The 121,896-nt window shown below is 43.3% G+C and overlaps 1 protein-coding gene across 1 annotated transcript; it reads right to left on the bottom strand.

Annotated features, from left to right (window-relative positions):
* Positions 1 to 689: 689 nt before the first annotated feature.
* Positions 690 to 108,869, bottom strand: me2 (malic enzyme 2, NAD(+)-dependent, mitochondrial). The gene is made up of 16 exons (XM_068030570.1): positions 108,762 to 108,869; positions 88,256 to 88,377; positions 86,239 to 86,372; positions 85,358 to 85,507; positions 66,151 to 66,226; positions 58,087 to 58,248; positions 55,996 to 56,099; positions 40,695 to 40,804; positions 34,003 to 34,100; positions 32,028 to 32,141; positions 21,249 to 21,363; positions 18,955 to 19,097; positions 15,597 to 15,699; positions 14,200 to 14,270; positions 12,792 to 12,890; positions 690 to 3,174 (listed from the first exon to the last, which is right to left on the bottom strand). Exons 2-16 carry the CDS (start codon positions 88,361 to 88,363, stop codon positions 3,013 to 3,015), a joined length of 1,749 nt encoding a protein of 582 aa, XP_067886671.1. The 5' UTR covers positions 88,364 to 88,377; positions 108,762 to 108,869; the 3' UTR covers positions 690 to 3,012.
* Between the last annotated feature and the right edge of the window lie 13,027 nt (positions 108,870 to 121,896).

Genomic DNA, 121,896 nt, shown 5'->3' with positions numbered 1-121,896 from the left:
CCCCTTAAGAATTTTATGTGTTTCAATGAAATCTCATCTGATTCTTCTCAGCTCCAGGGAATATGGCTCTAATCTACTCAATTTTTCCTCATAGGATAATCCCCTCATGCCAGGAGGAAATCAGTCTTACAAACCTTCATTGCACTCCCTCTACAGTAAGTATATCCTTCCTTAGATAATGGAACCAAACCTGTTCACAGTACTCTAGGTGTGGTCTCACCAAGGCCCTATGCAATTGCAGCTAAACTTGTTCACACCTGTACTCAAACCCCTTTGTAATAATGGCCAACATTATCATTTTCTTTCCCAATTGCTTGCTGTACTTGCATGTTGCCTTTCTTTGATTAGTGTACAAGAACATTTAGGTCCCTCTGAATACCAATATTTCCCAGTCTCTCGCCATTTAATAAAGTATTCTGCTCTTCTCTTTTTACTACTGAAATGGATAACTTACTGTAGAGTTTTTATTCTTCAAAGGAATGTAAGCTCATTGACAATTATGAATTAGTTCTTTAAATGTATGCCATTCTAATCTACTGTGATGAAGCACTTGGGCTCTGAAAAAGCATGACATTTCAGTTCAGGTGGGGCATTGATGGAAGTCTGTATAAAGCATGTTAAAAGCAAATATGCTCATCTGCTTAACCATATCCATTAGTTTTGAATTTTAGCATATACTAATACAAAAATATTGAAAACTGTTTATTTCAGTAATAAGCACAAACAAAAAAATACATAACACATGAACCATCAGTAAATCTGCCATTATCGTTAAGTCAATGTCAAGATTCAATTAGGAAAAGCTGATAAAACACAAAACTCTACCCATAGCAGGGAATTAGGGGTGATGGAAAATAATTCAGTATTGTTCCAAACAGTTAACACTAATCATTAATAAATAAATTTTCACATGTAAATATTCCCTTCAGTGCACTCTACTCTGACAACAGCTTTTACTTTAAATCACTGACAAAGTTTTAGATAACTATTCCCAAGATCACAAAATCCTATTTATTAAAAAAGTACAATTCAAATCCAGGATTTGATTTCAAAAGTGCTTTGGATCTCGCTGGTCTCCCTTAGAGGCATCTATTTCTCTTTCCATTATTTCTTAGAACAGTAACATCACAAATTAGTGCTACTAGTCTTCAAAGTATTATAGCTATCTTTCACTTTAAAAGGTACTACTCTCAAAACTGTACATCTGCACTTCATCACAGGCACATATGCATTCATCAGGCCCACTCAACTGCCATTTAAACATACTAGTGCTATAGTAGCCCATGGCATTGGGACAGTGTCCAGGATTTCTAACAGAGTTCCTGACCCCTGAGTAAGAGTTGGGGAAAAAAACAAATTGTTGAAGAGACAATCATGCAAGATGTAAAATGGGTGACCGATTCGCTATCACCTGTTTTTTATCTTATGGTAAAAGTTTAAATTACCCCCATTTAGTGGAGACTGGGAGCTACTCCAGATTTTGAGCAGGGATGTTGGTACAAGCCACCCAGAACTACATTTTCATTTTCTCGCATCAGCCTTTGCCTCTTATGGCTTCACGGTTTTCTCCACCATACCATAACCACCCATTCACCCCCCAACCCCCACTCTTTTCCATCCTATAAAGATTTAACCTTTGCAGAATAGCCACAATCAGAAACTTAGAAATGTAAGGAATCTAACTATCCTTTATCCAGTATCCATTAGTGACAACACAAGAAGTCACATGATAATGACCAAGTTTCAGTAAAGGAATATTGTTTTCTAACCTCAGAATGTTCCTATTGGAGCTACTGGAGCAAAGTGCACCCCTCACCCAAGTGGCTGTACCTTCCTACACATCCACTGGAGAAATCTGTAAAATAGGGTCAGCCAGTATATTTACATTGAAATAGCCTAAGAGGCGATTTGCATTCAAACTGTGCTGTTTCTTAACTGAAGTTAGCAGAATCACTGATGTTGCAATCTTATCACCAATGATTTAGTACTTAAAAAGATGTAAAAATGGCAAGCAAAGCAGTGCTCCTGTTATCCCTTTCAAAAAACAGTCAGCTCTTACATTCATGACACAAAAGCAAAACACCGTAGATGCTGGAAATTTGAAAAAAAAAAGAAAAATGCTGGAAATTCTGTCATGCAGCATCTGTAGAGACCAGAACAGAAATATTAGCTCGGTTTCTCTCTTTTGACCTGCTGAGTATTCCCAGCATTTTCTATTATCTTGCATTCCTGATGTTTACTGTCCTTCAGGTTTAATGTATAGTATCCAAAATATGATTCAACATGTAAAAAAAAAATCAGAGCCTCCAGGCATATCTGCAATAACTAAGTTTACAGTTTGTTATTGAACATGTTATTTTATCTTTTTCTGTATACTCTCTACCTTCACACACCCAACTTCTGAAGTGAACAGATACAGAATTTAAGGTAGAGGAAACTAGCAATGTAAATAATGCTTTTCTGATCCCTTAACAGTAACATATGGATTTCAAATGTATTGAATCAAACTAGATGGCAGTTTTTTTTTAAAACTAGAGGCCAAGGTAGTGCAGAAGTGTAAACTTGGCTGTGTCAGAAACTTGCGAATTTAAGCCTCATTTCAGGATTTGAGTACATAATTTAGACTGACTGAGGTACTACCACTTTGTTGGAGGAGTCATCTTTCAGATAAAATGTTACACAGACCGAATTTTCAAATTGCCAACTGCATTTGCCTCCACAACAGTAACTGAAGGAATGAACTGGCTGTAAAGCACTTTGGGATATCCTCCAGATGTGAAAAACACCATATAAAGGCAAGTTCTTTCTTTTAGAGAAGTTGCAGATTTCCAATGAACATTGGTTAATTAAAGTTGAGAAAGGGATTGAATTAGTAAAATTATTTCTCATGGCACAAAGAGACACACTCTGGCAAGTTAAGAGATTTTCAAGTTTAGTGTGTAGCCAGCTGAAAAACCTTCATATATTTCTTCATACTTCAATTCTTTAGCAGGTATTAAACATGGTATACGATTACAAATTAGGTAGCTTTGTCACAGACTCTGGCCAATCATAAACATCTGGAAGGAATGACTCATAGTCTGTCTTCCACACCTTCGACAGAAAATACTCTTCTTTGAACTTTGGCTCTGGGTACTCAAATGCCATGCCGTTTGAATACAAGAATTCTGCAACCTATAGTGAACCAAAACAAATTAAAGTTACATGCAGCAATGGGGTAAACATCCCTGTAATTACAAGGTTGTAAAATTGAATTTCTAGGCAAGGTGTAAATCTCTAATGGAGAAGAGAAGGAAAAAAACTGCAAAATATAGTGACCGTTAGAAAAACACAGCACATCACAGCATCTGCGGAACAGGGGAACAATGACCTCCCTTCCCTCGGAAATAGCAATTTATAAGCTTACAATTACATTGGCGATGTTAGTGGACAAACATTTAACACCTGGTGACATTTCTGTTTACTATTTTAGTGGGGGCATTAACCCATTTAAAGTAATGGGTTAACCTTGATGTATAGCAGATAAAGGAGCATTATAAAGCACCAAGTCATCTATCAATAATCATTTATCAGCCATAATTTATAAACTGGAATCATCCAAAGTGCTGAGGTGATCATACATGTTTGTGGAGCGAGATATCAAGATAGCTATTTGCCATATTAATCTGAATACAAAGCTTGTATTATATTTATGAAACGAGGCTAAACAGGATAGTGTGCATCTGTTAATTTTGGTTTGGATTTTACAGTCAGCTGTGAAGTGACAGTACTCACTGTTGACCTCGAAGAAAGCTGACCACAAAGATCTGGTTATCTCTGTGGCATGGATTTCACTTTTCCCTACATGAATGTCATTTCGGCGTTAGCTCAAGGGGATCTAGTGCCCAGCAATGATGTTATCCAACAGGCTAAGCAGCCAAAACCCATTCAAGAATTCTCACAAACAGCAAACCAAGAAGCAAAAGACACTGAATATCCTTCACCTTTTAATCATTTGACAGAAGGGAAATACAGATTGAGATATACACGTGGGATTAAGGTAGAAATGGAAATATTAAACATTAAGTAATTATTTTAAAAATGTATATAATTCTTCATCATAAAGGAGAAATATGACATTTCACAAATATAAAATTAGTTCTTTGGGCCGGAGGTTGTTAATTATGAATTCATTATGAACAAATAGAGGGCAAGTTCATGGAATGTGTACAAGATACTTTTCCAGATCAATATGTCGAGGAACCAACTAGGGAACAGGCTATTTTGAATCTAGTATTGTGCAATAAGAATGGGTTAATTAATAACCTTGTCATAAAGGGGCCTCGAGGGAAGAGTGACCATAATATGTTAGAATTTTATATTGAATTTGAAAGTGATTAGTTAAGGCTGAAATGAAGGTCTTAAAAATCTAAACAAGCTCTATTGGTATGAGGAGCGAGCTGGCTAAGGTAGATTGGGAAACTACATTAAAAACAGATTGTAAATGTTTCTGTAGGTATCTCATAGGAAGAGATTAGTGAAGGTAAATATCGGCCCATTAGAGGCAGAGACAGGTGAAATTATAATGGGGAATAAGGAAACAGCACAAACATTAAACAAATAGTTTGTATTTGCCAAGTAGAAGATGTAAAATATTCTGGAATAATGGGGAACCAAGGGTCTAGTGTGAATGAGGAACTTAAATCAATATAAGTTCCAAAAAAAAGTACTGGAGAAATTAATGTGACTAAATGCTGACAAATCCCTTGGACCGGACAACCTGCATCCTCGGGTTTTAAAAGAGGTAGCTGCAGAGATAGTGGCTGCTTTGGTTTTGATCTTCCAAAACCCATTCTAGAACAGTTCCCAAGGATTAGAAGGTAGCAAACATAACCCTGCTATTTAAGAAAGTAGGAAGAGGGAAAACGGGGAACCAAAGGTCAGTTAGCCTAAAATCAGTAGTAGGCAAAATGCTAGAATCTATTATGAGGAACATTGCAACAGGTCACTTAGAAAATCGTAATATGATTAAGCAGAGACAACACGGATTTATGAAAGGAAAATAGTGTTTGACAAAATGGTTAGCAGAGTTTTTTTTCAAGGATGTAACTTGCAAGATGGATAAGGAGAACCAGTGGATGTACTGTACTTATGTTCTTATGTTCTCTTTTCAAGGGTTTTTAAGAGATACCAATGGAGTTCACATCAACTCAAGGGGATTCCTAAGATTTCCATCTTTGGGACTTCAACAGCACACCCAGAGCAGACAATTACTGACAGCAATTTCTGGATTTCTAGTTTAACTACACATGTACGAAATTATGGCTGATAAATGAAGTTGCTATCAGTTTCGCAGCTGTAATGATGGTGAATGCTGGCAGTTTCACCATCAATACAATTGCAAAATCCACGCTATCCTCTTTTAGGTTACTTGGTGCGATAACAATACATTAATTCTGAATTTAGATATCCTAGCGGTTATTGCTGAGCAAATCGCTTTGATTTCCTAATTAGCTTATTTTTTTTTTTTTAGATTTTTCTTTTGCTTCACTTTTTCCTTACAAAACAGTAATAAATCACTTGAAAAGCACTTCACTGTTTGCGAAACATTGAGATGTCCCAAGCTCATGAAAGGTACTATATAAATGCAAGTTCTTCAATCTTTTACTCTCACCTGACACAGCAGCTCCCTCTTCAAGTGCTAACAGTATTTAATTAGCAAGAATGTCCATAAAGAAAGATTAATAAGCTTTAAGCAGTGGGGGAGGAGCATAATGGTAATGTTACTAGGTTTAACTTGTTACATTTATTGTACTAGTAATCCAGAAGTTTGAACTATAATTCAGAAAATTAGAGTTTAAATCCTATTATGGCAGGAGCAGGATGAATTCTGATCAAAACAAAATATAAAAATAAAAAGGTGGCAGTAAAAAGAGCCACGAAGCACGTGGATTGTCGTATAAACCATTCTGTCCTTACCCAGTTCTGGCTTATACATGACTTCAATCCTACAATGAAGTGGATGCCCTTTACCCTCTGTGGTGGCTGAGCAAGCCACTCACGTATCAACTACAAAATATTTCAAGATCCACCACCACCTTCTCAGGGCTAAGGTTGATCAATGAATGCCACCTGTCAGCGCCATCCAGAATCTAAGAATTAATAAGTTTAAAAATTGATATGGGCCAAGAGGATAAGAAAATATATAACAGCACAATTATGAAATAGGTTCAGATGACAAATTGCAAGAATGAAGATTCCAGACCGAACAGAAACCCTGGCAACAGGGGCAGAAAACTGGCAGGCGCTCCTATGATTGGACAAGCCCAGTAGTAACACAAAACATCTGGGTGGGCAGAAAACTGTCAATCTTTCCGGATGTGAATCAGTGTGTGCTTTATCTTCTGGAGGAAGAGACCAGATTCTTGCTGAAAGTTATTTTTTTTAAAACGTCAAGTGCTGAAGTGTCAAAAAAGGACAGAAGGAGAAGAGAATTCCAAGAAAGAACAGAAAACTACAACCCAGCTCGCTTCCTCACAATTCCCTAAAGACTCTGTGAAGTTCAATGTGTCAATTCGTCTCGTTTTCTGTATTTCAAGAAGGCCTGCTAAACTACTTTTCAACACCATCTGAACAGAACTAATTCTGGAAGATTTTAAAGATCTTGCGTGTGCTCGGAGGTTGGACTGTGTGCCAGTTTGGTGCAGCATATCTATCTGCTGTTTTTTTTTTCCAGGGGTGGGCAAGTGATCTGCCCGGGTGTGTTTCTTTGTCTGTAATAGAGCTCTGATCTAAAAATCCTTCTTTTTATTCTTTTGGTTAACTGGTGTGTGTGTGTATATATCACTCGCATGCGAGCGAAAGAGAGAAGGGACTAAGATAAAGGAGACTTTGAAAATTTAAAGTTGGATTTTTAAAAATTTGATCATGTGATATTGTTTTACTTCATTACTAGTTAAGACTTGTTTTATAATAAACTGTTAATTTTGTTGCTCAGTAAAGAAACCTGATTAGTATGATCTATTCTGGGGAAATAGTGTATCTGATTGACTGTTTCAACAAGTGAGACAACTTTAAAGAATATGTTGTGACCTGTGTAGAAGTGGGACTGAATTGACAGTGCACTTCTCCTGCCTCAGTCGTAACATATTTAATTGGGGGCTCTCTTTTTCTGGGATAAACCAATCGTTGACTAAGTACAATTGCAAGTGGGGTAATAATAATTGGAAAAAGAAAAATAAAAGAACCAGGTTTCTTCCGTAACAGAGTAAAACATACACCACCGAAAGTCTGTAGCACTTGCTGGGGAAGAAGGCATCCCTCAGTGACTTGCAAAATTTAACCAAGGCTAAACTAAAGGATTTGACAGCACAATTGGGGTTAGAATTGAAATCAGGTTCTAAAAAAGCAGACATAATTGAAGTAATAGCCCAACGTTTGAAATTGGAAGACGACGATGACAGTAAATCAGACGGTAGTGCAGTTGAATTAGCTAAAATTCAGTTACAATGAAAACTTCCATAGGAACAAGAAATGGAAAAACTTAGCCTTCAACAGGAAACAGAGAAAGAAGAAAACAACGAAGAAAAAGAAATAGCGATAGAATTGGAAAGACTTGAGCTTGAATTTCAAAGAGAAAGTGAAAGAGAAAAAAGGGAATTCGAATTTTTTTTTTTAAGTTGGAACTAAGACAAAGGGGTTGTCTTGACTCCAGTGAAAACTCTGGTCAGGAAGAATCTGAGTCCAACCCAAGATCCAGTGAAAAGCTGTTTAAATTTATACAAGCTGTCCCTAAGTTTGAGGAAAGGGCCATAGGGGCATTTTTAATTTCTTCTGAAAAGACAGCCAAATGAAATGGCCAAAGGAAAGCAGGACACTGCTTATGCAAAGCAGGTTGATGGGCAGAGCTCATGAAGTTTATGCCATGCCTTCTGAGGAGGCTTTTGCAGATTATGAGATGGCAAAAAAAAAAGGCTATTCTTGCTGTGTATGAGTTAGTCCCTGAAGCTTACTGACAGAAGTTTCGGAACCTCCGGAGATTGGCTGGGCAGACTTTTATAGAATTTGAGAGGGTAAAGCAAATGAATTTTGATCGTTGGATATGGGCACTAAAGATAGAAGCCACATAAGAGAACCTTAGAGAATTAATTCTCCTCGAACAATTTAAAAATCACTTCCTCCAACAGTAAGAACCCATGTTAAGAACCAGAAGTTGTCAAAGGCCAGACAGTAGTGGAAATTGCTGATGATTATGAGTTAGTGTATAAGCCCAAACCCTTTGTCTGCCATCCCTACAAACCCAAGAAGGATAGAAGGTGGGAGAGTGAAAGGAAGACAAGTAAGCTGGGTACAAGAAAGTACAGCTGGGAACGCCCTCGGATCTCCTTCTCAGGCCAGAAAGGAAGGTGCTGAGCGTGGAAGTGAGATCCACAAGCCTAAATGTTACCCTTGTCACAAGGTGTGACATCTTCGAGCAGAATGCTGGAAGTTGCGGGGTAAACCCATGGGACTTACTGGGGTACACAAAGCCAACGCAAAGAAAGGGACCCTAACCGAGAGTACAGCAGATCAGGTTGTAGCTCTGACTGCAGCTGTAAGGCCAAGTACAAAAACCAATGTGAGTGCAGGGGTTGTGAATAAGATACCTGAGAATTATCGGGAATTCTTGTCGAAAGGAAAAGCAACTCCTTATCCCTCAAGTGAAGTAAACAAACCTATAGTTATACTTAGGGATACAGGAGACACCCAAACTCTGTTGCTGGGGAAAGGCATAACATTTCAGAAGGTCAGAAAGTGCATTGAACACCATTTTCGTGAATGGTATTGGCAGGGAGTATATACCCATACCTTTGTACTGGGTACACCTAGAGTGTGACCTAATGTCTGGTACAGTAAATATAGGAGCTGTCCATAGCTTGCCAGTAGACGGAGTTGACCAACTCCTGGGGCATGATTTGGCTGGAGCGAAAGTAGTAGCTTCGCCAGTAGTCATGGAAAAACCAAATGAAGTTAAAGAGATAGAACAGTTACAGGAAAAAGTTCCAGGAATTTGTCCTTTTTGTGTAGCAACCCAAGCAATGGCTAAACAAGTTCCATTGTCGAAAGTAAAACTGGCACCATAGTCAGATAGCTGAATATCTGAAACTTTCTTTGGGGATTTAGATAATCCAAATGAAATATTTAACAAGTCGTCTCTGATCACAGCTCAACAAGCTGATCCAGAGTTGAAGGAGGTGGCACAATCAGCTCTTAACAGAAGCTGAGGTAAAAGAAGTTCCAGAAAACTATTATATTGAAAATTGGGTTCTGATGAGGAAGTGGAGACCTCCTCACAGATCTGCAGATGAAGACTGGTCGGTTGTTCATCAGATAGTGGCACCGCCAAATTATCGCTGGGAACTATTAAGGTTAGCACATGGGATTCCTCTAGCGGGACATATGGGGGATCCGGAAGACCAAAGCACAGTTCAGTGGCCCATATAAAGCAGTCAAGAGAATTGGTGAAGTAAATTATTTGATTGACACCCCAGATTGCCGGAGAAAGAATCGGCTTTGTCATATTATGTTAAAACAATATCATCGCCGGGAGGAGGATAAGCAAGCACAGATATGTCAGGTGAAGGATGAAAGGGATAGTGATGATGAGGCAGAAGGAGGCCTAGACAATTCTCAAACTGAACCTCCTACTATCCGGTTAGCTAATACTGAATTTCATGCAAACTGAATTTCATGTATTAGATGCAAACCAACGAGACGATCTAACAAGGCTACTCACAGCATTTAAAAGTCTGTAGGGATAAGCTAGGATGTGCAACCTTAGCCACACATGACGTGGATGTAGGGGAATCCTTTCCTATAAAACAAAATCCTTATCGCTTACGTCCAGAGAAACAGGCCCAGGTAAAAGCAGAAATCCAATACATGCTGGAGAACAGAGTCAAAGCAGCTGGAGTTCACCAGTCATATAAGTGCCTAAACCGGACAGTTCAACTAGACTGTGTAGATTATAGAAAAGTTAATGCAATAACAAAGACAGACTCCGATCCAATTCTCTAATTGGAACAACTTGGGGGCTCTGTTTGGAGGGTTGTAGGCAACTGATTTGGTGACAGTCTTCATTGAAAAAATCAGAACGCCAGACTATTCCCATGGAGTTTACTGTTACAACCTTATCACTTGAAGATTATCCACATTGTAGGTAAAAATAATGTTATTGCAGATGCTTTATCGAGAATTTAACTTTGCTCAAGTTATCTGAATGAAGAGCATGAATTCTCTTTCTCTCTCTTTGGCCTCCTTGTCTCAAGAGACAATGGGTAAGCGCCTGGAGGTGGTCAGTGGTTTGTGAAGCAGCACCTGGAGTGGCTATAAAGGCCAATTCTAGAGTGACAGACTCTTCCACAGGCACTGCAGATAGAATTGGTTGTTGGGGCTGTTACACAGTTGGCTCTCCCCTTGCGCTTCTGTCTTTTTCCTGCCAACAGCTAAGTCTCTTCGACTCGCCACTCTTTAGCCCCGCCTTTATGGCTGCCCGCCAGCTCTGGCGATCACTGGCAACCGACTCCCACGACTTGTGGTCAATGTCACAGGACTTCATGTCGCGTTTGCAAATGTCTTTAAAGCGCAGACATGGATGGCCGGTGGGTCTGACACCAGTGAACGAGCTCGCTGTACAATGCGTCCTTGGGGATCCTGCCATCTTCCATGCGGCTCACATGGCCAAGCCATGTCAAGCACCGCTGGCTCAGTAGGGTGTATATGCTGGCCGCCTCGAGGACTTCTGTGTTGGAGATACGGTCCTGCCACCTGATGCCAAGATGGAATGAATTGAGACGTCGCTCTTGGTTGACATACGTTGTCCAGGCCTCGCTGCCGTAGAGCAAGGGCTGAGGACACAGGTTTGATACACTCGGACTTTTGTGTTCCATGTCAGTGCGCCATTTTCCCACACTCTCTTGGCCAGTCTGGACATAGCAGCAGACACCTTTCCCACGTGCTTGTTGATTTCTGCATCGAGAGACAGGTTACTGGTGATAGTTGAGCCTAGGTAGGTGAACTCTTGAACCACTTCCAGAGTGTAGTCACCGATATTGATGGATGGAGCATTTCTGACGTCCTGTCCCATGATGTTCGTTTTCTTGAGGCTGATGGTTCGGCCAAATTCGTTGCAGGCAGCCGCAATCCTGTCGATGAGTCGCTGCAGACATTCTTCAGTGTGAGATGTTAATGCAGCATCATCAGCAAAGAGGAGTTCCCTGATGAGGACCTTCCGTACTTTGGTCTTGGCTCTAAGACAGGCAAGGTTGAACAACCTGCCATCTGATCTTGTGTGGAGGAAAATTCCTTCTTCTGAAGACTTGAACGCATGTGAGAGCAGCAGGGAGAAGATGATCCCAAACAGTGTAGGTGTGAGAACACAGCCCTGTTTCACACCACTCAGGATAGGAAAGGGGTCTGATGAATATAAATGTGAAAATGTGTTTTCTATTTTCCCCACACTTTGTAATGAAACACATTTAAAAATGGTGTTTCATTCCTCCAAGGGTGGAGGTATTATGAAGGTTACTCTGTTTTGTTAAAAATATTTTTATTTTTTAAAAAAGGAATTTATAGTTAAGCTAAATACATTTTTTTTAATCAAGAGGACAGTGAGGGCCAGATTGGCAACAATGTTGCTGGTTGTCACATGGCTCGGGTGAGGCTTCGAACAGAAACCCTGGCAACAGGGGCAGAAAACTGACAAGTGCTCCTTTGATTGGACAAGCCCAGTGATAACAGAGAACATCTGGGTGAGCAGAAAACTATCAAGCTTTCTGGTTATGAGTCAGTGTGTGTTCTACCTTCTGGAAGAAGAGACCAGATTCTTGCTGAATGTTTCTTTTTAAAATGTCAAGTGCTGCTAAAGTGTCAAAAAAGGATAGGAGGAGAAGAGAATTCCAAGAAAGAACAGAAAACTACAACCCAGCTTGCTTCTTGCAATTCCCTAAAAGACTCTGAAGTTCAGTTTGTCAATTTGTCTTGTTTCCAGTATTTCAAGAAGGCCTGCTAAATTATTTTTCAACGCCACCTGAACAGAACTAATTCTGAAAGATTTTAAAGATCCTGACTGCGTGTGCTCAGAGATTGGACTGTGTGCCAGTTTGGTGCAGCGTGTCTCATCTGCTTTTTTTTTCAGGGGTGGGCAAGTGATCTGCTCAGGTGAGTTTCTGTGTCTCTAATAGAGCTGATTTAAAAATCCTTTTGTTTTACAAAGTGATTCTTGACAACGCAGCCGGCCGCTGACGTCATCAGACTGCGCCAAGCTGCGCACATGCGCAAACGGGCTCCTGTTCTCTGCGCATGCGTGACGTTCCGCATTGCCAGGACTGGCTGGCGCAAACGCAGATGACGTCATCGCGTAACACGGGGAAGCGAGTGCACTCTCCTCCACCCTCCCCGCTCTCTCCGGCCAGTGTGAAGGGACTAAGATAAAGGGGACTTTTTAAAATTTAATGTTGGATTTTAAAAAATTGTGTGATAATTATATGAGACATTGTTTTACTTCATTACTCGTTAAGACTTGTTTTATAATAGTTAATTTTTTTTTTCAGTAAAGAAACCTGGTTAGTGTGTTATATTCTGGGGACAATAGTATATCTGTTTGTTTCAACAAGTGGGAAAACTTTAAAGATTATGTTGCAACCTGCGGAGAAGTGGGACTGAATTAACAGTGCACTCCTCCTACCTCGCTCTTAACACTTCCCGCCACATTTTGATATAGTAAAGAAACAAATATTTTTGTCTATACACTTCCAAGTAATAAGGATGCTCACCTTAACTGCGATGCTGATGGAGACTTTACGGATATTGGATAGTGGTGGATAAAGGCACCCTTGGGCTAATTCATCACTGGTCACCTGCTCAGCCAGTGCCTGCATAAAAGTTACATGAAGAATCGTAGGACAAATACAAAACACAAACTAACCATTTTACTATACTGCAACCATAGTTGAATTTCAGGAGGGCACTGCTGACATTTTGCCATTGACTAAATGGCTTCAACTATAAGCCAATTACTTGTGATTACTGGAATTAGTATTAGTGCTACTGAGTAATTATATCTTCAATCTACTATGCCTTGACTTTTAATTCCGAATGAGCAGAAAAATATGCGGTCCAGAAGCTGTCCAGTAACAGATGGTAGGTAGTGGCTTCCAGAGCTATCTCACAAGGGTTTTGCATTTGTGAAGGGGAGGGCTCCTTCTTACTAGACCACCAAAAAGCACAGACTTACCTTTATTGACTTCTTTTTCCTCACAGGTCCTCCAGGACTTTTATCTAGTGGGGGAAATGCCACAGTGGCTTCCCCGCTCAGACCTGTTAAATCAGGTCCCGATTATATCATTGGGATCTGACATATAAATGTAAAGAAGCACACTGCTGAATTTGGACAGTTGTCCTGGCCAGCTGCTCAGTACCCATAACTATACAGGTTAAAATCTCAAACGATGGGATTGTAGCATCTTTCAGTTCAGTAAGTAACCAGCCTATTTTCTGCCAGACAGGTAACATTAAAATCATCCCCACAATTTTGAAATTAAATCTTGAATTTAAAATTAATTTCAAGAGGTGGTTGTATTTCAAATTCCAAATTATAGTTAAATTCAACATGGAGATGGGGTGCAGTGTGGAAATCAGATTGAAAAGACGATTTTGGGATATTAGTATACTATTCTCCTTCCTCCCAAGCACCAAGGTTAGAATTTTGGAATTCAAAGTGCAATGAATTTGTACCACAAAAATGGCTAGCGCAGGAAATTGACATTGGTGGTTCTTCAGGGAGAGGCAAGTATTTTCTTTACAAGATTATAAGACAATTCAATTAAAAGGTCTTTCTGCACATTCAAACTCACCCTAGGTTAGGGCTAAGATATGTTGGTTGGGTACAGTAGACAGAGCTTAGCACATAGTTGTCTTTACCAGACCTGGGAGTCACCACTGGATACCCAAAATTATTTCATTCCCCAGCATTCGCAGCCTTGACGAAAACAAAAATCCCACTGACAGCTGGAAAATGATCACTGGCTGGGAATTGAAGAGATTTAGCCTCTGGTTAGGATGCCCATGTTAAACTTTTACCTCTACCAGATTTCCCATCAGTTAAGCTTAAATAATAGACGCTTTGCAAGAAAACATATGGACTTGTAGAATCGCTATTGCAGTCTTTTTTTCACCACAAACCTCTGCGGCTTCCAAGAAAACTTGACTGCTGATATTACGAGCTTCAACAAGCATTACAGCCAGCGCCACACCTGCAACAAACACAGACAACTTCATGGCAGCAGTATTATTGGACAAAAGCTAAAAGCAAGGAAATAGAAACCCTCCATAGCCATTTTCTAGGCTTGGGGGAAAAATTCAGAATGTAATACTCATTACACCTCATTAAAAGTCCATTTTCTTATGTTTAATCAGAGCCATGTAACCAGATACAAAATCAAATTAGTATGAATGCTGGAAATCCTCAGCAGGTCAGACAACATTTGTAGATTCAGAAACAGAGTTCACGTTTCAGGTCGATGACATTTTTAAAATCAGCAATGAGCTACTGGAGAGGTCACAGGTTTTAAGAAAGTACAGGAGCAGTGGCGGGGGTGGGGGGGGGGGGGGGGTGCAGAACAAAAGGAAGGTCTGAGATAGAGTGGAAGGCAGGAGAAATTAAATGACGAAAGAGATGATGGTGCAACACAAAAGGAGATGGTAATGAGACAAGTAAAGAAACAAAGGAGGTGTCGAGAGGACATGTAAACGGAAATAACTCTTGCCTTCCACCCCATCAGATTTGTTTTTTATTCTTTCACCCCCTCCCCCTTCCTCTGTACTTCATTAAAACCTGTTAGATCTCTAACTTTTTCCAGTTATGACAAAAAGTCATCAACCGGAAATGTTAACTGTTTCTTCTCCACTGATGCTGCCTAATCTGAGTATTTCCAGAATTTTCTGCTTTTATTCCATCTAACCATGTTACATACATAAAACTGTAAACACAGTTACAGATAATACTATGAAGATCTACATTTTATTTATAAAGGATTTCCATTGCAGACAAGAATTTCCTAAAATATGTATGAATTAGTAATAGCTTTACTTTTATTTCAGAACGCTGAAATTCCTAGTTTATAAACTGGCAAAAAACTTAGAATTTGTATGCTAATTCTGCATTTCCTTCCAGACCTACCAGTGCACCTCAAACTGTCATAAGCAGAGCAAAACCCCGATGAGAGAAGAGACCCAAAACGATGATGGAAAAGTAGGCTAAAAAAGGCCAAAAGAACATTTGCATAGCTCTCCACATGCAAAAACATCTATGAACACTCAAGGGAAAAAAAAGCAACACTAGAGGAGGGAAAAAGAAATGCTATTCGTTGTGGGTGAAGGAAAGCTTGACAGTACGATCTGATTTAGGGAGAGAATTTTAGAGTGCAGGGTGCGTTGACAATGGGCAACAAACAATTTATTTTCAAAGTATAACAGACAGACACAAACAAATTAACTGAAGATTTGAGATAGGATGGTGAGATTTTAAATCCAGAACAAAGACCTTTAAGCTAGCATAGGGTCAAACATGTCACACTAACCAGGGAAGATGTAAGCATTATTTCCCTGTCCTGGTTGAAATACACGTCCATCTGGTAGAGTCACTGGGCTAAATGGACTGCCACTGGCAAAAAGACACCTCCCCTGTAAAACAAACAATACATCAGTAACAAAGCAAATAGACCATTGGAAACTCTACCACGACGTTTTCTTTCAAAGTAGTCATGTTTTGGGATTTATTTTCAAATCACAAAAGATTTGGAAAAAAGTTACATTTAAATGTTGGGTTTTTGAAGAAATGTGTATTCACACAAGTTATTTTAGGTAGTTGAAATAAAAAAAAGTGAGGGAGAAGGTACTGGAAAGGCTGGCTATGCTTGGGGTAGATAAGTCACCTGGTCCAGATGGCTTGCATCCCTGGTTGCTAAAGGAAGTGGGAATGGAGATAGTGGAAGGGCTTGCCATAATCTTCCAATCTTCACTGGATATGGAGAGGTGCCAGAGGATTCGACTCTGGCAAATGAAACACTCTTATTCAAGAAAGAGTGCAAGGACAGTCCTAGTAACTGTAGGCCAGTTGGTTTAACATCATTGGTGGATAAGGTTTTAGAAACAATAATTAGGGAAGAAATCGATAGACACTTGGAGAGGTTCGAGTTAATGAAGGAGAGCCATCACGGATTTGTAAAAGGCAGATCATGCTTGACTGATCTAATTGAATTTTTTGATAAAGTAACAGAGAAGGTTGATGAAGGGAATGCAGTGGATGTTGTTTATATGGATTTCAAGGAAGCATTTGATAAAGTACCACATAAAAGGCTGGTTAACAAAATTGAGGTTCACGGAATAGGAGGGTCAGTGTCCAACTGGATAAAAGAATTGGCTTAAGGAGAGAAAACAGTGAGTCATGATAAATGGTTGTTTTTCAGACTGGAGGATAGTAGACAGTGTTGTTCCAAGAGTTAGTGCCAGGACCACTAATTTTTTTTTTGCAATATATAAATGACTTGGATCTTGGAATACAGAGTAGAATTTCAAAATTTGCCAATAATACCAAACTTTTGGAGTAGCAACAGTGAGAATGATATGAACTGCCTGAAACAAGACATAGATAACCTAGCAGAATGGGCAGAGAGGTGGCAGATAGAATGCAATCCTGATAAGTGTGAGGTGATGCACTTTGGCAGAAGGGATAGGGTGAGGCAATATATACTTAATGGCACAGTTCTGAAGAGTGTGCAGGAACAGAGGGACCTAGGGATGCACATGGATCAATCTTTGAAGGTAGCAGGACATACTGACAAAGTGGTTAGTAAAGCATATGGGATCTTGAGCTTCATAAATACAGGCATAGAGTACAAAAGCAGGGGCATTATGCTGAACCTTTACAAAGCTCTGTTTAGGCCCCAACTGGAATATTGCTTCCAGTTCTGGTCACCACACTTTAGGAAGGATGTGAGGGTCCCTGAGATGGTGCAGAGGAGATTTACCAGAATGGTTTCAGGGATGGAGCATTTTAGTAACAAGATTAGGCTGGAAAACCTGGGGTTGTTCTCCCTGGAGCAAAGAAGAGTAGAGATTTGATGGATGTGTACAAGATTATGAAAAGCTTAGATGTTAAACAAGGAAAAACTGTTTCCATTAACCGATGGTACAAGGACGAAGGGACACAGATTTAAAGGTTTTGGGCAAGACATGCAGGGGAAATGTGAGGAAGAACTTTTTTTCATGTGAGTGGTAATGACCTAGAATTCGCTGTCTCCACTTCCACCACTCTTGCGGGCAATCAATGATTTCAAAAGGAAATTGGATGGAGACTTAAAGGGGGGGACTGACACTAACTGGATTGCTTCGTGGAGAGCCAGCGTGGACCTGAAGGGCCGAATGGCCTTCTATGCCATAAATGACTAAATACTTCCCCAACCCAGTTATGAACAGAGATTGAAAAAGACGACAAAAGCATAGAGTCAGGTTTTTAACAGAAAATCAAAAGCAAGTTTTTGCCAGACTCAGAAGCCGAAAATAAAGAGTGAAAAAAAAAGACTGCAGTTAATTTAGCACCTTTCATGGTCTCATAGCATCCCAAAGCCTTTCACAGTGAAATTAAGTAATTTTGAAGTATGTCAGCCAATTTACCACAGCAACAATCCAGAAACAGCAAGGGTTAAATGACCTGATAATGGTTTAAGCAACAGGGAAGTTCAGACAATGGCCTAGACTTTGAAATAGTAATGATGGCGAAACTGTCAGCATTTACTGTTCTCATTACTTTTCTGAAACTGACAGCAACTTCTGGAGTGCACACATGTGCAGTTAAAACACAAAAATCTAGAAGTTGCTGTCAAATGATTCTAAGTCAATGATCGGAACGTTTTGATGAAAGGTCACAGACCTGAAACATTAATTCTGCTTCTCTCTGCATAGGTGCTGGCTGACCGGCTGAGGATTTCCAGCTTTCTGTTTTTATTACAGGCAGCAGAGTTTTGGACGACCTCAAGTTTAGAGGGTACAGTATGGGAGGCTGGCCAGGAGTGCACTAGAATAGTCAAGTCTGGAGGTAACAAAGGTATGGATGAGGGTTTAAGCAGAAGAGCTGAGGCATGGATGGAGAATGGCGATGTTACAGAGGTAGAAATAGGCAAGTTTTAGGTGGGAATATGTGGTTCAAAGTTCATCTCAAGGTTAAATATGACTCCGAGGTCAATGAGTTACAACAAGTGAATCCAACAAAAAGTAATATCTAAAAATGTTGACCAGGTCAAAAGAAGGAGAATTAGCACAATCAGGGTAGAAATCAGTGCCAGCACAAGGCTGAGAAGATAGACAAGGACTGTTCCAATTAGAAATGTTGAAATTGGAGGCTAAGAATGAGATTTGGAAGCTGAAGGAAGTGCAATAGAAATGGGAAGAAAAAAATGATTGCAGTGCAGATTGCCAGAAGAGGGAACAACACAAATTTGAGACCAAGCAGCAGCACCACAAGGCCAACAAGCAGAAAGAACATGGTTACACTGTTGAACAAGCACAGAATCATGCATTTAGTGATTAGGATCTTGGAGCACACAATGGACTTTTTAAAATCAAATCTGATTCAAAATTTTCAGAAGGGAAGCGATATTGAATGGTTAGCCTCACATAAGAGGGTCAAAAATAAATGGGCCAGTCAGTTTACAGCATCACTAAGTGTGAGAAAATTATATAAAAATCTTTGAAGTGAAGCTTGAATCCTACATATAGATTGCTGGAAAAAGGGAGGAGTTAAATATAAACAAGTGAAAATTACAGATGGCATAAATTGATTTATTCCCTTCTGTGAAACTTGATTTATGAGTCCATATTTGGTATATGATTTTGAAAATTTAGTTTTGGTAAAGAATGAAAGCAATTGATCCATGATACCTCTGTTAAAGTGTATGCATCCTCTGCAGTGCATTCAGCTTTAGCTGTTGGATTACTTAGTGCAAATATTATAGGACGGTCATTGATGTGGCCCATGGCACTAATCACTTCTTTGGTGAAGAGTCTGCCAGCACCTGCTACTCCTGCCAAAAACAAATTGAACAAAGTCAACCTGAAATCTATGGAAACAGCAGAAAAAGTTTAACATTTCAGCTACAAGACTTGAATTCCTGAACCTTGATCAAAATTTCATAAAATGGAGGAAATGTTAATCCTTGCATTGATCCTGGCTTCAAAGATTTCAGTGCAATTTTTTTTTGCTTATTGTTTCATGGGATGTGGGCATCGCTGGCTAGTCCAGCATTTATTGCCCATCCCTAATTGCCCTTGAGAAGGTGATGGTGAGCTGCCTTCTTGAATGGCTGCAGTCCATGTCAGGTAGGTCCACCCACAGTGCTGTTAGGAAGGGAGTTCCAGGATTTTGACCCAGCGACAGTGAAGGAACTGCGATACAGCTCCAAGTCAGGATGGTGTGTGGCTTGGAGGGGCACTTGCAGGTGGTGGTATTAGCATGCATTTGTGGCCCTCGTCCTTCTAGGTGGTAGTGGTCACGGGTTTGGAAGGTGCTGTCTAAGGAGCCTTGGTGCATTGCATCTTTTAGATGGTATACACTGCTGCCACTGTGCGTCGGTGGTGGAGGGAGTGAATGTTTGCTGATGGGGTGCCAATCAAGGTGGCTGCTTTGTCCTGAATGGTGTTGAGCTTCTTGAATGTTGTTGGAGCTGCACCCATCCAGGCAAGTGGAGAGTATTCCATCACACTCCTGACTTGTGCCTTGCAGATGGTGGACAGACTTTGGGGAGTCAGGAGGTGAATTACTCGACACACAATTCCTAGCCTCTGACCTGCTCTTGTAGCCATGATATTTATAGACTACTCCAGTTTAGTTTTTGGTCAATGCTAACCCCTAGGATGTTGAAAGAGGGGAATTCAGCAATCATAATGCCATTGCACGTCAAGGGGAGATGGTTAGATCCTTTCTTGTTGGAGATGGTCATTGCCTGGCACTTGTGTGGCGCGAATGTTATTTGCCACTTATCAGCCCAAACCTGGATATTGTCCAGGTCTTGCTGCATTTCTGCACTGGCTGCTTCAGTAGCGGAGGAGTCGCAAATGGTGCTGAACAATGTGCTATCAGCGAACATCCCCACTTCTGACCTTATGATTGAAGGAAGGTCATTGAAGAAGCAGCTGGAGATGGTTGGGCCTAGGGTACTACCCTGAGGAACTCCTGCAGTGATGTCCTGGAGCTGAGATGATTGACCTCCAACAACCACAACCATCCTTCTTGCGCTAGGTATAACTCCAACCAGCAGAGAGTTTTCCCCTGAAACCTACTGACTGCTCATGTTTTGCTCGGGCTCCTTGATGCCGTATTCAGTCAAATAAAGCAGACATTATTTCTGCCAGAATTTAAGCAGTTTGTGCTCAGAGAAAGCTTTAAACTCATCGTGAAACAAAGTACAGAATTTCTATAAAGATTTAAATATTCTTTCAAGCTTTACAAAAACAAGATTGCAAAAATATTGAAATCATACTGTTCATATTTAATTAAGTTTAATTTAATATAGTTTCATACTATGACCACTTTAACAGGCATCATTGAGGAAACCTGCAATATTTAAAATATAGCTGATATATTTATTTTAAATAAACTACAGATTTTCTCAGTGCACTGTTGGAGGAAATCCTTTTCAGCAATATACCCAATTCTAACAAATGTGCTACCAGATGCAGTTGCAGCACTTGGAGAGAATGAATGTTCTTACAAGTTATTCCACAAAATAATAGGGTTCAAAAGCATTATTGGCTTTCATAGGAAAAGCATACAATGATTAACTATTACTAATAATTACACACATACTGGAGACACTTATGGAGAATTCACAAGGCTAATTACTGAGAATAAGTGAGAATATAACATTGAGGAATAGAATGTTCAGTAAAATGGGCAATAAAAAGGTGGTGTAGCCCAGTATGTCAGGGACACCCGAGAAATAATCAAAGTTGATACTGTGCAAGCAGGAAAACCTACAGAATGAGAAGCTGATTGGAGATTCAAATGGAGTTGTAGGAAATTATAGGTATGGATTTGGAGGTCACAACTCTTTCAAGATCTTCAGAGTAGAAAGGGGTATTGGAGACAAAGCGGTGGTTTATAACTGGATGAATTATCCCAATTTTTAAAACATATACATTTATACATAAAACGTTCTGCAACTTTTACCACTTACCAATAATAGCAGTGGGACGTACTAGATTTACTGCATCCAGAAATGTCTTGGTTATCTGATCAGGTGCGGGGTGGACATAAGCTGCTTGGTGACTCTCAATTGGCTCTGAACGACCCTGTAGTCAGAAGCATAGAGTCAAAGAGATACAGCACTGAAACAGGCCCTTTAGCCCACCAAGTCTGTGCCAACCATCAACCACCCATTTATACTAATCCTACATTAATCCCATATTCTCTACCACATCCCCACCTTCCCTCAATTCTCCTACCACCCACCTACACTAGGGGCAATTTACAATGGCCAATTTACCTAACAACCTGCAAGTCTTTGGCTGTGGGAGGAAACCGGAGCACCCGGCGGGAACCCACATGGTCACAGGGAGAACTTGCAAACTCCACACAGACAGTACCCAGAATCAAACCCGGGTCGCTGGAGCTGTGAGTCTGCAGTGCTAACCACTGCGCCGCATTGTTAAAATGTAACTGCAACATACAGGCTCAGTTAATGCTAATTAAGCTACCCAGCAACTGAGGTAGGGTTAAACCCTTTTTAAAGAACAAAAATATAAGTTATACACTCTCCTTTCCCCAATGGATTTGCCAAAGCCATACACCATCAGTAACCTAGATGATGACAAATATATAAGAAATATTTCATATTCTGAAGTGCACTGGTTGTTGTACAGGCAATATATAGAATCACAATGTTTACGGCACAGAAAGAAACTACCTAGCCCATTGTGCCTGTGCCAGCCAAAAAAAGCCACGCAGCCTAATCTCACCTTCCAGAATTTGGTTCGTAGCCCTGCAGGTTATGGCACTTCTGGTGCACATCCAGGCAGCTTTTAAATGAGATGAGATTTTCTGCCTCTACCACCCTTTCAGGCAGTGAGTTCCAGACCCACACCACCACCCCCCTCCCCCCCACCCTCTGGGTGAAAAACATTTTCCTCATCGCCCCTCTACTCCTACCAATCACTTTAAATCTATGCTCCCTAGTCACTGAACCCTCTGCTAAGGTAAATAGGCCCTTCCCATCCAATCCCCTCACAATTTTGCACATCTCAATTGAATCTCCCCTCAGCCTTCTCTGTTCCAAGGAGAACAATCCCAGCCTATCCAATGTTTCCTCATAGCTGCAATTTTCCAGTCCTGGCAACATCCTCGTAAATCTCCTCTGTATCCTCTCTAATACAATTACATCCTTTCTGTAATAAGGTGACCATAACTGCAAACAGTACTCAAGTTGCGGCCTAACTAATGTTTTATACAGTTCCAGCATAACCTCCTTGCTCTTGTATTCTATGCCTTGGCTAATAAAGGGTTCTATATGCCTTCTTAACCAACTTACTGACTTGTTCTGCTACCTTCAGAGATTGGTGGACATACACTCCAAGGTCCCTCACTTCCTCTACACCGGTCAGTATCCTCCCATTTATTGTGTATTCCTTTGCCTTGTTTGACCTCCCCATATGCATCACCTCATACTTCTGTGGGTTAAATTCCATTTGCCACTTTTCTGCCCACCTGACCAGTCCACTGATATCATTTTGCAGTCTGCAGCTAACCTCCTTGCCAACCACATGGTCAATTTTTGTGTCGTCTGCAAATTTGATTATTCCCCCTATATTTATGTCCACATTGTTAATATATACCACAAAAAGCAGGGGACCTAGTACTGAGCCCTGTGGAACCCCACTGGAAACAGCCTTCCAGTCGCAAATATATCTGTCAACAATTACCCTTTGTTTCTTGCCGCTGAGCCAATTTTGTATCCCAGCTTGCTACATTTCCCTGGTTCCCATGGGCTTTTTTTTTTAAAAACCAGTCTGCCATGTGAGACGTTATCAAAAGGTTTGCTAAAATCCATGTAGACCACATCAATTGCACTATCCTGATCAATCCTCCTTGTTACTTCTTCAAAAAATTCAATTAAGTTAGTCAGACACGACCTTTCCTTAATATATGTTGACTATCCTTTATTAACCCATGCCTTTCTAAGTGATAGTTTATCCTGTCTCAGAATTGATTCCAATAATTTGCCCACGATCAAGATCAGACTCAATGGCCTGTAAATATTCGGTCTATCCCTCACTCCAGTTTTAAACAAAGGTACAAGGTTAGCAGACCTCCAATCCTCTGGCACCACACCTGTATCCAGTGAGGACTGGAAAATGACGGTCAATCTTCCGCTACTTCCTCCCTGGCTTCTTTTAGCATCCTGGGACACATTTCATCCAGCCCTAATGGTCTATCCACTTTCAACGATACTAATCCACTTAATACTTCCTCTCTCCCTACGTTCATCACATCTAATACTTCAAACTCCTCAACTACAACGCCTTCACAAAAAAGGGGGACGATGCAGACAGACACAAAGTATTCATGAAGAACAATACCAACATCTTACACCACTACACATAGGTTACCATTTTGGTCTTTTATGCGCCCTACTCTTTCCTCAGTCATCCTCTTAGTCTTAACATATTGATAAAATATCTTTGGGTCCTCCTTGATTTTACTCGGCAATATTCCTTGATGCCCTCTCTTAGCTTTCCTAATTTCCTTTTTGATTTCACCCCTCCACTTTCTATACTCCTCATGGCTTTCTATGGTATTGAGTTTTCGGGTGTCTGATTTAAGCTTTCCTTTTCTAGCTTTTTAAAAATTCATTCATGGGATGTGGGCATCGCTGGCCAGGCCAGCATTTATTGCCCATCCCCAATTGCCCTCGAGAAGGTGGTGGTGAGCTGCCTTCTTCAATCGGTGCAGTCCATGTGGGGTAGGTACACCCACAGTGCTGTTAGGAAGGGAGTTCCAGGATTTTGACCCAGCGACAGTGAAGGAATGGCGATATCGTTCCATGTCAGGATGTGTGTGACTTGGAGGGGAATTGGCAGGAGGTGGTGTTCCCATGCATTTGCTGCCCTTGTCCTTCTAGTTGGTAGAGGTCACGGGTTTGGAAGGTGCTGTCTAAAGAGCCTTGGTGCATTGCTGCAGTGCATCTTGTAGATGGTACACACTGCTGCCACTGTACGTCAGTGGTGGAGGGAGTGAATGTTTGTAGATGGAGTGCCAATCAAGCGGGCTGCTTTGTCCTGGATGGTGTCGAGCTTCTTGAGTGTTGTTGGAGCTGCATCCATCCAGGCAAGTGGAGAGTATTCCATCACACTCCTGACTTGTGCCTTGCAGATGGTGGACAGGCTTTGGGGAGTCAGGAGGTGAGTTACTCACTGCAGGATTCCTAGCCTCTGACCTGCTCGTCGCCACGGTATTTATCTGGCTACTCCAGTTCAGTTTCTGGTCAACGACAGCCCCTAGGATGTTGATAGTGGGGGATTCACCGATGGTAATGCCATTGAATGTCAAGGGGAGATGGTTAGATTCGTTCTTGTTGGAGATGGTCATTGCCTGGCACTTAAGTGGCAAGTAACATTCGTGCCACACATCAGCCCAAGCCTCGATATTGTCCAAGTCTTGCCGCATTCCTACACGGATGGCTTCAGTATTTGAGGAGTCACGAATGGTGCTGAACATTGTGCAATCAAACCTTGTAAGCTCCTCGACATCCAGGGGGCTCTAGATTTGGTCGTCCCACCCTTTTTCTTTGTGGGAACATGTTTACTCTAAACCCCCTGAATCTGGTCTTTGAATGCCTCCCTCTGCTCTGACAGTGATTTACCTTCAAGTAGCTGTTTCCAGTCCACTTTTGCTAAATCACTTCTCAGCTTAGCAAAATTGGCCTTACCCCAATTTAGAACTCTAACTCCTGTTCCATCTGTTCTTTTCCGCAATTACGTTAGAACTGAATTTGTGATCACGACCACCAAAATGCTCTCCCACTGCCATTCCCTTCACCTCCCCAGTTTCATTTCCTAAAACTAAGTCCAGAACCACACCCTCCCTTGTTGGACTTGGTACATACTGGCCAAAACAGTTCTCCTAAATCCATCTTAAGAATTCTATTCTCTCAATTCCTTTCACACTAAAACTATCCCAATTAATATTGGGACAGTTAAAATCCCCTACTTAATATTGTTTGTGCACTTCAGAGATTTGCCTACATATTTGCTCTTCTTTCTCCCTCTGACTGTTCGGGAGTCTATAGTTTGTTCCTAAGCTCAATCCATATGGCCTCAGTTGATGATCCTTCGAATATATCATTCTTCCTCACAGCTATAATTGCTTCTCGAACCAAAATTGCCACCCAACTCCCTTTTTATCCTCCTCTCTCTCGGCTGAAAACCCTGTAACCAGGAACGTTGAGCTGCCATTCCTGTCCCTCTTTAAGCCACATTTCTGTAATAGCTGTATTGTACTGCCATGTTTCTATTTGTGCCTTCAGCTCATCTGCTTTATTTGCAATACTACTTGCATTGAAGTTTATACCCTTGAGCACTGCCAAATTCTTTTTCTATTTATCCTTTGTTTCCTCTATCTTTCAGACTCAATCACCAATTTTCTGCCTTCCATTTCCATTTCTGATTTTGCCCCATCTGAGTCTACTCTCAGGTTCCCATCCCCCCCTGCCAAACTATTTTAAACGCTGCCCAACAGAACTAGCAAACCTCCCGGCAAGGATATTGGTCCCGGCCCGACTGAGGTGCAAATCGTCCGCCTTGTACAGGTCCCACCTCCCCCAGAACCAGTCCCAATGCCCCAGAAATGTAAACCCCCTCGCACCCCCACCCCCCCAATCCTGGAACATCTCTCCAGACACGCATGCATCAGCTCCAACCTCCTATCTCTATGCTCACAAGCGTATGGCATGTGGAGATGACTATCTCTGAAGTCTGCTTTTTAATGTCTTACCTAGCTCCCTAAAATCTACTTTCAGGACAAGGCTGAAGCATTTGCATCCATCTTCAGCCAGAAGTGCGAAGTGGATGATCCATCTTGGCCTCTTCCTGAAGTCCCCAGCATCACAGATGACAGCCTTCAGCCACTCCAATTCACTTCACGTGATATCAAGAAATGGCTGGATACTGCGACATGGGCCCCGACAACATTCTAGCAATAGTACTGAAGACTTGTGCTTCAGAACTAGCTGTGCTCCTAGACAAGCTGTTCCAGTACAGTTACAACACTGGTATCTACCCAGCAATGTGGAAAATTGCCCAGTTATGCCCTGTACACAAAAAGCAGGACAAATCCGACCCGGCCAATTACCGCCTACCAGTCTACCCACAATCATCAGCAAAGTGATAGAAGGGGTCGTTGACAGTGCTGTCAAGCAGCACATACTCAGAAATAACCTGCTCACAGACTCTCAGCTTGGGTACCACCTGACCTCATTACAGCCTTGATCCAAACATGGACAAATGAGCTGAACTCCAGAGGTGAAGTGAGAGTGACTGCCCTTGACATCAAGGCAGCTTTTGACAGAGTGCGGCATCAAGGAGCCAAAGCAAAATGGAGCCAATGGAATCGGAGGGCGAAAACTCTCCTCTGGTTGGAGTGGTACCTAGCAAAAAGGAAAATGGTTGTGGTTGTTGGAGATCAATCACCTCAGTCCCAGAACATCATGCAGGAATTCCTTAGGGTAATGTCCGAGGCCCGACCATCTTCAAGTGCTTCATCAATGACCTTCCCTCCATCATAAGGACAGAAGCGGGGATGTTCAGCACCATTCGCAACTCCTCAGATACTGAGGCTGTCCGTGACCAGGTGCAGCAAGATCTGGACAACATCCAGACTTGGGCTGATAAGTGGCAAGTAACATTTGCACCACACAAGTGGCAGGCAGTGACCATCTTTGAGAAGAGAGAATCTAACCATCTACCTTGATGTTTTGGGAATCTTGGATAACGCGGGATATTGTGAGCCTCGTCAAAAATAAAAAGGAAGCATTCGTAAGGGCTGGAAGGCTGGGAACAGACAAAGCCCTTGAGGAATATAAAAAGACAGTAGGAAGGAACTTAAGCAAGGAGTCAGGTGGGCTAAAAGGGGTCATGAAAAGTCATTGGCAAACAGGATTAAGGAAAATCCCAAGACTTTTTACACGTCTATAAAGAGTAAGAGGGTAACCAGGGAAAGGGTTGGCCCGCTCAAGGACAGAGATGGGAATCTATGTGTGGAGCCAGAGGAAATGGGCGAGGTACTAAATGAGTACTTTGCATCAGTATTCACCAAAGAGAAGGACTTGGTGGATGATGAGCCTAGGGAAGGGAGTGTAGATAGTCTCGGTCATGTCGTTATCAAAAAGGAGGTGGTGTTGGGTGTCTTGCAAAGCATTAAGGTAGATAAGTCCCCAGGGCCTGATGGGATCTACCCCAGAATACAGAGGGAGTCAAAGGAAGAAATTGCTGGGGCCTTGACAGAAATCTTTGCATCCTCATTGGCGACAGGTGAGGTCCCAGAGGACTGGAGAATAGCCAATGTTGTTCCTTTGTTTAAGAAGGGTAGCAAGGATAATCCAGGAAATTATAGGCCGGTGAGCCTTACGTCAGTGGTGGGGAAATTATTAGAGAGGATTCTTCGGGACAGGATTTACTCCCATTTGGAAACAAACAAACTTATTAGCGAGAGGCAGCTTGGTTTTGTGAAGGGGAGGTCGTGTCTCACTAATTTGATTGAGTTTTTTGAGGAAGTGACGAAGATGATTGATGAAGGAAGGGCAGTGAATGTTGTCTATATGGACTTCAGTAAAGCCTTTGACAAGGTCCCTCATGGCAGACTGGTACAAAAGGTGAAGTCACACAGGATCAGAGGTGAGCTGGCAAGATGGATACAGAACTGGCTCAGTCATAGAAGACAGAGGGTAGCAGTGGAAGGGTGCTTTCCTGAATGGAGGGCTGTAACTAGTGGTGTTCCACAGGGATCAGTGCTGGGACCTTTGTTCTTTGTAGTATATATAAATGATTTGGAGGAAAATGTAGCTGGTCTGATTAGTAAGTTTGCGGACGACACAAAGGTTGGTGGAGTTGCGGATAGTGAAGAAGATTGTCAGAGGATACAGCAGGATATAGATCGGTTGGAGACTTGGGCGGAGAAATGGCAGATGGAGTTTAATCTGGACAAATGGGAGGTAATGCATTTTGGAAGGTCTAATGCAAGTGTGAAGTATACAGTAAATGGCAGAACCCTTAGAACAAAGAACAAAGAAAATTACAGCACAGGAACAGCCCCTTGTAATTGAAACCCCCACTCTGGGAAAAAGCTTCTTGCTATCCACCCTGTCTATACCTCTCATGATTTTGTACACCTCAATCAGGTCCCCCCTCAACCTCCGTCTTTCTAATGAAAATAATCCTAATCTACTCAACCTCTCTCCATAGCTAGCGCCCTCCATACCAGGCAACATCCTGGTGAACCTCCTCTGCACCCTCTCCAAAGCATCCACATCCTTTTGGTAATGTGGCGACCAGAACTGCACGCAGTATTCCAAATGTGGCCGAACCAAAGTCCTATACAACTGTAACAGGACCTGCCAACTCTTGTACTCAATACCCCGTCCGATGAAGGAAAGCATGCCGTATGCCTTCTTGACCACTCTATTGACCTGCGTTGCCACCTTCAGGGAACAATGGACCTGAACACCCAAATCTCTCTGCACATCAATTTTCCCCAGGACTTTTCCATTTACTGTATAGTTCATTCTTGAATTGGATCTTCCAAAATGCATCACCTCGCATTTGCCCTGATTGAACTCCATCTGCCATTTCTCTGCCCAACTCTCCAATCTATCTATATTCTGCTGTATTCTCGGACAGTCCCCTTCACTATCTGCTACTCCACCAATCTTAGTGTCGTCTGCAAACTTGCTAATCAGACCTCCTATACTTTCCTCCAAATCATTTATGTATATCACAAACAACAGTGGTCCCAGCACGGATCCCTGTGGAACACCACTGGTCACACGTCTCCATTTTGAGAAACTCCCTTCCACTGCTACTCTCTGTCTCCTGTTGCCCAGCCAGTTCTTTATCCATATAGCTAGTACACCTTGGACCCCATGCGCCTTCACTTAGGAGTATTGACAGGCAGAGAGATCTGGGCGTACAGGTCCACAGATCACTGAAAGTGGCAATGCAGGTGGAGAAGGTAGTCAAGAAGGCAAACGGCATGCTTGCCTTCATCGGTCAGGGCATAGAGTATAAAAATTGGCAAGTCATGCTGCAGCTGTACAGAACTTTAGTTAGGCCACACTTGGAATATTGTGTACAATTCTGGTCGCCACACTACCAGAAGGACGTGGAGGCTTTGGAGAGGGTACTGAAGAGGTTTACCAGGATACCTGGTCTGGAGGGTATTAGCTATGAGGAGAGGTTGGATAAACTTGGATTGTTTTCACTGGAACGACGGAGGTGGAGGGGCGACATGATAGAGGTTTCCAAAGTTATGAGCGGCATGGTCTGAGTGGATAGTCAGAAGCTTTTTCCCAGGGTGGAGGAGTCAGTTATTAGGGGACATAGGTTTAAGGTGCGAGGGGCAATGTTTAGAGGGGATATGCGAGGCAAGTTCTTTACACAGAGGGTGGTGAGTGCCTGGAACTTGCTGCCGGGGGAGGTGGTGGAAGCAGGTACGATAGTGACGTTTAAGAGGCATCTTGACAAATACATGAATAGGATGGGAATAGAGGGATACGGTCCCCGCAAGTGCAGAAGGTTTTAGTTTAGGCAGGCAACAAGATCGGCGCAGGCTTAGAGGGCCGAATGGCCTGTTCCTGTGCTGTACTGTTCAATGCCATTACCATCTCTGAATCCTCCACTATCAACATCCTGGGGGTTACCATTGACCAGAACCTGAACTGGACCAGCCATATAAATACTGTGGCTGCAAAAGCAGGTCAGAGACTAGGAATTCTGCAGCAAGTAACTCACCTCCTGACTCCCCAAAGCCTGCCAACAGTCTACAAGTCAGGATTGTGATGGAATACTCTCCACTTGCCTGGATGGGTACAGCTCCAACAACACTCAAGAAGCTCAACACCATCCAGGACAAAGCATCACGCTTGATTGGCACCCCATCCATCATCTTCAACAGCAGTGTGCACCATCTACAGGATGCACTGCAGCAACGCACCAAGGCTACTCAGGCAGCACCTTCCAAACCCGCAACCTCTACCACCTAGGACAGGGGCAGCCGATGTATGGAAACACCACCACCTGCAAGTTCCCCTCCAAGTCACACACCATCCTGACTTGGAACTATATCGCCGTTCCTTCACTGTCACTGGGTCAAAATTCTGGAACTACCTTCCACTGTGTGTGTACCTATCCCACATGGACTGCAGCAGTTCAAGAAGGCAGCTTACCAGCACCTTCTCATGGGCAATTACGGATGGGCAATAAATGCTGGCCTGGCCAGCAGCGTCCAAATCCAATGAAAACAAATTAAAAAAAATGAATTTTAGTTAAATGCTAAATGCAAAGACGACTAAATTTTACAAAGAGATTAACCCTCAAGATTCCCTCACTCACCAAACTCGCAGCTTCACACTCTGTGCCCAAGCCGCACTCTGAAGTGTTGAGATATTTCAGAAAGACAGGATAAGGCAACTTTTGCTTTTTGAAAACAGACAAACAGCAACATTTCTGGACTAAACATCTAATATGCTGTACTAGGAATTCAGGCAGCTCATTTTCACATTTAGAAAGTTATTTATGCTATTCCAGAACTACAGACAGACAATGAAAGCTTTAAAAGGACAGTCATAGAATGGTTACAGTACAGGAGGGGGCCATTCAGCCTGTTGTATCTGTGCCTGCTTTCTGCAACAGTAACTCACCTAGTACCATTCCCCTGCCTTTTCCCTGGAACCCAACAAATTTTTTCTCTTCAGATAATTATCCAGTCATCTATTAATTACTTAAAATAACTAAACTGCAACATGGACTGCAGTGGTTCAAGAAGGCAGCTCACCACCAACTTCTCAAGGGCAATTAGGGATGGGCAATAAATGCTGGCCTGGCCAGCGACGCCCACATCCCATGAATGAATTTAAAAACAAGTACTGCATGTTTTACATTCATATGGAGTTCACATCAGAGTGTGACAGATCAGAGACTGGTTTCATTTCCCAACAGAACTGAAGAAGCTTTGAAAATAATCCCATTGGCCTTCCTAGAAATTTTGGTCAGAACTTACAAACACAAGGTTTTGAGACATTACACTGTATTCTTTTTGCCTGCACATCAAACTATATCTTTGGAAAATTTTGTTAAACATTCAAGATGTCCAGGGTGACAAATAGATCACCTGTTCTGAGTTGTACATTTCTGAACAAGTTACCATTGCGTAAAATAATATTTACTTACTTTTGGGGAAATATGGTGGTACATATTAATTGGAATGCCAATATGCTGACTGGCTTTGTGATAATTTCTCAGTTTGCGATTCAAGCTTGCCAATAGATGAAGGCATTTCAGTGCAAACTACATATTTCTACACATGCACTCTGTTCCACCATCATCTCAGCTTAAATACTAAACCTGTGCACCTCTTGTGATCTAGCTTTATGTTCATCACAGACAGCTAAAATTGCTACAACTGCGTTCAGTTCTGACCCTCCTCATCTAATTTTTTTTTTGAGGACAGTTAGATTCTGAAATAATTGTCTAAGTCTATAGAGCTGTTGTTTCTATGATATCAGCAATTAGCTCTAAGACTCCATTTCAACCACTTCTCGACAATAAAGAATACTGCCTCACTTGTACACAAGACATGCCGGAGCCCAAATATCCAAAGATGAAGGAAAGTAACCAAGAGTATTCAGCAGCTTATTAAAAAGTATTACATGAAAGCTATTAAAAGTAAATGTTTTAGCTCACTTGCTCACCTCACAAAGCAAGCCATACTTGTCAAACATCCATATCTTCCTCTGTGCTTCCTCTTCAGGCATTCCAACACTTTTCATGGCCATCACAATCAGATCAGCAATGCCCAATGCTGCCTGTACAAAAGTAGTAACAGAACAGAAACCATGTAAAGAGCAGCACAAACATAATGGTCAAATTGGGCCAGAATGTCTTTTATTCTCCAACAGAAAACAACATTTTTGTTTCTGAAGTCACTTAAGTATATGCTAAGTTTTCGCAAGCATTTGGGAAAAAAAACTTGAAAGTGATAGTAACAAATATATGCAGCTTCCCTATTAAACCTGAGCCAATATTCAGAGAAGCCCAATTTAACATTTCAGGTTGATGACCTATTGTCAGAACTCAACATTGACAAAAGGTCATCGACCTGAAACGTTAACTCTGTTTCTCTCTCCACAGATGCTGCCAAACCTGCTGAGCATTTCCAGCATTTTGTGTTTTTAAATTCAGATTTCCAGCATCCACTTAACTATGTGGATGATAAATGCTGGCCTTGTCAGCAACACTCACATCCCAAGAAAGAATTAAATAAATAATGATTTTACGTTGGACAAAACATGCACCTGAGAAGCTTGTGTTGATTAAAGCCCATCTTAGAATTGTTCCATCGGCAACTGAATTTTAGTAGGCATATCTTCTGACTGGGCCTCTGTGTCCTCCCTCGATTATTTCCTCCACAGCATGTCACTATGTATAGTGTAGTTGTGCAGTGGACAATACGCTATCATGATCTTTGAGATTTTAGTACAGCTATACTGTAACCTCTCCCCTCTCTGATCTGTCTGAACCCAAGTGTTCAGAATGTTAAAACAATAATCCTGGTATCTGCTATTTGGTTTCGCTCACAGTTATCTCAACGCCTCATGAGCTAGGACTGAAAGCAGATGCTTAGCTAACAAAGATCCACCTGTCAAATTTTCCTAACCCTTAAAATATTGATTTGGAAACCACAGATGGTCATAAAATGAAGATATTTTGAGTACCATCAGGATGACATGCATTCATATAGATAAATTCGGTGCCCATGTTCACATAGTAGCTGTACATTATTAGATTACACCGCTTTCAGTTCATGAAAGTTGTGGTATTAGGGGTAGGAGCTTCTGAACCACTGATCATTCCCTGCTTTTTACAGAAACCCACAACATGGAAAAAGTGCAGGGGCTCCTCTGCTGCTGGTTGATTTCTGCAGGGAAGCAATGAAAGAAACAGTGATGGGAAGCAAGGTATTGGACACCTGATGTTTGCATCAGTGTACTGATGCTTATGAAATTTGCCAAGTATTCCTGTTGCTTAACAGAATTCAGTACATGCTTGAATGCCTGGCTCGAAAAGATGGCATAATCCTATTTTTGCCTCTCTATTAAAATGAATATGTACACCTATGGTAGTCTTTAGAAAAGGTGGTTGGCTAAAGGAGGATGCAGTTAGTTGCCCTTTTCTCTCTTATGCAGTGAGATCCTCCTCCGAACAAGGATACTCAGAAGTATGTCCACCTTCACAATTATGACGACAAGTTTAAAAGTTGCACCTGGCAACATGCCACAGATGAAATAAAGAGATGGAAAATAAATACAAAACTAGAACTAGCAGCAAATATAACAGAAACAATACTTAAAACTGAACCAAACACTGTAGCAAGACAAAATCCTATAGTTAACAAATGGTATTGTATTGCTGAATATGCCTTGAATAGCTTCTACACAATCTGGCTGCTGAAATTATGCCAGATAATTAATGAGGGCATCTCAAATTCATCCTCTGCCCGAAAATACATCTTGGCTGCAGAGTGGTGATCTCTGCACAGTAGCCTTAAGGCTTGTCCACCAAATTTTTTTGTTACCAGCTCAGCATCCTCAAACCCACCCACATAATTAAACTTATTGCTGCTAGTTTTGTGGGTGGCGTTGAAGGGGAAAAAAAAAAATGTCTCACCTCCCCTGCTCCAAGGAACAGATATCTGTTCTCTGTGATTGGTTTGTTAATCACTCTCTGGGCTGACAACAGTCCTGCCAGTGCTACTGATGCCGTGCCTGTATAATACAAAAACAACACTAGGTGGCAAACAATGATTACATAAAGCAAAACAACAGTAGTTTTAAAATCAGGTAAAGAGTACTGGAAGTGCTGTTTACTTTAAAATATAAATCAAATGGATTTATTTTGTTTCAAGGTGCTTAATTATAGGAATAGTTAAACCAAAATACAAAAAATTGCGCAAGATTCAAATTTGATAGTTTTTCTTTTAAAAAGATGACTTCTCTGGCATTGGGAAACACCAACGTTTTATAACTTCTTTACCTGCACAAAATAGGTTTTTAAAAAAATTAGAACTACTGCAGACAGGAAAAGTTAATGGAGTTGCGGATTCCTCATTTTCTATGGAACATCAGGGTAAGCATTTCTGGGCAAGGTTTTAATATTTTTATTTTGCTTTAAATTTGTCTTAGCAGATTGAAATTTGCTTGATATTTTACACTCGTTAACTGGAAGCCACTATAACAGCTACAACCAAATCATAATGCATTAGTGATGCAATCATTTTAAGAGCCCAAGAAAAAGGATTTAAATTAAAAATAGAATGACAGTGGCAAACTGGAATGATTTCAGTCTAGTGACATTAATGCCAGGATTAAAAGGTCTGATGCAAAGGGTTACATTTGAAACACTAACCCATCTTTGTCCTTCGCAAGTTAATAATGTGCTTCACATTTCCAACACCCACTGTTTCTATCTCTGATTTCTAATATTCAAAATTTTTTGTCCTGATTGCTCAGTTTGTTAAGGTAGTACAACTTTATTCTTTTCTCTGGGTCCAGTATTGCTTTTGCATCTTAAATATTAAATTAGGGAGGCAGCAAGGTACAGGTTATTTCAATGTGGACAACTCCTTTAGTTCCAAATATATATACGTGGACAAATTGTTGAAAGTGGCCAGTTGAGAAAGTGGTTAAAAAGGCATACGGAATGCTGGGCTTTATAAATAAAGGCATAGAGAATAAAAATAAAAGAAGTTATGATGAACCTTTAAAAAACACTGGATCAGCTTCAACTGGAATATTGTGTCCAATTCTGGACACCACACTTTAAAAAGGTTGTGAAGGCTTTAGAGAGAGTGCAGAAAGGATTTACAAAAATGCTTCCAGGGATGAGGGACATCAGTGATGTGGATAGATTGGAGAAGCTGGGTTGTTTTCTGCAGAGGAGAGGGTTGAGAGGAGATTTAATAGAGGTGTTCAAAATCAAGAGGAATTTGGACACAGTCGATACAGAGTGAGATAGAGAAAAACTGTTCCCATTGGCAGAAGGGTAAAGAAGCAAAGGACACAGATTTGAAGTGATTGGCAGAAGACTCAAAAGAGACACGAGGAGAAACTTTAAAAAAAAAATACAGCAAGTGGTTAGGATCTGGAATGCACCGCCTGAACGGGAGGTGAAGGCAGATTCAATTGAGGCTTTGAAAAGGGAATTAGGTAAGCACCTGAAGAGTCAGAACTTGTAAGGCTACAGGAAAAGGGCATTGAGTGGGACTAATTAAATTGCCCGAAGAGGACCGGCACAGGCTCGAAGAGCCGAATGACATTCTGTGCTCTAACTATTCTATGATTTTATGATTCTATTCTGGAATGGCCAAGGTGACATCAGGGGGGGGTTCTGATGGAAGGTCACAGACCGGAAACGTTAACTTTGCTTCTCTCTCCACACATCCTGTCAGACCTGCTGAGTATTTCCAGCACTTTGTTTTTGTTTCAGATTTCCAGCATCTGCAGTATTTTGCTTTTATTATCATCACTCATATTACTTTCTACCCGTTCCAGTCACCCCACTAACTGCGGTCTCTTTGGACTCTGCCAGCGGATTAACCATCACCACCCGTCTGTCTTTCCATCCAGACTGTCCTTTCTTTGCAAGCCTCTGCTGCTTCCTGCTTTCCAAGACAAACTTCCTCGAAACGTTCCCCTCTGCCCAAACATTGACTTTGCATTGTTCTCTAGTTTCCCACTCCCAGCTTTTCTTGTCAATGAGACCCACCTCTTGCTCTCTAGGCTCTATTCCCACTAAACTGTGCTCTCTCCTCAGATACTTGGCTTGAAATCTGCCATCACTACAGTCACATACACTGGAAGTGCGATGGAGAGTTTTGAAAATGGACTTTGTCTTTAAACAATACACCTTTATTTTAAAAAAGTGAACATTGCTCCAAAATGGCCACCAAAAAAAAAAGGGATTTGCCTTCTGTGTATTCAAACTGTCTGACAAAGACAAAGGACAAACCTTCAAAGCTAACCGGTGTCAATGGAACCCATCCTACACCAATGCTAAAACATTCCAGAATTGAATTTCTTCTTCTGAAACAAAGGAGATGTGAAATGGCCGTATAAGAACATAAGAAATAGCAGCAAGAGTATGTCATTCAGCCCTTCAAATAGGTCTACAATTTAATACAATAGGTATTGTCACTGGACTAGTAACCCAGAGACCCAGGTATTGCTCTGGGGACATAGGTTCTAATCCCACCACAGCAGAAGGTGGAATTTGAATTTCAATTAATAAAATCTGGAGTTTAAAGCTAGTCTAATGATGGCCATGAAACCATTGTCGATTGTTGTAAAAACCCATCTGGTTCACTAATGTCCTTTAGGGAAGGAAATCTGCTATCCTTACCTGGTCTGGCCGACATGTGACTCCAGATCCACAGCAATGTGGTTGACTCTTGCATGCCCTCGAAATGGCCTAGCAAGCCACTCAGTTCAAGGGCAATTAGGGATGGGCGATAAATGCTGGCCTGGCCTGCGACGCCCACATCCCATGAATGAATAAAAAAAAAGAGATCATTGCTGATCTTCCACTTCAACACCATTTTCCTGCACTATCCCAGCATAGCTTGATGTTTTTAGTATGTAGAAAACTATCGATCTCAGTCTTGAACATACCCAACAACTGAGCCTCCACAGCCCTCTGGGGCAGAGAATTCCAAAGATTCACCAGCCTGAGTGAAGAAATTCCTCCTCATCTCAGTCCTAAATTGCCTGCCCCTTATTCTGAGACTGTGTCTCCTGCTCCTGTTTCTAGACTCCCAAACTAGGGGAAACATCCTTCCTGCATCCATCCTGTTGAGTCCTATAAGAATTTTGTATGTTTGAATGAGATCACCTCTATGTCTAAACTCTAGAGAATAAAGGCCCAGTCTATTTAATTTTTCCTCATAAGGCAACCACGCCATCCCAGGAATTAGACTGGTGAACCTTCATTGCACTCCCTCTATAGCAAGTATCTTTCCTGAGGTAAGGAGACCAAAACTGCACACAGTACTCCAGGTGCGGTCTCACCAAGGCTCTATATAATTGCAGGAAGACATTTTACTCCTATACTCAAATCCTCTTGGAATAAAGGTCAACATACCATTTGCCTTCTTAATTACTTACTGTACCTACAGGTTTGCTTTCAGTGACTCATGAACAAGGACAACCAAGTTCCTCTGAAGTTCAAAACTTCCCAGCCTCTCACCATTTAAGAAATATTCTATATTTCTGTTTTTCCTACCAAAGTGAATAACCTCACATTTCTCCACCAGGGCCACTTAGCTCCTGACCTCATTACAGCCAAACACAGACAAAAATAGCTGAACTCCAGGAGGTCAGGTGAGAGTGACTGCCCTTGACATCAAGGAGCCCCAGCAAAACTGGAGTCAATGGGAGTCAGCTGGAAGTCTCTCCGCTGGTTGAAGTCATACCTAGCACAAAGAAATATGGCTGCAGCTGTTGGAAATCAATCATCTCAGTCCCAGGACATCACTGCAGGAGATCCTCAGGAGAGTGTCCTCGGCCCAACCGTCTTCAGCTACTTCATCAATGACGTTCCCTTCATCATGTCAGAAGTGGGGATGTTCTCTGATGATTATACAATGTTCAGCACCATTCACGACTCCTCAGATACTGAAGCAGCCCATGTCCAGATGCAACAAGATCTGGACAGTCTCCAGGTTTGGGCTAAAAAGCGACTCTTAACATTTGCACCAGGTAATGACGATCTCAAACAAGATAGAGAATCTAACCATCTCCCCTTGATGTTCAATGACATTACCATCGCTGAATCCCCCCCACCCAAAATCCTGGGGGTTACCACTAACCAGAAACTGAACTGCACCAGCCACAAAGATACAACAGCAGGTCAGAGGCTGGGAATTCGGTGGCAAATAACTCACCTCCTGTCTCCCCAATGCCTGTCCACCATTTACAAGGCACAAGTCAGCAGTGTGATGGAATACTCTCTACTTGCCTGATGGATGCAGCTCTAAAGATACTCAAGAAGCTCGACACCACCCAAGACAAAGCAGCCCGCTTGATTGGCACCCCATCCACCACCTTCAACATTCACTCCCTTCATCATCAACACAGAGTGGCAGCAGTGTGTACCACATCTACAAGCTGCACTGCAGCAACTCACCAAGGCTCCTTCAACAGCACCTTCCAAACCCATGACTTTAACCCTCAGGACAAGGGCAGCAGATGCATGGGAACACCACAACCTGCAGGTTCCCCTCCAAGCCACACACTATCCTGACTTGGAACTATATCACCGTTCCTTCTCTGTCACTGGGCCAAAGGTCTGGAACTCCTTCCTAACAGAACTGTGGGTGTACCTACATCCCAAGGACTGCAGCGGTTCCAGAAGGCAGCTCACCCACCACCTTCTCAAGGGCAGTTAAGGATGGCAATAAATGCTGGCCTAGCCAGTGATGCCCACATTCCCCGAACAAATAAAAAAAAATGGCATAAGCAGAAATTTCCTCCAACTCAATATTGGAAAGACCGAAGCCTCACAAACTCTATTCCCTTACCACCAACTCCCTGGCAACTGTCTGACGCTGAAACAAACTATTCAGAACCTTGGGGTCATATTTGACCCCAAGGTGAGCTCCTATCACAGAACCACAACATCACTACGACTGCCTATTTCCACTTCAATATCACCCGACTCCACACTTGCCTCTGCTTATCTGCTGCTGAAACCCTCATCCATGCCTTTGTACCATCTAGATTTGACCATTCCAATGCACTCCTGGACATACCTAGTTCTACCCTCTGCAAACCGAAGGAAATTCAAAACTCTGCTGCCCATGTTCTAACTAGCACCAAGTCCCACTCACCCATTTGCCTTGTGCTCGCCCACTTACACTGGCTCCCAGTTAAGCCTCAATTTTAAAAATCTCAACCTTGTTTTCAAATCCCTCCTTGGCCTCGCCCCGTTCCTATCTCTAATCTTCTCCAGCCTTATGCCCCTCCCCACCCCCAGATCTATGAGCTCCATCAATCCTGGCCTCTTGAGCTGCTCAATTTTAACTGCTTCACGATTGGCAGCCATGCCTTTATCTAAGGTTCCAAGCTCAAATTCACTCCCACAAAAAATCTCTGCCTGTCCTTCCTCCTTAAGACACTCCTTAAAACCAACTTCTTTGACCAAGCTTTTGATTATCTCGCCTAGTACCTCCTTATCAAATTTTGTTCGATAGTATTTGTAAAGTACCGTGGGATATTTTATTATACTAAAGGCTCTATATAAATAGAAGTTGTTTTGTAATGAACACTGCTTTGAGAGATACCTGGCTTACAGGTGGTGCAACCTTACCCTTTACTTAAGCTTCACTCCCTGGCTATACTTTCCACCACTCTCCCCACTTAAGTTGTGATTGTGGTGTGGCCCTCACCATCAAAATCACAGACGAGTCTCTCCCCCATGCTCTTTGAACATCACTTCCTTTGAGAACCTCACCTTGTTCTTTACTGCCCTTTCCCCCAGCCCCACCTCGAGTTTGAGATATCCTCACACGTAATTTCTACGTGAAGCAGCTCCTCGTCTACATCTCAACTCACCTTGCCCTCTTTCCTGATTCCACTGCTTTCCTGTCCTCCCTTAATCGCTCCCTTCATATTCATGGCCACCCCCTCAATCTCATCATCTCACATGGCACCTCTACTCATTGTCTTGATTACAGACAAAACCATCTTTAGTCACTTCCTTATGCCCCTCGCCACTTACATCTTCTGCCCTGCGTCCAACCTTCTCCCTACTGCATTCATCATTAGAAAAACTCCAAGTCACTTATATCTGCGCAAACTCCCACCAATATAGCTTTCGGTCCTCCCCTCACCAGAATACTTTTACAGCTATCACACCCTCACCTCTGCTTTTGATACCCTTGTCCCCAGTAAAACCACTACCCTCTAGAATCCTGGTCATTTTCTTTTAAGATCTTCATCTTTGCTTGCTCAATTCCAAGGGGCTTTAACATATCTTGGGCAGAACCAGTTGTGCCAGTCCAAAAGCCTCTCTTCAGTTCTCAATTAGTTTGACATGACGGGCCTTCAAGTGTGTAACTACTATTTTAAACACATTGCATTGCACCAAATGAAGCTGAACCAAATCCCATACTCCATACAAATAAAAAGCTTCTCTTGCCATATTTTTTTTTTTTACTTATGCATAGTTGTCTAGCCTTTGTCACTTGTGTAGTTGACTATGGCATTAGGTACACTAGCTTCTTGTACCCTGCAGTTTGCGAGTTTCCAGTTATTTTAAGCAATTCTTTCAGTTGGCAGGCAGGATCATACACATTCAAAACATACCTTGAATATCATCATTGAATGTACAATATTTATCTCTGTATTTCCTCAAAAACCTGAAGGCATTGTGATTCCCAAAATCTTCAAATTGAATAAGGGTGTTACGACCATACCTGTTTTAAAAAAAAAAGCCAGTTCAACAAATTTATAGGCAAATAGATTATATGTCAGACAAATGTCAAAAGTTGTCAAAAGCATCTAAAAGTACATCAAAAAAATCAGTATTCAGCTGCAAAATACCATTATGTGAAGACATCTGGTTCAATCCCTGGTTCATGCAGAATTGGCACATCTCATCAACAATAGCAGTAAAATTGGCTTCAGTGTTTTCCAACAAAGTGCTGCAAAGCTCCTCTGTGTGGATGCTGGGTATGGAGGAGTTTCAACTATGATTTGTCTACACTCACTGCCTCAGCAAGGTATGAAGAATGGCCACTGAACAAGCATGACAGGAAGGGGCCAAAATTGGAAGAAAAATAACTATTTAAAAACACAGCTCAACAAATATCTGTTCAGTCAAGAGATTAAGAATTAAAAGGATCAGTAAATATTAGGATAAGCAACTGCAATGCAATTCCTGGATCAGGTCGAATCATTTAAAATTTTATGTCAAAGGTGGTAGTAAAAGGGGAGATGTATACTGGACTTCTGTTTGATTTGTTTTGTGTATCAGTTGAAAATGAGTAGAATCTATTCTCGAACAGACTACACTTGATTTTTGTAAGAAATAAGCTTAAATAAAAACAAGAAATGCTGGAAATACTCAGCAAGTCTGGCAGCATCTGTGGAGAGAGAAGCAGATAGGATAGGAATGTGATAGGAATGTGGAATTAGTGTCGGATTTGTATAGATGGGTGGTTGATGGTCGGCACAGACTCGGTGGGCCAAAGAGCCTGTTTCAGTGCTGTATCTCTAAAACTAAAACAGAGTTAACATTTCAGGTCAGTGACTCTTCATCAGAACTGGCAGAAGAAATAAGCTTGCTTGACTTCTCGTGGTTCTTTGCAAAATTTATTTTAAAAAAGGATCAATACAACTCAAAGCAGATGCTAACCAAAGGCACTTGCTCTTAGTCTTTTTCCTCTTTAATGCAAGACCTACACCCTGCAACATCCTCTTACTATATAGCTGAAATGAAGATCTCCACAAGGTGGTAGTCACTTCACCAAATCTTATTTGTATTTACTGGTTATGAGGTTTCTGTACAGGAAAACTGGCTCGAGGTTATTTTTTTTTGGGGGGGGGGGGGGGGGGGCGGGAAGAGGGGTGGTTAGAGTGGGGCACAGTACCTTGACGCAGTGCTCCTGGATATCCTCTCAATGGGGGACTGTCATAAAAGATTGCTCATTGGGGTTAGTGTGGAGCAGTTTATACTGTACAAACTGCTTTGCCTGTGCTGGGACGAGGGAGCAGTACCACAGGACATGCGCGATGCCAATATCATTACCCTCTATAAGAACAAGGGTGACCGCGGTGACTGCAACAACTACCGTGGAATCTCCCTGCTCAGCATAGTGGGGAAAGTCTTCGCTCAAGCCGCTTTAAACAGGCTCCAGAAGCTGGCTGAGCGTGTCTACCACGAGGCACAGTGTGGCTTTCGAGCAGAGAGATCGACCATTGACATGCTGTTCTCCCTTCGTCAGATACAGGAGAAATACAGAGAACAACAGATGCCCCTCTACGAAGAAGGGTCACTGACCCGAAACGTTAACTCTGCTTCTCGTTCCACAGATGCTGCCAGACCTGCTGAGTGAATCCAGCATTTCTTGTTTTTGTTTCAGATGCCCCTCTACGTTGCTTTCATTGATCTCACCAAAGACTTTGACCTCGTCAGCAGATGTGGTCTCTTCAGACTACTAGCAAAGATCGGATGTCCACCAAAGCTACTAAGTATCATCAACTCATTCCATGACAATCTCAAGGCACAATTCAGCATAGCGGCACCTCATCAGTCCCATTTCCTATCCTGAGTGGCGTGAAACAGGGCTGTGTTCTCGCACCTACACTGTTTGGGATCTTCTTCTCCCTGCTGCTCTCACATGCGTGCAAGTCTTCAGAAGAAGGAATTTTCCTCCACACAAGATCAGGTGGCAGGTTGTTCAACCTTGCCCATCTAAGAGCGAAGACAAAGTACGGGAAGTCCTCATCAGGGAACTCCTCTTTGCTGACGATGCTGCATTAACATCTCACACCGAAGAGTGTCTGCAGAGACTCCTTGACAGGATTGCGGCTGCCTGCACCGAATTTGGCCTAACCATCAGCCTCAAGAAAACGAACATCGTGGAACAGGACATCAGAAATGCCCCATCCATAAATATCGGTGACCACACTCTGGAAGTAGTTCAAGAGTTCACTTACCTAGGCTCAACTATCACCAATAACCTGTCTCTCGATGCAGAAATCAACAAGCGTATGGGAAAGTCTTCCTCTGCTATGTCCAGACTGGCCAAGAGAGTGTGGGAAAATGGCGCACTGACACGGAACACAAATGTCCAATGTATCAAGCCTGTGTCCTCAGTACCTTGCTCTACGGCAGCGAGGCCTGGACAACGTACGTCAGCCAAGAGCGACGTCTCAATTCATTCCATCTTCGCTGCCTCCGGAGAATCCTTGGCATCAGGTGGCAGGACCGTATCTCCAACACAGAAGTCCTCGAGGCAGCCAACATCCCCAGCATATACACCCTACTAAGCCAGCGGCGCCTGAGATGGGTTGGCCATGTGAGCCACATGGAAGATGACAGGATCCCCAAGGACACATTGTACAGCGAGCTCGTCACTTGTATCAGACCCACCGGCCGTCCTTGTTTCCGCTTTAAAGACATCTGCAAACGCGACATGAAGTCTTGTGACATTGATCACAATTCGTGGGAGTCAGCTGCCAGCGATCGCCAGAGCTGGCGGGCAACCATAAAGGCGGGGCTAAAGTGTGGCGAGTTGAAGAGACTTAGCAGTTGGCAGGAAAAAAGACAGAAGCGCAATGGGAGAGCCAACTGTGTAATAGCACCGACAACCAATTTTATCTGCAGCACCTGTGGAAGAGTCTGTCGCTCTAGAATTGGCCTTTATAGCCACTCCCGGCGCTGCTTCACAAACCACTGACCACCTCCAGGCGCTTACCCATTGTATCCCGAGACAAGGAGGCCAAAGAGAAGAGAGTTTATACTTAATTGTGATGAATGCTATCTTACTGAGGGTAGGTTGAGGATTCTTGAAGAACTGCTGAAATATGCAGCGCTGAAAATGGACTAGACATAAATTTCACTTTGTAGAAGAGTCTCTAATGATGGCACATAAAGGGAAAATTACACAAGAAGATACCCGGCCATACAACTCAAAAACTCAATAGGAGCAGGAGGAGGTCATTAAAGCCTATTAATGAATCATAGAATGGTTACACCACAAAAGGAAGACATTCACCCCGAGTCCAGCTATCTGCAAGAACAATTTAATTAGTCTCCCTCTCCCAACAGGCATTTGAAGAGGGTGGAGTTAATTAAGGAGAGCCAGTATGGATTTATCAAAGGCAGATTGCACTTGACTAATCTAATTAAACTTTTGGATAAAGTAGCGGCGAAGGTTGATGAAGGAAATGCAATAGATGTTGTCGATATGGATTTTAAGAAAGTGCTTGGTAAAGTACCACATACAAGGCTGGTTAACAAAATTGAGGCTCATGAAATAGGAGGGTCAGTGTCAGATTGGATAAAAAAAAAAATTGGCTTAAGGACAGAAAACAGCAAGTCGTGGTGTACGGTCGTTTTTCAAACTGGAGGATGGTAGACAGTGGTGTTCCCCAAGGGTCAGTACTAGGAACACTGCTTCTTTGAGATATATATATGATTTGAATCTTGGAAAACAGAGTAAAATTTCAAACTTTGCCAATACCACCACACTTGGAAGTGTGGCAGCCAGTGAGAATGATAACAAACAACAGGACAGAGATAGATAGGAGTCTGGACATGCACCTCAAGTGCCGTAATCTGCAGGGCTACGGACCAAATGCTGGAAGGTGGGATTAGAATGTGTGGATCTTTTTTGGACGGCACAGACACGATGGGCCAAGTGGCCTCCTTCTGTGCCTTAAATTTTCTATGTTTCTAACAAAATAGGCAGACAAGTGACAGATGGAATTTAATAGATAAGTGTGGAGTGATGCTTTTTTGGCAGAGATAGCGGAGGCAATATAGACTTAATGGGACAGTCCTAAAGAATGTGCAAAGGACAGAGGGACCTGGATGCTCATGTGCATAAATGTTTAAAGGTGGCAGAACATATTGAGATAGTAATTAACAAAGCATGTAGGATCTTGGGTCTCATAAAAAGAGGCATAGAGTACAAAAGCAGGGAAGTTATGCTGAACCTTTATAAAGCTCTGGTTAGGCCATAACTGGAGTCCTTGAGAGTGCGCAGAGGGAATTTCTCAGTATGGCTCCAGGGAAGTGGGATTTTAGCTGCAAGGTTAGGTTGGAGAAGCTACAGTTCTTCCCTCTGGGGCAAAGGAGATTGAGGGGAAATCTAATAAAGGTGTACAAGATTATGACAAGTTTAGGCAAAGTAGATAAAGAAAAGCTGTTCCCATCAGCTGATGGTAGAAGGACTATTTCTTATGTTCCAAGGTTGAATAGACTAGGCCTATATTCTCTCCTGTTCAGAAGAATTGAGGAATGATCTCATTGAAACCTTGCAAGTCCAATAGAGTAGATACAGGGAGGATGTTACATCCAACAAGGGAGTCTAGAACTAGGGAACGCAGATTCAGAATAAGGGGCCACAGTTTTAATGTTTTGGGCAAGAGATGAGGAAGAACATTTTTTTCAACGCAGCGAGTGGTAATGACCAGGAACTTGCTGCTTACGAGTGTGGTGGAAGTGGAGATGATCAATGATTTCAAAAGGAAATTGAATGGATCGGAGGGAAATAAAATTCCAGGGCTATGAGGATAAAGCAGGGAAACGGGACTGACTGGATTGCTTTGCAGAGAGCTGGCATGAACTCAATGGGCCAAATGGCCTACCCCTTATTCTGAACCTGCAAGAGGCCTATTAACAGCAATTTTTTTCTTCGTTTTAAATGTTATTAACAGCACTTGGGGATCACAGGGCTTCAGAGCCTCGCTTGGCTCCTCGGAGGCGATACAGAGATGGAGCTCATTGCTGGCTACAAAGAGGGGCCATTGGGAAAGGCAGCATCAACTACCAGGGTGGATGGAGAAGGGGAGGGCATCAGGCAGTATCTGGAGTAGGGGCAAAGGTGCCAGCACTGCAGGGTACCATACCAGGGTCAACAAGCAAGTGCCACATTGTCAGAGGTGACAAAGGGGGGGGGGGGGGGGGGGCGGGCGGCGTTGGCAGCAAAGGCCTTGAACTCAGGGAAAGGCCACCTACTGTGGGACTCATTCATCCAGGCTTTAGGGACCCCACTGAAGTGGAGGTGTAGCTAAGTGGGAGGGAGGTCCAGGCACCAGCAGCTGCACCACAACAACCTGAGAGCCCATAAGAGAGTCAGCATTGGCCTCCAGATGGTGGAGAAGGGCACACAGAAGAAAGCCAGCAGCCTCCTCTGTGCCGGAGAGGATCAACTAGTCGAGTCTCAACTACCTACAGATGCTTGAGAGCCAGTGCCAATAAAGACTCGGCCTCTTCAGGGAGGCAGTCACTGACCTATGATGCAGTACCAGTTAAGCCCCAGGGGACTTGGTAGAAATTCAGTGCCAGTGACACTGAAGGTCACCATGCCAATGAACTTCTACACTTCTGGATCATTCAACAGATCCACTGAGAGCAAGTGCAGGATCTCAGAGTCAGCAGCCCATCAAAGCATCAAGGAGGGCACCGATGCCCTTTTCAGGAGGGCTGGCAACTAGGTGCACTTCCACACAGATCTCAATTCAAGCTGAGGGGGAAAATCAGGTTTGGGGCCAACATTGGACCCCGACCCCACCAGGCGCAGGGTGTTATCGACTGCACATGTGGCCATCAAAGCAACTGAACACCTTCATCAACAGGAAGGGTTTCTACTCTCTCAATGTGCAGCTTGTCTGCTCCCACCGTAAACTGATCCTGTAGGTCTGTGTGCGCTTCTGAGAAGCTGCCACGATGCCTACCTTTCAAGGCAGCCCAAGGTGCCAACCCATGCGCCCTCAGGGATGGATCCTTGGAGACAAGGGCTACCCACTGAGGACATGGCTACTAACACCCATGAGGAACCTTTGCACAGAAGTGGAGGAGACGTACAACACCTGCTGTGGGTCAACACGAGTGACCACAGAGCAGGCCATTGATCTGCTCAAGATGGGATTCAGGTTCTTAGATTGGTCCAGTGGAGCCGTTCAGTATGCCCCGGCGAGGGTCTTGCATATAATGGTGGTCTGCTGTGCACTGCACAACCTATCGCTACAGAAGGGGGAGGCATTGAACAGCGAGGAGTGAGCTGCCACCTAAGACGATGAAGATGCGGAGCAGGAGGCTGGGCAAGCATCACCAGATGAAAGACGCTAGCAAGAACAGGAAAGATGCCATGAGGTATGTGCAAGGGAGACTCACGATGCCCTTATATATTCTCGTTTACTGTGATCCATACTGCCAGTTGTCGGTTGACCAACAAAGACTTCCCTTTATGCAGCCATGTTGCATCCTTCCTTCCTTCAAGAAGCATTCACCCAGGTACATAGAGCTCAGCTGGAAAGCTACAGACATGACCCCTCGCAGCATGATTTCTCACCTCGAGCCCCTTTGCAGAGGCAGGGTTGAAATGAAGCACCAAAGGCCATAAAGAGGAAGGAGATCTTGTGCGATAGTAAATAATCTTTATTACCCCTAATGCCAAATGATAAACCTTGCCATTGACATTACACATTCACCCATTAATTCCCCTGTGCTCTGCCTCCCTGCTGAACTGAGGGTAGAGGACATGATGGTGACTCCAGGTCCCCCATGCCCCCTCTTGCCTTGCCATTGCTGCCTTAAACTCATGGCCAAGACAAGGGTATACAGGTCTACACGAATATCCTGCAGAAACTGGGTGCTCTGCTGGACAGCCACCAATCTCTCAATGGAGGACGCCGCTTGTGCACCAGTCAGAGACAGTGCAGCAGTCAAGGCCTGGATAAACATTGCCTGCACTTGGGCACCCATAGCCTCTGGCATCTCTGCCAAATGTTGCCTGGCCTCTCACTGCAACATTTCCCGTCTCCTGGCGACACCAGGGGCACGTCATGAGCCTGGAGCTCAGCACGGGCCTGGCGTCTCTCAGTCCTCTGACTGTCAGAGGCCTGGGCTGTCACAATCTCCGTCAGCTGCTCGGGCGTGTCCAAGTGTATTCACCAGGTTGTCTGCCCATATCTAACCGCAACCGCGAATGCATACCCACAGACCTGAGTATCTGTGCTGGTGGAGGGTGCAGGAGTATGAGGTGACAATGCACTCTGAGGCTCTATCCCCCCCACTCAGAGATCGCAGGCTCTCCCACAGTCTCCGAGGCTCTTTGGGGATGTTCAGCATGACTTACATGAGACAACAGAGGCATTGAAGGGTCAAGGGTCTCCCCTCCCGACGCAGCAAATACCCCTATACTGAAGAGCCCTGTAGGCACTGAATGGCTCATCAGCAACATGGTGCCATCACAGCTGATGCACCCTTGTATCCCATGGCGATCTGACTCACTGTCTTGGGAAGGCACCCTTGTCTCTCCATCTGCAACATACAGTATGTCCTGCAGTCATGCCAGCTCCATGGCCTTCTCCTCTATCGGGCTCAGGACATGGAGATTTGGCAGTCCACTGTCAGTCTTGGCCCACTCTCTGTGATTGTGTGCTATCTGCTCCCGAAGACACAAAGATGAATGTTGTTGGTCTTCCAGTGGGGATAAGCCTAAGATACATGCTGGTGATAGTCCAAATGTTTTTAATGGGGGCACACAGATGCCTCTTGCATGCAACACTTTTACATGAACTTTGTGAGGGTCTCCAATGACAAAAGGCAACCTTTCGGCATCATTCCATCATGCTTCAGGCAGCTTGTAAGACCTGCCCTTTGCCCATGTTTGGGTGGGCACTCCATCTCGACGGAACGCACCCTGCTCCTCTGACAAATGCAAGGCACAAGAGCTGAAGGCTTTAGAGGTACTCACTTTCACTGCCCGGATGAGGTCATTGAGCCGCCTGCGACATCAAATCCAGGTCCTTGGCGTGACCCCATACCTGCTGACTACCTTTGCTTTCTGCAGCTAGGCTTACTTGGTCAGGTGCCCAGCTCTCCTTCTCCCATCCCTGGGTAACAGTATCTCCTGCCTTTCCCTGGCAGCTTGTTGAGAGCACCTGGAGGGAGGCATCACTAAAGCATGGGGCCACCCGGGATCTGTCTTCTGCATCATTCTGCAGCCTTTTCCCCTGAAGAAATTCTTACACCTGAAAATGAAATGTTGAACGTAGGGCTGGCAGCCCTTCAAATATGGCACCAGCACCTGCCATCAACCGACAACAGCATCTCTGCTTCTGCCCCCATCCACTGTACTGGATGGTCCCCGCGCCTCATTCAACTTAATTGGTCAACTGCCACTTGATTGCATGTGCCAGCCACTCATGGCCCCTGCCAGAAGCAGTACCGCTTCCAGGTCCCAATATTGGGATCTGCCGTGTCCGATTAAAATCGGGCCTAGTGTTTCTGAAAGTGTGGCCACAGGCTGGTCCAATATGCAAGTCAATGATGTGCAACGCCATGGCCAAGGCCATACAAGAGAACAGGCCAGAGAACCCTCATCCCACCACTCACATAACGTCACATAATCAGACTGGCTCCCGCATGTGCAGCTCGAGTCATCATAAGCACTAGCAATGACAATGTAGTTTTATAAATAAGATTTAGATTACTGTTACAACATACAACTGCAAGATTGGATTTTCAGCACTTGTGGGGCTGAAAACCAAGAGGAGGAACAGACAGAATATGGAGCCTGACATGAGACTGAATCTCTCCAGCTTGGAACCAGACATCATCTCGTTGGTGTCCAAAAAGCAACGCCATTCTTTCAAAGAACAAAGAACAGTACAGCACAGGAACAGGCCATTCGGCCCTCCAAGCTGACGCCGATCTTGATGCCTGCCTAAACTAAAACCTTCTGCACTTCAGGGGACCGTAAACCTCTATTCCCATCCTATTCATGTATTTGTCAAGATGCCTCTTAAACGTCACTATCGCACCTGCTTCCACCACCTCCCCCGGCAACAAGTTCCATGCACTCACCACCCTCTGTGTAAAGAACTTGCCTCGCACATCCCCTCTAAACTTACCCCTCTCACCTTAAACCTTTTTTTTGGTTTTTCAGTAGATTTGTTGGGAATTTAGAATAGAGGGAATGGAAGTTAAGGCAGTTGTATGTTCCTCCTGCAGAATGTGGGAGGTAAGGGTCGCCAAGAGTGTCCCTGCTGACTGCATCTGCGGGAAGTGCACCCAACTCCAGCTCCTCGAGAACCGCGTTAGGGAACTGGAGCTGGATGAACTTTGGATCATTCGGGAGGCGGAGGGGGTTATTGAGAGGAGTTATGGGGAGGTAGTCACACTTCAGGTAAAAGAAGTAGGTAGATGGGTTACCGTCAGGGGAAGGAGAGGGAACCAGCAGGCAGTGCAGGGATCCCCTGTGGCCGTTTCCCTCAACAACAGGTATACCGTTTTGGATACTGTTGCGGGGGACGACTTACCATGGGTAAGCAATGGGGTACAGGTATCTGGCACAGAGTTTGTCCCTGTTGCTCAGAAGGGAAGGGGAAAGAGGAGCAGAGCATTAGTCATTGGGGACTCCATAGTTAGGGGAACAGATAGGAGGTTCTGTGGGAATGAGAGAGACTCACGGTTGGTATGTTGCCTCCCAGGTGCCAGGGTTCGTGATGTCTCGGATCGTGTTTCTGGGATCCTTAAGGGGGAGGGGGAGCAGCCCCAAGTCGTGCTCCACATAGGCACCAACGACATAGGTAGGAGGAAAGATGGGGATTTAAGACGGAAATTCAGGGAGCTAGGGTGGAAGCTTAGAGCGAGAACAGAGTTGTTATCTCTGGGTTGTTGCCCGTGCCACGTGATAGCGAAGCGAGGAATAGGGAGAGAGAGGAGTTGAACACGTGGCTGCAGGGATGGTGCAGGAGGGAGGGTTTTGGTTTCCTGGATAATTAGGGCTCTTTCTGGGGTAGGTGGGACCTCTGCAAACAGGATGGTCTTCACCTGAACCAGAGGGATACCAATATCCAGGGGGGGAGATTTGCTAGTGCTCTTTGGGGGGGTTTAAACTAATTCAGCAGGGGAATGGGAACCTAAAATGTAGTGCCAGTGTACAGGATGTTGAGAGTAGTGAGGTCAGGGATAAGGTAACAAGGACGCAAGAGGGCACTGGCAAGCAAGAACCTGGTTTAAAGTGTGTCTACTTCAACGCCAGGAGCATCCGGAATAAGGTGGGTGAGCTTGCAGCATGGGTTGGTACCTGGGATCCTGATGTTGTGGCCATTTCAGAGACATGGGTAGAGCAGGGGCAGGAATGGATGTTGCAGGTTCCGGGATTTAGATGTTTCAGTAAGAACAGAGAAGATGGTAAAAGAGGTGGGGGGGGGGGCGTGGCATTGTTAATCAAGGAGAGTATTACAGCGACAGAAAGGACGTTTGAGGACTCGTCTACTGAGGTAGTATGGGCCGAGGTTAGAAACAGGAGAGGTGAGGTCACCCTGTTGGGAGTCTTCTATAGACCTCCGAATAGTTCCAGAGATGTAGAGGAAAGGATAGCGAAGATGATTCTCGACAGGGGCGAGAGTAACAGGGTAGTTGTTATGGGGGACTTTAACTTTCCAAATATCGACTGGAAATACTATAGTTCGAGTACTTTAGATGGGTCAGTTTTTGTCCAGTGTGCGCAGGAGGGTTTTCTGACACAGTATGTAGACAGGCCAACCAGGGGCGATGCCACATTGGATTTGGTACTGGGTAATGAACCCAGCCAGGTGTTAGATTTAGATGTAGGTGAGCACTTTGGTGATAGTGATCACAATTCGGTTAGGTTTACCTTAGCGATGGGCAGGGACAGGTATATACCGCAGGGCAAAAATTATAGCTGGGGGAAAGGAAATGATGATGCGATTAGGCAAGATTTAGGATGCGTAGGATGGGGAAGGAAACTGCAGGGGATGGGAACAATCGAAATGTGGAGCTTATTCAAGGAGCAGCTACTGCGTGTCCTTGATAAGTATGCACCTGTCAGGCAGGGAGGAAGTTGTCGAGCGAGGGAGCCGTGGTTTACTAAAGAAGTTGAAGAACTTGTCAAGAGGAAGAAGAAGGCTTATGTTAGGATGAGACGTGAAGGCTCAGTTAGGGCGCTTGAGAGTTACAAGCTAGCCAGGAAGGATCTAAAGGGAGAGCTAAGAAGAGCAAGGAGAGGACACGAGAAGTCATTGGCGGATAGGATCAAGGAAAACCCTAAGGCTTTCTATAGGTATATCAGGAATAAAAGAATGACTAGAGTTAGATTAGGGCCAATCAAGGATAGTAGTGGGAAGTTGTGTGTGGAATCAGAGGAGGTAGGGGAAGTGTTAAATGAATATTTTGCGTCAGTTTTTACAGTAGAGAAAGAAAATGTTGTCGAGGAGAATACTGAGATTCAGACGACTAGGCTAGATGGGATTGAGGTTCACAAGGAGGAGGGGTTATCAATTTTGGAAAGTGTGAAAATAGATAAGTCCCCTGGGCCAGATGGGATTTATCCTAGGATTCTCTGGGAAGCCAGGGAGGAGATTGCAGAGCCTTTGTCCTTGATCTTTATGTCGTCATTGTCGACAGGAATAGTGCCGGAAGACTGGAGGATAGCAAATTTTGTCCCCTTGTTCAAGAAGGGGAGTAGAGACAGCCCTGGCAATTATAGACCTGTGAGCCTTACTTCGGTTGTGGGTAAAATGTTGGAAAAGGTTATAAGAGACAGGATTTATAATCATCTTGAAAAGAATAAGTTCATGAGAGATAGTCAGCACGGTTTTGTGAAGGGTAGGTCGTGCCTCACAAACCTTATTGAGTTTTTCGAGAAGGTAACCAAACAGGTGGATGAGGGTAAAGCAGTGGATGTTTTTTTTAAATTTTTTTTTTTTTGAGATACAGCACTCAAACAGGCCCTTCAGCCCACCGAGTCTGTGCCGAACATCAACCACCCATTTATACTAATCCTACACTAAGCCCATATTCCTAGCAAACATCCCCACCTGTTCCAATATTTCCCTACCACCTACCTATACTAGTGACAATTTATAATGGCCAATTTACCTATCAACCTGCAAGTCATTTGGCTTGTGGGAGGAAACCGGAGCACCCGGAGGAAACCCACGCAGACACAGGGAGAACTTGCAAACACCACACAGGCAGTACCCGGAATCGAACGCGGGTCCCTGGAGCTGTGAGGCTGCGGTGCTAACCACTGCGCCACTATGCCGCCCTGGTGCCGGATGTGGTGTATATGGATTTCAGTAAGGCGTTTGATAAGGTTCCCCACGGTAGGCTATTGCAGAAAATACGGAAGTATGGGGTTGAAGGTGATTTAGAGCTTTGGATCAGAAATTGGCTAGCTGAAAGAAGACAGAGGGTGGTGGTTGATGGCAAATGTTCATCCTGGAGTTTAGTTACTAGTGGTGTACCGCAAGGATCTGTTTTGGGGCCACTGCTGTTTGTCATTTTTATAAATGACCTGGAAGAGGGTGTAGAAGGGTGGGTTAGTAAATTTGCGGATGACACTAAGGTCGGTGGAGTTGTGGATAGTGCCGAAGGATGTTGTAGGGTACAGAGGGACATAGATAGGCTGCAGAGCTGGGCTGAGAGATGGCAAATGGAGTTTAATGCGGAAAAGTGCGAGGTGATTCACTTTGGAAGGAGTAACAGGAATGCAGAGTACTGGGCTAATGGGAAGATTCTTGGTAGTGTAGATGAACAGAGAGATCTTGGTGTCCAGGTGCATAAATCCCTGAAGGTTGCTACCCAGGTTAATAGGGCTGTTAAGAAGGCATATGGTGTGTTAGCTTTTATTAGTAGGGGGATTGAGTTTCGGAGCCACGAGGTCATGCTGCAGCTCTACAAAACTCTGGTGAGACCGCACCTGGAGTATTGCGTGCAGTTCTGGTCACCGCATTATAGGAAGGATGTGGAAGCTATGGAAAGGGTGCAGAGGAGATTTACTAGGATGTTGCCTGGTATGGAGGGAAGGTCTTACGAGGAAAGGCTGAGGGACTTGAGGTTGTTTTTGTTGGAGAGGAGGAGGAGGAGAGGTGACTTAATAGAGACATATAAGATAATCAGAGGGTTAGATAGGGTGGATAGTGAGAGTCTTTTTCCTCGGATGGTGATGGCAAACACGAGGGGACATAGCTTTAAGTTGAGGGGTGATAGATATAGGACAGATGTCAGAGGTAGTTTCTTTACTCAGAGAGCAGTAGGGGCGTGGAACGCCCTGCCTGCAACAGTAGTAGACTCGCCAACTTTAAGGGCATTTAAGTGGTCATTGGATAGACATATGGATGAAAATGGAATAGTGTAGGTCAGATGGTTTCACAGGTCGGCGGAACATCGAGGGCCGAACGGCCTGTACTGCGCTGTAATGTTCTCATTCTAATTCTATGTCCCCTAGTAACTGACTCTTCCACCCTGGGAAAAAGCTTCTGACTATCCACTCTGTCCATGCCGCTCATAACTTGGCAAACCTCCATCAAGTCACCCCTCCACCTCCGCCGTTCCGGTGAAAACAATCCGAGTTTATCCAACCTCTCCTCATAGCTAATGCCCTCCAGACCAGGCAACATCCTGGTAAACCTCTTCTGTACCCTCTCCAAAGCTTCCACGTCCTTCTGGTAGTGTGGCGACCAGAATTGCACGCAATATTCTAAGTGTGGCCTAACTAAAGTTCTGTGCAGCTGCAGCATGACTTGCCAATTCTTATACTCTGTGCCCTGACCCATGAAGGCAAGCATGCCGTACGCCTTCTTGACTCCCTTATCCACCTGCGTTGCCACTTTCAGTGACCTATGGACCTGTACGCCCAGATCTCTCTGCCTGTCAATACGCCTAAGGGATCTGCCATTTACTGTTTACTTCCCACCTGCATTAGACCTTCCAAAATGCATTACCTCACATTTGTCCGGATTAAACTCCATCTGCCATTTCTCCGCCCAAGTCTCCAACCACTCTATATCCTGCTGTATCCTCTGACAATCCTCAACACTATCCGCAATTCCACCAACCTTCGTGTTGTCCGCAAACTTACTAATCAGACCAGCTACATTTTCCTACAAATCATTTATATATACTACAAACAGCAAAGGTCCCAGCACTGATCCCTGCAGAATACCACTAGTCACATCCCTCCATTCAGAAAAGCATCCTTCCACTGCTACCCTCTGTCCACTGTGACCGAGCCAGTTCTGTATCCATCTTGCCAGCTCACCTCTGATCCCGTGTGACTTCACCTTTTGTACCAGTCTGCCATGAGAGACCTTGTCAAAGGCTTTACTGAAGTCCATAGATAACATCCACTGCCCTTCCTTCATCAATCATCTTCGTCACTTCAGCAAAAAACTCAATCAAATTAGTTAGACATGATCTCCCCTTCACAAAACATTGCTGCCTCTCGCTAATAAGTTTGTTGTTTGCAAATGGGAGTAAATCCTGTCCCGAAGAATCCTCTCTAATAATTTCCCTACCACTGACCTAAGGCTCACTAGCCTATAATTTCCTGGATTATCCTTGCTACCCTTCTTAAACAAAGGAACAACATTGGCTATTCTCCAGTCCTCTGGGATCTCACCTGTAGCCAATGAGGATGCAAAGATTTCTGTCAAGGCCCCAGCAATTTCTTCCCTTGCCTCCCTCAGTATTCTGGGGTAGATCCTATCAGACCCTGGGGACCTATCTACCTTAATGCTTTGCAAGACACCCAACACCGCCTCCTTTTTGATAATGAGATGACTGAGACTATTAATTTCCATTAATTCTGATGAGTTTTTTTTTTTCGGTGGCAAGTGAAAGCGGGTGGGGTAGGACCAGGTATTTTGCCCTGCCTAAGTGGCCTGTGGATAAAAATGTTTGAGAATCACTGGTCTAGCTTGGCACCCAACAGTATCATGACTGGCATTTAACACTAAATGCCAATCATTGTACCAGGTACTGCAGGTAAATGGTAACTAATACTTTTCCCCTATTGATAAATCTAGGCAAGAAAGAGCACAAGAGAAAACTGTACTTATTTTTTCTAAAGCTAAGTCTCAAAACAGTCAGGGGGGGGGGGGGGGGGGGTTTACTAACTTGTCTGTAATTGCTTCCATAAACTCGTCAATAAGTTCATCATAGCGGTGTGAACGGTCTCTCTTCTGGTAAAGACCCATGTAAAAGGGATCTTTCAGTAGTGTCTACAAAAAGAAAAAAAAAGTGTGAAGTCTGAAAAGACCTATTCCTAAGCCAGTTTTATATATTCTAGTGGCATTCCCATGGAATTGCTCAGAATTAGATGAAGCAGTGTGTAAAAATGTAAGTTTTAAAACACTAACAAGCATAACTCCCACTCCAAACAGTCCAAGGGATGCCATCCTATCCAAAAAAATTTCACATTCTTTCTTTCTCCCACCTTTCAATTGTTCAGATTACAAGACAGAGAGACAGAAACCAAGACAGAGCAACAGAGGCATGCAGTTGATGAGACAACAAAAAGACACACACCCAAACAGAAAGAGATATACACCCACATTGAAATTTAGCCTAGGGTTTTCCAGGGTGGTTGCATAGTGAATAAACTTGTTAGAATGGAGTACTAAAACAATTCACATCAAGATTTACAGGCTCAGTGGTCAAAGGATGTCCATGCATATGCAGCACCACGGGATAGCGAGTCAAGACCTGCATGTTGAAAGGTTTTTATCTCTATGCTCTAAAAGAATGTGATGACCATGCATGCAAATATTTGCTACTACAGCAAACAGTTTTAACTGGTAGAACTTAAACTAGAACAAAACGTGTGTTTTTGACAGCATACAAGTCCAACAGAAATAAAACACAGAACCGACAGATCACCACAAGCACATGCATGATGACTCACTGACAAAAGTGAAGAGAAACCGAACATTACAGCACATCTGAGTAGTAAATTCAAAGTACCAGCCACTGCTGAATCAATAAATTCAAAAGCAGCAGACACCAGCAAGTTAAAAAGGACAAGCAGACAGCAGTGAACTAATAGTCACGAACAAGTAGACATCAAAAATCAGTGTAGTAGCACGCAGTGAATCAATACCCCCTTTCTAACTTCACTACCCACTTTCTCTGCTGCCACCCACTACCTCCCGCCCATATCCACTAATTAACTTTCATCTTTCATCGGCAGTTTACTTTCAAATGATTATGGTGCACTTTCTGGCTGCAAAGACAAATACAAGTTTTTTCAACTATACAAGAGGTTTTTAGTTTGTTAAGGCTCTTAAAACAGATAATATACATTTGTACAATAAAATTAGTTTATTTATAAAAGTTTGCCCGGATTAAAATTCAGTGGTGGCAAAGAGAAGTGGCAGAAGACCTCCAAAGCAGGAAAAGCAAAGGGCTCTCAAATTTCACATATTAGAATAGACACCCGTCAATTCCTGTTCGTGCACAGATTGCAGGCTGGGAAATTTTGCAAACAAAAAATTCTGTTCTGCTTTCAACAAGCCAGCACAGGCATGATGGGCTGAATGGCCTCCATCTTGCTGTCTGATTCCATGACTATTCATTTACTTGACAGGACTTTGAAGGTTCATTATGCAACGTAAAATATCTGAACGATAAAGGTTTTTAAAAAGAAATAAACAGCAACAACTTGGAGGCCTATCACATGGTTTCAAAGAGTTTTAAAAAAGGATTTAGTTACACCACCTTTTCAGTATTTCAATTGACCTATAAAAAACTGAATAAAAGTAAAGCAATACCAATTAATGGAGCAATAAACATTTTAAATACATTGAGTATGACCCAGATTTCTTTGTCAGCTGAAAAGAAAATTATTATCCAAGAAAGTGAACACACAACTGGAAGGCATTACACGGATTAGAATTTTTAACATTCAATATTCAAAAGATGCCATAAATACAAAAAAAAATATCTATCAGATCTTAGACTAATGGCTCAAGCTAGTGGCTTAAAAAACCAAAAGCTTTCTCTCTCCCAAACACAAAAAACAATTCTTTGGGTTGAAAACATGTATTTAATTTTTAAAAAAGCAAAGCATTTTCAAAAAGAGAAGATATGCTTAAAATTTGATCCTCTGGGTAATGTATCATCAACTAAAACTGATTCATTTACTCCAGAGGAAGGTATGGCAGGTAATACGCAACTGCATAATGTACAGTTAATGTTTTGCACACTTACCTCATTATCAGTACCCACGTCGATACAAACAGGAAGGCAGCTACGGGGATCAATTCCAGCACATGTTGTATATAGACACAGCTTTCCCACCGGTATTCCCATCCCATAAACCCCCAGGTCTCCGAGTCCCAGTATCCGTTCCCCATCTGTTACAACTACAGCCTAAGATGAGAAATAAAATTGAGTTACTAATCTGTGCAACAAACCCTTCAACATGCTTTTAAATCACAGCACCCCTACATTTAAAAAAAAATGTAGTAATAATTAGTTACATGAACTGGGAATATTTCATCTTCCATATTTTTGGATAGCAGTAGTGCATTTATTACAAAAAAGTTCAGGGTAAACATTTCCAAAGTGCAATTGAGGCGAAGTATTTAGTCATTCCATAAGAATGTAGCAGCAGGATCAGCAGTACTGCAAGGATTTAAATGTCAAACAGATTATGCAATTCTCTTCCCATTGTACAGATCAGCAAACTCAAGATAAATTTAACACTAAGGACAGCAAGGACCAGAAAGACTAAAGCATTAGCATATACAAAATGACTAGAATGTCAAAAATCCTCCCCCATCAAATATTTGGTTTTAGTTTTGTGAATGTCTGAGCAGGATGTTATTGCTAAGAAATTATTCAAGCATCAACAACTCCCAGATCAGGTATAGCCATCGTAGCAATCATATTCTTCAAGCAACTTACATGGCTCCATTCTTGTTGCTTTTCCTTTAAAATCTCTACCACCCCACCAAGTTCATCCCCAAGGTATGCTTCCCTCCTTTCCTCACTCAGCCTCTGCAGTGCGACTCCTCATCCACAGTGACTTCAATCTCCAGCTCAGCTCTCTCTGCCCAGTCTCCTCCAAACTCTCAGCCCTCCATATAAATTTTTCTACTTATCGTGTCAGCTCCCATGGCCTTTCAACTCCTCAGGTCTCCAAGACTGGCAAGGCCATTTCTGACCACAATCTATATCCCTCGTCACGAATACCCCCATACTTCTATTCAAACCATCTCCTTCTGCATCTGCCCTTGGAAAAGAAACTCTCAACTCACACAAAACAGCACTTTATGAGACGAAGTAGTCAGGCTTGTGGCTTTCCATTCACTACTGTACTTTAACAACCAGTTCAAGGAGCGCCATGACTTCTATCAACAAGAGACCTTCGATAGGTAGTAAGTTAAAAAACAGGACCTCGAGGGTTGTAATCTCTGGATTACTCCCTGTGCCACGCGCCAGTGATGCTAGAAATAGGAAGATAGTGCAGCTAAACACGTGGCTAAGCAGCTGGTGTAGAAGGGAGGGTTTCAGATATCTGGACCATTGGGCTCTCTTCAGGGACAGATGGGACCTGTACAAGAAGGACGGGTTGCATCTAAACTGGAAGGGCACTAATATCTTGGTTGCAAGGTTTGCTAGCATCACTCAGGAGTGTTTAAACTAGTGTGGCAGGGGGGTGGGAACCAGAGCAGTAGGACAGCTAGTGAAGAAAATGAGGAGGACATAGTAAATAAGGCCAGTAGGACTAAGAGGAAGAGCAGGCAGGGAGATGTTGCAGAGCACAGCGGGACTGGTGGTCTAAAGTGCATTTGTTTCAATGCGAGAAGTATAACAGGTAAGGCAGATGAACTTAGAGCTTGGATTAGTACTTGGAAATATGATGTTGTTGCTATTACAGAGACTTGGTTGAGGGAAGGGCAGGATTGGCAGCTAAATGTTCCAGGCTTTAGAAGCTTCAGGCAGGATAGAGGGGGATGTAAAAGGGGTGGGGGAGTTGCATTACTGGTTAAGGAGAATATCACAGCTGTACTGCGGGAGGACACCTCAGAGGGGTCATGCAGCAAGGCAATATGGGTGGAGCTCAGGAATAGGAAGGGTGCAGGCACGATGTTGGGGGTTTACTACAGGCCTCCCAACAGCCAGCGGGAGGTAGAGGAGCAGATATGTAGACAGATTTTGGAAAGATGTAAAGGTAACAGGGTTGTAGTGGTGGGTGATTTTAACTTCCCCAATATTGACTGGGACTCACTTAGTGCTAGGGGCTTGGATGGGGCAGAATTTGTGAGGAGCATCCAGGAGGGCTTCTTGAAACAGTATGTAGATAGTCCAACTAGGGATGGGGCCATTCTGGACCTGGTATTGGGGAATGAGCCCGGCCAGGTGATCGAAGTTTCAGTAGGGGAGCATTTCGGGAGCAGTGACCATAATTCCATAAGTTTTAAGGTACTTGTGGATAAGGATAACAGTAGTTCTCGGGTGAAGGTGCTAAATTGGGGGAGGCTAATTATAACAATATTAGGCAGGAACTGAAGAATTTAGATTGGGGGTGGCTGTTTGAGGGTAAATCAACATCTGACATGTGGGAGTCTTTCAAACGTCAGCTGATTAGAATCCAGGACCAGCATGTTCCTGTGAGGAAGAAAGACAAGTTTGGCAAGTTTCGGGAAGCTTGGATAACACGGGATATTGTGAGCCTAGTCAAAAAGAAAAAGGAAGCATCTGTAAGGGCTGGAAGGCTCGGAGCAGATGAAGCACTTGAGGAATATAAAGACAGTAGGAAGGAACTTAAGCAAGGAGTTAGGAGGGCTAAAAGGGATCATGAAAAGTCACTGGCAAACAGGATTAAGGAAAATCCCAAGGCTTTTTATACATATATAAAGAGCAAGAGGGTAACCAGGGAAAGGGGCGGCCCACTCAAGGACAGAGATGGGAATCTATGCGTGGAGCCAGAAGAAATGGGCGAGGTGCTAAATGAGTACTTTGCATCAGTATTCACCAAGGAGAAGGACTTGGTGGATGATGAGCCTAGGGAAGGGAGTGCAGATAGTTTCAGTCATCTCATGTCTTGCAAAGCATTAAGGTAGATAAGTCCCCAGGGCCTGATGGGATCTACCCCAGAATACTGAGGGAGGCAAGGGAAGAAATTGCTGGGGCCTTGACAGAAATCTTTGCATCCTCATTGGCTACAGGTGAGGTCCCAGAGGACTGGAGAATAGCCAATATTGTTCCTTTGTTTAAGAAGGGTGGCAAGGATAATCCAGGAAATTATAGGCCAGTGAGCCTTACGTCAGTGGTAGGGAAACTATTGGAGAGGATTCTTCGGGACAGGATTTACTCCCATTTGGAAACAAACAAACTTATTAGCGAGAGACAGCATGGTTTTGTGAAGGGGAGGTCGTGTCTTACTAATTTGATTGAGTTTTTTGAGGAAGTGACGAAGATGATTGATGAGGGAAGGGCAGTGGATGTTGTCTATATGGACTTTAGTAAAGCCTTTGACAAGGTCCCGCATGGCAGACTGGTGCAAAAGGTGAAGTCACACGGGATCAGAGGTGAGCTGGCAAGATGGATACAGAACTGGCTCAGTCACAGAAGACAGAGGGTAACAGTGGATGGGTGTTTTTCTGAATGGTGGGATGTGCCTAGCGGTGTTCCGCAGGGATCAGTGCTGGGACCTTTGCTGTTTGTATAATATATATATATTTATATATATAAGCATATATAAATGATTTGGAGGAAAATGTAGCTGGTCTGATTAGTAAGTTTGCGGACGACACAAAGGTTGGTGGAGTTGCGGATAATTTAGTTTTTAGTTTTAGTTTTAGAGATACAGCACTGAAACAGGCCCTTCGGCCCACCGAGTCTGTGCCAACCATCAACCACCCATTTATAGTAATGCTACACTAATCCCATATTCCTACCACATCCCCACCTGTCCCTATATTTCCCTATCACCTACTTACACTAGGGGCAATTGCTAATGGCCAATTTACCTATCAACCTGCAAGTCTTTGGCATGTGGGAGGAAACCGGAGCACCCGGAGGAAACCCACGCAAACACAGGGAGAACTTGCAAACTCCACACAGGCGGTACCCAGAATTGAACCCGGGTCACTGGAACTGTGAGGCTGCGGTGCTAACCACGGCGCCACTGTCAGAGGATACAGCAGGATATAGATCGGTTGGAGACTTGGGCGGAGAAATGGCAGATGGAGTTTAATCCGGACAAATGTGAGGTAATGTATTTTGGAAGGTCTAATGCAGGTGGGAGGTATACAGTAAATGGCAGAACCCTTAGGAGTATTGACAGGCAGAGAGATCTGGGCGTACAGGTCCACAGGTCACTGAAAGTGGCAACGCAGGTGGATAAGGTAGTCAAGGAGGCATACGGCATGCTTGCCTTCATCGGTCGGGGCATAGAGTACAAAAATTGACAAGTCATGCTGCAGCTGTACAGAACCTTAGTTAGGCCACACTTAGAATATCGCATGCAATTCTGGTCGCCACACTACCAGAAGGACGTGGAGGCTTTGGAGAGGGTACAGAGGAGGTTTACCAGGATGTTGCCTGGTCTGGAGGGCATTAGCTATGAGGAGAGGTTGGAAAAACTCGGATTGTTTTCACTGGAACGACGGAGGTGGAGGGGCGACATGATAGAGGTTTACAAAGTTATGAGCGGCATGGACAGAGTGGATAGTCAGATGCTTTTTCCCAGGGTGGAAGAGTCAGTTACTAGGGGACGTAGGTTTAAGGTGCGAGGGGCAAAGTTTAGAGGGGATGTGCGAGGCAAGTTTTTTTTTTTTTTTTTTTACACAGAGCGTGGTGAGTGCATGGAACTTGCTGCCAGGGGAGGTGGTGGAAGCAGATACGATAGCGACGTTTAAGAGACATCGTGACAAATACATTAATAGAAAGGCAATAGAGGGATATGGGCCCTGGAAGTGCAGAAGGTGTTAGCTTCGGCAGGCATCAAGATCGGCGCAGGCTTGGAGGCCCGAATGGCCTATTCCTGTGCTGTACTGTTCTTGGTTATTGTACTACTTTCCCTTCCTTGCCAAGCCAATAACTGCACCCCCACATCGGGTCACTGTAGTCCTAGCCATGAAACATCTCTTTTGAGCATCTCCATATCCCCTCTCCAAGTTCATCTTGCTCATATGATCTACCTCCTTCTACTCCATTTCCTGATGTTTATATGGCTCCCCGTCTTCAGGCATGCTTTTCCTCCCTTTCAAGGTCATCCCCTTCTTCAAAAGACACCATCCTTGACATCACACCTGCCAACCACACTGCTTTCCAACTATCCTACTGTCCTATCAGTGATGTCTTAGAATGCATCGTCAACATGCAAATCAATCCCTCCTGAAACTCTGTGCACCACCTTAGAAACCACTCCTTCCCCCTCCACCCCCCCGCCCCCTCCAAACACCCTTACCACCTCAACCCACTCCCTCTCACCATCATCTAGGATCAGTTTTTACATATACACAATTTCTCCCACCTCTCTTAAACCCTTCACTGGCTCTATTCCATTACTTCTTGTGGCTCAATCTAAGAATTCAATATAAGACAAGTTCCTGATATCACTTGTCAGGAAAATACTGAAATCCATTATAGAGGATGTGGTAACAGAGCACTACGAAAAACAAGATGAACAAGCAGATTCAATACAATTTAATGAAAGGGAAATCGTGCTCGATAAATCTATTGGAACCTTTTGAAGATATAATTAATAGGGAAATAGAGAGAAAACAGTGGATGAAGTATATTTGGATTTTCAAAAGATATTCGATAAGGTACCACATGACAGACTGTTGAACAAGATAAGGACTCCTGAGGTTGGCGAGTAATATTAGCATGGATAAAGAACTGGTTAAAGGACAGAGAACAGAATAGGAATATTTTCAGATTGGCAGACTGTTAAAGTGGAATTCTGCAGTTATCTGTGCTGTGGCCTCAGCTATTTACGACCTATATTAATGTTTTCGATGAGGGACCAAGTATAACGTATTCAAGTTTGCTAATGATACAAAGCTAGGTGAGGAAGTAAGCTCTGAGGTGGACAAACAGTCTGCAAAAGGATATGGATGGGTTAAGTGAGTGGGGAAGGTAGCAGCAGATGGGGGATAATGTGGAGAAATTCGATTATTCACTTTGGTAGGAAGAAAAGAAAAATTAAATACTTCTAAACAGTGAAAAACTATCAAACGTTGGTGTTCAGAGGGATTTGGGTGTCTGTGCAAAATACATAGGATAACAGACAGGAACAGCAAAATTTAGGAAGGCAAATGGTATGTTGGTCTTTATTGTAAGGAATTGGAGTACAAGAATAAGGAAGTCTTGCTGCTATTATACCGGACTATGTGTACAATTTTGGTCTCTGTCCCTAAGGAAATTTGTACCTAAGGAAAGCTAGAGCGAGAGTAAAAGTTTTTGCACAAAAACAGAAAATACCAGAAATACTCAGCAGGTCTGGCAGCATCTGTGCAGAGAGAAAGAGTTAATTTCTCAAACTGATGACCTTTAAGGGAATACACGATAAATGGCAGGATTCTGAGAAGTGCAGAGCAACAGAGGGAGCTTGGAATGCAGGTTACAGATCCTTCAGGGTAGCAGAACAGGTAGTTAAAGGTGATCAAAAAGACATATGGGATACTTTCCCTTATTACCAATATTCTATATTATAAGAACATGGAGGTTATGCTAGAACTGCATGAAAAATTAGTTAGACCGCAGCTAGAGTACAGTGTACAATTTTGGTCTCCGGATCACAGGAAGGATGTTATTGCACTAGAGAGGGTACAGAGGAGATTTATGGGGATGTTGAGAGGAATGGAGAACTCTAGCTATGCAGAAAGATTAGTCAGGCCACGGTTGTTTTCTTTGAAACAGAAGAGGTTGAGGGTGGTTGAATTGAGGTGTATATAATTACAAAAAGGTACTGGACAGAGTAGATAGAAAGTTAGCAGAGGTGTCAATAACCAGACAATTAGAAAGGAGCTGAGGAATAATATTTTCACTCAGAGGGTGGTGGGATCTGGAACTCACTGCCTGAAAGGATGGTAGAGGCAGAAACCTTCATCGCATTTAAAAAAATACTTAGATATGCACTTGAGGTGCTGTAACCCAAAGGGCTACAGGCCAAGAGCTGGAAGGTGGAATGAGACTGAATAGCTCTTTTACAGCCAGCACAGACACAAGCCAAATGATCTCCTTCTGTGCCTTAAAACTTTCTATGTTTCTATGAAAGATATATTGCTTTGGAGAGGGGTGCAATAAAGGTTCACTTGATTCCTGGGATGACAAGGTTGTTCTATGGAAGACAGATTGAGTACAATGGGTCTGCACTCTGGAGTTCAGAAGAACGAGAGGATCTAATTGAAACAAAAAAATTCTGAAAGGACTTGACAGGATAGTTGCCGAGAACTAGTCTGGACCAGGGGTCATAGTCTCAGGATAAGGGGGTGGCCATTTCAGACAGAGAGGAGGAGAAATTATTTCACCCACAGGGTTGTGAATCTCTGGAATTCTCTACTTAAGAGGGCTGTTGAGTATATTCAAAGCTGAAATTGATTACTCTTAGAATTTTGGACTATAAGGGAATCAAAGAGGACCTGGTGGCAAAGGATCAGCCATAATCTGATTAAATGGCAGAGCAGGCTCAATGAGCCATCTGGCCTACTCCCGCTCCTATTTCTAATGTTAAGGACCTCCAGATTAACACTGGGAAGAACAAAACCATTGCCTCCGGACCCGCCAGACTCCATGCTCTCGCCACTGACTCCATTCCCTGACTCAATCTAAGAAACTAACCCCTTTTTTTCTCTCCCCTATCCCATTGTGTAGTTGTGGTATTTTTCATGTGTAACCCTTACAATCAGCAGAGAGTTCTCACTGCATCAGCCTGGGCGAGACGAGAGAAGTTCTCATTGGGAAATGGACCAAGGCCAACATTTCTGGTTTAAACGTCCTCATTAATATCACTCAATAATATGAAGCCACCAAATATCCCAGACTGGATAGATTTATTCATCATTTCATTATTAATGCTACAGATTATAAATTTGAAGTGCTGGGGAACCAGGAAGGAACACAGACTGGAAGTGATCTCTGGGTTTAGGTAGCTCATACAGTCTAACATTTAAGGAAACATTCAATTCGCCCAACTGGATTACCGTCCAGTAACTCCAACTGACCACATGCAGAAACATTACTGCAGTGCTCAAACACTAGAATGCACCAGGCTTGATATCAACCGTATTTTTAAATGCACCATTTATTCTTTACCTTTACATCTGCATCTGGCCAGTTGTCAAGAATTGATCTTACGTGACCTTTGTCCATAATGGAAATAAACACACCTCTGTTGCAATGGGAAAGAAAAATGAACATAGAAAAATGAAGAATGTCACATTTAAAAAGTGAAAATTTAAAAATTTACTCTAAGAACACAAAAAATAAGGAAATAAAAATATTTCAGTCCATCAAAGCTAACAATAAAACTTTTATCTTAACAGTCAAGACATTTTTGCATACCCCTAATATCTTTGTCTCTACTACTTTGCATGGAAAGGTTTTTCAAACACATATTTCATACACAGAATTTACATCACAGAAACAGGCTATTCAGGTGTTTTATGCTCCACCCATGCCTCCTCCAACTCCATCTCACCCGTCAAGTATTCTTTCCATTCTTTTCTCCCTCATGTATTTACCTAATTTCCCCTTAAATGCATCTATGCTATTCACCTCAACATTAGTGGGTTCCACATTCTCTGAAGTAAAGAAGTTTATCCTGAATTATTTGCTTGACTTATTAGTGACTTTTATTTATGACTACTAATTTTGGAATTCACAAGTGGAAACACCTCTATGTCTACACAATTAGTTCCACTCTTCTGCTCTTTCCCCATGGCCCTGCAGTGTTCTCCCCCTTCAAGCATTTAACCAATTCCCTTTTGAAAGTTACTACTGAATCTGCTTCCACTACCCCTTCATCATAACTTGCTGCATAAAGAAAATTAATCTCACCTCTGGCTCTTTTGCTAATTACCTTTAATCTGTGCACTCTGGATATCAACCTTTCTGCCAGTGGAAAACAGCTCCTCTTTATTTACTCTCATCAAAATCTCATGATTTTGAACATTTCTATTAAATCTCCCCTTAACCACTATAAGAAGATTAATCCCATCTTCTCTAGTCTAGTTATGTAACTGTAATCCCTGGTACCATTCTAATAAAGACAGCCAGACTTGCATCGATATAGCACCTTTCACAAGCTCAGAACATCCCAAAGTTCTTTACAGCTGATGAAGTATTTTTGAGTGTAAGCACCGTTGCAATGTCGGGAATTGGCAGTCAATCTGCATGCAGCAAGCTCCCACAAATAACAATGTGATAATGACCAGAAAATCAGTTTTGTGTTGCTGATTGAGGCATAAATATTAGCCAGGACACCAAGGAGAATTCCCCTGTTCTTCTTCCAAAAGTGCCATAAGGTGTTTTACATCTACCTGAGGGCAGATGGCACCTCAGTTTAACATTTCATCAAAAGATAGCACCTCTGGAGAGTGCAGCACTCCCTCATGACTGCACTGGAGTGTCAGTCTTGATTTTTGTGATCATATCTTGGAGTGGGACTACAATAATAGATCTCAATGGTGCGCTTCACAGATAAATTATGACATTAACAGTGAATATATCATACAATCTGACAAAGCAAAACTACAGGGAAAAATCTAATACCTTTTTTGCCTGCAATACAAATGTGCAAGTTACTTTGTTAGGGAGGTTATGCTTCAGTTATACAGGGCATTGCTGAGACCATCGGGAGTATGGTGTACAGTACTGGTCTGCTTATTTAAGCAAGGATGTAAATGCATTGGAAGCAGTTCAGAGAAGGTTTACTAGATTAATACCTGGAACGGGCAGGTTGTCTTACGAGGAAATGTTGGACAGGCTAGGCTTGTATCTGCTGGAGTTTAGAAGAGTAAGGGGTGACTTGATTGAAGCATATAAGATTGTGAGGGGCCTTGACAGGGTGGATGTGGAAAGGATGTTTCCTCTTGCGGGAGAATCTAGAACTCAGGGATCACTGTAAAAAATAAAGTGGCACCCATTTAAGGCAGAGGTGATAAGAATTTTTTTCTGAGGGTTGAGAGTCTTTGGAACTCTCGCTCAAAAGGTGGTGGAAGCAAGTCTTTGAATATTTTTAAGGCAGAGGTAGATAGATTCTTGATAAGCAAGGGGGTGAAAAGTTATTGGTTGTAAGCAGGAATGTGGAGTCGAGGTTACAATCAGATGAGCTATGATCTTACTGAATGGCAGAGCAGACTCGAGGTGTCGATTGGCCTACTCCTGCTTCTAATTCATATGTTCCATTTCCCTTCCTCAAAACCTCTTCTCAGTTATTATATAATGAAAAAAACTTTTGCTCCCCCTTTCCCACTGTGGCTTTTAAAACTCTTGCAAGCACAGCACTAGATTTCTAGCTATAATTATATATACAGATATACTGTAACCTTAAGGAAAAAGAAAAGAACCTAAGAAAGAGGAACTGGAGTAGACCATTTGGCCCTCAGAGCCTGCTCTGCCATTCGACTAGACCAACTGCCTCAACCCCACCTTCCCGCACTATCCCCCATCTCTTGATTCCCCTCGTACGCAAAAATCTATCAACCTCTGTCTTGAAAGTACAGAACAACTGAGCATGGGGTAGAACATTCCAGAGATTCACAACAGAGAGCCAGGCTGAATATAGAAGGTTCAGAGGTGAATTGAGAAAGCAAATAAGAGAAGCAAAGAGAGTATGAAAAGAGGCTGACAGCTAACATAAAAGGGAATCCAAAAGTCTTCTCTAAGCATATAAGCAGTAAATGGGTGGTAAAAGGAGGAGTGGGGTCTATTAGGGGATTTACGCATGGAGGCAGGGTGCATGGCCAAGGTTTCAAATGAATACTTTGCATCTGTCTTTTCCAAGGAAGATGCTACTGCACAGGTCATGGTGAAACAGGAGTTAGTTCCGACACTAGATGGGTTTAAAATTGATAAGGAACAGGTATTGGATAGGTTGTCTGTAATTAACGTTCATAAGGCACCAGGAATGGATGAGATGCACCAAAAATACTGAAGGAAGTGAAAGTGTAAACTGCAAAGACACCGACAATTTTCCAATCTTCCTTAGACTCAGGAGTGGTGCCAGAGGACTGGTGAATTGAAAACATTCAAAAAAAGATAAGCCCAGAAACTACAGGCCAGTCAGTTTAACCTCAGTGATGGAGAAGCTTCTAGAAATGGTAACTCGGGACAAACTTATTACTTGTACAAATTCAGGTTAATTACAGAATGCCAACATGGATTTGTTAAGGGCAAATAATGTTAAACTAACTTGCTTGAGTTTTTTGATGAGGTAACAAGAGTGTTGATGAGGGTAATGCTGTTGATGCGGTGCACATGGATTTCCAAAAGGCATCTAATACAGTGCCACACAACAAACTTATGAGCAAAGTTAGAGCTCATGGAATAAAAAGGGACAGCAGCAACAGATACAAAATTGACAGTGATAGGAAACAAAGAGTAGTGGTAAATGGTTGTTTTTCGGACTGGAGGAAGGTTTGTAGTGGAATTCCCCAGGGGTCGGTGTTAGGATCCCTGCTCTTACTGATATAAATTTATGACCTAGACCTTGGCGTACAGAGCACAATCTAAAAACCTGCGGACGATACACAACTTGAAAGTATTGTGAACTGTGAAGAGGATAGTGTAGAACTTCAAAACAACAAACAGGCTGGTGGAATGGGTGGACAAAAGGCAGATGAAATTTAATGCAGCGAAGTCTGTAGTGATTCATTTTGGGAGAAATAATAGAGACACAACCTAAAATAAAGGGTACAGTTCTAAAGGGGCATACAAGAGCAGAGGGACCTGGGTGCAAATGTGCACAAATCATTGACGGTGGCAGGACAGGTGGACAGCGCAGTTAATAAAGCTCCTAGACATCATCAATAGGGGCATATCATAGAATCACAGAACGTTTACGGCACAGAAAGAGCTCATCACGTCTGTGCCAGCCGAAAAAGGAGCCACCCAGCCTAATCCCACCTTCCAGCATTTGGTCCGCAGCCCTTCAGGTGACAGCACTTGAGGTGCGTATCCAGACACTTTTTAAATGAGTTGAGGGTTTCTGCCTCTACTACCCTTTCTGACAGAGAGTGCCTGACCCCTACCACCCTCTGGGTAAAAATAAATTGTTCCTCATCTCTCCTCTAATCCTTCTAACAATCACTTTAAATCTATGCCCTCAAGTCAGTGACCTCTCTGTGAAGGTAAATAGGCCCTTCACAGCCACTCTATCCAGGCCCCTCACATTTTGTACATTTCAATCAAATCTCCCCTCAGCTTCCTCTGTTCCACGGAGAACAACCCCAGCCTTTCCAATCTTTCCTCATAGCTGCATTTTCCAGTCCTGGCAACATGACCGAGAGGAACTGCAGGAAATCAGTATTCGTAAAAAAATAGTGCAAGGGAAATTAATGGGGTTAAAGGCTGAGAAATCCCCAGGGCCTGATAATCTACATTCCAGAGTACTAAAGGAAGTGGCCCTGGAAATAGTGGATGCATTGGTGGTCATCTTCCAAAATTCTATAGACTCTGGAACAGTTCCTACAGATTGGAGGGTGGCAAATGTAACCCCACTATTTTAAAAAGGAGAAAGAGAAAAAACAGGGAACTACAGACCAGTTAGCCTTACATTAGTAGTGGGGAAAATGCTAGAGTCTATTATAAAGGATGTGATAGCAGAGCACCTAGAAACCTTAAACAGGATTGGGCAAAGTCAGCATGGATTTACGAAAAGGAAGTCATGCTTAACAAATCTACTGGAGTTTTTTTTGAGGATGTTACTAGTAGAATAGATAAGGGAGAACCAATGGACGTGGTGTATTTGGATTTTCAGAAGACTTTTGATAAGGTCCCACATAAGAGGTTAGTGTGCAAAAATAAAGCACATGGGATTGGGGATAATATACTGGCATGGATTGAGAATTGATTGACAGACAAGAAAGAGAGAGTAGGAATAAACGGGTCTTTTCCTGGGTGGCAGGCAGTGACTAGTGGGGTACCGCAGGGATCAGTTCTTGGGCCCCAGCTATTCACAATGTATATTAATGACTAGGGGGAGGGAAATAAATGTAACATTTCCACAAATGACAGCTGTGAGGAAGATGTAAAGAGGCTCCAAAGCGATTTGGACAAGTTGGGTAAGTGGGCAAATGCATGGCAGATGCAGTATAATGTGGATAAATGTGAGGTTATCCACTTTGGTTGTAAAAACAGAAAGGCAGATTATCTGAATAGTGATAGATTGGGAAAGGGGGAGGTGCAACGAGACCTGGGTGTCCTTGTACACCAGTCACTGAAAGCAAGCATTCAGGTGCAGCAAGCATTTAGGAAGGCGAATGGTATGCTGGCCTTCATTGCAAGACAATTTGAGTACAGGAGCAAGGATGTCTTACTGCAATTATACAGGGCTTTGATGAGACCACATCTTTTTTTTAATTCATTCATGGGATTTGGGCGTCGCTGGCTAGGCCAGCATTTATTGCCCATCCCCAATTGCCCTTGAACTGCTGCAGTCCATTTGGACTTCGTAACGGTTAGGTACAACGGAGTGGCTTGCTAGGCCATTTCAGAGGGCATGTAAGAGTTAACCACATTGCTGTGGGTCTGGAGTCACATGTAGGCCAGACCAGTTAGGGACAGCAGATTTCCTTCCCTAAAGGACATTAGTGAACCAGATGGGTTTTTACAACAATCGACAATGGTTTCATGGCCATCATTAGATTAGTTTTTTTTTAAATTCCAGAGTTATTAATTGAATTCAAATTCCACCTTCTGCTGTGGTGGTATTTGAACCCATGTCCCCAGAGCAATACCCTGGGTTACTAGTCTAGTGACAATACCACTATGCCACCACCTTCCCATCTGGAGTATTGTGTGCAGTTTTGGTCTCCTTATCTGAGGAAGGATGTTCTTGCCTTGGAGGGAATGCAAAGAAGATTTACTAGGCTGATTCCTGGGATGGCATGATTGACATATGAGGAGAGATTGGGCCGACTAGGTCTATATTCAGTAGAGTTTAGAAGAATGAGAGGGGATCTCATCGAAACCTATAAAATTCTAACAGGACTAGACAGGTTAGATGCAGGGAGGATGTTCCCAATGGTTGGGGAGTCCAGAACCAGGGGTCACAATCTCAGCATAAGGGGTATGCCATTTAGAACAGAGATGAGGAGAAATTTCTTCACTCAGAGGGTGGTGAACCTGTGGAATTCTCTGCCGTAGAAGGCAATGGAGGCAAAGTCATTAAATGTATTCAAGAAGGAAATCGACATATTTCTTAATGCCAAATGGATCAAGGGATATGGGGAGAAAGCAGGAACAGGGTACTAATTACACGATTAGCCATGATCTTTTTTGAATGGTGGAGCAGGCCCGAAGGGCCGAATGGCCTACTCCTGCTCCTATTTTCTACGTTTTCTATGTTTCCTCATAAATCTCCTGTGTACCCTCCCTCATGCAATTACATCCTTTCCATAATGTGACCAGAACTGCACACAGTACTCAAGTGGTGGCCTAACCAATAAGTTACACAGTTCCAGCCTAACCTCCCTGCTTTTGTATTCTATACCTCAGCTGATGAAGGAAAGGATTCCATACACCTTCTTAAGCATCTTATCGACCTTCATGGATCTGTGGATATTCACTCCAAGGTCCCTTACTTTCTCTACACCTCTCAGTATTCTCCCATTAATCGTGTATTCCTTTGCCTCGTTTGACCTCCCCAAATGTATTGCCTCGCACTTCTCTGGGTCGAATTCCATTTGCCACTTTCAGCCCACCAATATCTTCCTGCAGGCTACAGCTATCCTCCTCACTGTCAACCACACTGCCATTTTTTGTCATACGCAAACTTTTTGATCACGCCCCCGACATTTACCTCCAAATCATTAATATATACCACAAAAAGCAGGGAACCTAGTACTAAACCCTGCGGAACGCCATTGGAAACAGCCTTATAGTTGCAAATCCACCCATCAACAATTACCCTTTGGTTCCTGCCACAGAGCCAATTTTGTATCACAGCTTGCTACATTCCCCTGGTTCCCATGGGCTTTTATTTTATTTTTTTTAAACCAGTCTGTATGTGGGACCTTGTAAAAAGCCTTGCTAAAATCCATGTAGACCACGTCAACTGCACTACCTTCATCGATCCTCCTTGTTACTTCTTCAAAAAATATCAAGTTCGTCAAACAAGATCTTCCCTTAACAAGTCCATGCTGACTATCGCTGATTAATCCTTTCAAGTGACAGTCTATCCTGTCTCTCAGAACTGATTCCAATAATTTGCCTACTACTGAGGTTAGACTGACTGGCCTGTAATTATTCGGTCTGTCCCTGCTCCCTTTTCAAACAAAGGTATAAGGTGTGCAGACCTCCAATCCTCGAGCACCATACCTGTATCCAATGAGGACTGGAAAATGATGGTCAGACCTTCCGCTCTTCCCTCCCTGGCTTCTTTTAACAGCCTGGGTACATTTCATCGGACCCTGGTGATTTTTCAACTTTCAAGCGTGTTAATCCCATTAATAGTTCCTCTCTCCCTATGTTTATCACATCCAATACTTCACACTCCTCCTCCTTATCTACAATTTCTACATCACTCCCCTTTTTTGCGAAGACAGACGCAAAAGTATTCATTAAGAACCATACCAACATATTCCGGCCCTACACATAGTTTACCTTTTTGGTCTTTTATGGGCCTTAATTATCCTCTTACTCAATGTATTGATAAAACATCTTTGGGTTCACCTTAATTGCTTGCCAATATTCTTTCATGCCCTCTCGTTGCTTTCCTAATTTTCTTTTTGATTTCATCCCTCCACTTTCTATACTCCTCTTGGCTTTCTGTATTATTGAGCTCTCTGCGTCAGACATAAGCTTTCCTTTTCTGCCTCATCATTCCTTGCAAGCTCCTTGACGTCCAGGGGGCTCTAGTTTTGGCTGTCCCACCCTCTTTCTTTGTGGGCACATGTTTACTCTGAACCCCCTGAATCTCCCCATTGAATGCCTTTCACTGCTCTGACACTGATTTACCTTCAAGCAGCTGTCCCCAGTCCACTTCCGCCAAATCACTCCTCAGCTCAGTAAAATTGGCCTTGTGCCAATTGAAAACTCTTAACTCCTGTTCTATCTCTGTCCCTTTCCATAATTATGTTCAAACTGACTGCATTATGATCACTACCAGCAAAATGCTCGCCCACTGCCACTCCTTCCACCTGCCCAGCTTCATTTCCTAAAACCAAGTCCAAAACCGCATTCTCTCGTTGGACTTGCTACATACTGGCCAAATAAATTCTCCTGAGGCACCTCAAGAATTCTGCTCCCTCAATTCCTTTCACACTAAAATATGGGGTAGTTAAAATGCCCTATTGTTTTTGCACTTCTCAGAGATTTGCCTACATATTTGCTCTTCTATTTCCCTCTGACTGTTTGGGCGTCTATAGTACACTCCCAGCAGTGCGACTGCCCCTTTTTTGTTCTTTAGCTCAATCCATATGGCCTCATTTGATAATCCTTCTGAAATATTATTCCTCCTCACAGCTGCAACTGTTTCTTTGAGCAAAATTGCCAGCACCTCCTTTCTTTAATCTCCCTCTCAAACTCTGAAAACCCTGTAAACCAGGAACATTGAGCTGCCATTCCTGTCTCTCCTTAAGCCATGTTTCTGTAAGAGCTATATCATACTGCCACATTTCTATCTGTGCCCTCAGCTCATCTGCTTTATTTGCTATACTCCTTGCATCGAAGTATATAACCTTAAGCACTGCCAAACCCTTTTTATTTTCTAACCTTTGTTTCCCCTGCCTTCCAGACTCAGCCACTAATTTTCCACCTTCCATTTTTATTTCTGATTTTGTCCGAACTGAATCTACCCTCAAGTCCCCATCCCCCGACAAACTAGTTTAAACGCTCAACAGCACTCACAAAATGTCCCGCAAAGTACTCAGTCTTGGCTCTGTTCAGGTGCAACCTGTCTGGCCTGTACAAGTCCCATCTCCCCCTGAGCTAGACCCAATGTCCCAGGAATCTAAAGCCCTCCTCTGCTACACCAACTTTCCAAACACGCATTCATCTGTCTTATCGTCCTTTTCCTCACATGCGCGTGGTACTGGGAGCAATCCAGAGATTACTAACCTTGAGGTCCTGCTTGCTGATTTTCTACCAAGCTCCCTAAATTTTGACTGCAGGACCACTTCCCTCTTTCTACCAATGTCATCGGTTCCAATGTGAACCACGACTGCTGGTTGTTCACCTTGTCCCCTCAGGATGCTCTGCAGCCGCTTAGTAACAGCATTGACCCTGGCCCCAGGGAGGCAACACACCATCCTGGATTCATGTCTGCAGCCGTGAGTACAAAGAGCAAGGAAGTTATGTTAAATTTGTATAAAATACTTATTTGGCCTCAACTGGAATATTGCTGCCAGTTCTGGGATCCATACTTGAAGAAGAATGTGAAAGCATTAGAGTACAGAAAAGATTCACGAGAATAAAGTTCTTCATTTCTGGTAGACAGATTGGAGAAGCTGGGGCTGTTCTCCCTGGAGACGAGAAGATTGAGAGATTTGATAGAGGTATTCATGAGGGGTCTGGACAGAGTAGATAGGGAGAAACAGTTCCCATTGGTGCAGGGATCAAGAACAGATTTAAGGTAATTGGTAAAAGAAGCAAAAGCAACATGAGGAAAAGCTTTTTCACGCAGCGAGTGATTAGGACATGGAATGCACTGCCCGAGAGTGTGTGGAGGCAGGTTCAATCGAGGCATTCAAGAGGGAATTGGATTATCTGAAAAAGAATATGCAGGATTATGGGGAGAAGGTCAGGGGAGTGGCACTAGGTGAATTACTCCTTCAGAGAACCAGCACAGACACAATGGGCCAAATGGTTTCCTTCTGTGCTATAACCATTCTTTGATTCTTTGACTGAAGAAACTTCTTCTCATCCCAGTCCTATATGGCCAACCCCTCATTTTGAGATTGTGGCTCCTTATTCTAGATTCCCCAGCCAGGGGAACATTTTCTCAGCAACTACCCTGCCATGCCCTTTAAGAATTTTATATGTTTCAATTAGATCATTATTGTAAATTCCAGGGAAAAAAGCCTAGTCTACTCAATCTCTCCACATAGGACAATGGCCTTAACCTAGGACCAGTCTAGTGAACCTTCGTAGCACTCTCTCTAGGTTAAATATGTCCTTCCTTAGGTAAGGAAACCAAAACTGCAAACACTCCTTCAGGTGTGGCCTCGCCAATGCTGTGTCTAATCATAGCAAGACTCCTTTTCTCTTGTCCTCCAATCCCCTTGTAAGAAAAGCTAACATACCATTTGCCTTCCAAATTGCTTGCTGTAGCTGCTTTTTAACTTTATGATTCATGTATAAGGACACCCAAGTCCCTCTAAATGCAAACATTTCCCAGTCTCTCATCACTCAAAAATAGTTTTAAAAAAAAAATTTTCCTACCAAAGTGGATAACGTCACATTTCACCACATTCTTGCACACTCACCCAACCTGTCTACATCCCTCTGCAGCCTCTTTACGTCCTCACCATTTACTTTCCCAATTTCATATTGTCAGCAAACTTGGGATACGTTAAATAAGGGAACGAAGTGTAAGTCATGAATATAGACTGTAAACAGCTGAGTCTTGCAGTACCCACAAGTTACAGCCTGCCAACCCAACAATGTCCCTTTTAACCCTACTCCATTGTTTTCCATTAACCAATTCTCATTCCATGCTATTATCCCCATGAGCCCACGAGTACCGCAGCCTCACAGCTCCAGCGACCGGGGTTCAATTCTGGGTACTGCCTGTGTGGAGTTTGCAAGTTCTCCCTGTGTCTGCGTGGGTTTCCTCCGGGTGCTCCGATTTCCTCCCACATGCCAAAGACTTGCAGGTTGATAGGTTAATTGGCCATTATAAATTGCCCCTAGTATAGGTAGGTGGTAGGGAAATATAGGGACAGGTGAGGATGTGGTAGGAATATGGAATTAGTGTAGGATTAGTATAAATGGGTGGTTGATGGTCGGCACAGACTCGGTGGGCCGAAGGGCTTGTTTCAGTGCTATATCTCTAAACTAAAAAACTAAACTAATTTTGTATAATAACCTCTTATAACATCTTCCTAAATGCTTTTTGAAAATTCAAATATACTACATCCAATGGATTCCCCCCCATCCATCTTACAAGTTACATGCTCAAAAAACTAACAAGTTTCTTGAACTAAATTTCCCTTTCATAGATCAGTGTTGACTCTGTTTAATCATATAATTTTCTAAGTGCCCTGTCCCTAATAATAGATTTTAGCATTTTGCCTACTAGCGATGTTAGGCTAATTGACCTATAATACTCAGTTTTCTCTCTTCCTGCTTTCTTAAGTAGCAGAGTTATGCTTGCTAGCTTCCAATCCTTGGGAACTGCTCTAGAATCTAAGGAATTCTGGAAGATAAAAACCAATGCATCCACTATCTCTGGAGCTACCTCTTTTAAAACCCTAGGATGCAAGTCTTCAGGTCCAGGGGATCTGTTGCCATTTAGTCTCACTAATTTCTCCAATACTATTTCTTATATGATTTAAGTTTCTCGTTCCCGCTAGATCCTTAGTTCCTCAATTTCCAAATTTTTTCTGTCTTCTACCATGAAAACAGATACAAAGTATTTGTTAAAGTCTGCCATTTCCTTATTGTCCATTATAATTCTACCTGCCTCTGATGGGCCCATGTTTACTTTTACTAATCCCTTCCTATTTACATACCTTTAGAAATGTTTACAATCTGTTTTTATGTCTCATAAGTCTACATTCATTTTTTTTTCTCTTTTCGGATCAATTTCTTGGTTGCCCTTTGCTGAATTCTAAAATCCCTGATCCTCAGTTCAATACACTTTTTGGGAACATTATGAGCCTCTTCCTTTAATCTAATACTACATTTAATTCCTCTCTGTGGGCTTTTTGTGCCTTAAAAGGGATCTTTGTTTGTTGCAAATTACATGTTAATTCTTTAAATGCTAGACATTGCTCATCTGTCAATTCACAGCTCATATCTATGCAGTGACTGCCTCCTGAAACAAAACAGCCTGGTAATTTTCCCCCTCCCTGTTACACCACACTGTCTGCAGCTCGGACTCCAGCGCAACAACTCTGAACTGAAGTTCCTCAACTGCAAATACTTACCACAGATAGTTGTCCAGAATCATAATGCTCTCCACAAATATCTACATGTTGCAGTTACGGCACAGAACCTGCCCTGCCACGTCTATCTGACCTTACTTATTTATTTGGTTAATTATTTTTAATTGAATCAATTATTTGTTTTATTAATGAACTGGTTTACCTAAATTAAATTACTAATTTAGAAAAGTAGAAGCGGCACCTCCTTCCCCTTCTGTACCAAATTCCCGACATTAGCACTCTTGATAATGATGCACACAGTTCTGCGATCTCTCTATGCTCCACACTCTCACGAGTGAATGGAGGGGTTTTATGTTGGAGTAAAGCAGAGAGATAACTTGTTATTGTACCAAAAAAAAAGTTAAAAAAAGGAATCAAGTTTGTTGGAAAGTTTTCAGTACGACGTGAAATTGTTGATTTGTAGTGACAAAAATGTTTAAAATAGTGACAATTCAGCAGGTTATACTTCCTTTCTCATATCAAAAGCACCAGAAAATACTTCTATAGTCTAGGTTTTCTGTTTCACTTCCATTCAACATCTCAACTTCTTATAACGCCCAAGTCCACCCTAAGTCTCTGATATTAGAGAAGTTTTCCTAACTATATTTCCTTGCATTCAGGGAATAATACAGGAAAAAAAAGGTTGCAGTCTGATAGGCAAGTCCCTTGTTCCTCTAGCCTCTCACTGGCTAAATCTTTCTGATCTTACTGCATTTACTAATACTATTTACTGACCTTTCTTCCATTTCTAAAATGCAAATATGAAATATGCCCTGCACGTGCTCTCTCTTCCTCACATTGCCATTGTGTTGAAATCAAATCTCACCACAGCCTCCTACTTCAACTCAGTCATTGCAGATCCTCATAACTAAAGGTAGTGCCTTTCTACAACCTTTAGGCTTTTAAACCCAATTTTAGAATAACCCAATTATTATTTTGATTAACTTGGTTTCTTTTACTCGATCTTTATTTTCAGCAATGGTGGCCTTGCCTCTTCATCTTGACTAAATATTAACTAGCTGATCTCTATTGACAATGCTTAGAGTAAGTTTTTGTGTAGAAATTACAAAATGCAAACAGGTGTTCAGCCCAGCCAGTCCGCATTGCTGCTTATCCTCCAAACGGGCATTAGTTCTAAACCCACGTATCCATCCCATTCTCGTCTTTCACACCCTTTTATTCTATTTACCTTCAACCACCTAACTAAGTCATTAATTACAGTATTTTCTCTTGCACAGTCCTAAATCTCTTTCGTTTAAGTTTCCAGACATTTTGCCATGTCCCATCACTTCATAATTTTAAACCAACATCAAAATTAAACTGTAACCTCTTGTGAGGTAACAAAGGCAACTGTAATTTTTCAAGTCTTTCCACATAATTATGCTACCAGTCACCATCAGTGAAGCTGCACTTTATCGCCTTTATTGGGTCGAACCTCAACACGGCCGGGACCAATACCCTCAAGGGGGATTTTGCTGGTGCTTTTGATTCAAACTAGCTTGGCAGGGGGGTGGGAACACGAGGCTAGATTCAGAAGGGAGAGAAGTTGGAATTGGAAGGCACAAAATTAGTATTCTGGAACTGTATAAAACACTAGCTGGCTACAGCTGGAGTTCTGCGTGCAATTCTGGTCTCCGCACTAGGCATGACATGATTGCACTAGCGAGGGTACAAAGCAGATTTACGAGGATGTTGCCTGGACTGGAGAATTTTAGTTGTGAGGCAAGATTTAATAGCCTAGCAGTGTTCGTGGAACAGAGGAGGCTGTGGGGAAACCTAATTGCTTATCTTCCATTTGCTTTTGTAATTTACCTTTTAATTTAACTCCTACATTTTTTTATACTCCCATAGGTTTTCTGCAGTACTGAGCTCGCAGTGTATGTCATAAACTTCCCCTTTTTTTCTTTATCCTCTCCTTTAAGCCCCTTGACATCCAGGGGACTCAATTTGTTAGTCCCACCCTTTTTCTTGATGAGAACATACTCGCTGTGAACCCTCACTATCTCATCCTTGAATGCCTCCCACTGATGTTTCCAGCCCACTTTAGCTAAATCACATCTCAACTTAGTTTTATGACCAGGTAAGAGGAAGGGATCTCAGCCTCCCATCTTGGCCCTTTCCTGGTTTGGCTGTAACAGGGTTCTTTTAAACACAGTGGGCTGAATTTTACCGACCCCTCGACACCGCAGGCAGAGGCGCGGGGGCCGGGAAAATTCAGCGAGAAGAGGACCACCTCGACCCGCGACATCGAGAAGGGCCCGCTACACATTACCAGCGGTGGGGAGACCTCGGTGCGGCCTCCCCCACTGCCTGGCAGCGGGCCCTTCATCTCCATATGTAGATTGCCATTAATTTAGCTGCCGTCCCACGGCAATTTTACAACCTCCATTCGACCTTCGCGCGCCTTCAGAACTCCACATGGAGTTCCAAGGCAAGAAACTGGCGGGGAGAGGGGAGTAATAAAAATTTGAGGGCGGGATGGGTGGAGGAGCAGGGAAATCAATATTTATTAGTTGTGGGTATGGTGGGCAGGGGTTGAAGAGAAAAATATTGAAGGTTGGGGGTGGGCGGGAAGTTCGGGTATTTGAAAAATCAATTGATGGTCATTTCGGGCAATGAAATGACCATTGGAAGGTTTGGAGAAGGACCTCCATCACTTAATTTTATATTTAATAAACATCACTAATGTGTTTTCCGTTTAAAAATTAAAATTAATTGAAAGGGCTTAAAGCCCTTTAAAAATGGCGCAGCGCCTACGCAGTGGCGCCAGACGCCATTGCTGGGGATGCAGTGGACGTCCCCTCTATGTCATTGGGGGCGACCGCTCCGCCTCCTCTATTTAAAGGAGCCCCCGCACTTAATATCGCAGGACTCAACGGCAGCCGCTGAATATGCGCACATCGCTGTGTTTAAAGTGCACTGCTACGGAATGCGGAGCCTGAATAAAATTTAGCCCAGTGCTTTTAAGCTTAACCCCTCAGTGAGTCCTTGCTTACTGCTCCCTAATTGTAGTTGTAAATGAACCATACAGCTTTTCTCAGGTTTAAACACAACAGATGTAAGTTTATTAATCTTATCACTAACTCGGTTAAAATTACTAAACTACGCGATGCAACCACCCTAGCATGCATACGAGATAGCCACGACCCAAATGGATGCAGAGGGGGAGAAAGAATTAAAGGCGGAGGTTTAAGTAGGGTTGGCAACAAATACAGTTCAGTTACTGTCTTTTGATTTGGATAGTAAGTCCTCGGTTGGAGTTGAGGTCTTGCAGTTCTCACTGGGGCCCAGTGCACTTTCAAACTTGCTTATCTGGTACCAGAAGGCTGACGAGGTCCTCTGTTTGGGGCTTAAGCTGCTTCCGTGGGTCCCTGGGACTTTTGCTGCAGAGAGAGAGAGAGCTTCCTTCTCTTTGAACTTGAAATTGCAGTCTGTCTCAACTGTCTCTCAGAATGCAAATGTGCAGCCATGTTTCAGCTGTCCAACTCTGTCTTTTTTTAAACAAGTTCTGTGCAATGTCCAGCAAAAGGGTTCAAGTAGTGCTCCATCTGGCAGGTATGGATTCTGTCACATTAGTAAAATTAGCTTTTCCCCAATTGAGACGTTTTATTCCTCATCTACCTTTGTCCTTTTCCATAACTATCCTAAATCTAACTAAAATATGATCACTTCCACCAAAGTGCTCCTCAAAGCGATACCCCTTCCACCTGCCCAGCTTCATTCCCCAAAACTAAGTCCAGAACTTATCTTGTTGGACTAGCTACGTACTGGCTAAAAAAAGTTCTTAAAATGCATTTAAAGAATTCTGCTTCCTCTGTGCCTTTCACATTAACTCTATCCCAGTTATTATTAGGGTAGTTGAAATCCCCCACTAAAACTGCCCTTTTTTTTTTAAACACTTGTTAGAGATTTGCCTATATATTAGTTCTTGTATCTCCCTCTTGACTATTTGGGGTCAAATGTACTCTCCCAGTAGTGTGACTGCCCCTTTTTTTGTTCTTCACTTCAACCCATATGGCCTCATTTAATGATTCTTCTCACATATCATCCCTCCTCACAGCTGTAATTGTTTCTTTGGGCAATATTGTGCAGCTGAGTCTTTGGCATGCTGTCGGATGGTTTGGAGTGAAAGGCACCCCCACCCCTCCTTAATCTATGCTTTAAGGATTCTATCTACCCTCTCCAGCAGGGTTGCCCATCTTGCCTCCCTGACTTGCTCATGGTCAGCAACCCTGGCTAGCTCCAGTACTCCCTCTTCCATGTCAGTGACAATATGAAGGCTGAGGACTCCTCATACTATCTGAGCCCTCTCGTGGGCAAGGACAAAAGAGAGAGAGGGAGAGATAAGGAGTCATTGTCTGCATGCAGTAAGATCTGGACACTAAGGCTTGGGGTAATAAGTGGCAAGTAACAGACATGCCACACAAGTGCCAGGCAATGACCATCTCCAACAATAGAGAGTTTAATGACCTTCCCCGCGACATGGAAACATATTACCATCATCAATACCCCACCAACATCCTGGGGTGTCCACTGACAAACCACATAAATACTGTGGCTACAAGAACAGCCCGAGGCTGGGACTTCCATGGTGAATAACTCACCTCTTGACTCCCCACCACCTACAAGGCACAAGTCAGATGTGATGGAATACTCTCCACTTGCCTGGAGGGGTGCAGCTCTAACAATCAAGAAATTCGACAGGATAAAGCAGCATGCTTGATTGGCACCCCATCCATCACTTCAATATTCACTCCCACCATCACTGGTACAACAAAGCAACAGTGTACACCATCTACCAGATGCACTGCAGCAGCTCATCAAGGCTTCAACAGCACCTCCCAAACCCGCAATCTCCACCACCTAAGACACAGATCGCATGCACATGGAGCCACCACCATCTCCAAGATCCCCTCCAAGTCATACACTATTCTGACCATCACCATTTAATTTTCATTGGCTGAGTCAAAATCTTGAATTCCTTCCTAACAGCACTGTGGGAGCACCTTCACGACACAGCCCATAGCAGGTGGTAATGACCTGGAACTCACTGCCCATGAGGGTGGTGGAAGTGGAGACAATCAATGACGTCAAAAGGAAATTGGATAGGCACTTGAAGGAAATAAACCTGCAGGACTACAGGGATCGAGCAGGGGAATGGGACTGACTGGATCGCTCCGCAGAGAGCCAGCATGGACTCGATGGCCTCCTCTGTGCTGTAAATCACAGAACTGTTACAGCAGAGCAAGCCATTTGGCCCACCGTGTCTGCACCGGCTCTTCAAGCGAGCAATTCACAGTGCCATTCCTCCGCCTTCTCTCCATAACCCTGTACATTCATCCTTTTCAGGTAACTAATTCTCTTCTGAATGCCTCAACTGAACCTGCCTCGATCACACTCTCTGGCAGTGTATTCCAGATCCTAACCACTCGCTGCGTGAAAGAGATTTTCCTCATGTCACCCTTGCTTCTTTTGCCAATTACCTTAAATCTGTGCCCTCCCATTCTTGATCCTTTCACGAGCAGGAAGTTTTTCCCAATCGACTCCGCCCAGATCCCTCATGAGTTTGAATACCTATCTAATCTCCTCTCAGCTTTCTCTTCTCCAAGGAAAACAGTTCCACCTTCTCCAATCTATCTTCATAAATGAAGTTCCTCACCCCTGAAACCATTCTCGTGAATCTTTTCTGCACTTCCTTCCTTAAATGCGGCACCCAGAACTGGATACAATACTCCAGCTGAGGCCAAACCACTATTTTATACAGGTTTAGCATAACCTCCCTGCTCTTGTACTCTGTGTCCCTATTAATAAAGCCCAGGATACTGTATGCTTTATTAACCGCTCTCTCAACCTGTCCTGCTACCTTCAATGACTTATGTACATATACACCCAGGTCCCTCCATTCCTGTACCCACTTTAGAATTGTATCCTTTATTTTATATTGTCTCTCCATGTTCTTCCGACCAAAATGAATAATTTCACATTTCTCTGCATGAAACTTCATCTTCCACCTGTCTGCCCATTCCACCAACTTGTCTAAGGCCTTTTGAAGATCTATACTATCCTCCTCACAGTTCTCAATGCTTCCAAGTTTTGTATCATCGGTAAACTTTGTAATTGTGCCCAAGGTCTCGGCCGTTAACATATATCAGCAAGAGCAAGGATCCCAACACTGATCCTTGGGGAACTCTACTACAAACCCTTTTTCCAGCCCAAAAAACATACATTAACCAGTACTCTTCGTTTCCTGTCACTCAGCCAATTTCGTACCCATGTTACTACTGTTCCTTTTTGCTCGCACGTCTGTTGTGTGGCACTGTATCAAATCAACACAATTGCCCTCATCAACCCCTTCGGTTGCCCTTTCAAGAAACTCCAGCAAGTTAGTTAAACATTATTTCACGTTACAAATCCGTGCTGACTTTCCTTAATTAACCCATGTGACTATTAATTTTGTCCCGAATTATTGTTTCTAGATGTTTCCCCACCACCGAAGTTAAACTGACTGGCCTATAGTTGCTGGGCTTATCTTTGCATCCTTTTTTGAACAAGGGTGTAACATTTGCAATTCTCCAGTCCTCTGACACCACCCGAGTCTAAAACAGACAGGAAAATTATGGCCAATGCCTCTGCAATTTCCACTCTCATTTCCCTCAATATCCTTGGATGCATCTCATCTGGTTCTGATGCCTTATCCACTTTAAGTACAGACAGCCTATCTAATATCTTAACAATTTTAAATCCTTCCAGTTTATTAATTACCTCCTTTTTCACCATGGCCTGGGTGGCATTTTCATCCTTGGTAAAGACAGATGCAATATATTCACTTAATACAAAAGCAAAATACTGCGGTGCTGGAAATCTGAAACAAAAACAAGAAATGCTGGAATCACTCAGCAGGTCTGGCAGCATCTGTGGAAAGAGAAGCAGAGTTAACGTTTCGGGTCAGTGACCGAAGAAGGGTCACTGACCCGAAACGTTAACTCTGCTTCTCTTTCCACAGATGCTGCCAGACCTGCTGAGTGATTCCAGCATTTCTTGTTTTTGTATTCACTTAAAACCTCAGCTTTATGAGTATATGATCAATAAATGACTATGACACTAATCCTGTCTCCTATTAGCAATAGCTGTCAGGATTAAAATCAGGAATCAGGGTGCAGTACTCTATACATTGCTGTATAAAGTGGTGAAGGGCATGTTTTTAAACTTACTTTGGCCTCCTAAAGATATGTCCATACTGTAAGCAAGCCAGGCCTACAGTTGGGGTATAAACAATTGGCAGCAATTCTTCAATGTTGTCAAGAAGAACCCTGTAGAATAGTTTTTCATTTCTTTCCTGCATGCCCATCACATAAACATATCTGTTAAAAGAACAAAAGTTATGACAGATAAATTCTGCAAGATCATTCACATGAAGATATTTTAATTTAAAACTTTGTATGCCTTCGATTAATTGTGATTTTAAAAAGTAGGCAATTTCACTCTTCCCACCACCCCCACATACTTTAAATAAAAAAAAGTTTGACGTTATTTCTAGCAATTTGCAAGATTGTCTTTATTTTTCTTCTCAAAAGTTTCCCTCCTTTTAATTTTTTCCAACTACAAAATATCCACAGAAAAAACCTGCATTTCCCAGTTTATGTATACAGTTATCTGTTAAATATTTGCGAGAAAGGTTGCCACCTAAAAATAACTGCGTGCTTGGCCAGTACTGATTTTCTTTTAAATTTATGTAACCAACCAGAGCAATAGATAAATCCATACAGACAACATTCCATCTGTTCACAGCTGGAGCAGTTGCTTACAAACAATAATTCTAAACAGGCAAGAGAGATGTTTAATTTCCTATCCTAAATCTAATGGCTTGACTTTCATCAAACCGTAATATTAATAATATATCACAATTGTACTTAATCTGACATGGAAATAGGAGCAGGAATAGGCCATTTGGCCCAGTAAGCCTTAAACAGTCTGTAAAGTCATTATAGAAAATGCACAATTGTCCATGTCAGTTTTTGTAGCCACAAGAACCTAGCCAAGTACATTCTTTTCGCTCTACTATACAGTGCACAATAAACGAGTTAGCTCTTACTTTGCTAGAGGATCAGGAATTTTTTCCAGGTTCTTCTTAAAGCGCATCGCTTGAATATCTTGACTTTCTATTTTAGGAGGTAGAAGCCCATGCAGGCCAAGAATCTGTCGTTCTTCTAACGTGAATGCCATGCCCTGGAAACATTATATTGACAAATGCCTCAAATCTGGCAATTAGTGTATTGTACAATGTACACAAGGCTATATATATATAGATCCACACTTTGACTTTAGATTCTAAGGTAGATGCAATGAAGGTTGCATAAAAGTTTGAACAAATTTAATACAAATCACACCGATTAATGAGAATTCTGAGGAACAGAAAATAACCCTTTTTTAAAAACAAAATAAATCAATACCTACATATCCACCTTTTCATCACATTTCTCACTTTTCTCGCAACAAACACATTGAACTGCAGCTTGAACCAATCTATACTATTGTTTCAAAGGTCTTTTCTACTAATTTATTCTAATTACTCCTTTGTTCCTAATATTTAAAACAAATTGAGAATATTTTGTTTAATTTGTTCATGTCTTAACACATTCAGAGTAATTTACAACGTCTCCAATTTGCTGTCCTCATCATGACTAGATTGAAAATAGAGAATAAATATGCATTGAATAATTTTCCTCTACAAGGTCCTATTAGCCAAATGTAATATTCTTCTTTGATATGGTTTTTTGTTACACAGCATCAGGCTTCAGACCAACATGTTGTTTCCCCAAATTTATCTAAAGTGGATAAGGGAAGTCTTATTTCGAATTCTTACAAGGGAAGGGAAGGGTGGGGTGAAGAAAAGCAGAGCGAGCGTAACGTTAACTTTCCTCCTTCTGGACTTTTTTTTAAAAAATGGAATAAAAATCATCACATCATGATCTCAACTTTTAACATTCTCACCACAGAATAGTAGAGGCCATGTTCATATCAGTAGGTGCAGGCTTGGAGGGCCGAATGGCCTGTTCCTGTGCTGTACTGTTCTTTGTTAGAAATCTTGTGCTATATTGGCTTTCTCAGTAACTTCACAGCACAACAAACATTTTGCATTTGTAAGCTCTCATCTTGGCCAGGAGGTTAAACAAAATAAATTAAGCTGCAAGATTTTATGAACACATTTTCTAGAAAAAAGGATAGTCTTATTTCAACTTTCTTTAAATTACATGCAAATTACTGTCTCTGCAAATTAACTAGACGTCATAAATTGAACATTACCAAGAATGAAGGAGAAATTGGGAGATTTTTTTTTAAAAAAAGAAAAATGTGGTGGGCTATTAGGTCATGGAATGCCTCTGCAGAAATTGATAGAAGCAGAATGCATGATGTCTGAAAATGAAAGGTCAACGGCAGGGTAATGGAATTAAATTCTCAGGAGAGTCAGCATAGGCACCATGGGATACATGGCCTATTTTGTACTGTAAAACTCTATTTTGCAGGATCAGTAGCTATCCAAAACTTAGACTGCAGCCTCTTGGGCATTCTCCCTCCCACTTCTCTACAATTGGTAACCATACATTCAGATGTCTAAGACATAGTAACTGAAATTCCGTCCCTAAACCTCAAGTTCTCTACCTCCCTTAAAACTCACCTCTGTTGAAAGTTCAGATTAGAACTTATTTTTTGTTACTGGTGCTAAATAAATACAAGTAGCTGCTGTAGCAAAACAGCATCAATATATTTTTATTAAAAACTATATATGCAGTAGTATGGGCAACGGCAGAATGAGAAACTTGTAGAACTTCTAATGTGTTTTTTGGCACTAAGCAAACTTGTATCTGGAGCAGTAATATAAATAAGGGAAAACAAAAGCAAACATTCTGAAAGGGCAAAGACCTGAAGTCTCTCCACCAATGCTGCGTAACTTGCTGTATACTCCAGGCATTTTCTGTTTTTTAATTTCAGTATAAATATACAATTCAAAAAAGATGCATGTTTCTGGTCATTAGATACAAGAAACTCTAGAGGTGTCCTGTAACATTCATGGAAAAATTTTTTATTTTGTTTTGCTTCAAATCAAATACCTTATTTGTTCTGGGACTCAACATCAGAGGTTTGCCTTTCTCCTTTGTGTGCACACACCGGCACATGTATATACATGGTCTCACGGCCAAGTTAAGTCGCGACAACATCCTTAATATTCAGTCTGCAGGAGTTAAAAGTAAGCCATGTTAGCCATTTTATTAACACAAGTCAGCAGCATTCTAATATTATTATACAATGAACAGGGGTTCAAGCCCATCCAAGAATTTGGATTCAAAAGCTCAATATAAATCACATGGTGCCAGATTTCCCCTAACGGCACAATGCAAGCAAAATAAGACATTTCAGCAAGCACTTGGAAAAGAGCTTAATTTTTATTTTCTAAAAAAATCAATTCAGAAAATAAAACCCTTACTTATACGTGAAATGGTAAGCAGGATTTGAAAAAAGCCCCCAGAAGTTCAGATATCAATTATACCAAGATTTGCCTCCTCTGAACCCCACATGCCAGTATTAATCATTTTGTAAAAATTGACAAGGTTCTGGCAGGGGCAGGAAGTGCTCTACTTTCCACACACTAATTTCTCCAAGTCATGCATCCATACATAATTTGCCTCCAGACCTTTGCAAATGCCACTGTAAACTAATTGCAGAAAGTATCTGAAAGTGGTAATAATGTTGCCCCTTTCTTTTTTATTGGTGCCACTTCACAAACTATTCCCATGAAGAAGTGCCCAGTTTGGAAGCACAAGCAAACATGGAGAGGTACGCCCATTCCTGTAGGCTTGTACAAATCAGATGAGTTTGGATGGAGTTTACCATGATTAATACAATTACAAATCTATTTCTAATCACATGTTCAAGTTTCATTTGGTGTTAACAGGATAGCAAAATTAGCTAAGACCACCAATGTACACATGGTTAATGAAAAATCAAAATTACCATCTGAATTATTTATGGAGATCCAATACAATTACTGATTTCTGGCTAGTAGAAAGTAAAACTGATAACTTTTCATCCAGATCACACCAGAGCTTTAAAATGAAGGCTGCTGAATCACTAACTAGATTAACAGTGGACAATAAAAGTCAATGATCCAAACAGGTTCAACTTCCTGCATGTTTAATGTATACATATACGATCATAGTTCAGAAACCATCCATTCACTCAGAGGAACCACTCCCACACATGCCGCTAAATGGTCATGGTAAAGGAGCAGCGCTCATTGAAGCCTGGTTACACATTCACTCATGTTTATCTCCCAAATTACAAGTCACAGTGTAATATGTTGCTTGACCTTCTCTGTTTATGGTTAAAATCCTACAGTACTTAAGAAAATGTTTTAAAAAAAGTACTTCATGATGAAATAATGCCAGTGGCAAAGCTGGCTGAGAGTTGAAGTCTTCCAAGGTGATGCTGCTGCTGGTAATTTTCACCAAGGAGGGGCAGAACAAAGTGCAGTGCTTATGCATAAAACACACTATCCCACAATCCAAACAACAATATACTTGGTTAACAGTTAACTGAATTAATATCTTGAGATAGCATTACTACTTTTAGGGATTATTAATGATTTGTAATTCGCGAAATATGTTCCAAAATGGCTCCAGCAATTTCCAAGAACTTCCCTTCCACAATGGACTTGCAACCAGTGATAGCAGAGCAGCTTTTTTGTTAAATTTTTAGACCCAATGCATTGCAGTTATTGCAAGAAAATAAAAAGATGTGTGTTGGAATAAAGGTGACTTTGATGCAACAGAGGCAGCAGGTTACGTGATCTGTGTGCAAGTTACAAGGTGCAAAATAGGCTGATAATCACATCATTCTCAAAAAATGAATTTGAACTAAACACTTGTTCACCATCTCAAAAGAATGTTTAAATCACATCCTTGAAAATAATTCACATTCTTTGAGCAGCCATTACTGAATCCTGACCCATCCCAAAAGTTTATAAAAAGGTAACAATGCTGGAATAATTTTATTCATTCCATCTTCCAGTATGTTTAACAACTTTTACACTAGCCTTTCCCATGTCTCTGGGAAGGAGCAGAAGATAAATTCCTTGAATTGAGTTGGGTGTTAGATTGTAATTGATTTGCACGTCTCCACACATAACTCATGAGCTCAGTGCTCCTCAGTGATCGCTTTCATGCACAATTTCTGCATTTGGAATTGTACGTTTTCTCAGCTTTTGTTCATGTGCAGTCCAGTTAAAAAAAAAATGGAAAACACAAAAGGAAGGAGGAAGAGGGAAAATCGAAAAAGAGGAATGCAAACTATGAAGGAAGGAAAGATTTTTTTTAAAAAATGCTGAGAGAGGCAGCAGCAGCTCCCCTCAATCCTTTGTCTGGGTCCCCTCACCATTCTGCAGGTCCTATCTCACCCATTTTGTCCTTGGTAAGTTCCAATCCGTAAGCAACCCTGCAGGAACTTTCTAGATTTAAAATTGCAATATTTACTCTCAACCTCAAGACATCAATGTTTCCTTGAGGCAGGATCCAGCCAGGCAAGAGTTGTATTTGACACAATCACTCCCCACAAAAAGTCCAAAATCATCAACCAGTTTCCTTTACACGTACTGAAGATTTCAGCATTGTTCAGCTGATAGCATGCAGATTTGTTACTTTGCACCAAAACTAAAATTTGAGAACAGAAATTAAGGGAAGCGGGTAGATAGATACTGAATTTTGATTCTTGACTCATCTCCAACATTTTGAATGCAAAATAATGTCAGTCAGAAGCTTATGTATAAACGTCACTGGCAATAGTCAGTACCTACATTACACTTGAGTCACGAGCAAAAAAAGCTGGAATCAGCACAGGAAGCAGAACAGATAGAAATGTTTGAAGAATGCTAAAAGGTCATGCTTAATTGCTTTGAGTAGCAATAACTGCAGATAAGGATAAAGACAACAAGGCTTTAAATGCCCTGAAATGCACATCCATTTGTTTAAATTGATCACTCTTACTTTTTGCCTTCCTGTTTTGGTTAAACTTTTTATCTTAGAGATCAGTAATAGCGCTTGTGTCAAAGAAAAAAAATACAGATTGGTTAAGCAACTCGTGTTACTCTGGATGGGGGACAAGATTTTTTTTCCCACAGTTCTATTTATCTGCCACTGAAGCACTTCCCGTTTAATATTGTGCTCATGTCAGCTATGTTAATATGCAAACAAATGAAGTAAATGAAAGAATTCAGTTCTTCATCTACTTCAAGGAAATATCCACACCAGTCTTTCAAAAGAGTATTATGTTGAGCAAAATTAAAATAAATGCTGTTAAACAAAGTTACAATGCAAAATATTCAGGAGGTTTCAATGGCATTATGAGCCACAAGTAAAGCTTCAAACCCCTCAATTTACTGCACTATAGGTCATAACTTAACATTTATATTACTAACTCTACAATCCATTATTCTTCTTACCCTTCAAATTAGAGTCATGGAGTCATACAGCACAGAAACAGGCCCTTCAGCCCATCATGTCTGTGCCGGCTATCAGTCACCTACCAATTCTAATCCCATTTTCCAGCACTTGGCCCGTAGCCTTGTGTGCTATGGAATTTCAAGTGCTCATCTAAATACTTCTTAAATGTTGTGATGGTTCCTGCCTCTACCACCTCTTCGGTCAGTGCGTTCCAGATTCCAACCACCCTCTGGGTGAAATTTTTTTTTCCTCAAATCCCCTCTAAACCTCCTGCCCCTTACCTTAAATCTATACCCCTGATTATTGACACCTCCGCTAAGGGAAAACGTTTCTTCCTATTTAATCTATCAATGCCCCTCAATTTTGTATACCTCAATCATGTCGCCCCTCAGCCTTCTCTGCCCTAAGGAAAACAACCCTAGCTTTTTCAATCTCTCTTCATAGCTGAAATGCTCCAGCCCAGGCAAGTATCCCATATGCCTTCCTAACCACCTTATCTATCTGTGCTGCTGCCTTCAGTGATCTATGGACAATTACACCAAGGTCCCTCTGACCTTCTGTACTTCCTAGGGTCCTATCATCCATTGTATATTCCCTCGCCTTGTTAGTCCTCCCTCACACTTCTCAGGATTAAATTCTATTTGCCATTGCTCCGCCCATCTTACCAGCCCATCTATATCCTCCTGTAATCTAAGGCTTTCCTCCTCACTGTTTACGACACCACCAATTTTCCTGTCATCGGCAAACTTACTGATCATACCTCCTTTATTCACGTCTAAATCATTAATGTACACTACAAACAGCAAGGGTCCCAGCACCGATCCCTGCAATACACCACTGGTCACAGGCTTCCACTTGCAAATACAACCCTCGACAATCACCCTCTGCCTCCTGCCACTAAGCCAATTTTGGATCCAATTTGCCAAACTGCCCTGGGTCCCATGGGCTCTTACCTTCTTAAGCAATCTCCCATGCGGGACCTTATAAAAAGCCTTACTGAAGCCCATTTCGACTACATCAACTGCTTTACCCTCATCTATACATCTAGTCATCTCCTCAAAAAATTCAATCAAGTTTGTTAGACATGATCTCCCCCTGACAAAGCCATGCTGACTATCCCTGCCTCTCCAAATGGAGATTAATCCTGTCCCTCAGAATTTTTTCCAATAGTTTCGCAACCACTGATGTTAGACTCACCGGCCTGTAATTACCTGGTTTATCCTTGCTACCCTTCTTGAATAATGGTACCACATTCACTGTCCTCCAGTCCTCTGGTACCTCTCCTGTGGCCAGAGAGGATTTGAAAATGTGTGTCAGAGACCCTGCTATCTCCTCCCTTGCCTTACATAACAGCCTGGGATACATCTCATCTGGGCCTGGGGATTTATCCACTTTTAAGCCCGCTAAAACAGCTAATACTTCCTCCCTTTCAATAGTAATATGTTCAAGTATATTACAATCCCCTCCCTGATCTCTACACCTACATTGTCCTTCTCCATAGTGAACACAGATGAAAAGTAATCATTTAAAACCTCACCTATATCCTCCGGCTCCACACACAGATCGCCACTTTGGTCCCTAATGGGCCCTACTCTTTCCCTTGCCCTTACAATAGTGACTACACTTCAACGTACTCCATTGGCTGTAAAATCCTTTAGGATGTCCAACAGAAGGGATTTCAATGGCCAAGATCTCAAATGGATTGGGGATTGTCAGGCAAACCCCCCACCTGCCAAGACATTATTTCACCACATGAACATTAAAACTTAAAAATTGCAAGCCCCTGACTGGAAAGACATTTGCATAGTAAAAGACAGTGTTGGAACAATGGGGACCCAGTCGTTGCTTCCCCAATACACAGAAGGAGTGATCAGACCAGTTTTAGTCACATGACTAACTGGCTGTTGCAGAGGTTTGAACTGAGAGTTTTAAATTGGAGAAAACAGTGTTTGATGCCAGAAAGCTCCTGGCTCGAAAACACCTCTCTCCTGTCTTCTCTCACCTCGCTCACACCAGCATCGGAAACCACTGAAGACACATGAACACCCAGGAGAGAAAAGTCTCTTACAGTGAACAAGGTTTAAGACTAATACTGGGCCCCAACAAAAAGTAAGAGCTGTCTACAATCAAGGACTCTTATGGCAAGCTGGAACCACAGAAACAGTAACAAGAAACCCCCTTTAGAGACTGCCTCAAACCTAGCCATTTTATTTTTCTTCTCTTTTCTGTCCCTATTTGCACATGTGTATCGCGTGTGCATGCCAGCGTGGGGCGCATCCTATATCCGGAGGCGCTAACCATATTAGAATTTAAGTTTAAGGTTTAATAAATTTCACTTTTCTTCTTTAAACCTTAGGCAGCCTGTTTGTGCTCATTTCTTTGCCTTATAATTGGAAAGCTCTGAACAAGGATTCACAAAGGGGGAGCTCAAAACACTGTGTTTAGAATTAAACCCTGTTATAACAAGACCAGGTGAAGACAATAAAAGACCCCTAGACACCTTTCTCACCTGATCGTAACAGTGATTAAAAAAAAAAGAAAATAGTTACAGGGAGAGAACTAGCCAGCATAGGACTCCCGATATAATCCTGGAAGAGGGGGAGGAAAAAAAAAACACCTCATGGCTTTGTTCTTTGCCAAAGACCCACACAAGGGCAAGATTAAGCAGGTGGATGTGTGTAGCTCCTTCCACTGTTTTACAGTTGACACAGAAGGTGGTCAGACTTGTGACAGTTGCTAGAAGGGATTACCTGGAGGCCATGTAGGAGAACATAGTCATGTCTGGAATTTGGTATCTACGTGGTTGGGGAACAGAGAGCCAAGCAGATGCTGCTACTGATATTCAGTACTTCCAACAGGCAGAATTAAAGGCCTCCTCAGGTCTGGAAAAAAAACCCAACCCGAACCCGACAGAACCACGTCGGACCCAAGCCAGACCCGGCTCAAGTCCTTCCATTTTTTCCCACGCCCGACCATAGCGCACTCACTGTACTTACCATTTTTGGATAGATGGAATAGAAGTAAGCTGCAGCATGAGCACGATGATGTCATAGAGATGCTCACTCACTCACTCACTGTGCAGACTCAGACTCTGTGGAGTACTGTGCGTATCCGATCCAGTCCGACCCGAGCCCGACACATGTCGTTGGGTCCTGAGGGGCAGGTAGCAGGCCTTTAGGCAGAACCTGTACTCAACAACAACTTGCACTTATAGGGCTGAATTTAGTCAGCCTGCCGCAGGTCCCATTGGCGGTCCTGGAAATGGGCACCGTTTCCAACTGTCATGCGAGGGCAGTTGTTTTACATACTGGAAGCGCGGCCCCCTCCCCCAACTAATCTCACGGCAGGGCAGGGAAGGGAGGTGAGACACTGAATACAACATGAGATGACCCCAGAGCAGGTGGTGGCGCCATAGTTAAAGGGCTGCTAGCCCTGTATTCACTCCTGCCTGGTTTAAAAGAGTGCCTGCAAGTATGCTGTTTGCTGCCCCAGGGCCCCTTTGTAGAAATCCTAGAAAGTTTAAGGCACAGTGTCTTGGCCCATCATCTATGCCAGCCAAAAAACAATCCACCTATTCTAATCCTACCTTCCAGCATTTGGTCCATAGCCCTGCAGCTCAGGGCACTTGAGGTGCAGATCCAGACTCCTTTTGAATGAGTTGAGGGTCTCTGCCTCAACTACCCTTTCAGGCAGTGAGTTCCAGACCATCACCACCCACTGGCTGGAAAAAGTGTTTCTTCATCTCCCCTCTAATTTTTCTACCAAGCATTTTAAAATTGATGCCCCCTTGTCACTGACCTCTCTGCTAAGGTGACTAGACCCTTCACCTCCACTCTATCCAGGCCCCTCAAAATTTTGTACATTTCAATCAGATCTCCCCTCAGCCTTCTCTGTTCCAAGGAGAACAACCCCAGCCTATCCAATCTTTCCTCATAGCTGCATTTTTCCAGTCCTGGCAACATCCTCGTAAATCTCCTCTGTACCCTCCCTAGTGCAATTAAATCCTTTCTGTAATGAGGCAACTAGAACTGCACACAGTACTTAAGTTTGTGGCCTGACCAATGAGTTACACAGTTCCAGCATAACCTCCCTGCTCTTGTATTCTATACCTCAGCTAATAAAGGAAAGGATTCCATATGCCTTCTTAACCACCTTATTAACCTGTCCTGCTACCTTCAGGGATCTGCGGACATTCACTCCAAGGTCCCTTACTTCCTCTACACTTCTCAGTATTTTCCCATTAATCCTGTATTCCTTTGCCTTGTTTGACCTCCCCAAATGTATCACCTCACACTTCTCCAGGTTGAATTCCATTTGCCACTTTTCTGCCCATCTGACCAGACCATCAATATCTTCCTGCAGCCTACAGCTATCCTCCTCGCTATCTACCACACGGCCAATCTTGTCGTCGTCCGCAAACTTCTTGATCATGCCCCCTACATTTACGTCCAAATCGTTAATATACACCACAAAAAGGGGACCCAGTACTGAGCCCTGCGGAACACCACTGGAAGCAGCCCTCTAGTTGCTGAAACAGCCGTCAATTGCCCTTTGTTTCCTGCCACTGAGCCAATTGTGTATCCACCTTGCTGCATTTCCCTGGATCCCATGGGATTTAATTTTTTTTTAAAAACCCGTCTGTCATGCGGGCCCTTGTCAAAAGCCTTGCTAAAATTCATGTACACCACATCAACTGCACTACCCTCATCTATCTTCCCTGTTACGTCTTCAAAAAATTCGATCAAGTTTGTCAAACAAGATCTTCCCTTAACAATTCCATGCTGACTACCCTTGATTAACCTGTGCCTTTCTAAGTGACAGTTTATCCTGTCTCTCAGAATAGATTCCAATAATTTGCCCACTACTGAGGTTAGACTGGCTGACCTGTAATTATTCGGCCTATCCATCACTCCCTTTTTAAACAGAGGTACAACATTAGCAATTGTCCAATCCTCCGGCACCACACCTGTATCCAATGAGGACTGGAAAATGATAGTCAGACCCTCTGCTATTTCCTCTCTTGCTTCTTTTAACAGCCTAGGATACATTTCCTCTGGCCCTGGTGATTTATCAACTTTCAAGGATGCTAATCCCATTAATACTTCCTCTCTCCTGATGTTTATCACATCCAATACTTCAAACTCTTCCTTCTTAACTACAATATCTGCATCATCCCCCTCTTTTGTGAAGACAGACGCAAAGTATTCATTAAGAACCATACCAATATCTTCCACTCCTACACATAGGTTACTTTTTTGGTCACTTATGGGCCCTACTCTCTCCTTAGTTATCCTCTTACTCTTGATGTATTGATAAACATCTTTGGGTTCACCTTGATTTTGCTTGCAAATATTCTTTCATGCCCTCTCTTTGCCTTCCTAACTTCCTTTTTGATTTCACCCCTCCACTTTCTATACTGCTCTCAGCTTCCTGTACTATTGAGTTCTCGGTGTCAGACATAAGCTTTCCTTTCCTGCCTCATCTTACCCTGCAGGCTCCTTGACATCCATGGAGCACTAGATTTGGCTGCCTCACCCTTTTTCTTTGTGGGAACATGTTTACCCTGAACCTCCTCTTTGAATGCCTCCCACTGTTCAGACACTGATTTACCTTCAAGTAGCTGTTTCCAGTCCACTTTCACAAAATCACTCCTCAATTGGTCTTGCCCTAATTGAGAACTCCTGTTCTATCGCTGTCCTTTTCCATAATTATGTTAAAACTGACTGAATTATGATCACTACCACCAAAATGCTCTCCCACTGCCACTCCTTCCACCTGCCCATCTTCATTTCCTAAAACTAAGTCTAAAACTGCGCCCTTTCTTGTTGGACTGGGCAAAAATGTTCTCCCGAATGCACCTCAAGAATTCTGCTCCCTCAATTCCTTTCACACTATATCTATCCCAGTTAATACTGGGATAATTAAAATGCCCTATTACTGCCCTACAGTTCTTGCACTTCTCAGCTGCTTTTTGTTCTTTAAAAAATTATTTCATGGGATGTGGGCGTCACTGCCAAGGCCAGCATTTGTTGCCCATCCCTAATTGCCTTTGACAACTAAGTGGCTTGCTAGGCCATTTCAGAAAGCAGTTAAGAGTCAACCACACTGCTGTGGGTCTGGAGTCACATGTAGGCCGGATGGCAGATTTTCTTCGCTAAAGGAACCAGATGGGTTTTTACAACAATTGATAGTGATGGTGCTGTGAAACTGACACTAAATTTTTATCAATTAATTGAATTTAAATTCCATCAGCTGCCATGGTGGGATTTGAACCCAGTGCCCCGGGCATTAGCCTGGGCCTCTGGATACTAGTTCAGCAACACTACCACTACACCGTCTCCCCTGACAGTGAAGGGGCTGTACTTCAGCTTGCAGCAACCATGGCTGAAGGAAGACAATGGGTGGCCCACGGTTTAACAATATCGGCCTTTGTTCCACCAAGGTGATTGCTCCTTCCCACTCTCCTTTTTAGGGATAGCATGACGCATCGCAGGAGGACGTGGGACATGGGAAGGAGGCACCACAAAAGAGCAGGCAAAGCGGGTGAAGCATCACCTCATCCTGACAGATGTACGGCTGCAATCTGGAGACAAGCCACCCTCTTTCACAGCTCACGCCATGAAATATCTTTAGCAAACAGGGTTAAGGAAAATCCCAAAGCCTTTTATTCATATATAAGGAGCAAGATGGTAACTAGAGAAAGGATTGGCCCACTCAAGGACAAAGGAGGAAAGTTATGCGTGGAGTCAGAGAAAATGGGTGAGATTCTAAACGAGTACTTTGCATCGGTATTCACCGAGGAGAGGGACATGAAGGATGTTGAGGTTAGGGACAGATGTTTGATTACTCTAGGTCAAGTCGGCATAAGGAGGGAGGAAGTGTTGGGTATTCTAAAAGGCATTAAGGTGGACAAGTCCCCAGGTCCGGATGGGATCTATCCCAGGTTACTGAGGGAAGCGAGAGAGGAAATAGCTGGGGCCTTAACAGATATCTTTGCAGCATCCTTAAACACGGGTGAGGTCCCGGAGGACTGGAGAATTGCTAATGTTGTCCCCTTGTTTAAGAAGGGTAGCAGGGAAAATCCAGGTAATTATAGACCGGTGAGTCTGACGTCAGTGGCAGGGAAGCTGCTGGAGAAGATACTGAGGGATAGGATCTATTCCCATTTGGAAGAAATGGGCTTATCAGTGATAGGCAACATGGTTTTGTGCAGGGAAGGTCATGTCTTACCAACTTAATAGAATTCTTTGAGGAAGTGACAAAGTTGATTGATGAGGGAAGGGCTGTCGATGTCATATACATGGACTTCAGTAAGGCGTTTGATAAGGTTCCCCGTGGTAGGTTGATGGAGAAAGTGAAGGAGCATGGGGTCCACGGTGTACTAGCTAGATGGATAAAGAACTGGCGGGGCAACAGGAGACAGAGAGTAGCAGTGGAAGGGAGTTTCTCAAAATGGAGACGTGTGACCAGTGGTGTTCCACAGGGATCCGTGCTGGGACCACTGTTGTTTGTGATATATATAAATGATTTGGAGGAAAGTATAGGTGGTCTGATTAGCAAGTTTGCAGACGACACTAAGATTGGTGGAGTAGCAGATAGTGAAGGGGACTGTCAGAGAATACAGCAGAATATAGATAGATTGGAGAGTTGGGCAGAGAAATGGCAGATGGAGTTCAATCCGGGCAAATGCGAGGTGATGCATTTTGGAAGATCCAATTCAAGAGTGAACTATACAGTAAATGGAAAAGTCCTGGGGAAAATTGATGTACAGAGAGATTTGGGTGTTCAGGTCCATTGTTCCCTGAAGGTGGCAACGCAGGTCAATAGAGTAGTCAAGAAGGCATACGGCATGCTTTCCTTCATCGGACGGGGTATTGAGTAAAAGAGTTGGCAGGTCATGTTACAGTTGTATAAGACTTTGGTTCGGCCAGATTTGGAATACTGCGTGCAGTTCTGGTCGCCACATTACCAAAAGGACTTAGAGGCATGTGAAGATGTGTGGGCCTAGGTCACTACCGTACTATTGCCAGAATGTCATCAGGGCCCATAGCCTTTGCAGTCTTCAGTGCCTTCAGCCGTTTCTTGATATCACGTGGAGTGAATCGGATTGGCTGCACTGGCGATGTTGATGTTGGGGACCTCAGCAGGAGGCCAAGATGTACCATCCACTCGGCATTTCTGGCTAAAGATGGATGAAAATGCTTCAGCCTTATCTTTTGCACTGATGTGCTGAGATCCCCCATGTTGAGGATGGGGATATTTGTGGAGCCTACTCCTCCTGTTAGTTGTTAAGTTATCCATCTCCATTCAGGACTGGATGTGGCAGGACTGCAGAGCTTAGATCTGCTACATTGGTCATGGGATTGCTTAGCCCTGTTTATCGCATGCTGCTTCTGCCATTTGTCATACAAGTAGTCCTGTGTTGTAGCTTCATCAGGCTGACATAATTTTTAGGTATGCCCGGTGCTGCTCCTGGCATGCCCTCCTACACTCTTCATTGAACCAGGGTTGGTCCCCCTGCTTGATGGTAATGGTAGAGTAGGATGGTAGAGCGAGGTTACAGATTGTGGTTGAATACAATTCTGCTGCTGCTGATGGCCCATAGCGCATCATGGATGCCCAGTTTTGAATTGCTAGATCTGATCGAAATCTATCCCATTTAGCACGGTGGTAGTGCCACACAACACGATTGTGGGTAGGTATCTTCAAACGCGAAGACGGGACTTTGTCTCCATAAGGACTGTGCGGTAGTCACTCCTACCGACACTATCATGGGCAGATGCATCTGTGATAGGTAGATTGGTAAAGAAGAGGTCAAGTCGCTTTTCCCTCTTGTTGTTTCTCCCACCACCTGCCGCAGACCCATCTAGCAGTCCATCATATCCTTTAGGACTCATCAGCTCAGTCAGTAGTGGTGCCCAGAGTACATTCTGTGCTCTTGCCACCCTCAGTGTTTCTTCCAATTGGTGTTTAACATGGAGAATTTTTTTTAAAATTAATTTATGGGATGTGGGCATCGCTGGCTAGGCCAGCATTTATTGCCCATCCCTACTTGCCCTTGAACGGAGTGGCTTGCTAAGCCATTTCAGATGGCAGTTAAGAGTCAACCACATTGCTGTGGGTCTGGAGTCACATAGAGACCAGACCAGGTAAGGATGCAAGATTTCCTTCCCTAAAGGACATTAGTGAACCAGACGGGTTTTTACAACAAATAGGCAATGGTTTCATGGTCACCATTAGACTAGCGCCTTTTTTAATTTCAAACTTATTTCACTATCTGCCGTGGTTGGATTTGGTCCTTTGTCCCCAGAGCATTAGCTTAGGCAACTGAATTGCTAGTCCAGTGACATTACCACTAGGCCACCGCCTCCCCTTAATTTTTCATTTTCAACATCGAATTCAATATTTTAGATCATAACCACTGCCCCTATTTGTTCCAGACAGCAGCTGCTGGTAATGATTCTGCTATTTTCACTTGCACCTCCTCCAGACTCAGCTTTTATTTCTTTACTTGTCCCATTACCATCACCCCATTTAATCTGTCCTAGCTCCATCTATCAAAGACCTTCCCCTTTGTTGGCTTATCCAAAGATACAAAGATAATTACAGCACACGAACAGGCCCTTCGGCCCTCCAAGCCTGCGCCGATCCAGATCCTCTCTCTAAACATGTCGCCTATTTTCTAAGGGTCTGTATCTCTTGGCTTCCTGCCCATTCATGTATCTGTCTAGATACATCTTAAAAGACGCCATCGTGCCCGCATATACCACCTCCGCTGGCAACGCGTTCCAGGCACCCACCACCCTCTGCGCAAAGAACTTTCCACGCATATCCCCCCTAAACTTTTCCCCTCTCACTTTGAACTCGTGTCCTCTAGTAATTGAATCCCCCACTCTGGGAAAAAGCCTCTTGCTATCCACCCTGTCTATACCTCTCATGATTTTGTACACCTCAATCAGGTCCCCCCTTAACCTCCGTCTTTCTAATGAAAATAATCCTAATCTACTCAACCTCTCTCCATAGCTAGCGCCCTCCATACCAAGCAACATCCTGGTGAACCTCCTCTGCACCCTCTCCAAAGCATCCACATCCTTTTGGTAATGTGGCGACCAGAACTGCACGCAGTATTCCAAATGTGGCCGAACCAAAGTCCTATACAACTGTAACATGACCTGCCAACTCTTGTACTCAATACCCCGTCCGATGAAGGAAAGCATGCCGTATGCCTTCTTGACCACTCTATTTACCTGCGTTGCCACCTTCAGGGAACAGTGGACCTGAACACCCAAATCTCTCTGGACATCAATTTTCCCCAGGACTTTTCCATTTACTGTATAGTTCACTCTTGAATTGGATCTTCCAAAATGCATCACCTCACATTTGCCCTGATTGAACTCCATCTGCCATTTCTCTGCCCAACTCTCCAATCTATCTATATTCTGCTGTATTCTCTGACAGTCCCCTTCACTATCTGCTACTCCACCAATCTTAGTGTCGTCTGCAAACTTGCTAATCAGTTCACCTATACTTTCCTCCAAATCATTAATGTATATCACAAACAACAGTGGTCCCAGCACAGATCCCTGTGGAACACCACTGGTCACACGTCTCCATTTTGAGAAACTCCCTTCCACTGCTACTCTCTGTCGCCTGTTGCCCAGCCAGTTCTTTATCCATCTAGCTAGTACACCTTGGACCCCATGCTCCTTCACTTTCTCCATCAGCCTGCCATGGGGAACCTTATCAAACACCTTACTGAAGTCCATGTATATGACATCGACAGCCCTTCCCTCATCAATCAACTTTGTCACTTCCTCAAAGAATTCTATTAAGTTGGTAAGACATGACCTTCCCTGCACAAAACCATGTTGCCTAAGCCCATTTTCTTCCAAATGGGAATAGATCCTATCCCTCAGTATCTTCTCCAGCAGCTTCCCTACCACTGACGTCAGGCTCACCGGTCTATAATTACCTGGATTATCCCTGCTACCCTTCTTAAACAAGGGGACAACATTAGCAATTCTCCAGTCCTCCGGGACCTCACCCGTGTTTAAGGATGCTGCAAAGATATCTGTTAAGGCCCCAGCTATTTCCTCTCTCGCTTCCCTCAGTAACCTGGGATAGATCCCATCCGGACCTGGGGACTTGTCCACCTTAATGCCCTTTAGAATACCCAACACTTCCTCCCTCCTTATGCCGACTTGACCTAGTGTAATCAAACATCTATTCCGAACCTCAACATCCGTCATGTCCCTCTCCTCGGTGAATACCGATGCAAAGTACTCGTTTAGAATCTCACCCATTTTCTCTGAGTCCAAGCATAACATTCCTCCTTTGTCCTTTAGTGGGCCAATCCTTTCTCGAGTTACCCTCTTTCTCCTTATATATGAATAAAAGGCTTTGGGATTTTCTTTAACCCTGTTTGCTAAAGATATTTCATGACCCCTTTTAGCCCTCTTAATTCCTCGTTTCAGATTGGTCCTACATTCCCGATATTCTTTCAAAGCTTCGTCTTTCATCAGCCGCCTAGACCTTATGTATGCTTCCTTTTTCCTCTTAGCTAGTCTCACAATTTCACCTGTCATCCATGGTTCCCTAATCTTGCCATTTCTATCCTTCATTTTCACAGGAACATGTCTCTCCTGCACGCTAATCAACCTCTCTTTAAAAGCCTCCCACATATCACATGTGGATTTACCTTCAAACAGCTGCTCCCAATCTACATTCCCCAGCTCCTGCCGAATTTTGGTATAGTTGGCCTCCCCCAATTTAGCACTCTTCCTTTCGGACCACTCTCGTCTTTGTCCATGAGTATTTTAAAGCTTACAGAATTGTGATCACAATTCCCAAAGTAGTCCCCTACTGAAACTTCAACCACCTGGCCGGGCTCATTCCCCAACACCAGGTCCAGTATGGCCCCTTCCCGAGTTGGACTATTTACATACTGCTCTAGAAAACCCTCCTGGATGCTCCTTACAAATTCTGCTCCATCTGGACCTCTAACACTAAGTGAATCCCAGTCAATGTTGGGAAAATTAAAATCTCCTATCACCACCACCCTGTTGCTCCTACATCTTTCCATAATCTGTTTACATATTTGTACCTCTATCTCACGCTCGCTGTTGGGAGGCCTGTAGTACAGCCCCAACATTGTTACCGCACCCTTCCTATTTCTCAGTTCTGTCCATATTGCCTCACTGCTCGAGTCCTCCATAGTGCCCTCCTTCAGCACAGCTGTGATATCCTCTTTGACCAGTAATGCAACTCCTCCACCCCTTTTACCTCCCTCTCTATCCCGCCTGAAAGCATCAATATCCTGGGATATTTAGTTGCCAGTCATGCCCTTCCCTCAACCAAGTCTCAGTAATAGCAATAACATCATACTCCCAGGTACTAATCCAAGCCCTAAGTTCATCTGCCTTACCTACTACACTTCTTGCATTAAAACAAATGCACCTCAGACCACCAGATCCTTTATATTCATCATCTGCTCCCTGCCTGCTCTTCCCCTTAGTCACACTGACTTCATTATCTAGTTCCTTACAGGCTTTTGTTACTACCTCCTTACTGTCAACTGACCTCAATTGGTTCCCATCCCCCTGCCACATTAGTTTAAACCCTCCCCAACAGCGTTAGCAAAAGCACCCCCAAGGACATTGGTTCCAGTCCGGCCCAGGTGTAGACCGTCCAATTTGTAATAGTCCCACCTCCCCCAGAACCGGTCCCAATGTCCCAAAAATCTGAACCCCTCCTTCCTGCACCATCTTTCAAGCCACGCATTCATCCTGACTATTCTTTCATTTTTACTCTGACTATCACGTGGCACTGGTAGCAATCCTGAGATTACTACCTCTGAGGTCCTGCTTTTTAACTTGGCTCCTAACTCCCTAAACTCTGCTTGTCGGACCTCATCCCGTTTTTTACCTATATCATTGGTGCCTATGCGCACAATGACAACTGGCTGTTCACCCTCCCCCTTTAGAATGTTCTGCAGCTGATCTGAGACATCCCTGACCCGTGCACCTGGGAGGCAACATACCATTCGGGAGCTTCGTTTTCGACCACAGAACCGCCTATCTACTCCCCTTACAATCGAATCCCCTACGACTATAGCCCTTCCACTCTTTTTACCGCCCTTCTGAACAGCAGAGCCAGCCACGGTGCCATGGACCTGGCTACTGCTGCCTTCCCCTGGTGAGCCATCTCCCTCAACAGTATCCAAAACGGTATACTTGTTTTGGAGGGAGATGACCGCAGGGGACTCCTGCGCTGCCTTCCTGCTCTTTCTCTACCTTTTGGTCACCCATTCCCTTTCTCCCTCAGCAATCCTAATCTGCGGTGTGACCAATTCACTAAACGTGCTATCCACGACCTCCTCAGCATCGCGCATGCTCCAAAGTGAGTCCATCCGCAGCTCGAGAGCCGTCATGCAGTCTAACAAGAGCTGCAGTTGGACACACTTCCTGCACGTGAAGGAGTCAGGGACATCAGCCATGTCCCTGAGCTCCCACATTGAGCAAGAGGAGCATGACACGGGTCTGAGATCTCCTGCCATTTTTAATCTTAAACTTAACTTATTTAAATGAAAAAGGAACGAAAAGTTTTTACCAATCACGATAAAACCAGAGAAATAGAAAAAGTCTTACCTTATAAACACCCCACCGAGTCCTTTTTTTTTGGTTAGAGGAGAGGGCGGGTGGGAGACACTACAAGTGTGGTGTCTCAGGTTCAGAGACCGCCCAAATATATAGTGTTTTACTTACCCAGCAGCCCCCTGGCCTCCGCCGAAAACAAAAGGAAATTAAGTTTACTTTCAAACTGACCTTCCCAGCTGACCTCACCCCCCCACCTCTTTTCCCTGCCTCTGTACTGGTTTGAAACCTGTTACATCTCTAATTTTATCTAGTTCTGATGAAAGGTCATCAACCTGAAACATTTGCTGCCTGAATATTTACAGCATTTTCTGTTTTCATTTTTGTTTTCAGTTAATTCTATAATTCCATATCAAATTAACTTTCTGGAAGGTGGTTGGCTTTATAGAAAGTCTTTAAAGAAATGCTACAAACTGCTTGCAGTTTTTTTTAAAAAAGGCGTTTGTTTCTACCATTGGCATGGTAATGCTGCTTAAGCCGAAGTAAGATAACTGATCTCGCAAGTTCTGTGCTATGACTGCGGGAATAGGATTTGCAGTGTCCATCCCATGAATGGATCACAAAGTAGATCTATGTAACTATTTTTCTGAAAGAGTTCAATAAATGACAGACTTCAAACACTGGTTAGCGACCAGAAATACACAGATATACAAGACCAGTTAAAACATAAATTCTTTATGTAAATCTTCAGTCAGAAGTGCCGAGTGGATGATCCATCTCTGCCTCCTCCTGAGGTCCCCAACATCACAGATGTCAGTCTTCCGCCAATCTGATTCAGTCCATGTGATATCAAAAAACGGCTGAAAGTACTGGATACTGCAAAGGCTATGGGCCCTGACAACATTCTGGCAATAGTTCTGAAGTCTTGTGCTCCAGAACAAGCTGCACCCCTAGTCAAGCTGTTCCACTAAAACTACAACACTAGCATCTACCCAGCAATGTGGAAAATTGCCCAAGTACGTCCTGTGCACAAAAAGCAGCACAAATCTAACCCGGCCAATTACCGCCCCATCAGTCTACTCTCTCATCAGCAAAGCGATGGAAGGGGTCGTCGACAGTGCTTTCAAGCGGCACTTGTTCGGTAATGACCTGATCACGGAAGCTTAGTTTGGGTTCCACCAGGGCCACTCAGCTCCTTCCTCATTACAGCCTTTGTCCAAAGATAGACAAAATAGCAGAACTCCAGAGGTGAGGTGAGAGTGACTGCCCTCATAATCAAGGCAGCATTTAACCGAGTATGGCAGCAAGGAGCCCTAGCAAAACTGGAGTCAATGGGAATCGGGGGAAACCTCTCCTCTGGTTGGAGTCATACCTAGCACAAAGGATGATATTTGTGGTTGTTGCAGGTCAATCATCACAGTCCCAGAATATTACTGCCGGAATTCCTCAGGCTAGTGTCCTAGGTCCAACCATCTTCAGCTGCTTCATCAATGACCTTGCCTCAATCACAAGGTCAGAAGCGAGGATGTTCAGACAATGTTCAGCACCATTCGCGACTCCTCAGGTAAGCAGCCAATATCCAGATGCAGCAAGACCTGGACAACATCCAGGCTTGGGCTAATAAGTCGCAAATAACATTCTCGCCACACAACTGCCAGGCAATGGCGATCTCAAACAAGAGAGAATCTAACCATCTCCCCTTTATGTTCAATGGCATTACCATCTCTGAATCCTCTATCAACATCCTGGGGTTACCACTGACCAGAAACTGAAATGGACCAGCCACATAAAATACCATAACTACAAAAGCAGGTCAAGGGCTAGGAATTCTGCAGCGAGTAACTCACCTAACTCCCCAATGCCTGTCTACCATCTACAAGGCACAAGTCAGGAATGTGATGGAATACTCTCCACTTGTCTGGATGAGTGCAGCTCCAACAACACTCAAGAAGCTCGACACCATCCAGGACAAAGCAGCCCACTTGATCAGCATGCCATCCACTACCTTCAACACCGACACACAGTGGTAGCAGTGTGTACCATATATAAGATGCACTGCAGCAATTCACCACACCTCCTTCGACAGCACCTTCCAAACCCACAACCTCTACCACCGAGAAGGACAAGGGCAGCAGATGCATGGGAACACCACCACCTGCAAGTTCCCCTCCATGCCACACACCATCCTGACTTGGAGCTATTTTGCTGTTCCTCCACTGTCACTGGGTCAAAATCCTGGAACTCCCTTCCCAATAGCACTGTTGGTGTACTGCAGTGGTTCAAGAAGGCAGCTCACCACCACCTTCTCGAGGGCAATTAGGATGGGCAATAAATGCTGGCCTGGCCAGCGACACCCACATCCCATGAATTAATTTTTAAAAAATGTCCAATAAATTCTGGCCTAACCAGCAATGCCCACATCCCATGAAAGAATAAAAAGAAATAAAGTGCCTAACTGAAAGATGAGGTGCTACTCCTTGAGCTGTAGGAGGTTGAGAAGATGTCAGAGTGGGAATGAAGGGAGAACTCAAATGACAAGTGACTGGAAGCCCAAGGTCATACTCCCTGACTGAACTCGGGCATTCAGAGGGGCACTGGCTTTTAAGTTTTGTTGAAGCCTGCAATTCTACACATTTGAAAAAAAAACTTTTACATTAAAACACCTGATGAGACAAAAGGATGAAATAGAACTACAGAGGACAGTTTTGAGATCGATAAAAGCAAAATAGTGAAGATGCTGGAAATCTGAAATAAAAACAGAAAATGCTAGAAATATTCAGGAGGTCAGAAAGCATCTGTGGAGAGAAACAGAATTAACGTTTCAGGTCTGTGACCATTCATCAGAACTCAAAGGTCACAGACCTGAAACGTTAATTCTGCGCCTCCCTCCACAGATGCTGCCAGACCCGAGTATTTCCAGCATTTTCTATTTCCGATTTGAGATAGGGCGAATCTGTGCTCTAGATGGTGGCACCAAGGCATTGGGCGTGGATGCAACAAGTGCAAAATTCAAGCAACGCTGAATTAAGTGAGAGATATTGATAATCGTTGATGGATCCGAAACATGAACGGTGGGATTTCAATGGAAATCTACGTGGAATAAGCCAGAGCTGGAGACAGTTGCTGCGGAAAGAGAGGTGGCTGCGAAAGCGAGTTTTGATCAAACAGAGGAGAAGGGAAGTAATGAGGCTGAACAGAGGTCAAAGCGACGAGCAGGAATCCCGTCATAAGAGACCATAACTTCTTCTGGGCGGGCATTCCTGACAGAGAAGTTGCAGTGACTTAAACACGATTGCAAAAAGCAAAATACTGCGGCTGCTGATAACTATCTCGGTTGGGGAAATGCTCCGCTGTATAGCGGCCCAGTGCCACCCTCAGTAACAGATGGCGTCGAGCAGGGTAGACAGACCACCAGGAGAAGCTCCACTTGCTGCACATCCTCTGGCTTTCAGATTTCCAACAGCCGGCGGTCACATACCAGCACCGGTTTCCGCCAAAAGTTATCTGAACATTGCACAGGGATGACTTACCACGATGACGGTCCTTCACCTCCAATCTACCGGCAACTTATCTTCCAGATTCCGCGCCCCAACCGTTACCTCCGAACGCCCCGATGATGCGGTCAAAACGCCGGCCGCCACCGACCAATGGGATGAAGGTTGATCAAGCTGTGGGCAGGGCAATGCTTTGTGATTGACAGCGGAGGTGGACCAAAGGGATGAAGGATGAGCGAGCCGTGGGCGGGGCAATGCTTTGTGATTGACAGCGGAGCTGGACCAATGGGAATTGGAGAAAGCAAAAGCGCGGATAGCGGGCAGGGGGTTGCTCATTTCGACTGGATGGAGTGGCGAGGAAAGTTGATGGGTGGAATCTTACCGACTGAGACAGTGGCACAATTTGGGCGGCACAGCTCCAGGGACACGGGTTCAATTCTGGGTACAGCCTGTGTGGAGTTAGCAAGTTCTCCCTGTGACCGCGTGGGTTTTCGCCGGGTGCTCTGGTTTCCTCCCACCGCCAAAGACTTGCAGGTTGAAATGCAAATTGGCCATTGTAAATTACCCCTAGTGTAGGTAGGGAATATGGGATTACTGTATAAATGGGTGGTTCTTGCTCAGCACAGACTCGGTGGGCCGAAGGGCCTGTTTCAGTGCTGTATCTCTAAATAAATAAACTGGGCGGGAATATTTTTGGGATTGGAACCCGCCCACTCCAGGCGCAGACTTTGTGTTTGTTCTTTCCGGGCTGAATTTTCCCGCGGGGCTCCGGACCCCACCACTGGGATCATGTTCAGGCCCCCGAGTCCACCCAGTTTCAGTAGCGTCCCAATTGGTAGCTTGCTCCGCGTTCAGCAAACAATTGGGACGGCAGGCAGCACACGGCTACATGACTGCCAGCTGGCCGCCCCACTGAGAGTAAGGGGGAGCCACAAGATTGAGGTAGTCACATAATAGTGGAAACCGCATCCTATAAATAGCGGGCGAGAGTTTCCAAATAAGATCATGAGAAATAGGAGCAGGAGTAGGCCATTCGACCCCTCGAGCCTGCTCCACCAGGATCATGGTTGACCTGATTGTGGCCTAACGCCATTTTTCTGCCTATTCCTCTTAAGCTGTGACTTCCCGATTGTTAAAAAATCTTGTAGATGAATCTTGACAATTTCCAGTTTCCTGGCCCCAACCGCCTCCTCTTCGCTATGGACGTCCAATCTTTCTACACCTCCATCCACCACCACCCTCCTCTGCCTTGCTGAACTCGTTCTCACATTGAACAACTTCTTCAACTCCACCCATTTCCTTCAAGTAAAAGGTGTTGCTATGGGTACCGTCATGGGTCCTAGTTATGCCTGTCTTTTTGTGGGATATGTCAAACATTCCTTGTTCCAGGCCTACTCAGGCCCCATCTCCCAACTCTTTTCCAAGTACATTGATAACTGTATTGGTGCCATTTCCTGCTCCCGCCCGGAACTGGAAAACTGTATCAACTTTGCTTCTAATTTCCACCCTTCTCTCACCTTTACATGGTCCATCTCTGACACTTCCCTTCCTCGACTTCTCTGTCTCCATCTCTGAGGATAGGCGGTCTACTAATATTCATTATCAGCCCACCGACTTTCACAGCTACCTCGAATACACTTCTTCACACCCTGCCTCCCGTAAGGACACCATTCTATTCTCCCAGTTTCTCCGTTTCTGATGCATCTACTCTGATGATGCAACCTTCCATGACAGCACATCTGATATGTCTTCCTTTTTCCTCAACCGAGGATTCCCCCACCCTGGTTGACAGGGCCTCAACCGTGTCCGGCCCATTTCCCGCACCTCTACCCTCACCCCTTCCCCTCCCTCCCAGAACTGTGATAGGGTTCCCCTTGTCCTCACTTTCCACCTCACCAGCCTCCACATCCAAAGAATCATCCTCCGCCATTTCTGCCAACTCCAGCGTGATGCCACTACCAAACGCATCTTCCCCTCCCCTGTCAGCATTCCGAAGGGATCGTTTGCTCCACGACACCCTGGTCCACTCCTCCATTATCCTCACCACCTCGTCCCCTTCTGACGACACCTTCCCCTGCAATCGCAGGAGGTGTAAGACCTGCCCATTTACCTCCTCTCTCCTCGCTATCCAAGGCCCCAAATGCCCCTTTCAGGTGAAGCAGCGATTTACTTATACTTCTTTCAATTTAATATACTGTACTCGCTGCTCACAATGTGGTCTCCTCTACATTGGGGAGACCAAACACAGACTGGGTGACCGCTATGCGGAACACCTCTGCTCAGTCCGAAACCATGACCCCGAGCTTCCGGTTGCTGTCCATTTCAACACACCCCCCTGCTCTCATGCCCACATCTCTGTCCTGGGTTTGCTGCAGTGTTCCAATGAACATTAACACAAGCTCGAGGAACAGCACCTCATTTACCGATTAGGCACACTACAGCCTACCAGACTGACCATTGGGTTCAATTATTTCAGAGCATGATGGGCTTCCTTTTTATTTGTTAAAATATTTTATGTGTTTATTTTATTTTAGTTTATTTCTACTGTGTCTACCCACTGTTTTTTCATGTTGTGCCAGGGGCCAGGCTGTTCAGTTTTCTGCCAATTAACCCACCACACTATTAACATACCGTTTGCCTTTGCTCCATGAACTGCTAGTCAGTTATTCCCTGTGACCTTGGCCCATCAACATCTTTTGTTATCTCTTGCCCCAACCCCACTTTACTTGCTTAAAACCTATTACATTTCTAGCCTCTGCCAGTTCTGATAAAGGGTCACTGACCTGAAACGTTAATGCTGCTTCTCTCTCCACAGATGCTGCCAGAACTGCTGAGTATTTCCAGCATTTCTTGTTTTTATTGTGGATCAAGAACCTGCATAACTCAGCCTTGAATATATTTAAGGCTGTGTTTGCTGACAACGCGAACACTAGGTGGCACAGTACACACACATGCGCAAATACAGACTCATCGACAGAAACATCACTGTCTGTGACGTCTCAGACAGCTGCCAGTAATAAAGATAGCGCTGTTCAATTTACCACCAAAAAAACTGAACCCAAACCCCCTCACCCCTTAATGACTGCGATCACTGCCTCCACCCGCCCCCCAACAGTACCCTCTTGTGATCGCCACTTCTGTTCCCCACTCCCTCTTGTGCTCGCCACCTCAATTGCTGCATTCAGTTTCCCACTCCCACACCCACCTCCTTGCCACTTCACACTGTTCGCCGTTCCATCCCGCTGCTCCCGACTGCTTGCTGCTCCATTCCGCCGCATTCTCCCGCAGCCAACTTATCACTGTTTCCTCCCGCCACTTGCAACCCGCATCACCGCCGGAGAAGCGGCAGGTTGGGGGGGGGGGGGGGGGGGGGGGGGGGAGGGGGAGCGAGAAAGATGCTAGCCGCAAGGCAGGAAGCAAGCGGCAACCAGTCGAGTGTGGCAAAATGAAGCAGTGGCGGGGAGCAGGGAAGAGAAGCTGGAGGCTGACGGCCCTTTGTATGATGTATTCGCACGCCTGTGTGCATTAGTACTGATAAGCTGGCAAAGCCCGGGTGCATTTTGCGCATAGGCAAGGATGAATTCTTTCTGCACATGTGCACAGTTTAGACCGCAGTGATAATGTCAGCGCTTGGCTGCGTTGTTAGGAGATGCTCTGTATAGTCAATGACCCAGCCGCCACTGCTCTCTGGGGAGGAGGATTCCAAAAATTAACAACTCAGAGATGAAATTCCTACTCAATTTCATTTTAAATGGGAGAGTCCTTATTTTAAACTGTGCCCACTAGTTCTCAATTCCCCCACAAGGGGAAACATCCTCTCAGCATCTTATATGTTTCAAAAAGATCATCTCTCATTCTTCTAATCTCCAATGAGTATAGGCCCAACCTGCTCAACCTTTCCTCATAAGACAACCTCTTAATCCCAGAAATCATCCTAGTAAACCTTCTCTGAACTGCTTCGAATGCAAGTATATCCCTCCTTAAGTAAGGAGTCCAAAACTGTCCACAGTACTGTAGGTGCAGTCTCACCACTTCCCTGTACAGTTGTAGCAAGACTTCCCTACTTTTATAATAAAAGCAAAATACTGCAGATGCTGGAAACCTAAAATAAAAACTGAAAGTGTTGGAGAGAAGCAGAGTTAGTGTTTCATGTCTATGGCCTTTCATCAGAACTAGCAAAGGTTAGAAATGTAATACATTTTAAGCAAGTGAAGGGGTGTTGTGGGGAGGTGTGTGATAGGGCAGTAGGCAAGGGAGATTAAATGACAAAGCTGTCATGGGACAAAGACAAAGGGAGTACTAATGGTTGTTGTGAAAGATAAAGCATTAGTCCAGAGAAAATAATGACAGAATGATGAACAATTCTGTCCAAAAACATATGAGAAAACAAGTATAAGGTAGGTGCATGGTTAAAAAATAAAATAAAGGCCAGTCATGCTCTGAAATGAATGAACTCAATATTGAGTCCGGAAGGTTGTAGAATGCCTAATTGAAAGACGAGCTGCTGTTCCTTGAAGTTGCATTAATGTTCAATGGAACACTGCCGCAGGGCAAGGACAGAAATGTGGCCATGAGAGCAGGTTAGTGAGTTGAAATGGCAAGCCCTACTTCCCTACTTTTATACCGCCTTGCAATAAAGGCCAACATTCCCTTTGCCTTTGTAATCAATTGCTGTAGCTAGCTGCATGCTAACTTCTTGTGATTTATGTACAAGGACACCCAGATCCCTCTGTACTGCAGCATTCTGCAATCTCTCTCCTTTTAAGTAATATTCTGCTTTTCTACTCTTCCTGCCAAAGTGGACAATCTCATATTTTCCCACATTATGCTCCATCTGACAATTTTTTGCCCATTCACTTCACCTATCTATCCCTTTGCAGATTCTCACTGTCAAATGGTCCCCTTCCCACCTCCACATAAGCCATTACCAGCATTCACCCCTCTCTGCATTCTCTCCTTGCAGAAAAGAGTAGACAACTTGGTGAGAGGCAGATGGGGGTTTGGCCCTCCAGTAACAGGCCTGGTGTTGGCCATTGGAAAGGTCCACTGGGAAGAAGGTCGTGTTAGGAGGCTGTAGGCGTCAGCGGCGACTTGCCATGAGATTGAACCTCCTGAGGTGCATGTTGAGAGAGCGGATCCTTTGCCTGTAGTCCATATGCTGGGGTCTCACTTCCTTCCAGCTGGATCTTGGTGTCATCCCATCTGGCCTGTGGATGGTGGACAGGCCCTGAGAAGTCAAGAGGGACTCACCACAGAATTCCTAGCCTCTGACCTGCTTTTATAGCCACAGTACTTGTATTGCTTGTCAGTTCAGTTTCTGGTCAATGGTAACCCCCAGAATGTTGATAGTAGAGGATTCAATGATGGTAATGTCAATGAATGTCAAGGGGAGATGGTTGGATTCTCTCTTGCTGGCTGAGGAGAAGTTAGCTGGTGCTACTGCTAGAGGTGGTGTGGTCTCCGCTCTTGACCCTCAGTAAAGGTTGAAGGTGGAGTTGCATAAGCTGCTCCCATACCGTGGAGAATGTTGGCATCTACCCAACCATGTGGAAAATTGCCCAGCTGTGTCCTGTATGCAAAAAGCAGGACAAATCCAACCCAGTCAGTCAATTACCACCCCATCAGTCTACTCCTGATGATGGAAGGTATTGTCGACATTGCTAACAAGCGGCACCTACTCAGCAATAACCTGCTCATTGACACTCAGTTTGGGTTCCGCCAGGGCCAGTCAGCTCCTGACCTCATTACAGCCATGGTCCAAACATGGACAAAAGAGCTGAACTCCAGAGGTGAGGTGAGTGTGACTGCCCTTCACATCAAGGCAGCATTTGACCGAATGTGGCATCAAGGAGCCTAGCAAAACTGGAGTCAATGGGAATTAGGGGGAAACCTCTCTGCAGGTTGGAGTCTTACTTAGCATAAAGGAAGATGGTTGTGGTTGTTGGAGGCCAATCACCTCAGTCCCAGGACATCACTGCAGGAGTTCCTCAGGGTAGTGTCCTAGGCTTAACCCTCTTCAGCTGCTTCAATGACCTTCCTCCATCATAAGGTCAGAAGTGGGGATGTTCGCTGATGATTGCACAATGTTCAGCACTATTCATGACTCCTCGGATACTGAAGCAGCCCATGTCCATATGCAGTAAGATCTGGACAACATTTAGGCTTGGACTGATAATTGGCAAGTTACATTCGCAACACACAAGTGCCAGGCAATGGCCATCTCCAACAAGAGAGAATCCAACCATCTCGGCTTGACATTCAATAGCATTACTATCGCTGAATCCCCCACGATCAACATCCTGGGGGGTTACCATTGACCACAAACTGAACTGGACCAGCTATATAAGTACTGTGGCTACAAGAGCAGGTTGGAGACTGGAAATTCTGTGGCGAGTAATTCACCTCCTGACTCCTCAATGCCTGTCCACCATCTACAAGGCACAAATCAGGAGTGTGATGCAATACTCTCCACTTGCCTGGATGAGTGCAGCTCCAACACTCAAGAAGCTCAACACCATCCAGGACAAAGCAGCCTGCTTTGTTGGCACCCCATCCACCACCTTAAACATTCACTCCCTTCACCACCAACACACAGTGGCAGCAGTGTGTACCATCTACAAGATGCACTGCAGCAGCTCACCAAAGTTCTTTCAACAGCACCTTCCAAACCCATGACCTCTACCACCTAGAAGAACAAGGGCAGCAGATGCAATGGGAACACCACCACCTGCAAGTTCCCCTCCAAGCCACACACCATCCTGACTTGGAACTACAGCACCGTTCCCTCACTGTCACTGGGTCAAAATCCTGGATCTCCCTTCCTAACAGCACTGTGGGTGTACTTACACCACATGGACTGTGGTTGTTCTGGAGGTGGCTCACCACCACATTCTCAAGGGCAATACATACTGGCCTAGCCAGCGACGTCACATCCCATGAAAGAATAAAAAAAAGGAGGGTAATTAAGCTGAAAGTGGTTGAAGTGCTCCACAGGTGAAGAACTTTCCTAAAAATTGGCAATCACCTGATATGCAATAAAAGTACTTCTGAGAGAAGAAGGGCTATGAAAAGCAGTCTTTCAATGGGCATGGCTGGAATTCCTCAGTGTAACTGATCAAAGCCTTCACATCTTGTCAGTTTCATTGAAGAAGCTCTTCCGCTGTGCACTCACCTTAGTGACCCCGGCAAATTGCTGACAGGTTGAGAAACATCTTCTGTTGCTGGGAAATCCAGTGATAAATGGCCTCTTAGGTGGCTTCTCAACAACCTCAACAACTTCTAAATTACAAACCTACCAGACATTCAGGGATGCCCTTCAGAACCTGCAACCCACCCCGGGAAAAGCCGCAATAGGGTGGGATCAGATCTGGATCCCAGCCCGATGTCCTTTACAGAGATTTTTCCAGCATACTGTCCCCCAAATTCGCCTCCAAAGGGATGGGAAAATTTTACCTGTATGTAATTCCTTTTTATATTGCCCAAGGCTGTATTAAAATGATAAAATGCAAACTTTTTTCTCAAGAGGGCAAAGTCAGGCAGTTTGTTTGCACCTACAAAAAAAAAAATTGCACTAATAATCCTAACACAACTACTTAACTTTAAAGTGCTGTCCTTTGTGTTTTATTTTTGTTGTTGCTGAAAAAACAGCAGTTGTCCTGCTATCTTGCAGGACTTTGTGGCAGATTTCCTTCCTTGTCCGGCACTGTGGTGATGGGAAGCAACCTGGAGTAGTTGCATTGCAAATCTGGGTGTAATTCCAAACTAGCCTGATGTTGAGCAACTATGTTGAGAACTTAAAAATATTTAGAGTATTTTTACTATTGTAGCGCTGGACCTTGTAACAGGATTTTGTTTTAACAAGTGTGATTTTTAAAAGTTCAAGATAGAGTCTGGAAGGTCAAGTGACCTCACCTCCACTCTGCGAAAGATGACCAGGACAACAGAGAACACAGATCAAAGACTTTCTTCTGAAAAACAGAGATTGCAGGGCTAACACCTGAAGAACAGTGAGTTTTGTCCTCCCAGACTTTCGGGTTGTAAAACAAGGCGTCAGTACCTCAAAAGATGTAACTGTACAGGCAGCTGTTAGCACCTGGAACAATGTAAAGGCCCAAGTGGCTTTGTGAAACAATGAGCAATTGACTTCTGAGTCCAGATAAATATAACAGACTTTCTGAAGGCAAACAGACTGTTTGAGAAGAAACCAATGGTTGTGGCCTCAAGAGAGAGAGAGAGAGAGAGAGACACCTGCTCGCAGAAGCCTGTTACAGTAAAAGGCTGCGAAGACTTGAAATAAAAACAGAAAGTGTTGGAAATACACAGCAGATCTGGCAGCATCTGTGGAGAGAGAAACAGAGTTAACATTTCAGGTCTGTGACCCTTCATCAGGATGGAGACCTGAACCTGTTTTCAAAGATATAGTTTGCAGGGAAGTAGAAGACCAGCAAGATCACCAGGAAATGCCTTATTCACCGACGTCCAGGTTGGAAGTGCTCGGAGAAGTGGGCGGAGAGGACATTGATTTTTGAAAAAGTGTAGGAGATCCAACCCATTGCAGTTGAGAGGAGTTTGGGAATTATAACCGCAAAGGATTTCATCATCAAAAAGGACTGTGTCACGTATCAGTGTGGTGTGAAGTTTTCAAGTATTTTAATAAGTGAAGAAGATACCTTTCTTTGTGATTTGGGGTATCAGCTACTTAAAAAGTACTATTCAGTTAATTATTTAGTTTAATTGTTATAATAAGTCTTAAAACGTGAAATCTTGTGTAATTCTTGAAGTTGGTCTGGGGATTCATAACCAGTATTTTTCACGTTAACGATCTCACGGAGGTCGTAACATTATAAATGTTGTTGCTTTTCTGTTATAGTTTTGTTGTGGTTGTTCTGTACTCATTAATCATTTGGATAAGTATGAAATATAATATAATGGACAAAGTACAGTTGCTATTTAGCAAGATCTGGACAACATTTAGACTTGGACTGATAAGTGGCAAGTAACATTCACGCCACACAAGCGCCAGGCGATGAGCATCTCCAACAATGGAGAGTCTAACCAAATCCTCTTGACATTTAACAACATTACCATTGCTAAATCCTCCACAATCAACATCCTGGGGGTTACCATTGACCAGAAATTTAACTGGACTAGTCACATAAATACTATGGCTACAAGAGGAGGTCAGACGCTAGGAATTCTGGGCCGAGTATCTCACCTCCTGACTCCCCAAAGCCTGACCACTATCTACAAGGCATAAGTCAAGAGTGTGAGGGAATACTCCCCACTTGCCTGGATGAGTGCAGTTTCAACAATACTCAAGAAGATCGATACCATTCAGGAGAAAGCAACCCGCTTGACACTCCATCCAACAGCTCAAACATTCACTCCCTCCACCTCCAGCGCACAATAGCAGCACTGTTTATCGTATACAAGATGCACTGCAACAGCTCACCAAGGCTCCTTCGACAGTACCTTCCAAACCTGTGATCTCTACCACTTAGAAGGACAGGGACAGGAGGTGCATTGAAACACCACCACCTGCAAGTTCCCCTCCAAGTCACACACCATCCTGACTTGGAACTATATTGCTGTTCCTTCATCGTCACCAAGTCAAGATCCTGGAATTCCCTCCTTAATAGCACTGTGGGTATATCTAACCCACATGGACTCCAGCAGTTCAAGGCGGCAGCTCACCACCACCATCTCATGAGCAATTAGGGATGGGCAAGAAATGCTGGCCTTGCCAGTGACTGAAAAAGCAAAAGAATCCCTGACTAACAGTAGTTAGATCAACACCCTATTCTGTTCATATACCCTAAGGAGCCTCTTTGAGAAGGATTAACAATGCTCCTTTAAATAACTTGTTCAGTTTATTATGGAGGAACTTGGCACTTTCACCAGTTTCAGCTCATTACTTCTGAAGTTTATCGTCTGCAAATCAATGCAACCATAATGTTTGCAGCAGGAAAAAACTGCTAACACAAACATTTAAATAGTCGTTTAGTAGTACAGAACTTGAGAATTGCTGAAAATAGAGACATGTGGAAGCTTTTCCTCTTGCACTCATCAGGACAATCGCAAGAATAACCAATGTAAGGGAAAACAACAACTTATACTGCATGAGAAGAGAGTGCTGATTGGTAGAGGCGTTGCCATGGATAATGCACCAGTTTACAGTGACTGACAGTTAACTGCCAAGCTTTGTTTGAAATTTAAACCAGGCAGCTTGACTCGGATTCCTCAGGGCAATGCCCTGAGGAATGAACCAGCGAATGGCTGTCACTTATTTTGTTCAGCTGAAACAGGCGCAATGTTTGTACATAATCTTTCTGTCTGCAAAGAACAGGGTCCTGTGTATTAATATATGCAGCTTCCAGTACACGCATATGCGCCACACTGCGAGCCCTACTGACAACCTTAAGTTGGTTGTCAGGGTAATTCTTTGCACACTGTGGATTATTTAGCAAATGTTGTTCAATCGCAGAATCACATCTATTGTTGGACACTGTGTTTTGAGTTTTGCAAGCACAGACTGGTTGGGTACAGCCTGTACCTTGCCTGTTGCGAACAGCAGAAGGGACATGTTGTTTGATACAATCTGCCTCTACCAATCAGAGTTCACTTGCCAACCAATCAGCACTCTCTTCTCATGCAGTATAAGTTGTTGTTTTCCCTTACATTGGTTATTCTTGCGATTGTCCTGATGAGTGAAAGACGAAAAGCTTCGATAACATGTCTCTATTTTCAGCAATACACAAACACTTAACTTTTGGAAGATGTATAACTATTTTAAAGTACTAAGTATTCACTCTCATCACTATTTGAGACTTCAGCATGAGAAATAGGACTAGAGATTAATCATGATTCTTTTATTAAAATTACATTTTCTATCAATTGAAATCCTCAATTTCACTTCCTAAAAATGGGTATCAGGTTAATAGAAAATTCTATTATTTATTATGTGGATTATTGTTTGGTGAAGGGTAGTTAATCTTGAAAGCTCTATAAATGCATATTCTAATGCAATTCACGATTCTGCATTTTGATGGATCTTCCTTTTTAAAATCTGGCAGGACCACGAGAAGTAAATCTGTTTTGCCTATATGCTGGTAGCTACCAGATTACTTGTACAATTGGAAATAACTATTGGACTTGAAGGTGTGAGAAATGGAAGAAAAAACCCGTGGGAATATTTGCAAAAGAGAATGTTGTGCTTGGAAAGAGAATCCAAGAAGGATTGTCCCTTCCAGTTTCAGGTTCTCTCCTAAAATATACACAAGACAAAAGGACACCCACAAGAGTCCTGGACAACAGGTGCTGTTTCGTGTGCCCCTCCCCCTTGTTGTATTGCATTTCTCTATGGCATGCAAGTTAAACACACTTGATCTTGCCAACAGTCATAACTGTGCAAACTGAAAACATGTTATGCAATTCACCTTTGTTGCCTTTGGATGTATATGTAACACATAAATGGACTGTATCAAATAAGTAGTCAACTGAAAAGATCACCGTTTCATTGACTATTCAACGGCATCTCCCCCTAAAAGTAAAACAATGCAGAAAAACACAATAATTCTGAAAAAATGATCTTTATTCATTTTTGGAGATATTTGCACCTATAGTCCTTAATATCCCAATAAATCTGGAATAATTTAGGAACACGTATACTTTTAAAAATAAACACCAAAGCTGTACTTCCATTTCGCACATTTTGAGTCACATCGATGTATCATATTTACAAAAACACACATTGAAATTTTGTATTATGCATGAGTTACAGTACTGTGCAAGACATTCGTTTCTGTCACTATTTTCAAATATAAGTTTTGTTAATACAGTGCATTATCGATTGATTTTTTCTTTAAATTTTAAAGCAATAGTACCCCTTTTGCAGGCCTGCATTCATAATAAAATATAGCTAAAACTTACAATGAGGCCACTTTTAGGTAGATATCCTGAGCTGGCAACCACTTTCTTATGTAGGTCAAATTTATTTTTAAAAGGCCACCATCTTCATGAGAAGAGACAAACCTCTTTCTCATTTACTTGCAAAACAAAGTTATGCCAAGGTGATATCAATTGCACTGAGATTTATTGTGTTATTTGCTTGTCACAAAAAAAAATGCTGCACAACTTTTCTGACTCTTCTGCCCATGATAACAAAACCATAGAAGGAGAAAAATATACAAATGAAGAGGCCTAACAGTAAGGCACGATTATGGTCACAAATTCCTACTTTCCAAATATGATTGTGGGTTCATCAGGTGTACAACATACCTTACAAGTTTGCAGGACATCTCAGAAGTTCCTGTATCACCTGCCCTGGCTCCCGATGTTGCAGCAAAGCTTGCTATATTGCAGTTAGAGACTTGATGGCAATGTCTGGAGCTAGCAAAGGTGATCTAGAATCGTCACGGATAACGAAGAAACTTGTATACTGGTTTAGTTGTCAAAAAAAAACTATTAGGGCTATTACAAGTCAATTAATTCAAGTGTACACAAGGTCTGGAGCCAAAAAATCCACAATTGATATCCCAACATGCCAACAATGCAAGCATATATTCAGTAAATCATCAGTCCCATGACATATTTACTATGTAACTGCATGACATTAATGTCTTATTAATAGAAAAATGTTCTTTATCTCTTGGGAATTGCTTTGAGCTTTGCATTTATTGCTCACTTATTCCCTTTGAGCTTCACATATTAAACTGAATTGTACTGCCAATAATGACGACAGCTCATGAAATATTCTTCATATTTCCTAAAAATGATCTTATAACTGAAAAGATAGCATAACAATAAAAAGCCAATTCACCCTGATGCCCCAAAGCCAGTCTGCAATCCATACAACAAAGAAGAGTTTTAACACCACAAATATATTTTGATCAGCTTTATTTCTTTTTTTACCTCACACTTTTCTCTCTCATTTTCTGCTCTTAACTTTCTTTGGAAGTGGCAAATGATTCATGGGTACAAATCTGAAGATAGCCTCATCCATCTGGTATCTTGTTCCTTATGTGAAGCCAGATAGTGAGCGCCAGCAAGCTATTAAACCATGGGATCAAATTCTGTTTTCCTCTGACAACTACACATATGCTTCAGCTGAGATTGATATAACGTCATTTACCCTCTCTCTAATCTGGAGACACTGAGGCCAATTGTGTGCACC

Source organism: Heterodontus francisci, chromosome 1 (genome assembly GCF_036365525.1).
Source record: "Heterodontus francisci isolate sHetFra1 chromosome 1, sHetFra1.hap1, whole genome shotgun sequence".
Lineage (NCBI taxonomy): Eukaryota > Metazoa > Chordata > Chondrichthyes > Heterodontiformes > Heterodontidae > Heterodontus > Heterodontus francisci.
Note: the sequence above shows the minus strand (reverse complement) of the source record. Positions and strands in the feature narration are given on the sequence as shown.

Excerpts from the sequence above, each read along its gene's own strand:
- me2 (XM_068030570.1), bottom strand. The coding sequence starts at position 88,363 with ATGTTGTCGCGACTTAACTTGGCCGTGAGACCATGTATATACATGTGC. Across the intron at positions 85,508-86,238 it reads ATTCCTGATCCTCTAGCAAA|ATATGTTTATGTGATGGGCA; the intron begins GTAAGAGCTAAC and ends TTCTTTTAACAG. Across the intron at positions 40,805-55,995 it reads ATGGAAGCAATTACAGACAA|GTATGGTCGTAACACCCTTA; the intron begins GTTAGTAAACCC and ends TTTTTAAAACAG.